This window comes from Carica papaya, chromosome 9 (genome assembly GCF_054855325.1).
Source record: "Carica papaya isolate Zhongbai chromosome 9, ASM5485532v1, whole genome shotgun sequence".
Taxonomy (NCBI): domain Eukaryota; kingdom Viridiplantae; phylum Streptophyta; class Magnoliopsida; order Brassicales; family Caricaceae; genus Carica; species Carica papaya.
The window spans coordinates 16698865-16801842 of record NC_142317.1 but is presented as its reverse complement, the minus strand read 5'-3'; the positions used below and the strand labels follow the sequence as shown (position 1 = coordinate 16801842).

At 33.8% G+C, this 102978-nt stretch overlaps 3 protein-coding genes and 1 pseudogene across 5 annotated transcripts; all 4 read left to right on the top strand.

Moving 5' to 3' along the window:
- Positions 1-11230: 11230 nt before the first annotated feature.
- LOC110812593 (putative inactive poly [ADP-ribose] polymerase SRO5) lies at positions 11231-14291 on the top strand. Its single transcript, XM_022039411.2, has 4 exons — positions 11231-12373; positions 12460-12838; positions 12938-13033; positions 13742-14291. The coding sequence occupies exons 1-4, from the start codon at positions 11820-11822 to the stop codon at positions 13745-13747; spliced, it is 1035 nt and encodes a 344-aa protein (XP_021895103.2). The 5' UTR covers positions 11231-11819; the 3' UTR covers positions 13748-14291.
- An 8997-nt stretch (positions 14292-23288) lies between these two features.
- Positions 23289-78700, top strand: LOC110812601 (uncharacterized). 3 transcript variants are annotated; one of them, XM_088211148.1, is made up of 21 exons: positions 23289-23644; positions 23752-23869; positions 24908-24972; positions 25060-25248; positions 25343-25462; positions 25560-25622; positions 25734-25868; positions 31597-31761; positions 32373-32450; positions 45747-45851; positions 46655-46747; positions 47325-47395; positions 55318-55446; positions 55523-55599; positions 56093-56133; positions 62308-62382; positions 69026-69183; positions 72358-72462; positions 72553-72628; positions 73538-73623; positions 73739-78700. In XM_088211148.1, exons 1-21 carry the CDS (start codon positions 23492-23494, stop codon positions 77835-77837), a joined length of 6201 nt encoding a protein of 2066 aa, XP_088067274.1. In that variant the 5' UTR covers positions 23289-23491; the 3' UTR covers positions 77838-78700. The 3 variants fall into 3 exon arrangements, with proteins under 3 accessions (XP_088067274.1, XP_088067275.1, XP_088067276.1); XM_088211149.1 differs by having other exon boundaries at positions 23290-23644; positions 23767-23869; XM_088211150.1 differs by lacking the exons at positions 23289-23644; positions 23752-23869; positions 24908-24972 and having other exon boundaries at positions 25111-25248; positions 25363-25462.
- Positions 52846-53132, top strand: LOC148240131 (signal recognition particle RNA; annotated as a pseudogene).
- A 15347-nt stretch (positions 78701-94047) lies between the features above and the next one.
- On the top strand, positions 94048-95242 carry LOC110812590 (membrane-associated kinase regulator, putative (DUF1645)). The gene has a single exon (XM_022039409.2). The coding sequence runs from the start codon at positions 94128-94130 to the stop codon at positions 95028-95030; it is 903 nt and encodes a 300-aa protein (XP_021895101.2). The 5' UTR covers positions 94048-94127; the 3' UTR covers positions 95031-95242.
- The last annotated feature ends 7736 nt before the right edge of the window (positions 95243-102978 follow it).

Below are 102978 nucleotides of genomic sequence, written 5' to 3'. Positions count from 1 at the left end.
TGGGGTATGGGACGGCCGGTTAGTTGACAATATTGAATAAAGGTTCACACATAGTGGGGATATTCCTATGGACCCCCGTGGATACCAGTAGGCGGATAAAAAAGAAAAGTTGTTGTTCTGGTTAATTGAATATAAGATTATGATATTGTTTATGTTATTGCCTCTATAGTTCAGTTTTGAAAATCTCGCTACGGTAAGTGTGTAACAAATGATTTTATTTATGATAAATGAATTTACTTAAATTAAGAGCTCCATTAGTTATTTTTATGAATTTCACCAACCTTTATTTCTATATCGGTGAGTAATTTGACATTCTTACTAGGTTAGTATAGCTCACTCTTTCATTAACCATTTCAGATCAAGAAGACCAAAACCCAGATCCCGATCCACAAGAGGGTTGCGAATAGGATGCTTAGTTATTTACTTTACATTTATTTTTTTGATTGTTTGTTTGTTCTTTTAGAATGGTCATTCTCGTATCTCTATTGGGTATTCTAAATAATTGTGTAAGGAATGTAAACTCTAACTTTATTATTTCACTTCTGCATTCAATTCATAATTTATTTTCTTTTAATTACCCGGGTCGTTACATTGATAATCCACAAAAGGAGAGCAAAATAGAAATTACCAAATTTTGTAGCCCTTTTTCTTTCCTTGCTCCCATACGTGAGAGAGAGGAGAAACTAAAACCAAAGCCCTCTGTTTTCTTTTGTTTTCTCGGTTTATATGAGAGCGTGAGAAGAAAAAACACTTAAGTGAAAAATGGTGCCTACTTTTTTCTTTCTATTTCGATTTTTGCATATATATATATATACATGGAGAGAGAAAATCATTCTCCCCAAATCTGGTAGCCTTTCCTTTTTTTCTTTTCTTTATTAATTTTCACGTGGGCTTGACAAAACCCAACAATGTGTTACGTTTTTTGTGCTACAGGTCCTTTTTTATCATTAAAAGGATTTTTTATCCGAAAGGTTTTTTTCTTTTTATTTTTTTGCTATAGGTCTTAAAATGAATGCATGATTTAAAGAGAAAATAAGAAAATATATGCGGTGTAAATTCCATTTAAAGAATTGGGTTCCCATGTGCACATAAACTAGAAGAGTTTAGCCTTAACTAATAGTAGACCTACTCTATCATGTGAGAATTTGATCCAATATATTTGTCTTGTTTTTCCTTTTTTTTTTTAGTTGAATAACTGGTAAGGTGGAGTGAGTTTGGGTTAATGGGTATTAGGAACCGAGTAAGGGAGGTCCGAGTTTGACTTATCAAAACCTGCCTATATCTAACCACATATATATATAATATAGTTGTAGTTATATTATAATATAATTGTTTGGTTGGATGCACGTTGAATAATCCACAAAATCGATATGGTTTGAGAATTAAAAAATTTATCAATCTGGCCTAGGTTTGGATCGAATTCAAGTTCATATTTTATAGGAAAATGATATTCAGTATGATAAAACTAGCCATAATTTTACTCCATTACCATACATAAGTAGACTTTGTCTCTACTTTGCTATAGGCTTCATGTTCTCTATAATCTTCGCCCTTTTATTTATTAGGTACGGTATATAAAAAGATAATATATAAAAGATTTTTTTAAGTTATTTCATTGTTATTCATTCTTTTTTAATGTAAATATAAATTTTCACCAAAGAAAAATGATCTTCATCCTTTTTACCTTGAGGGTAATTAACTATCATGTGACCCGATTTATTGTACCCATTGTAAATCATAGGATCTTTGTTACTTAATATCCTTTTGGTGGTGGCTTTTTTCCTTTAAATTTCTTTTTCTTCATAAAGCTTCTAAACTTTCTTATGTCGAGTGCAATTTCTCCATCATTCTCACTCTTTTTATCACTCTTTTTACATAAAGTCGAAGTTTTAATAGCAACGACCTCTTTTTTGTATTTTCATCATCTTATCTCTTTTTCATTGTAAGGTCTTAGGTAAGAATCGATCCTAAAAGTTCATTAAGGCTCAGCTTTTTGAGATAATTTACTTATTATATTGTCGTCACCTTGACATTCCCCATCACCTTGGAAAACACCTAAAAATTTTTCTAACCAACTCATTACTAGTGAAATTTTTTTTAAGAGATTTCAAAAATTAATGATGTAGGTGAATCTAGTAAGCATGTTTATGATGTATTCATTCTCAAAATGAAGTAACTTAACATTATGCGAAACATATCCGAAAAGCATAAAAATCATAACACAAACAAATTGACAAACAACTAGATTGATTTACAAGCACAAATTTTAAATGGCTACATAAACTAAATAATGTGGTCCAAACCACAAGAAGTTCAAAAATAAAATATTTCAAATTAAATTTGGTCAATGAGAAACAATTAAGGTTCATTATTACACCATAAAATTTATAGAGACCCTAACTAGATTCTAAGGGAGCACTTATATGCTCAAATTTTGGTTGATTGTCTTCACTTTTACAAGTAGATTATCATTCTATTTAACTATCCATTTAAGTAATGATTCCAACATTGAGGAGGGTGAAATTGGGGATTGTAGTGGTGTTTGAAGTGATTATGGAACTGAAGATAATGGCTTGATTTGTAATGACTCCGGAAATTCAAAAGGAAACACATATAATAATCTGAGTGCGGAAGCGAAATAAAATATTAAAGTTAACATCCCATATACAACAACTTAAAAGTACTAAACAATATCACGGAATAAGTTCTCTAAAAGAAATACGAGAAATAAGAAAAATAAAAGAAATTATAAAGCATTTAGCATCTACTCGCCGTCTTCTTGTGTAGGCTTGGGAACTAGGTCCTCCTGATCTGAAATAGTTAAATAAGGAATGAGCTACACTAGCCCAGCAAGGACATCACACTATATCATCGTAACAGAAGTAAAGGTTGGTAAAAAACCGAAAACAACTAATGGAGTACAAATTTTAAACCAATTCAATTATTTAAAATAAAACCACTTACCCTTTTTCTTACCCTTAGAGCACCTGTGAAAACAACCTATAAAGACAATAATATCATACAGATCACAATTTCATGCATAATCAGTAACATAAAACACATCATAAATCCGTATTCATTAACAATAACTGATTATCACCGTTTCTCGTTTTCACTAGCCTACTAGTATCCATGGGAATCCATAGGGGTCCCCGCTACACGTAAACCATTCCCCTTAACAATCTTAATTCCAAGGCCGTCCCCATACCCCATCTGATATGAGCGCCAAAATAATAAATCTCAATACCCTGTCCGGTATGAGGGTGAAGCGGGCCGTCCCCATACCCTGTCCGGTATGAGAGCTAAATGACCAAGTCTCCATACCCCGTCCGGTATGAGACAACGTTCACGGTAGGATTCCCTATGAACCCGGTCCGTCCACCATCTCCCAAGATATCTAGTGAGGCTGTCATCTTATCTGTTTTTTCTTAGTCTCCGTTACTAAGTTAAACATAATCACATAAACAATAAACATACACTCAGTAATACAATCATATCTTAAATTATAAAATCACACAATGGTCAAGTACGAAAGTAATACATGCATTTAAAATCATAAAATAGATAGATCAGATATCATAATGCATTTAAACTATAAAATAATTCAAACAGGAATCGACAGAGAATAATATCCGGTTCGGGCTCCATTAGCAACTTTAATTAATTATGCATATCTATTAATTTACACAAAATACAATATTACCATTTATTTGAACTTTAATTCCATGATAGTAAATAGGTTGAGGGGTCCTTACTTGATTCGATGCCGAAAACTAGATTGTTACTGTGCCTACGGGTGGTCCCTGGGTTCCCTGAATTTTTTCTTCTGGAACTGAAACGCACTTACGGTACCTACACATGTCTCAAATAACCCAAAAATCAGACCCATGGCCTACTTGGCCAATTTCAGAATTCTGACACGGCGGCTCCGCCATGTTCTGGAGACGGCGTCGCCGCTCGCGACGGCGATCCGCCTCGGATTGGCTGTTTTCAGCCGTTTTCAGCCGAATTCAGCCAAACTTACATCGGTTCCTGTGAGAAAACACACTTAGGGCCTTCGGTGGGCCGAAAAACTGAAACTCACCAGCGTTGGGGCTCTCCAGTGCGGCGGCTCCTCCGGCTCATGTTGCAGTTGGGTGTTTTGCTCCGGTCAACCTTGTTTAGCAACCGAAAATTGCTCCAGTACGGCGGCGAGTGGTGGCGGTCGGCTCCCCGGCGGCTGGGCTGTCTTCTCCGACGAGGGGCTCTGGCGGCTAGGGTTAGGGTTTGGGTGCGAATAGGGTTATTTATACCCATCCACTTTTGATCTGAGCCGTCCATCATTTTTAATCTGGATTGTCCGATCGCGATTAAATATGGAGTGAATCTGGATAGTTCATCGCAATTCAATCTGAGCCGTTCGTATGCAATTCAATCTGGGCCGTCTGTGCGCTATGCAATCTGGGTCGTCCGTGCGCATTTTTTATATGGGTCGTCCGTGCGCGCAGGAACGAATCTGAGTCGTTCGATCGCACGCACTCGGATCGCCTATGTGGCTCCCTCCCACGTGGCCTCCCGCGTCAGCGTCTCTGCCACCTGGCGCGTCCTGGTTGGCCAAGGCTACTGACCGGGTAGCTGACGTGACAGAAATTTTTTAAATTACATTTTAACTCCTGGTTTCTTATTTTTCTTTCAAAAATACCCTAGAACCCAAATTTTCACCCATTTTTTCCCAAAATTGTATTCAATTAAATCCCTAAACACTTTTTACCCTTTTATTATTATTATTATTATTATTTCTATTAAAATAAATTTAATTTAATTTAATTCAATTTAAAATTACATAAATAATAATAATATTCATACAATAATAATTAATAAAAAGAAAAAAAAAGGAAAGGTTGGGTGTTACATGATTTCCATTAAATAAAGATGAGGTACATATACACATATAAGACGAGAAATTAATTGTCAATTAAATATTCTAATTCTATCAATCACATAATTTGTAGACTAATTGTCAATCATTTAATTTATTATATTTATTATCAATCACCTTATTTATGGAATTTGCTGTCACTAACATAATTTATGATATTTGTTGTCAATCAAATTATTTGCAATAATTATGAAAATACATAATTAATTAATTCCTCTAATAGTGTTAAAGAAGGTGTTTACTGAGTAGTACTAACAACTTGAGTGCCTCCAGTTATAAACCGAAGTCTCTTACAGCTACTTATAGTTATTACTGGCTTCATGGTCTTGAGGGTAGAACGATCATAAACATAACTTATAGGAATTTTTAAAACTTTTTTCTTATCTAAGATGTCCAAATCTATTTGCAAGGTGGCTAAGAGAAATGAGGAACCTGTAGGGGAACAAAGATGGTTTATGTCTTAATATCATTCATCCTTACAATGATAATGTGGGACAAATTGATGGACTTTCCTTTCACCATGTGCCATGTTATCAAAGTCTTCATGATGGAAACCCGAGTAACAACACCAAAATAAAATAAAATATTGGTTCTAATAATATAATACAGATCCTAAAATCCTAAAGAAAGTCTTAAGCTATTGGCTTTTTGTTCTCAAGAAATTTAGGGCTAATGTTAAGGAGTTTGAAGACATTTAAGTACTTAAATTATGGGATCTTGGTTGATCATGCACAAATCTCATAACAAGTGATTTCCCTAAATAGAAGTAGCATCCATCGCACCAATTTCTTAATAGTAGCGTCTAGAGGAGTATTTCTTATTCCAGTAATAAAATCTCCAAAGGCGTCTACTTTTATGTTTACATAAAACAATTTAACGATTCTGTGACATATTATGTCATTTTTAGGGGTTTATGGTGAAGAGGCCAAGAATCCATTTTAATACCTTAGTGCAATATTAGAAGAATTGAATTATTTACTTTTAACTTTTTAGTGATTGGTCAAGAGACTCCATGTGTGTTCCCTTATCTAATGGGTTTGAGGGAGAGTCTTTGATGTTTATTAGATGATTGTTAAGATATTAACTCAAAGGACTTGAATCCAAAGGCAGTGTGTTTCGTAGATTGAAAAGGAGTCTTAGATGAGGAGGCCACTTGATTCTTTGGTTTATCGTAGGACCTATTTTAATTTTCGATTTGGCTAAATGGTAAATTATTTTTGGCAGTGGCAATAAAGGTTTAGGACTTGGGGTAAGCGATGACGAGCTAAATGAGGGAGGAGGTTCAAGAGTCATTTCTTTTCGGGACTTCTTTCTCTGTTTGTATGGTATCTCCATTCTTCGACCCATGGTGCTTCAGCGAGAGTTAAGAAAGCGGGAATTAAAGGATGAGACTTGAGTAAAAGGGTTAAGAAAGTTGGGTGAGTGGTTTTGTGAATGTATAAAAAAGAAAGAGTGAGGAGTTATGAAAGAGCTGAAGTGGTGGTTGAAGGAGATGGGAAATTAACGCATCATTTTGAGAATGAAGGGGTAAGAGGACACAAAGAAAAAAACGAGGAGTAAAAATAAAGTCCGGAACTATTGACATGCATGGAAGGAGAGGTTTTTGGATTTCGAATTTTAAGCTCTTAAAAAGTTCGAATTACATAATTGCCTCTCCACTTAGGAATAATTTTTGGCACAATAAATGTAACCTAAAAGTTCTAAGGCGCTTGTGTGATTCTATCAATCACTTATTTTAACATTTTGCTCGCTTGAACCAACAATCACCATATTGCTTTATGTGATTTAAGTGATGACACTTACGATCACATTGCAATTTTTAGTATAAATGTTAATGTGATTTGAACAATCACTTCTTTTAGCACACACATACACGAATAACACACATACAAGCATTCTTATAAATAATTTGATGTGATTGTAGAAATCATTCACATTAGAGCAAAACATATTTTATCTAAAATAAATCATAGTTTTAGGGCATTTTTTGGTTTTATTCTAGGTATCACTAAGTGTATTACATCGCTCATTTAGCTCAAATATACTTAGTTCTACTCTAATCATGAAAAATTTCTTCGCACTCAAGACTTCATGAATGTATCGATAAGTTGAAACTCCATAAGGATAAATTCAAGTTGTACATCTCTATTTTGAATATGATCTCTTATAAAATGATGTCTTATTTAAATGTATTTAGTTCTTGATTATTATATGGAGTTTTTGCTCAATTTAAAAGCAATAATACTAATTTTCTTTATACAAACACTTTCCACTTTAATTCCAAAATCAACAAATTGTTGTCTCATCCATAGGACTTGAGCACCACAATTCCTGGCAGCAATATATTCAACTTTCGTGATTGACAAGGCAACCAAATTTTATTTTTTGGAAAACAAAGAGACAAACATGTTACCAAGAATTAACATGTTCCATTAATACCTTTTCTATCAATTTTACAGCTCTAAAATCGGTATCTAAATAGCTATTCAACTCTAAATAACTTTGTGAATACTAAAGCCGAATGAATAGTGTGTCTTTTAAGTACTTGAATATCTTTCTGAAGGTATATAAGTATTACCTTTTTGGATTAACTTGGAAGTGATCGTATATGTACAAACTATATGTGATATCAGGTCTATTTGTCGTGAGGTAAAAGAGAGATCCTTCTACATCCCTGAAAGTTTGTGATCAATTGATTTCTCATTTTTATCTTTATAAAGTGTTGTGGATGTGCTCATGGGAGTTGAAATTTGTTTTATATTTTCCATGTCATACTTCTTTAAGAGATCTTTAATAACTTTGCTTTCATTTATGAAGATTCATTCTTTTGATTATTTAATTTGTAGACCTAAAAAATAATTTAATTCTCCCATCATGTTCATTTTAAATTCAACTTGCATGTTTTTTAATAAATTTCTGCACATGTTTTAATTAGTTGCACATAAGATTATGTCATCTACATAAATTTGAATAATAAAACATCTTTTCTTTTCATCTTTATGAATAAAGTGTTGCCATTTATTCCTCTTATGGACTATTTTCTATGAGGAATTTACTAAGGCATTCATACCAAGTTCTTATAACTTGTTTCATACTATACAAGGCCTTATTGAGTTTGTAGACATGAGTTGGAAAGTGTAGATCTATGAAACCATCTGGTTATTCTATAAATATCTCCTCTTCTATGAAAAACCATTTAGGAAATCACCATTTACATATATTGAAAAGAGGTTGAAACCTTTCAATGCATGCAAAAGGTAATACAATCCTAATAGCTTCTATTCTAGCTATAAAAGCAAAGGTCTCATCAAAATCAAGTTCTTCCTCTTGTTGTATCCTTTTGTCACTAGTCTAGCTTTATTTCTAGTTATTATCTCATTTTCGTCCATTTTATCCCTAAATACTCATTTAGTGTCAATAATGGTTCTATCATTCGATCGAGGCACTAAGTTTCACATCGTATTTCTTCTGACATGGCATTTATTTAATTTTCATCTTTCTTGACTTATTCAAAAATTTAGGCTTTATTTGGGATAAAAAGGTAATAAATTGACATATATTCTTTAGGACACCTTTTAGTGGTCACTCCATTTAATGTATCACCTATAATGAGTTCTTCAAGATCGACCTTTGCATATTGGGCGGCCGCTTATGTTTCTTATTCTTGGTTTAGGCTACGTAATACGTCATATGTTTCTTTCTCATTATTGTTTATATTATCAATAGGTGACTTATCAATGTTTAATATTTTATTGAGTTCATTATGCCTATCTTTTCATCTTCATCATTTTCCTTAATAAGATGAGGAATAGATTTATCAAGGATAGTATACATGGATTCTTCAAATCCTAGAGTTTTTTTGTTAAAGACTTTATAGGCTTAACTAGAATTTGAGTACCCTATAAAAATTCCTTATTTGGATTTAGCATTAAAATTTCTATTGTTGTCTTTGTTGTAATTTAATTTGTAAGTCTTGTACCAAAAAGTATAAAAATAACCAATATTTGATTTTTTCTTTTTCAGAGCTCATAGAATGTCTTGTTTAGCAATGGACAAATTAAAGCAACTAAAAAAGAGTCATGTGAAGAAGGCAAATCACATACACATTGTTATGCCTATGACCAACAAATTTAGTTAAATTGTCTTTAATATCAATGACAGAGCAATATTTAGATTCAAAAACAACTATATGACTCTTATCATAATATATTAATACATAGTAAACTATGTTTAAGACCTTCAACAAGCAACACATTTTCAAAGAAGGTATAATTGTTACCTATTTTGTTGATTCCAATAATTTTGCCTTTGTTGTTATCTCCATAAGTCACATGTCATTCTTTCTTCGATCTGAGCTCCTTGAATTTATTTAATATATATTTTATAGATAAAGTTCACTTGAATTTATTCTAAATAAAAAAAGAAAGCAATTGTTCTAATAGCATTAGCACATGAGTTAAATTTGCAAAATTGAAATAAAATAAAAATATATATGAATATCATTTGATCTTTTTACTTTTTTTCTTGGAAGAAGACTATTAGTATATAAATTGTACATAAGAATAATCTTATGAAGGAGAAGGGTCAAGAAATAAGAGTTTTATTAATATAGATAAAACGATTAGGAACATATGATAATCTTCATGGTTAAAGCATATGCAAACTAATCACAACATTTAGGAACTTAAGCAAAAGAAACTGAACATAAAAATTAAAAATTTGTTTAACGTCATTGATAATTAAAAATCTCTCTCCCTACCAAATAGAGTTGATAAAAGATAAGTTTGCATCCCTTTTAAAAGTAATATTGACCTAACCCAAAGATGATGCAATTTCTTACCTATAAAAAAGAGTGAGAGGCTTGCCATCTCCATTTACATTAATTTTTGGTGTTTTATGCATCTGGGAACAAAAGTAACTTGCCTTAAATAGTCTTTGACATATTATTCTAACTCGTATCAATCAAATCTTGATCTTATAAAAACTAAGATTGAGTCTTTATTGAACCTGATCAGTTTAAATGTTATGTATAGCTTCACTTCAGCCTTGATGTTGATTATAGAGGAGAAAGTCATTAGTTTTTATTTGTTTTTTAGATTCAAGATAAAAAATTGAGATTCCACTTGCGTGCTATGATAAATCTATTAGTTATGGACCCATTAAATCCCCTATTGTAACTCATTCTCGCCAAGCCTTATCTCCATTTTGAATTAGATTGTTCAACTAGTGGAGAAAACCTTTCTATCTTCTTTATAACTAACTCTAAATGGCTAATTACTAGTTTAGTGGATGCACAAGAAAATATAACATTTTTCTTTTTAAAATAAACTTGAGTAATTAGAATCACAAGACGTTAGTAGTTATAGTGTTAGTTTTTGAATATTAAAATTATTAAAAATATCTCTTAAAAAATTATTGGAGTACCATTAGTTTTTTTTTATATATAAAAATACTGATTAAATACGAGAACATCTAAATCCTAATGAGCCAAAAGAATAGGATTACCGTTAATATAAATAAAGTAATCATAAAAAAATCTTTTAAACTAAATTGTTTGCTATTTTATAATAAAAGTTAGAAATTTAAACCAAAAAAAAAAGTGTCCAACAAAAAAGAATATACCCAGTTAAAAAATAAGAAATTTAAATATATATAGGAAAAAATAATAAAATAACCACAGGTTTCTTAAAAATTAAATAAAAATCTATGGGCTATTTCTATTAGTAAAGCTAATAATTTTATTAAAATAAATTTAAAAAACCACACCAAGAGTCAATCTAATATTAATATGAATTGATTAATATAATATATACAAACTATTTTTTCATTAGATAATTAGTAAATTTATTATCTTTCCACAAAAAAAAAAATGTCAGCTCTCACATGATAATAAAATAATAATAATAATAATAATAAATACAATTTATTTAACCAATGTGGATTTGGTTAATTTCGCAGCACACCGTTCCATACTTGCAATACAAAAAGCTTGTATTTTTATAAATATACCAAACCACCGGCTTTGAAGTGAGAGAAACTCCACAACCCACGTTTTTCTCAAAAGGGTAAAATCCTAGTTTTATCGTATGCAAAAAGGTCGGACGGTTGTTTATTTTTCTTAAAGGTAAAACCGTAATTTCGAAAACGACGTCACATAACTGCTATAATAGTAATTTTACCATCTGCACAAGGGTAGGACAGTCGTTTAACTTTTCTCAAGGGTAAAAATTCCGCGAGCTCTGGTTCTTAACCGCTTTCCCGTTTGGGCTAAAACGACGTGCCCTAAAACTATTAGCGCCGCACCGCCACACGCTCGTAAAACACCCACACCCACACCCACATGCATTTAAATACCAAGTGTTCCTTCTCTTTCTTCTTCCTCTTCTCCAAGTAACCGTTTACTTTTTCAAATTTTGCACACCTTTGCTATATAAATCACAAAACTACATACACAAGTAAATCTTCTTTCCGACTCCTCGCTCTTTCATAATCTCCGCTTGTTTTTCCTTTCTGGGTTTTCTTTCTTCTTCCTTCTTGTTATTTCTCATCTCTGGTTTTCTCACTTTTTGTGGGTTTTCACTTTGATCGAATTTGTTTTTCTATCTACCTTCTTTTTCTGGAACTCTCTCGTGCTGCCTAGATGTTTATTTTGCTTTCATCTCAGGTTGCGTTTCTTGCAAATATATCTTAGTTTTCGGGCTCTTCCTTCTTAGCTCCTTGGTTTTTCCTTGTTGATTTTGGTAGTGATTCGAAATTTGCTCTTGGTTTCCTTCAGTTATTCCCCTCTCTGTCTATAATTAATCTTCATCTTTTGTTGAATCAAATTATTCAATTTAATCCCTCTTGAACTTTTGTAAACAATTCCTTCAAATTTTTTAGCAACTTTATAGATTTTTCCGTCATGGGGTGTCACGAACAGACTTTTCGTTTTATGGGAGGACTCGACGATACGAACAATTTCGCGAGACACGCATCAGATCAACAATCTGAGCAAACGGGTAGTTCTGATTCAATTTTGGACGCAGCCCGCGATCAAGAATCACTAGCTTCCGATTGTGAAAGTGGCGTTTCTGGTCCTAGTTGTGATGATTCCCCGACCCTTAGCAACGGGCTGATTAGATTGCTGGAAGGGGACAGGATTCATGATCTCATTAAGCGAAGATTTCTCTTGTGTCTGGGTTTGCTTGGCTCGCAAACCAAGGTCTTGTCAATCCATAGAAATGGATTCAGCACTTTAACGGGGAAAGCCAGGCTGCAGACATTTCAGATTTTCTCCATGGCAACGCAGAGAAAACATGGCGGCGATGCAAATGTCAAGTACGCCTGGTATGGTACTGATAGAGATGAGATTTGCAGCATCATAGAACACGGTTTTGGTCTCCCTGCACAGCTGAAGAACAATGGATTATATGGTCGTGGCATTTATTTCTCTCCAGATGACTCTCCTATGGACTGGTATTCATCTACTTTTAACATATATTTATATATGTATACTAATCTTTTTCATGGATGCGTAATTGTTATCGTGCTGCGTTTTGTAGTTTGAGGAACTCGATTGTTGATGAACATGGAGTACATCATTTGTTGCTTTGTCGTGTTGTATTGGGCAAACCAGAGGTGGTGCGTCCTGGCTCTGATCAGTCTCATCCAAGTTCTGAGGATTTCGATTCTGGGGTGGACACCTTTTCTTCGCCCAAAAAGTATATAATCTGGAGCACCCACATGAACACTCACATCTTGCCAGAGTTCATTATAAGCTTCAAAGCTCCTCCTCGCTTGACAGGTTTTATAAGGATTCCAGATTCCTCGAAGAAGCCCACTTCGCCATGGATGCCGTTTCCAGCTCTAATTTCTGCGCTGTCCAAGTACCTTCCTCAATCTTCAATGCGGTTGATCTCCAAGTACCATAGGGATCACCAGGTAAGTAATGCTTGAATTGTTTCGGATTTTAAGTTGTTCTGTTCATCTTCTTCCTCTGTGATTTAAGCTGATACAACATTCAATCTTTTTGTTGTCCAGGAAAAGAAAATATCACGGCAAGAGATGATACAACGAGTGAGAAAAATAGCAGGAGATAAGCTATTGATTGCTGTCATTAAATCTTTCAGGAATAAGGTGCTTACAGAATCTTATATTAGCCCCTTTTGTTTTTTGATTTGAAGCTTTTCGTTAATGAAATCTAGCATGTAATATATATGCTCCTAAAATTATTGAAGAGGAGAAGACACTTGAAAAAGTTCTATCACAAATGTCAAATTCTGGTATGGTAATTGAGCTGACTGCTTCATACATATTTCTGCCTAGTCCAGCTAAATTATATGACAAAAGATAAGAATTCGATCCGGGTCTGTTGCATGGTCTCTGGTCCGGTTGATGCTCTGTACTCTCTCTCTCTCTCTCTCTCTCTCTCTCTCTCTCTCTCTAGGCCATGATTTGTTCTTCTTGTCTCCTTTGAAGTCTCATTTTCACCCATTTATATGGAAATTGGTTTAGTATTGCTGTCATATTCTTTGCTTGATCATGAATTCTCCAGGTCAAAGTTGTTACCCTTGATATGAAATTGATTGATGAATATTATTATCGTAAAATCTCTCTGATCAATGGGAGTGATTAGGGTTTCTTGCCTTCATATTTTGTCTGTTTGCATAAATTTTCCTGGTCAAAGTTACCCTTTAGTGAAATTAAGTAATCAATATTATCATCATAAAATCTCTATGATCAATTGAGTCATTTGTGTTTCTTGTTTGATGGGTGTATGTTGATTTTGATTTTGATTTTGCTTGTCTTATAGAAGTGGGATTTCTTTCTTCTGTTGTTATGCAGGATTAACCCATCTAGCAACTCAGATCAAATGATGGCTGAAGATGGATCCAAGAACCGTTCTAACCAGAAAGCAGGCGGTGGAGATGATCTGGTGTGGTTGGATTGAATTAGTGTACAGTGGTAGATTGCAATCTGATTTTCATATGTTAGTATATCAAACAGGTCTATACGAAGATACAGGGATATAGATGAAATGGACGGTGAGGGATCATCCAGCAAATAATCCTCATCAAGAGGAATCAGTTTCTTAAACTTCCTCTTTAAGCATGTAGCCTAGTTAGGTTTGTCTTTGAATTCAACGTTTCCTTGTTCTCTCACACAGAAGATTGCTATACAAGAAACACTCTAGTTCTGGAATTAAAAGTTTGCTTGAGCAAAAAGTAGTTTTGGTTTTATTAGATATGATTAGGGTTTTTTTTGTTTGAGATGGATGCGGACTGTGGGGTTTAAAGTTGAACCACGTTGTGAAGGTCAAACGAACTCGTTAGGTCAAACCGACTGCCTCGGATGAGGCAATTATTTTTAATAATATATTAGAATTTTGGTTAAATTATCAAAACTTATTTTATTATTATTTACTCTCCAGATATGGAAAATCAAATAGTATTAAAACATGAAGAATTTGTATTATTTTTATGTTAAAAATTTCACAATGGAAATAAAATTAGGGTATATAATATGATAGTTGTATGTGTAAGTAATAAAATTATTTCAGTTTCTTTCTTCAACAACGAATTTTTTTGTTCATAATCTTCAATTTCTTGTCCATCGTTTTTTACTGTATTTGCAAATTGTTATCCAACTTGTTTAGCAATATGCATGGCGGATTAACTTCGTTGGCCTTGGCCTCGGCCTCGGCCTCAAAGTAGAAGTAGAAGCAGATGGAACTCGTTTAAGATTTATTTAAGATTAAAATAAAAAAAAAATAAAAAATGGGACAAAGTTCAAAGATTAAATTGAATTGATAGATAAAGTCATCTCCAGTCATCAAACTAATAGTATTAAGAAACTAAATATTATAATAATTTTGTTTCTGTAAAGTAAATTTTTAAAATATATTTATATTTTTATATAGTATCATAGAATTTCTGTCTTTTCTTTTTTTAAAAAAAAAAAATACATATATGATTTTCTAATATTTTATATATTTAAAAATATTTCGATAACTACGTAATTTTTTTCCCTGGAGATAGAAAATCTGATCACTGAGGTGGTCTTTTTTTTTTTTTGTTCAATTAGATTCTTTTATAAATTTTATATCAAATTAATTTTTATATTCTTAAAAAATATTTAAATTACTCTCGTTAATTCAATAATTATCACCAGTTTGAAAATATAGTATTATTTATCTCGTGTGATACAAAAATTAAATTTTAATTAATATTTAAAGTATTTTAAAATTAAAAAAAAAATTAAGATCATTTTCTTTTTTTCTCCCAACTTTTTCTCTTATTTCCCTTCTCCCAAAATGAAAAATATAGTAAAATAACTCCCAACATTTCATCCTCCCGATCATCTTCAGCAACCCACTTCATCTTTCTTTTTCCCCATGAAAACATGACTAATTTCAACTAGAATTTTCTTTTCTCTTTTTCTTATTTTTTTTTCTCTCTATCCAAACAAGTAATGCATGGGAAGGGGGAAGAGAGATAGAGTGTGTGTGTAAGCTCCTATCCTACTTAATCATCATCTTTTACACATTTAATCACCATGTGTGGCACTCCTCCCAAAGTCCAACTGCAACAACCATTTTCAATCAACGGCCGGCTCCTCTTCCCTTCCCACCAGCTCACGCGTCTGGCGGGCTGAGTTGATTATTTTTTTTATTTATTTACGTTTAATTATAATTAATTCTTTATAATCAAGATCATCATAATTAAGCTTTGGAAATTTGTGCACTAACTCAACATATGTACAGCTCAAAAGCAGCGAACACCCTGTAAAAGGTCAAAGATTAAGAATTTGATTATTTGAAATTCAAGTATGAGGCCCTATTAGGAACTCAAAACTGCCGCAACCACGAAGTCCTCCTCCTACTGTCTCCATCTGCAGTATCGATATAATTGCAGTGTTTCTCTCTTTCTCTCTCCCTCCCTCCCCTCCTATACATTACTTGTTTGAATGCAGAGAAAAAGATTGAGAAAAGGGAAAACAAAGTCTGGTTGAAGTTAATAATGTTTCATGGAAAAGAAGAAAGATGAAGCGGGTTGCTGCAGATGATCGTGAGGATAAAGTGTTAGGATTTACGAATTACAATAACTAATTTGTAAGTATACCCATGTTATAGAGCAGATGTGGTGGAATTTGAAACTTCTTATTCAAGTAACATTTAATTCAATTAAATGCTTGATCATATCAAACCTTTTCTTTTTCAATCCAATTAAAACCTAAGCATGCACGTAGAACCGCATGCATAGTAAGTGCCAAGTTAGTGGCCTGTGATCTATCCTCGTACGAATGCTATAAAACGTAGTTCCTCTATTGTTAGTAATTATGGAGGTGCAAAAAGAATGTGCACTTTAATGCCTATAAACGACTCAATTGAACTGGGATTCCTAATTACCCTGGAAGTTAAAACCCCAATCAATTGCATTAATTAATTCTTTTTATATATGCTCCTAAGTTTCGCTTATAATCCTTGATTAACATGAGATCAATAAACTCACATGTAATCAACCAAGCCCCATTTCACTTGACTAGTCATGGATTGGAGCTACAACCAAAAATGGCATTGATGAGTAATATTAGGACTCGTATACACAACCATAAAGAAGAAGTTAATTATGTTTCTAATTAAAAATTTTAAATGAATGAATTATTTAGACTCAAGAAGATGATCAATACCAGCAAAGTCTCCCTATATATGTTTCCACAAGACCTAAATACGTCCTTAGATTCTTAAAACTTCAAATGGAATGAATTATTAGTTACCCATATTTTAAATAATCTTAGTAGTCTCAGAACCATTGATTCAGGATTAGAATGATTAAGACATCATGTTTATGAGTTATAATCAATTCTTTAATTAGAATTATATCCCAATGATGATTCCCCTTGTTATCATTCCAATAGTCAGCTCATCCTTTTTCTTTTTACAAGTGCACTATTAACAAGGGCTTCTTTACTTTACCCTATACTCCATGTCCTCATGGGTTTCCTCTATAGCTATATATGTATTCTTTTTTTTATTACAAATATTTATGGCATCATACTTGTTAACCTCCTCTAAATGCTTGAATAGTATAAACTAGTTGGAAGATCTGATTGATGATTTTATTTTTTTATATTATAATTTTGATGAACGTTTACTAATTTATTTATGCTCAAGGAGTACTTAATATTACTTGATGAAGTGTAGTCTTTAAAAATATTGCATACTATAAGAAATATTTCCAAAACTTCAATATTTTTAGAATTAGTTAGTATTATCATTATTTTACGTTAAATAGAAATTAACCTAAAATTCTTAAAATATAACTCATATCATATAAATTTATACCTTTCTGATAAATGGACTTATGAATCTAATAAAGTACTAAAGTCATGTTTGATATCTGGTGGTGGATTGAGTAGGATAACATAGTTAGGTAAAGTAGAGTAAGTTTTATATAGGTAAGATTCTTAACATATATGTCTTGGATGATAGGCCAAAAAAATGAGTATGACATGAAACATATTTTTTCTTTTGCATAATTCATATTAATAATTGATGGTTGTGATTGTGACAATTGTTGTAGCAACAAAATAGAGTATTGGTGATGGCGACAATATTAAACATAATAGTAGTCACGTGACAATATTGATTACGACATTAGCGATAATGAGGGAAAGGCAATGGTAGTAATAGATAACAACAGTGGTAATGATGGTAACATTAATAGTGGAAGTACCGTTAGTGGTAATGGTAGCAAAAAAAAGTGTAAATGGTGATAGTGATGGTACTGACAATGACAATAATAGTAATAGTAATAATAGCAATAACAGTGTCAAAGTAGCAATAATAAAAATGGTGGTGCCAACAAAGAATGTAGTGTGAATGGTCATGGCAGCAATAACAGGATGGCGATAAGGGTGACAATTGTGGTACCTTTACCAATAAATATAAGCACAAATGCTCTTTTATGTTTTTTAAAATGACTTCGTTGATGGATAATATTTTTTTTCATCTCTTATGGGATGAACTACCCATCATAAAGTGAATGGTCTTCTATTTTTTACATAAACAAATTTTTTGACAAAAATTAGATAGGTAGAGAATCTTACCCACTACTTGTTCTACCATATAAAATATCAATAACTTATAAAAAACTAAGATACAATATACCTAGTTTATGAATATACAAATATGAATATAATATTTGAATATATAATTTGTTAATGCAAGGTAGAAATGGTGGTTCGCAACTTTGAAATGTCATAAAGCATAAAGCCAAACTAAGGAAAATAACTTGTACTTGTACTATATTTAATACCTATACTTCTCAATATTGAAAAGAAGTTACCTTTTTTTTAATGACTCAAACTATCGTTAATGTTCTATATACAACTCTATATATATACGCGCACATACTTTTTTTTTTCATTTAGGTCTATAATATATTGGTTTAGTTTATAGCTCATAATCCAACTTGTAACAATAAGGAGAATAAAATAAGATATCTCTAAAAATGCATAAATCTTTATGGAGGAGTTTGATGTTTTATATTTGGCCATGTTTGGTTGTTCTTTGTTCATTTTAGAAAACTCAGTGTCACCCTTTATGGTAGAGTTGATGCTTTATACGCAAAGTCTATGATTTCTCCTTTATTAGATTTAATATTGTCACATTTCTAGTACTATTAAGTATTGATTTATGATATATATGATCATTAAGTTTTTGTATAATTTTAGTATTTCTCTTTTATATGTTTCCAATTAGTTTTTTTTTATTCCAGACTGTAGTGTTTATTTTTTGTATTTCTCTACCTTTCTTTTTCACATTAACTCCTCTAATAATTTTAGAAGATAATGGCAAAAGAGTTGAATTAGGAGTAATTTGGTAAATTCTCACTATACAGAAAAAATATTTTATGTAACTGGTAGCTTTATATACGTAAAAGGTATTGAAGATGATGAAATATTTATTATTATATAAATAAAAAATTAACAAATAATCCTTATAAACTTATTATCTAAACATTGTATGGGACCTATAATCAAACTCTATTCAAAAAAGAGAAAAGAAAAATTGCAACCTCCCCTCTTAGTGATTCTTTTTAGCAAACTTCAAGAACTGATCAAAGGATTCTATTCTGCATACAAGAACTATAGGCCCATTAATCTTTGGCTCAACTTGATCATCATCTAAGAATCGCGTGATCAATTCTTGGAAAGCTGGGGTTGAGAGATATTTCACAGGTACCTCATATTTTTTACCTTCTTCACCAACGTAAATAGGCACAAAACCTTTTGATGCACAATTCTTTTTGTTGTTCTTGGTGGCCCTTAAACGCTTGTAGGGATTTTTGGAATGACGTAAACCTAAATGTCGAATGGTAGTTATAAAACTTTTGTGAATGAAGCCTGAGGAACCCATGATTTTAGAGGGCAAATTTTGAGTTTAGACGAGTTGATGAGACATTTTTCTTCTTTAAAGTAAAGACAAATTGAAGATGAATCTCAAAGATATTTGTTTCTTCTCAAAAGATATTTGAATCTGGTTTATGAAATATTATAGAATTGGTTTGTTGAAAAAAAAAAAAAACTTACATGAATGGTACACAACAAATACATATTGTAGATATATATAATATAGAATATTCCTCTTGCTAAGGAAAGTGAGGTCAAGATATTTCTGTACAGCAGATCAAACAGAATACACTCTGGTACAAGACAAACCTATGTTGTCTTTCCATATTAAACCAATAATTTATTTTTTCTTTGACTTAAGTTTTATTTTGTAACAATTTAAGTAAATAATTAGTTCAAGAATTATCTAATTAATAAAAGTCTAATTTATAATATAAAATATAATTTACTAAATATATAGTAAATTTATATAATATAAAAATAAAATTAATTATACTATAACAAATTGAAATTTGGTTAATAAATATTAGATATTCTATTATATTATAATCATTTGTTTAAAAGATTCAATCTCATTCTTTTCTTTTTCTAGTTTTTTAATTCATTATCTATGTTGGTTCCTCTTTAAATTAGTTAACTGCACTAAAGCTTTCAAAACCACTTTGCCTATAAATACCACAATTACCATGCAATACTAATTTTCATAATTTATATAATGTTCAAGTACTTGAAAATATTTATTTTTAATCAATTATAATTTTTAAAAAATAAAAATAGAATTTAAGTATCTTTTATTTTGGGATACAAGTAGGTAAAGGGAGACAAATCAACTCATCAGGTGGTTCTTAATCTACGCATAGGGATGAGACATAAGGACATAACCAACATCAATATTGTGGGCTTTAGACATTAAAGCATTAACATAATAATTATCTTCTCTATGAATATGAGATATATGAATCTCCAAGTTAAGATGGAGAAGGCTTTGAATCTCTTCCTCAATAGGATTATTAGGTTGAACCCACTAGTAAGGCTGACCAAGAGGTGGCAAGTGAGCAACAAATCAACCTCGATAATAACTCCAGTAAAAGTCTGAACAACAATAAATTAGAAGCCCTTTAGCACACTTAAAAGTTCAATTATTCTATTGACTACCACTAAAATTGGCCATAAACCCCAAAATCTAGTTATCCTGGTGATCGCAGACCAACCCATAACCAGTGGCTCTCTTTAGGGAGCTTATGTCACAACCATCAATTAAGCCTCACCCAGCCCTCATGAAGGGCTCTCCATCTAACCCAGGTGTATCTATTTGGATATCAAGGATGACCGAGGGGATCTGGGTATATATGGGCTTCTTGGAACTCTAGTCCAAAGTGAATGATATCACAGGTTGGCAAATCTATCATCACCGGTGTTCTCATGGTTGAGGTCATTCCTTCATCACCAAATCAGCCAAATCGTTGTAGGAAAGATGGATTTCTAACTAGTAATGCTATAAATGTTCACGTTGATTATAAGATGTTAGGTGAAATACTTGTAAAAAAAAAGAGAAAAAAACTTATTAGAAATTTATCATCAATCAAGAAAGAGAATACTTGTTCTGCAAATTAATAATCCCTTAAGACGTGAAGGGTAGTCTCATCCTTATTTTGGCAATAAATATAAAAAGGTCTCTTAGATGATGTGTCGTCTCCTTTATTCTATATTGGTCAAGAGCTTTCAGATGTCATTCCAAATTCAGTGTGGGTTGCTACTGTTATTATTAGATACCAAGAAATTTATTGCACTAATAGAGAGTTTTCTGTCGGGCGAGCATAGCCAAACAGGGGTATGAGTGGTCCTAAAAATATTAGCCATAACAATTTGAGAATTTTAAATACATAAAAAGGCTAAAATGGGGTATTGTAATTCGTGCCAATGCTTATACCCCTCAAGCGAGCCAAAGGAGAAAATAATCATTGTACGAGGGGGGTAGCTAGTGTGAAAAAAAAGAGGATGATTGCTTACTCAAATGTCCGCCCAAAAATGAATCCTACTTCAATCACCCACCTTTCAAGTGATTTCCTCCTTAAAGGTTTGGATGGCTCATATGAGATTTTTTTTTAAGTCTCAAAACTATTGGTTTGGAGTTGGGTAATCCTATAAATAATCTTATTAAGAAAGTTATTTGCTTTAAAATTTAAGCTTACAGTCTATTGGGTTCCTTAAACACTCTCCAACCAAGCTTCATAAGGAAAACTTTATTTTTATTTCTCATCTTCTGAATTCCCAGCCCACCTCTCTCTTTATACTAACGGACTCTATTCCACTTAACCAGATGAATTTTTGTTTCCCCACTCAAGAGTCCCAGATAAAGTCCTTAATAAACTTATCTAATTAATTAAAAGTCAAAGAGGGGAGTCAAGTTTTCTACATCATATATGATAGAATGATCGACATGATCAATCTGACAAGGTAATTCTCCTGGCCATAGGTAAATGGACTATTTGGCATTTGGCAAGCCTCTTTTAAACTTTGTTAATGATGGAACTATAGGTAGAAAACATGATTTAGGTACACAAGAATAGTGCCTCCAAGTAACAATCAAGGTCTTTAATGAGAGATATATTGCTAACTTCACTTAATTGTAAGAGGTTTCTATAAAGAGGTATAGATCATTGGAAAAAAAAACGAGATTTTAAGTCCACTTTAGCTCATCTGAAGAGGCTTGTAAGATTTACCATCAATTTCTTGATTGATAAGTTGTCAAGTCTTTAAACACAAAGATGTAAAGGGATAGGTGATCCCCTTAACAAATAGCCCTAAAGGGGATAATACGATTCATGACCTTACCATTGAACGAAAACTTGCATTGATATGAAGCAAATATAATACATAGTCGCATTAATCCATTTAAAGAGGAAGCTAACACTAGTGAGTGTATAAAGTCTCAATTCAGCCTATCATAAGTTTTCTCGATATGGATCTTAAGGGTCATATACCATTTTCACCCCTTTTTACTTTGCATAGAGAGTATAAATTTTTGTGCAATGGTATGTTATCCATAATTTGCCTTTTCAATACAAAGCTAGTTTGGTTAGGGTCGATCAAGTTGTTATACTTTAATCATAATTTTAAAGATACCGTTACAAAAACTAGTGGGATAAAAATCATTATAAGTTTCGGCATATACTTTTTGAATATGAGAGTAATAAGGGTGTCATTAACATGATTAATTCTACGTTTCTCAAAGATACCTCTAGTAAAATCTTTAATACTTTAGCTCACCACATTACCAATATCTTTGGTAGAAAGCACCATGAAGATACCCAACCCTAAAGCTTTGAGCAGCCCTGTAGAATTAATAACCATAGTGATCTCCTCATCTTTTATGGGTTTACCCAACTCGCTAAAGCCCTCCTCACTAATTCCCAGGTGGGGCTGAGTTACAATGCAAGGTAGGGTAGTCAATTAATATGAAATTAATTAAGAAATAAAAAATTAATCTCCATATTAGAGTAATTTGATTATTTTACTCAATTAAAATAAAAATAACTTTTATATATTTTCTAATAATTATATAATTAGTTAAATATTCCATAAAATTATAATGTATAACCACATTAAACATTTAAATTTTACTAATATATTTATATATATACTATAATTAGATCAGATTCTTAACCTGTTATAGTTATTTTAAATAAAAAAATTTAATTATAACATAATATTTTTTTAATTTAAAAATATATTAAATTTATTAAAATTTAATTTAAATTAATTAATTTAATTTTATTAATATATTAATAAATTAAATATTCGATTTAACAAAATCAAGGATGTATAGAATCATAAATGGTAAGTAATTTGCACTTTCATCATATTTTCCTGACTCCCTAATTTAAGAAACTTAAATTAAATCAATATATACAAATACAATCATAAATGATGAATAATTTTATTCTTTCATCATATTTTCCTGACTCTCCATACGTTTCATAGTCCTTAATTTAAGAAATTTAAATTAAACTAAAATAGAACAGTTATCGTGGGCGGCGCAACCCTTGCTTGCTAGAGTTACTTCATGTGCCGCAACGGTACTGCGTTAGGAGTCTGATCCAGCGGCCACCTCTTCTGCCAGACGTATAAAACCCTAGCTCTATTCTTGGCAAGGCTCAGTCCTTTTGAACCCTGTTTGTAATGGGAATTCCCGGTTTTTTTCGGTGGTTGAAGAAAAAATACCCGAACTGTGTCCAGAAAGTCGATGAAGATGACATTGAAGATGTTGTTTTTGACAATCTATACATCGATATGAATGGCATCATCCATCCTTGTTTCCACCCTGAAGGAATGGTATCTCGTCTTCTATTTCCATATTCATATTAGCATTTGTTCATTGATGTAATCATACACACACTTACATGCATTTACATACATAATCGAGTTGTGTGTTTCATTAGTTGAATTCCGTGCAGCGTGGTCCTAGGACGTATGATGAGGTTTTTCAGGCACTTTTTAAGTACCTTGATAGAATCTTTGCTGTTGTTAGACCACGGAAGCTTCTGTTCATGGCCGTCGGTGAGTGCTCTTGAAGAATATCTCTTACGTAGGATTTTAATTTTGAGGAGAATTACATAGTATACCTGTCACTGGTGCTAAATTTGTACCATGGATTTTTTTTTTGTTCTTTCCATATTTTTTCTTTGACTTCCTGGATAGAAGAAGTCTTTTTATGGTGAGGACCTCCTGAATCATTGAAGAAAGAACAATGTAATGTTAACATTAATAGTGAAAGGTCACAACATTTATATCCATCAGCGGAAGAAGTTCTGAAATCAGAAAGTTCCTGGATTTATTTCTCTTTCTCTCTCTCTCTCTCTCTCTCTCTCTCTTTCTATTCTCAACATTGACCTTGACAGTGAATATTTTTTTCTTTCCTGTTATTTGAATTTACAAATTTTCTAACCATTTATTAGTTTTCTTTTTTCAAGTAGTACCAATTATATTTTGCATAAAGATACAAGAAACTGTGTTGCATAAATTTGAAGGAAATAAATATTGATGAATCCGATAGTTTTAACATGTTGCTATACTGATAAGGGAACTATATTCTTTTACAACTTTGAATTCTGTTTCCAATAGATACAAAGATTATCTTCCAAACTTTTCCTAGATACTTTTGAATTATTGGTTATCATATAATGTTAATTTTGTTGCTATTCTCAAAAATCAAATTGTTAATTTTCTTGCATGGTCATATTTTTATTCTGCTATTTTCATGCTTTATGATGTTGAGGATTATAAGCTGTTAGCCCATATGGACCACTTTGCTACCCAGGCTAGAGACTACCAGACTTGTAAAATTGTATTTGTTATTTGGAAAAAGAGCAAGCTATGGTGTTGAGGATTATAAGCTGTTAACCCATATGGACCACTTTGCTACCCAGGCTAGAGACTATCAGACTTGTAAAATTGTATTTGTTATATTGGAAAAAGAGCTTGGAGCACCAGCTTGTTTGGGGAGCATGGTTGCTTAGAAATTGTGTCCCATGAACCTTGGATACTTAGCTGGAAAATTCTGCTTGATTTATATGCTTCCTTGTAATCTAAATGCAGATGGTGTAGCGCCACGAGCTAAGATGAATCATCAAAGGTCAAGGCGTTTCAGAGCTGCTAAAGAGGTAGCCTAGGAAGTTAGCCATATGGCTTCCATAAATCCTAAAGTAAAATGTGCTAATACTGTTTTGGGGGAAAATGATTATTCACAGGCATTAAAGACAAAAAGAATAACAGCGTTTAAGTCAAGAACAGGAAAATCACTATTGTTGGAGCAAAATGTGAAGATGGACTCAAATGTAATTACACCTGGAACTGAATTCATGGAATTGCTGTCTTCAGCTCTTCGCTATTACATACATTTGAGGATGAATGACGACTTGAGATGGCAAGGAATAAAGGTAAGTGCAAAAGTTCTGTGCATGCAGTTCAACTTTTCTTCTGTCTTGTTATCTCTCTTAACTAAACTTATGCCTGTGCATGAGGATTGTTTAGGTTGTTCTTTCTGATTCCAGTGTCCCTGGTGAAGGAGAGCATAAGATAATGTCTTATATTCGACTACAAAGGAATCTTCCTGGATTTGATCCAAACACACGCCATTGCCTGTATGGCTTGGTGAGGATATTTGCTTCTATACTTCTGTAGGTAAATTCCAGCGCAAGCAGACACAAAGCTTTTAATATTTGACTAATATTATTTTTGTGTTTTCTAGGATGCAGATCTGATCATGCTTTCATTGACAACTCATGAAATCCACTTCACAATTTTGAGAGAGGTTTGTGCATTCAGCAATCAGGAATATGAATCATATTTTTCTCTCGACAACCTTAATGCACTTATAATAGATAAATCCTCAAGTTTGTGCTATTTTTTATTTTGTGATTAGTGCGGGTGTGCTAAAAGTAAAGTCGGCAACAATTTAAATAAAAGCTTCAGAGGACAAAAACGAAAGCGGAATTCAAAGAAAAAGCAATTGGTCCAAAGGAATATGGGAGACTACTTTAAGAAACTGAGATTCCAGGTCACTGTTTCATCTGTGTCTTATAATTAAAAGTAGTTCTTCATTAAATTTGACTATTTGATTATTTTCTTTCCTTTGTTATATTCATGATTTTTCTTGTTATCTGGATCATTTGTACCTTAGGCCACATTATTGCACTGAAGTAGACATAAATAAATAGCTTATAAATTTAGAAAAATATATTTGAAACCAAATTCTTTCTTTTTCTAAGATTCAATTCTCCATTGCTTTTAATATTTTTTGTAGATGATGCTCTTCAAAAACTAAACGTGGATCAATATATGTTTCATTCTTAATGTTATTGGAAATTTTACTATTTTTTAATAAAAAAGGAACATATATTTAAATATTAATAGGAAGGAAAAGATACAAATATGAAAGAATAGACATCCTAGAAAAAAGCAAAGAAGGCGAGATTAGGTGATCACAAGAAAGGATAACTGGTTAACACTTGTTATTTTTGCAAGAGGGCAGAGGAGACTTGTAATCATCTTTTGCTTTTGTGTCCTGTGATTCACAAGTTATGGATTATGGTTTATGGAATGCTTAGGATCAGTTGGGTCATGGCAGTTTCAACGAGACCTTTGTTTAGATAATTATTTTGGGAGGAGCTGTCTTACTTGTCTGGTATCTAGAGGGGGATCTTAATGCCTCTAGATTCCCATATGAAGTATTTGGAAGAGATAGAACCACCACCACTTTGAGAGGCTTTATTTATTTTACACAGGAGTGTGAATTAAAGGATTTACCGCTTGCTAGTGCGCAGTGTATTTGGCCACTGGTTAGAAGGGGAATATGTTTATTGTGCATATATGAATTCCTGACTTCAAAACCACAATGCAAGAATGGTGATATAAAGGAGATTTGTTAGGATGGGGAGACAGATTTATGCATAGATTGAAAAACTTGAAGATAGGGTTAAAAGAATGGAACATGGAGGTGTTTGAGAATATTAGCTTAAGGAAAACAAAGATCATAGAGGAATTGTAAGAGTTGGACATTTTGATGTATGAAAAAAATTCTTTGACAGCCAAAAAACTCGTTTAACGGATTTGAAAAATGAGCTAGAGGAAGTGTTGTTGAAGGAGGAGAGGTGTTGAGGCAAAAGGGGAGAGTAAAATGAATGGGGAGTTTTTTTTGTTTGTTCTTTTCCTTCAGGGTAGAGTAAACATTAATTCAAACTTGTCTCTCTAGGATTCCTTTATGTTACATGTCTTTGTTTAATGTTCCAATGGGAGTGGTTTAGAGATTAGAGGGTGTGAGAGGGAATTTCTTCAGGCAGGAGCTAATGAGGAGTGGAGAGATTCTTCGGTGAGTAAGGAGGTGTGTTTCAAGTCTAGAACTTTTGGAGGCCTGGGAGTCGGGAACCTAAATTCCAGAAGTTTGTTAATACCAGCTAAGTAGTTGTGGCGCTTTTCGTTTGAACCTAACTCCTTGTGGCATTAAATGATCAAAAGAATCCATGGGACTCAATGTTATGGATGGAATGTAGTGCCCAGGAGATCCACCCAGCATAAAAGCCCTTGGAAGGCCATTTTCAGGTTGTTACATCTTTACACATCTCTTACTAGATACAGGATGGTTCCAAGGTTTTTTTCTTTGGGAGGACCAATAGTGATGTGATTGTTCCCTTAGTATACAATTTCCTCATATCTTTCAGGTTTCTTTATGCCATAGCCCCAATTGGCAACCTTTTCCATTGCCAGAAAGGTAATGTAAGTTTGAATTTTTCACTTCTTCAGTAACTTGAATCCCTACGAGCCAAGGCTTATGGATAATTTTATGATATTTCCCGCACTATCCTTCACATGAATTGGAAAACAATAATCATCTGATCACCCATATTTCCTATTTGCCCTAGGTGCTGTTTTTTTTTTGTTCATTGTTTCTTTAGGCTCTTGCTCGGTTGGATATCTTATCCATTGGTTTTGGATTGTTTGCTTCAATTTCTTAATAAAAAAGGGTGGAAGAGGGTAATGCAAACATGAGATTCTAGAATAGGTTGTCAATAGACGAGATTGGGACCATTCTCACAAGCATCTGTGAAATGCCATCTTCCAAACTCAATTGCTGTACTTTGACTTGTTTGAAAGTGCAAGATGACTCTGAAGTGTTGTTTTGGAAGACACATTGGTTGGGATCAATAATGGGCTAGCCAATTTCCATGAATTTATCATTTATCCTCTCACCATAATGCTCCTATTTCCCTTTGTGCAAGCCCTACTGATGGCATAGTAGCTTGGGATTTTCATTTTGTGCATAGCTTGGGATTTTCATTTTACTTAGAACCTTCTTGGTCGGGAGAGGTTTAACTTGTTGGAGCATCTTTGACTTAATTCCCAATCGGATACTAGAATATGGACCCTGGAAACCTTGGGAATATGCACTTGTAAATCCTTTTTTGACCTTATAACCCGAATCCTAAACAACTATTACCTTCTTTTTGCCAAGGTATTTTGAAAAACTCAAGGTCCATCTAAAGTAAAGGAGACATTGCAACTTTGTAGGTCCAATCGAGCTTTGTCATCCAATATCTGTGTTATGTATTGGAAAAGGAGAGACACACTCATATTGTTGCTATGTTGTGAGATGACCTGGAGATCGTGGACAAATTTGTTTGGGATGTTTGGATTGGATTGGGTTGTTCCCTCACAGTGGAGTGTTTAATAAGTTCTTGCATTAATGGGGATCGTATCCGTGGAGGCAAGCAATATTCGCAAGTCTATGGAGTCTCTGGCTTGAAAAAAATCATAGGATATTTGATGGTCGCTCTTTGTTAAGCCATGAGTTATGAGACATGATGGCATTTTTGGCTTCTTTATGGGCTAAAGCCCATGGGCAGTTTCCGAAGTTGCTCTTTTAGTGCTTCACATGAATTGGGAAGCAATAGTCTTATAAACTTTCAGAATGTCATTTTTGTCCTATGTTTTCTGCTTTGGCTATTAGAATCTTTCCATAGAAGATTGGAGGAGGATGTTTCTTTGTTGGGATAGGAAAATAATATTTGTTATGGGGTATGTGTGTTTCAGCAGTTATTTTAGTAGTATATATGATGATAAAATTAGGATAAAATTAGTAGTATTTGTGTTTACTAGGATAAAATTAGGGAGAGAAAGATGGGAGTTATGCTGTTGCTGGAAGTTGTATTTATGTGTTTAGTAGGAGAAAATCATGGAAAAACAAATGAGAGTAATGTTGATTATGGAAGCAACTTCCAGAACAACTTTTTCCTCATTCTTTGTTAAAAACTATGCTGTTTCTTTTTATAGTTTATGTATATAACTTTTTCTTGCTCAAGAGATTGTAGGGGTTCTATTTATTTATTTCAAAATAGGTAAACGTAGGAAAACTCAAGAACACTAAAAATTTCTGCAGATTTTCATGTTAATCGTCCCATAATAGTAGGGATTGTAATAGTATTACTAGAAAGAGAAAGTAATTTACATCGAAACTGAATAAGACATCGTCCTCAAATCATCTAATGTAAGATAAGATATATGACAAGAGAGCAACACATAAAGATCAAGGCAAAGGAACATGGGAACTCCTAAACCGAGATTACTGGACTATTGCCTTCCAACTCCTATGTACCCACGAGTCTTCACCCATAGTGTGGCCAAGAATGCCATTTGGTCCCAACATACCTCCTAAGTGGGCCTGGAGCAATCATTAAAGATCCATCTATGGTCCACAAAATAGCAAAAATTGTGCTTCCGACAAAATTGCACTTTTGAGAGGGGTTTGGCCTCATCGAGAATCTCTTTCCAGTGGGTCTATGAGCTCATAAAACACTCACTGTTTGCGAGAGTGAGTAACTCATGCAAAACCAAACAATCCAAACATTGTGCCCACAGTCTCCATTCAATGTCACAATGTAAGAACAAATAGAAGCAGGTCTTCCCCGCTCGACAACACATTACACAAATATCTGGGAGCAAAGCACGATTTTGCTTGCGGCCTTGCAACATCTCATTGATATTGAGCTTTCGAAGAATAATAGTCCATGGAAACACTTATACCTTTGAGAGGATTTGAGCTTTCTAAAAACGATAGAAGGGAACTGGTAAAAATAAGGGTTTTTAGGTGATATTGTCAAAGAAAGATTTACAAGTAAATTCCAAGGTCCAAACATGGTAAAAGGCTGAGGATGGAGTTGAATAGGTTCCAACAAATGTAATAGGTAAAAAGGTCTTAGATCTCCCATTAGGTAAGTGTTAGATCAAATGAAAGTCCGAAACTAAAAACATGTCTATAGAATTGGCAAAACAGGAAATATGGTCATCATGTCTCGAGGATAAGTTTTATCCAAGGAAACTTGCTAGCCAAGGAATGCTTACCAATATAAGTATCCTCCCACCACAACACTAGAGCCATCTCCCACTCTCAAATAGGTTAAATGTAGGTACAGTACTAGGAGATAGCTTTCCATGGAATTTTGTGAGAAATGGATAATTTTGTTGGAGACAACACTCGTAATCCACATCTTGGCACAAAAATTTGGACTCTGGAACCTGAAGGCCTATATACTTGTAAACCCTTGTTTGATCACCTTACTAGAGACCCCACATGCCTCCCGTTACCTATTACCAAGGAATTTTGGGAAGCCCCAGTTCCTTCGAAGGTAAAGGTTTTGGTTTCAATTGCCATTCACCAAAGGCTCAACACTAATAAAATTTTACAAATCCGTTGGCCTAATCAAGCACCATCTCTGACCATCTACGTTATGTGTTATACAGATGGCGAAACTCATTTTCATTTGTTCCTTCATTGTGAGATAGCATGGAATATATGGAATAAGGTGTTTGCAATGTTTGGTTTCTATTACGTTGTTCTTCCTATAGTGACGGGCTAATACTAACTAGCTTTCAGGAGGGAGTGCTGAAGAGGGCCAACTCATTTGGCAGGGGCTATTTTTGCAGGCCTATGGATTTTTGTCTTGAGTGCAATCGGAGGATTTTTCATAATCATTGCTCGTTATTTATAGAGATATGGGACAAATTGACTGTTCTGGTTACCTTTTGGGCCAAAGCTCATGGGAGTTCTTATGGGGCTATTTTTGTAGGCCTGTGGATTCTTTGGCTTGAGCACAGTTGGAGAATTTTTTATAATTGTTACTTGTTATTTCAAGAGATGTGGGACAAATTGGCTTTTTTGGCTACCTTTTGGGCCAAACTTCATGGCATTATTCCGGCCATTCTCTTGCTAAGGTCCATCGGAACTGGGAATCAATCATGCACCCTCCCACATGATATCCCTTTTCCTTAGTCTTTATTGTCTATTCTTGTGTTACTGTTTGGAGGAGGTTCTATTCTCCATGGTTGTGTTCTTTTTCTTTTTTTTAATAATACTTCTTTTTCCATTAAAAAAAAAGATGATGCTAAATCTGTTTGCTAAGCATAAAGCTCAAGATGAGAAGTGAACTTGACTGCCATTTGTTCCCCAATTGACATCTTTTGGTACTTCTGATGGTTTCAGCAGGCCTTTTCCTCGTCCTGCTCTTCCAGATGCTATGTTCCAAGTTATTTAGTTGAATACTTTTGTAGGAAACGAAAACAAAATTAGTGTTATTATATTGTGATAAAAAAGCATGAAAACATTATGGCTGGCAAGTTTAAACAAAGGATTGCAGTATTTGACCAAACTTCATTATTTTCCTGCTTCATGATATTGATAATGTAATACTATTTAATAATCAAATCTGAGATTCACTTGCCATTTCCTGATACAGTTTGTCAAGACATGGGTTCTTAGGGAGTATTTATCGATGGATATGATGATCTCAAACCCAGGAGTGAACACTGACATGGAGCGTTTGATCGATGATTTTGTTTTCATATGTTTATTTGTTGGAAATGACTTCTTACCGAACTTACCTACATTTGAAGTATCTAAGGTAAAGATTTTTTAGATGTGTTTTTATCATAATTGATCTTGTAAATGTTTTCTCTACTTGTTTTAATCCGCTGCTAATGCATAGCACTAACTCTACTTTGTTGGGATACGATATCTTTTTCCTTTTTTTTTATGTGGTAAGTAAGTATTTACCTCGTTCACAAGGTGGCTCTCTCTTTGACTTTGAATGGTGAATGCTTTGAGATTTAAGCTAACAACTTTCATGTTGAACCTTGTTGAAAATGAATTCACTTTGTACATGATCATCCAAATTTACTTTTATTATATATATACCTAACATGAAGGGATGTCAAATATGTATATAATGGAGTAAGCTCACAAAATAAACATGTTAGCCTTTCTCTTGTTTGATGTAGGGTTAATGTTATATTTGAAAGCTTGTCCTCTTGGGAGGACCAAAAGAAATTGTTCATATTTGCCTTTCATTTGTGTATCTTCTAAATCTTAACCTTGATGTGATCTACATAATTGGCCAGTTTTTCCATTCTATTGATCCATCGTCAATTCTTATGTCTACTCTTGTATTATATGATTCGTGCAGTCCTTAGATTGTTGGTAGTGATAGAATTCTCTTGTTGCTTATATTGATAGGGAGCCCTTAACTTGCTTTTGAAGATTTACAGAGATGAATTTGTTGAAAGGGGTGGTTACCTTACTGATTCTTTTGAGGTAAATGATTTTAAGGTTTTTATGCATATTCCTTTTTAATTGTTTATTTTTTGTTTAAACCTATCCCAAAGTTATATTTTTTTTGCACATCTTGAAGTTGCTTTACCAGTATATGCGGAAGCCCATTGGTCAATGGATTAATAGATTTCTCATTTCACATTCTACTTTAAAGTTTATGCAATTTGATTTTACTTGTTCAAAGCTGACATGATCTATTAATTTTTTCTTGTAAAAGAAGAAAGCTACTAGAGAGAGATAGAGCTCTTACAAACAAAAAAGAGAGTAAGCTTTCTCTTCAACCCAAAAACAAAACAAGATATATAAAGAAGTTTAAAGGTGTCAAGTCAAAATTGAGACCCAATCCCTCTGTAAAGGAGACAAAGACATCACTGAAAGGAATGGTAAGCTTTAGTTGATGGAGAAGTGAGGAAGAATGTCCTTTCCTAGACCATGTGTGAGGTGGTTGGAACCGTTGCTTAAAGTTCTTGCATTTTTTTTCAGCAAAAAGTCCTATAAATTGGCGAAGATACCCCATTTCTTCAGTGCTTTATGCTCCTATGATGCAGGACAAGTAGCGATTAAACAAAATTGTTCCATGAATAGTTAATAAACAGAAAACTTTAGGTGAGAAATAGAAGATAGAGATAGATCAGATGAAATTATAGACCAAGGTAAAGAAATATTGAGAGAAATTGACTGAATGAGTTAAATTACGCAAAATAATAGTAAGAAAGAATAAACACATAGAGTGATTAGAAATAAAACCTAGCAAAAGAACTTTGATGCATCATTGTCCTTATGTTTATTGAGAGCTGTTAACCTTTATATCACAATTAATAAGAAAAAAGCAAAATAATTAGAAGGGAAATATGTTACAATCCACAATATCTGTAAATTATTGTAAAGTAACCTTTTTTATTTTAGGCTAAATTATAGCAATTTGCTAGGTCAATGGCAGCTGTTGATAGAGCGCTTTCTTTGGTGTTAATACCAGGGATTTTTTTCCTTTTTTGCTGATCCTCAACTGTATAAATGGCAGCACTTGTAAACGTTTGATATAGAAAAAAATAATATTAAGAATCAGTAGCTTCTTCCTCTCAATTCTTTTATGGTATCAGAGCCATAAAACTCTGCAACCCTAATTCCTTGGTTCAATCTCTTCCATCAATTCTGTTTTTTTTTCTCTATCTTGTTGACTTCTTGAACCAACAATCATGAGTTCAGAGGAGGCAAAAACATCATCCTCAATATCATCAGCTGCCACCAATCCACCAGCCTTATATGTGATTGCTCAATCCTTTGCAGAGGGTTCTTCATTGCAGATCACTAGTCGCAAGTTGGATGGAAAAAATTTCCTCCAATGGTCGCAGTCCGTTCTGCTCGTGATTAGAGGAAGGGGGAAGCTCGGCTACATCAATGGCGAAATCAAACGTCCAAATGTCTCAGACATAACCTATGTTAATTGGGAACTCAACAACTCACTCGTCATGGCTTGGCTCATCAATTCAATGGAGCTGCACATCAGTCACACTCATTTATTTCTCCGAACTGCCAAAACTATTTGGGATGTAGTGAAGGAAAATTATTCTGATCTTGAAAATGCTTCACAAGTTTTGAGATAAAATATAAACTCAAGGCATTTCAACAAGGCAGAATGGATGTTACAGAGTACTGTAACTCTCTGCAAACTTTATGGCAAGAGTTGGATGTGTATTATGAAGCAGATTGGGGAGATCTTAAGGAGAACACAAGGTTTCAGAGGCACCTTGAGAAGGAGCGTTTATATGACTTTCTTGCAGGACTCAACAAGGACTTAGATGAAGTTCGTGGCAGAATTCTTGGTCGAAGGCTGCTGCCAACAATTAGAGAAGCCTTTACAGAAGTCTAGTGTGAAGCTAGCAGGTGAAGGGTTATGCTTGGAGAGAAGAAGGATCAACTAGTGGTATCCTTCAGTGATCGACCCACAGAAACGATTGCTTTTATTGCTCGGAACTTTGCCAATAAATTCATTGATCAAAAACCGAGTCAGAGACCTCACTGCTCGCACTATAACAAGCTTGGTCATACTCGAGAATGCTGGGATCTTCATGGTAAACCTGCAGATGCAAAACCTTGAAGATAGGGTCAAGGTAAAGCTCTTCAGGCCACTTCTGAGGACAAAAATGAAGGGACCAGTAGCACAGAATCAAGTGGTGTTTTTTCGAACAAAGACAACTTGAAAAGTTGTTAAATCTTCTCAATTAGCAATCTGTGACTATTCCTAACACTGTCCCTAGCAATTTTGCTCATCAAGGTACTATTTTCCATATACCAAGGCAAAATCCCTGGGTATTTAATTTTAGTGCATCTGATCACATGATAGGTAATTCGTTTGTATTTTACTCTTCTATGTCATGTCACGGAAATGCGATATTAAAAATAGTAGATGAAACTTTTACTTCAGTTATTAGAAAAAGTTCTATACGCTTGTCAGAAGATTTGGTTCTTCACTCTATACTATATGTTCCAAATCTAGCTTGTAACCTAGTGTCAATCAGTAAACTTACTTAGGACCTTAATTGTACTGCTAATTTCTCTAATACTACGTTTCAAATACAGGAACAAGGATTGGAGAAGATGATTGCATTGTAGAGAAGAAGGTGGACTTTAATACTTTGAGGATGACAAATACGTGAATAAACAGCCAACAATAGTAGGAATCAATCTATCGTCTGATAAAGATGTGATAATGTGGCACTATAGGTTAGGCCATCCCAATTTTTATTATCTCAAACGTTTGTTTCTTGATTTATCTGTATCTTAAAACTTTTCAATATGAAATCTGCCAACTAGCTAAACATACATGAACATCTTTCTCTGCTAAACCTTATAATGAGTTCAGTCCTTTTTCCTTAGTTCATAGTAGTGTTTGGGGACCATTTTGTATTCACAATGTCACTGGCACAAGATAGTTCATTACATTCATTGATGATCATACAAGAGTATGTTGGGTTTATCTTTTTAAAGAAAAATCTTAGGTTGCAAGGATTTTTCAAAACTTTCATGCCATGGTAGAGAACCAATTTTGAACCACAATCAAAGTTTTTAGAACTGATAAGGAGGTGAGTACTTCAAAACATGCTTAGGAGACTTTCTAACAACTAATGTATCATTCATCAAAGTTCCTATATTGATACTTCACTACTAAATAGAGTAGAAAAGAGGAAAAATCAATACTTACTTGAGGTTACTAGAGCTCTATGGTTCAATATGTCAATTTCTAAGTATCTTTGAAGAAAGCCATTCTTACTGCCTGCACCTTATACGTATGCCATTAAAGTTCTCAATTTCCAAACACTCTTGTATATTATCCTCCAAATCCATCCCTCATTTCGTTGTTCTTCATCTATTTCTTTAAAGACCTTTAGATGTACTAATTTTGTGCATGACCACCGGAAACATCAGTCAAAATTTGATCAAAAGTCAGTCAAGTGTGTTTTCATTGGTTATTCATCTATACAACGAGGTTATAAGTGTTATTCACACATTCTTCATCAAATGTTTGCCTCAATGGATGTCATATTTTTAAAAACCTATCATATTTTCCTACGTCCTCACTTCAGGGGGATATTTGAGATCAAACTGAGTCTTGGGAAATGTTTGAGCCTGAATTGTCTAATTCTGCATCATCCTTTTTATAACCACTTCTTGTTCCTACTGTATCTAAAATCTCGAATGTATTGAGTCGCAACATGTTAGAACAAGAGAAGGGTGATAGAAGAACATTATTTATTCGCGCAGGAGGCACTCTCGCAGTAGTGACAAACCTAATTCTCAGCAAGGTCAGGATTTTGAACCCATTTCTGCCCTCGCTCCAAGTCTTGAAATTACTAATGACATTGTGGATGAAGAGTTGAACCTACAAAGCTACAGTTCACTTAGCAAAGAAGATCTACATGTTTCTATTACAATTTGGAAGGGCATAAGGGCGTGTACTTAGCACCCGATTTCCAAATTTGTTTCGTATGAAAAATTGTCTCCTGATTTTTCTGCTTTCACCACTACTCTGATAGGTGTTGGGATATCATTGAAAAAGCTCTTATAGTTCCAAAATGGAAGAATGATGTCTAAAAAGAAATGGTAGCCTTAAAAAAATTCACACATGGGAGGTTGTGGAGCTACCAAGACGAAAAACCACAGTGGATGCAAGTGGGTTTTGACGATCAAGTTTAATGCAGATGATAGTATTAGCAGGTATAAAGTAGGACTGATCACTAAAGGTTTCACTCAAGTGTATGGGATAGACTGTAAGTAGACATTTGCACCAGCTGCCAAGCTAAACTCCATCAAAGTCTTTTTATCATTAGCAATAAATCTTGATTGGCATTTGCAACAGTTAGATGTAAAAGATACATTCCTAAATTGAGACCTGCATAAAGAAGTGTATTTGGATCCACCCCTACGGTTCAGATCGAAGGAAAACTTGGTTTGTAAGTTACAAAAATCTCTCTATGACTTAAAACAATCTCCAAGAGAGTGGTTTGAGTGTTTTACTCAAGCTGTCAAGAAACGGAGTTTCTTACAGGCACAATCAAATCACATTCTTTTCTAGAAGCATTCTAAAAGTGGAAAAATGGCCATCTTGATTATGTATGTAGTTGATATAATCATCAGAAGAGATGACCATGGTGAGCTGGAGCAATTAAAAAAATAGTTGGCAATAGAATTTGAATTAAATACTTCTTGGATATGGAAGTTACTAGAAGGAGGGCTGGCATAGGTGTTTCTTAGAGGAAGTATTTTTTGGATCTTCTCGAGAACACAAGTATGCAGGGGTGCAAGCCAGCTGAAACTCCTATGGAGCCCAACTTAAAACTCGGACTTGAAGGAGGCAAAGAGGCTAACAAAGAGCAATACCAGAGACTGGTAGGCAAAGTAATTTATGTGGCACACACTCATCCAAATATTACCTTCGTTGTAAGTGTAGTTAGTTAATTTGTGCACTCACCGAAGGAGAAACATCTAGAGACAGTCTACATAATATTAAGATATCTAAAAGGCATTCGTAGAAGAGGGTTATTTTCAAAAAGGGAGATAATAGGATGGTGGGAGTGTATAAAGATGCTGACTAGGCAGGTTCCTTTGTAGATAGATGGTCAACCTTCGGGTACTGTACGTATGTCTGGGGTAACTTAGTAATTTAGAGGAATAAAAAGCAACTAGTAGTAACAAGAAGTGCCGAGGCTGAGAGAGCGGTTTCCTCATATTTATGCAATTGTCTAGCAGAAAGACATCACGATCTATGACTCTTTAGTGGAGAACAACGGGGTTTGTAAATGAGTGGCAAGTGCTTGTGTCGATGATTCGTAACGATTGGGAGATTGTCAAGTATGAGGAACTTTTGAGTATGTTTTCTTACATATTTTTGGATGGAAGCATTGACATCCCATGATGGTATCTTACTCCTAATGAGTCTTTCACTATCAGATCCTTCTATAAAAAGTTATTTAAGTAAGATGATAACGACTTATGTTGCTTGTTAGGTAGTTGTGGAAGATTAGTGTCCCTCGTATTTCTTTCTTTGCTTGGGAGGTTAGTCGGGAATGTGCATTGACCATTGACAATCTGAGGGAGAGAGGAAAGATAGTGGTTAATGCTTGTTATCTTTGTAAGAGGGGTAAGGAGAATTGTAAGCATATTTTGCTGTGCTGTCCGAAGGTTTTACAAGCTAAGGACCTTGGTGTATGGATTGCTTGGTATATTATTTAGGTGATGGCGGGCTCGGTGAGAGAAGAAATTTGCGCGTGGAAGGGTGTTAGTGGAGGGGGGAAAAAAGTAGAAATTATTCCACTCTGTCTTGTGGGTGGTTTAGAAAGAGAGGAATAGAAGGGCTTTTTGATGAGGTTGAGGATGTAAATGACTTCGATATTCTTAAAAATAAAGGGTTTCCAAACCCTCTATTTTTTATTACAAGGTCATCCTCTTTGTTTTATGAAGGATCTTGCAGAACTTGTTGATACTTTAATAGATTTGTAAATTTTGTACATAGGTGATACTCCCTTGGTGTCTACATTAAATATTATTCATACTTTATGTTTCAAAAAAAAAAACTACAATAACGGTGAGCAAAATCCAAATGCGCTTATGAGCAGGTGAAATTTCGTGGCAAGGCTGGAATTTTGAAAGGACCAAATCCCCCACATTAAAAGTGACTTCATGATGATGAGAGACACAAGATTGTTTCCTATGTTGTTGAACTTGAAAGCGTTTAGTCCATAAGGTAGTTAAAACCTGATCACCAGTTCAAAGTCTGCAAATTCACAGCTTTGACTTTACGTAAATAGGAAAGGAGCTTTGGAATGGTTGACGATAGACAATCTCAAAGGGGGTATCCTTTAGAGGAGAGTGAAAAATAGCGTTTTAAGCATACTCAACTATGCAATCCACTTCATCATTTTGTGGGATAATCACCTGCAAAACAACATAGATTCATTTCCATATCATGTGCCATCAGTTGTTTCACCACTTCGGGCGGAGATAAAGTTTGAAGATGGTTTGGAGAGACGTTGTTGGACAGGAAGGGATGATATGTCAAGAAAAATTCAGAGGAAACCCTAAAAGACTGCGGTTTGTATTGTTTGCGAGACTTATTACAGTTGTCAAATCGTGTTGGTTTTGCAACTCAACCTCCACGATAATGTAGTCTTCCAGCTTGCTCAAAAATATCTTCACTTCTAAATTGAGGGATGCATGAGAAGATTTCTTTGTTTGGGAATGAGGGAGGAGAACATGGATCATCTAATAAGTTGGGTGTTGTGTTTTTTTTTTTTTCGAAATAAAAATTGTAAAAAGTGTATTAAGTAAACGACACCAAGAGTGTGCCACCCATATACAAAAGATTTGCATATCAATTAGAATATTTGCAATGACTCCAAAGTCCTCCATTTTATAATAGTTATGTCCCAAAATAATGGAATCAAAATAATGAAACCACCTATTTTTAATATTTACAAAAAGATCTTCCCTTCCCTCAAAAGTCCTGTTGTTCCTATCATTTCAAATAACCTAAAAAATATATAACAGAATAAGATAGGCAAACATGTTGTTCTTGCAAACATCCTCCCAAGCCAATAACTCTTTTTTCACTGAACCCGCCATTGCCCAATTGATACCCTTAAGACTGTAGGCCAAGTTCCAGATATTATAAAAGAGAGAGGGCACCAAAGCCGTAAATAGTTGCTGGACTCGGCAGTGCTCTTGTAAAGGAAACATCTATTCAGTATGTTTTTCCCTCTTTTCATCAAGTTATCAATAATTAGAATACGCTTTTTAGACGCTTCCCAAGCACAAAAAGAAATTCTTGGGGAGACATGCGCCTTCGAGATAATCTTATTTGGGAACATCACGCCCTTCACTTTCGCCGTAACTTTCCAAGTGCTTGTAAAAGGAATTGACAGAGAAGCTACTCTTTTCCTTCAGGTTCTAGATCAGCTTGTCACTCCTGTTGTTAAGGCGAACGGTGGCCATAAGCTGAAGTAAGTTCTCAGATTCAACCACTCTTGTTTGCCAAAGTGAAGCTGCCATCTGTGCCCCTTCCCACCCATTTGGCATCAATAATCTTCTTCCAAAGGCTGTTTTTCTCGTTCCAGTACCCCAAACCCATTTTCCATGAAGTGCTTTTGTTCAAAACAGTGAGTGATCTCAATCCCAGTCCACCCAACTTAACAGGATGCTTCACTTCCTCCCACTTCACTACATGATAGCTCCTTTTGCCTTTGGCATCTCTCTAAAGTTGGGAGTTGTGTTATTTACTAAGGGAACCAAATTCTTTGTGGTACAAGGTGATAAATAAGAGTTTAGGTGATTGGGGATTGAAAATCTTAGATGTAAATCATATTATTGTTGGCTCAATGGCTTTGGCACTTCCTAAGGGAACCAAATTCTTTGTGGTACAAGGTGATAAACAATATCCATAGGAGTGGAGGGGGAAATTGGGCTGTCAGAGTCGAAAGATATATTTATCACCATAATCCTTGGAAATCGATCTCCCAAATCTACCCCTTATTCCTTCCCCACACACTGATTCAAGTGGGAGATGGATCCAAATTGCTGTTTTAAAAAGATGTTTGGTTGGGGAACCAACCACTAGTTTTTCAATTCCTTTGATTATATAACCTATCTGCAGACACAATACTCACGAATCATCCTTTAGTCTCACAACCGAGGAAAGAATATCTTGGAACCTCCATTTTAACTGAAACATTTTTGATAGGGAGATTGTTGACATGTTAGCTGAATTGGAGCTGTTGAAATCCATTATTATTTCATCCCACCTAACGCAAGATGTTGGACCTTGGGCCCCTTAGACCTCTATACATGTAATTCGTCTCCGATTAGCTCACCAGAAACCCTATCATTAACAAATTTCACATTACTAAGGTACTTTGGAAGGCTATAGTTTCTTCAAAGGTAAGATATTTATTTGGACAACTATCAGTTGGAGGCTGAACACAAAGATATGCTCCAAGTCTGTCGCCCTTACCGGCTGTCAGGCCCCAACTAATAATTGTTAGAATTTGTTACAAATAATTAGTTAGGTTGTTTTAATTAGTTAGAGATTAGGTTCAATTAGTTTCTCTTGTGCTATTAAAGGTAATTTTGAATGAGTTTTTTATCAAGGAAAAGACATGAATGAATATTGAATTTCTTTCTCTACAGCAAAGTTTTGCTTTTTTGATTCTCTCTTCATTCTCCTTTTTCTTCCTTTTTTCTTCTAAAATCATGACAAGTTACTGAAAATTTGTATCAAAGTTGTTCATTCTACCGGCTCCTTCTTCAGCGTCTTCCATCTGTTTGCTCTTTTTCCTCCCAATTTTCTCCTCCCTATGTTTCTGTTAACTTCAAAAACACACAAAAAAAGATATATTATTATTAATGTAGAATCAAACTCACAAAATGATTGGTGCACAAAGTTTCGACTAGAGTGGGAAGAGAGCCAAAAACAGTGCGAGTACTTAATTGAGGAGTTGAAGAGTACGTTGCAAATGAGCTACAATTTTCTCCTCTGCCTGCATCAGCTTCGCCCTTTGCGAATTCCCGAAGCTAAATAGAGCTTCTATTGGAGCAAGAGCCTTCTCTAGAAAAGAGCGAACGCACGCTGGACGGCAAAGTTGAAGAGGTGACACGATATTGCAGTCGAATTGCCATATTTTCCTGCCATTTGCATTAATTTCGTCGACCGTGAGTTCCCCAACAACATGCTCCATAGTTAGTTCGTCTTCAACTTTGCTTATAAATGCTTCATCTGTAAAGAATTCTGCTATCCCTTCTTTTGAAGAGAATATGATGCAGAGCAACTGATTTCTTCTTTCCAAAGACAGAAACAAAATTGTCAACTGTTATTGCTTCATCGATTGTGAGTCCAGTGGCAGTATCCTCGACCTTTAGCTTTGCTTCATCCTCGCGAGGACAGCTTTCATTTACGGAGAGTTATGATATTTGTTCTTCTGGAGTACCGTCAAATTCAGCTTTATTAACATCCTTCAAAGAGTGAGAAACAGATGGAGTTCCTCCATGTCAGGGAATGAAAAGCGCAATGAGCAATTGATCTCTCTCTCTTTGGAATGAGTATACTTTCAGAAATTGAGAACCAAAAGCTATTATTGTCCACTTATGTTTTACCAAAATCTGGTCAAGCATCCCTTCAAGTTCCTTTTCTATCTTTGGTCAAATCAACTTAAATTTTTTCACCCAAGTTACATAGCAAAAATTATGGAGATGTGGGGGCCATGAAAAAATTCAGAAAAATTGGAGTAATGGAAAAGAAGTTACTTATTATTGTGGTAAAGTGGTGAACAACTAGAGATCTAAGGAGGAAAAAGAAGTGGTAGTGAACAACACACAAGCTGAGAGAGAAGGTCAGCTTGCTGAAATTCCACATAGTAAGATTACTGCATATAAGGTGTTTGTGGAAAGTTCACAAACAAAGAATTGGTCTAAAAATCAGGTTAAGGTGAAATTTTTTGTTCTGAAGGATGATTATTTTCTTTGGAATCCATTGCTTTACTTCTCCAAGAGTAATAGAACCTTCCAAAGTGATGTTTATATGTATGAAGTCCCACCAAATGCCCAAGTATTTCAATTGAAGGATTATTAAATAATGAAATTTCAACCAGAGAATGAGTTTTTCTATGTGATGATGAACATCCTTAGGACAAGGATGATTTCATGGGGAGGGTATTGTTAGGCCCCAATTAATAGTGGTTAGAAATTGTTATGAGTAATTAGTGTGGTTGTTTTAATTACTTTATTTAAAAAAGAAATAGCGGTTGTTTTAATTAGTTAGACATTAGTTTTAGTTAGTTACTTTTTTGCTATAAAAGTTGGTATTTGAATGGGTTTTGTAAAAAAGTAAAAACATGAATAAATATTGAATTTCTTTCTCCATAGCAAAGCTATGCTTCTTCAATTCTTTCTTCGATCTCCTTCTTCCTTTATTTCTCCCGAAATCAGGACAAGTTCCTGACAAAAGATTCAAATATCTTGTCATGTGTTTAAGAGGAGGAGAAACACATTCCCACTTGTTTTTGCATTGTGATATGGCTTGGAGGCTGTGGATAGAAGTTCTTAGAATGTTTGATCTTAACCGGGTGACCCCTCCAAATGTGGAGAGTTTTTTGAGCACTTATATCCTGGGGGATGGAGTAAGAGAATAAGCTAGACCGCTATGGCAAGGTGTTATCTTTGCTGGATTGTGGAGTATTTTGCTAGCATGCAACTCTCAAATCTTTAACAATTGGCATACTATTTTATGCCAGCTGCAGATTAAGGAAACTCTTTTGGCATCTTTATGGGTCAAAGCATGTGGCATTACCCCAACACAATAATCTTGGATTACATTGCAACTGAGACGCATTTATCTTCAAGCAATAGACTGTATCCACATTTTTTTTCCTCTTCCCATGAGAGGAGTGCTATATTTTCATTCCCATTGTTTTGTGTGATTTCTTGAGAAAATGACGTATTCTCTTTTATTGTATTTTTTTTCCTTTTTTTTGTTAAGAAAATTTATGCTTTTATGCAAAAAAGAAATCTCCAATTTTTGTTTCGATGCCAAGGCATTGCTTGGGTGGAAAAAGTTTAAATGGACGCTGTTAACTGGTCACAGCGCCATCCTGTTGCAATTTACTGAGTTCTCCCAACTTGTTGCTTATCAGCGTCCAAAACATAATTGGCAAAAGTATTTGAAAGTAACCCAAGTCGGCTCGACCTCTCAAGTTCTAACTTAAGAAATCACAATTGAGCTTCGCCTTCCGGATGTAAGCAAGCGAAGGAAATCTTTTCCTTCTCTTCTGGATAAGTTAGATAACTTCCATAATAACTACTCTCTTCTTTTGTAGTAAAATCCTACTGCTGTTCTTTGAACAAAATTATGAATGAAGAATTATTTCAAAATGCTGAGTACTTTATCACTCAAGAGATTGTTAGGCTCTCTCCTAACAAACACATAAATTAGGTGTCATCTTTCTGTTGGTATGCTCCTCAACAGAGTATGACAATGTAGTATGAGGGTTGGAAAATTTAGTATGAAAAACCATCAAGAAGGTTAATCATGGACATTAATATGTTGTTTCTCTGTCATTTGAGTCTAGAAAGAAAGAAATTCTAGGACACTTGGCCGTGAAGACAATTCATAAAAGAGGAGATAGGTGCAAACTGTCTAGATGTGAGAAGTTATACGTAAGGGAACTCTCTCTCCACTGATCCATCCAAAAGAGAAATTAAGAACCATTGCCAAACACTGCAACATTCTAATGGGTAAAATATTAAAAAAATATAGCTGAGAAATGAATTTCCAAAGATATGTTAGAGATGGCTTTAGTGTTTAGCTTTACCACCCATGTTATAGAGGAAAAGCTTCAAAGAAAAGTGCAATAAACATTTAGTCACAAAATAAAGGTTATGGGAGACAAGATTTTTTATGTTAGTTATTTACAACAGACTTTCCATTCAACCAGTGGTCTTCACCTTATACCACAGGGGAGATCCCGTATATTTTACTCAACACTTACAGCTATTAGTACTAACTTTGTTATATATATATTTTTTAATTTTTTTTCTTGACGAGGATGGAAGCTGTTTGAACCCAAGTACTCAATAAGGATATTGGGAAGCATGACCGGGCTACCATGCCTGGGTCCACTGAACTCTGGTTTGATAATTTAGGAGGAGATATCATCATATACCTTGCTTTTTATTTTTATTTTTAAGGTTTTCTCTCTTTAGGAACCACACAATGTAGAAGGCAATGTGTGAAAAGTAGATATAATTGTAGTAATTGATCTGTCCTAAAGATTTTCAAATTTTTAATTTGTGACTTATGTAAATAAAAGGTGATGAAAGTTGTCTATATCACATTGAATTACATCCGGAAGGCAAAGGAGAGTCCACTCTGTGTCAAGGTTGACTATAATCCTTCTATTAAAGAACAAACAGATGTTTTCAACTATAAATTTAAGTGAAAATTAGATAGTGCTTGTAATCATGCTATCTATATGGTGCATTCATCTTCACTAGAGGGTCTTTCTCATTCAGGTTTTTCTATAACTATTTGATAAAGAATGACACCATAGAATGACGCCATAGAGACCAGTTTTCCCTTTCAGCAAATCCGGAAGGTCAATGCTCTACCTAGAGTTGCTTTCTTTGCATGGGAAGTAGGTTGTAGGTGTATCATTACCATTGGTAAGCTGCTGAGGAGGGGAAGAATATTGGTGAATAAATGTTTTCTGTGCAAGAGGGAGGTGGAGTCTTGTAATCACATCCTTCTTTGGTGTCCGCTTGCATATAAGTTATGGACCATGGCTTTGGGGATCAATTGTGTGATGGTTGGCTCAGTGAAGGAAGAGATTTGGACCTGGAAAGTTATTAGTGGAGGGAAGAAACATGTGAGTTTCATTCCCATTGCTATTTTTTGGGTGGTATAGAAAGAGAACATGAGAGTTTTTGAGGGAATTGAAGATAACTTTGATAGGTTTCTAGATAAATGGTCCAACCCTGGTGTTTTTTATTACGGGCCATCTTATACAATGTAGGATTTTGGGGACCTTTTCAATATTTTGATTGACATGTAGATATTTTTTTTACATGGGTTGGCACCCTTTGGTGCTTGGAATTAATGAATCTTACCATATTTTTTTTATTTCTTTTTCAAGTATTCATCTTTTGAAGTGTTCGTTTTTCTGCATACGCACATTATCATGCATGTGCAATTGTTCTTTATCAATACATAGGCAATCCTCTCTCTTTGATATACAGGTGAATTTGAAATGCTTGGAGCATTTTCTGCAATCTGTAGGAACTCATGAACATAAAGTTTTTGATCAAAGGAAAGGGACTTCTGCCTCTAGAAAGCATAAAAGGGTAACTTGCCTACAATAAATGCTTTTTCTTTCCTTGGACCTATCTCTGTTTCTATTGTTGTAATCTTTAGTTTTTTATTTCTGTTGTTGAAAAGGTTATATTTGGCAACTTTGTTTTCCTTCTAATTGTACTTTGGATTTCATTTATCCATCTTGACTGCTTGTCTTAATTTCATTTGTCCAATCTTGATTGCTCGTCTTCTGTCGTGCACATGTCATGTCTGCAACACGTGCAAGCACACATTCTCAAACATATGTTCTGTGAGTGTCTGTTTTATATCTGCTTTGCAACAATTGCTTTATAGGAATGATCTATTGATTGTTTTTGCAAGAAGAATCTCTCTTGTGGTTGCATTGCAATTATATTAATGTGACAAGTCTATTTGTTTTCAAAGTTCTCTAAATAGATTTCAACATAAATAGTGGAAAAAAAAACAATTGGTTATCTCAGTCTTTCAAATAAGAAAAAATATATTCAAACCTTCCCTGCAACCATCCAAAGACAGAGTCCAAGGGCAGCAGAACTTACCACTAGCCTGCAGGGACATATTTCTGTCAAAAGCATAAATGTTCTTTATGTTTGACATCTCTTTGTGAGTTTTATTGAGGAAAAGAGATTCGGTTGTAAATTGGTGATGGAGTATCACCTTTTTTCTTTCATTTCAAAAGCCGCTTACTGATATGCAGATTCATGCTAGTTCAATCAACTTAGCATCTGATGGTACAAATATGGTAGCTCTCAAGATATACAATGTGAATTGTTGTTCATTTAGCTTTTTCATTTTGAAACCTTGTTATTTCTAGAATAAACCTGAACTGGGACGGAAGCAAGAATTTTATGCTAAACAGTTCAAGGCTGTTACTCAAGATGACTGTGAGAGAATTCAGAGACAATCGGTGAGTGTATATATGTGAATGATGTCTTCTACTGGCCGTGTTGCTTTATTACAATTATTCACTTATTCACTGTTGATGTATTTATTCATTCCCGTTCTCAATAAAGCTTCTTTTTCTATCAAAAAAGAAATATATTAAATTTGGTAGTTCATTTTGTTTATGAATCTAATTTGATGTGTTGAAGATGTAATATGGTTTTCTTTGTCATAGAAATGGTAGAGTAGGTTAAAAAATATAAGAGTAAGATATACCATATGTAATTAATTATAAATAATTGTCTAATTCCTTTTCTATTTTAGAAAACCTGTATATATAAAATTATGATGTTTAATAAAATATATATAAAAACCATTCTTAACAATCTTAAGTAATAAATGAACCTTTGGAATTGGTTTTTAGTTCTTTTTCTGCCTACATGAATTAATTTTACTTCCAATTCCCTGGTGTTTATTGTGTTTTTTTTCCTTTCTTCATTCTTTCTTGAGCTTAGTTAGCTTTCCTTATTTCCAGTAAATGTCATTTGATTTTAACAAGTATTCGAGTTTTTCATTTTTCTAATTCTTTGTAATTCATGTAGGTTTCCAAATATATAGAAGGAGTTTGTTGGGTCATGCATTATTACTATGAAGGAGTATGCTCTTGGCAGTGGTATGTGGTATAAATGTCATACCCTACGAAGTGTTGTAGGATCCACTGTTATCTATTTTTCACCGTTAGTAACTATAACGTTGAGTTTGCTTCAAATATCAATTCCACGAAATAAGACTGAGAATAGAATTGAAATATGATGGAACTTTAAATAAAAACTACAGTATAATTTTAAGACAAATTTGTCTCTGGTCCAAATTTAGTATTTTGGGATTCCTTTATTAACAAATGAAAATAGAAAATCTGTGGTTATAGAATTGAAGATAGAGGGAAGTTAATCATATATAATATGATTATGTTTTACATATCAAATGACTAAGATTTAGGAATTAAATAAGAGTGCAATTGGTTTGAACTAAACACACAGTGTAAATGAATTGGCAACAGGGCTGTCAACCAAAAGAGATTTAGAAAAACCAAGAGACTGTATAAGGCAGAGAGAGCTGTTACAGTTAGTGATGAGAGGACAAAGCATCCTCAAGCAAGGAAAAAACAAATTGAAAGACTTTGTATTCTTGTAAAGATTTAAGCTTTTTTTTTAAAGAAAAGTTGAAGTGACTGGTGTATAGTTATTGTTTATTTAGTCTTTATCGATGTTTATGTCTATTAGATCTTGTTTAGGTTTGAATTGGGTAATCTAGTCATTTTTAAGATATGGTTTGTCAAGATTTATAGTTTAGGTCCCTTGTAGACTAAGAGGATGCTAGAATCAGGGTTGAAAGAGGGACAAAAGATTCCAATAAAGGGATCAAGGCCCCCAAGTCAGATCTTTGCTGGTCATTTAGATTTAAAGAAAAGATAGAGGTCACAGGATATATGATTTGGGATTTATGCAAAAAATAGAGGTTATAGGATATATGATCATCATGAAGAAATAAAAAGGAAACACTTGAAGAATTATGTCTAGTCAGATAGCCTATAAAGGCGGGGAAAAAGAGATACGAGTGGTGTATCCCCCACCAAGGGGTCTTCTTCTCCCACTGTAGCCGACACAAGATGGAAAAATAAAACATATAACTAGGAATTGCTTTCCAAGAGCTTATGTGGGAAATGGAAGAGCTTAGTTGCTGCTTGTTAATAGTTTTAAGAACCATGTTTAATCCAACCTTTGGTAATATAAGAAACATGGTTTTTCTATTTGTCAATAAACAACTCTTTTAAGTAGAAAAAAGTAAGCATCCCTCTCCTAACGTTTTGCAAGTCATTTATAGAGAAAAAAAGGTATATACAAAGGCACAAAGAGGGGCACCCATGTACAAACGAGAACCAAAATTGGGCAAAGGAATCGCATAAAATTGAGCAAGGTATTCCTATATTTTTTTGTTCAATTATATGGTATCAGAGCCAGCTTAGAAAGAGAGATGTTGTCCCCGTTCAAATCTAAAGCGGCGGCGTCTAGATTGCGGTGGACTGTCCAAAGAAGAAGACTTGATTGGATCGTAACATTTGAAACTAAAAAGGTGAGGGAGAAAGCAAGGCAGCGGCAACCTAAAGAGACACCAGGAGAGAGGATGCGGCGGACTAGAAGCACGATCAGATCTGATCCAATAGGATCTGCGCGCCAGGAGCTAGATTGACCGGCAATGAGGAAGTGGAGTGCGAGTGGCTGCTCTGTTTTGAGGAGTCGAATGGTTTACGCGTTGCATTTTCTGGTGTAAAGACCGGCTTGCGCGCGGAAGAAGCTCCGCGGCTTTTTCGTAGTAGTTTCATGAGATTCATTTTGGATCTAAGTGTGGTGTTGTTCTGTGATAATTTCCAATCAAAACGCAGTGGTGTGTGGTAATTTTGGTGACGACGTGTGGTCTTCCGGATGTACGTGTGCAGTGGCGAGTGGTGGCACCTGGTTGCGCGTGTGGTGGTTCCAGTGGTTATGCACGATGGGTTTTTACGTGCGGTAGTTTCTTACTTTTGTACCTTCTCTGTTGCAGTTAAAATACAATTCAATGTTCCTGTGCATGTATTAAGAAGTAATAATGCTAAGAATACATCTTAGACTTGTTTTAGAACTATATGGCTCAATAAGAGATTCTTTACCAATTCTTTTGTGTTGATATACTCTTCCAAAATTGAGTTGATAAGAGAAAGAACAAACATTTATTTGAGATTGCTCGATGCCTTTTTTCAATGCCTTTTGGGCTGATACTGTTTTCACGATTTTTTTTAAGTGATCGTCTGCCATGTATAGTACTTGATTGAGATGTTCTTTATAAAGTTCTTTTTCCAAATAAGTCTTTATTTTTGGTGCAACTTAGAGTATTTGGTAACACCTGTTATGTTCGAGATGTGCGGTTTAATGTTATCAAATTGGACCCAAAGGCCTTAAAGTGTATTTTTTTAGGATACTCTTGCCTTCATAAAGGATATCGGCGATACTTTTCATATCTCAATAAATATTTGGCATCAACTGATATGGTCTTTTCAAAAAATGCACTGTTCTTCTTTTTACCGTCTAATTTTACAAATTGGAGAAAGGACGATGAGTTACTCATCGTAGGTTCACAGCAAGTGCTTCTACTGAGCAATCAGATAAATGAGGTTTTTCCTAATGATATGCCTTCAGCTATAGTTGAGCAAGTTGATGATGATATTGATGTGTCTTTGAGTTAAGTACAATTACCAATTGTTCGTGATTATTACTGAAGACAACAAATTATGATACATGTCGTGCACCAGCTTTTTCGTCATCCGATTCTTCTTTGCATGACCTTAATATTCCCATTTGTCTTTACAAAGGTACACATCAATGCATCCTTCTTAAATCTACTTATCCTATTGCTAATATTATTTTATATGATCACCAATCTCCTTTGTCTAGCTCTTAATTGCTTTTATATATTTAATTTTCGTACTTAAGATAGTTAAGGAGGTTTTGAATCACCCTGATTGATATAATCCTCTGATTGATATAATGCAATGCTTGAGAAGATGAATGTTCTTGATGAAAATTATACTTGAGATTTGGTGGATTTACCCAAAGATAAAAAAGTTGTGGGGTGTAAATGGGTAGTTTCAATTAAAGTGAATCCAAATGTCTTTATGACAAGACGTAAAGTTAGACTTGTAGCAAAATGTTATACTCAAACTTATGGGGTGAATTATTCTGATACTTTCTATCGGATGACCAAATTAACATCTTCATCTTTATTGCCGCATATCAAAACTGGCTCTTATACTAGTTTGATATCAATAATGCATTCCTTCATGGCAATCTCTTAGAAGAAGTTTATATGGATCAACCTCCTGCATTTGTTGGTTAAGGAGAGTACGAGAAAGTCTATCATTTGAGGAATTCTTTGCATGACTTGAAGCAGATTCTTCGTGCGTGGTTTGACAATTTAGTGAAGTACTTTTGAGGAATTCTCTATTTTTTATACACAATTAACAATTGTTATTGTACTTATTATTGTTTATGTTGATTATTTTGTCATTATAGGAGATAATTGTGCAGAAATATCTTCTATCAGTTCATTCTTGTATACCAAGTTTCACATGAAAGATTTGGATTAGTTAAAATAGTTTTTGAGAGAAGAAGTAAGAAGAAACAAAAAAGTGATTTTCTTATCTCAGAGAAAGTATGTGCTTAATCGACTTGCAGAAATCGAAAAGTTAGGAGATAAATCATACAACACACCAATGGTACCAAATGTACATTTTACTAAAGACGATGGTGACCCCTTTGGATTGAATATCTCTTAGACATTATTAATATCTATGCTTTGTATTCTTGTTTTGCATAATTGGCACCCAACTGATTAATATCAGTTGAATCCTCATCAATCTTTGTTCTTCAAGTGATTTCATAATGTATTATAGTAAAAAAAAAACAGCCTACTTTGCATCCACCATTTTATTAATACTCATGATACAACAGAAATAAAAAATATAAATATATATATATCATATTCATAGTGTCTTTCCTTGCACTTCAAGTTTCATTTGTTTATTGTAATTTTGTTCCATTGCATCACTATGTAGTTAATTGCATCCTAGTTACTTAGCATTATACATAAACACACACCAACTTCATCTGTGTGTTTACGCTTGTACTTTTAGAAGTTGTGTTGCAATTTTCTTTCCCTAATGTTTTTTGATGTGTCCTAAATAAGTTTTTATTATCTTGATTCAAAATAGTACAATTTTGGTATTCAACTTGAGGGAAGAAGATTTACAAAATGAGTGAAACACAAGATTAAAACACATGAGCAAGTGTTATTTTCTAACCATTCTTGCAGGTTTCTCATAATGTCTTTGCTTAGTGAACTAACCAATATAAAACTCTATATTGAAGAGTTCCAAAAAATGCTTAAAGAGTGTCATTGGACGGAAGTAAGGAAAAGATCTACTTCATAAAAAGCCAAAAACCAATTCTAGAAGGAGGATGCCCATTCATGTGATGACGTAGAGAAGGACGATCCAATCAACGGGAAAATAAAGTTGTGGAAGAAAGGAAAGATGACGCCATGCGAGAAGAAAACAATAATGTCGTGGGAGAAAAAGAACATGATGATCCCTTGGTAGAAGAAAGAAAAGAGAATCTATAATTACTCTAACCTTTCTTTGTTTAGTGGTGTTGTTTCTTTCTTGCAAGAGGAAGAGTTGGTTAAATCACCACACGAGATGGTCTCAATTCAAAGATGAACCATTTTGAAGGAGGTGATGATGCGAGGAAAGGCGGGACAACTCACACTAAGATCCCATGACAAAGATTATTACAAGCAAATGGCCAAAAAAGTCTTCCCAATCATGGAATATCGGGCATTTCACATGAGGAATTTGTCTATTCTTTTTGGAAGAGTCATAACTGAACACTCATCTCTTTTAGGATATATTAATCATGTGAGTAATAAGATTTCAAAAACTCTAGGATACTTGATTGTTCATTCTTCCACAATCTTAGCTGAACAAAACTTTCCTCTTAATGGTTTTCAACTTCAAGAAAATCTCATAAGGATTCAAGAATTCTTATACTACCAAGTAAAATCGAGTTTCAAGAGGTTTATATAATTGAAACCGAGAGTTTTCATCAATTTAGAATCCTTGTCAAGATAAGAAAAGAAGAATCCTATCATCACAAGTTTTGGCTGAGATTACACTCTTCTTCATTTCATCGTAGGGAATTCTAGATTTTCTCTTAGATTTTTTCTTGGAATTTTTTCCTAGATTTTTTCGTAAATTTTATCTTAGATTTTTTCCTAGATTTTTTTCTTGATTTTCTCATGGAGGAAAGTTTGTTTTTTACTTCAATTGGGAAGCCGTTTAAAGCAATTTCAACTCAACTTCTTCAACAACAGTTAATTAAATTTTGAAGTCCAAATCCAAGTACAATAAAGTATGGAGAAGTCGACTACAACATCAACACTTATCAAGAGAGAAGACTTTTATTTTTTTTATGTTATGCTTCTTTAAATTAATATTTTATTAGATTTATAGATAAGAATGTAATTAGAGTTGCCGAGCCTGGTAACGTTGGCTTGTTACCTAAGTGGGGGTATTAAGGTGGTTGGAAATTGGCACGGTCCATTAGGTTGGGCTTCAGAGTGTTAAATGCTGGCCCGCCGGTTCCAAAAGGGGAGTTGAGTTATGAGTGTTTAGCGTAAGCTTAGTGCTCTTTACTCTTAGAGTGGAGGAGACTGCAGGACGCTGGAAACAGAGCAACGAAAACCTCCCCCTCTCTTCAATGGTACTCTCCATGCCTAGCAACACCTGATGGGCTGTGCTCAATCTAACAACCATTTTTAAAATATTTAAATTATTTCAATAAAAAAAGAAAAAGAATGTAATTATAGTTTTTCTAGGATTTAATCATCGAATTCTAGTAGAATTAGTGAGCTTTATGCCTGTATAAAGGCCTTACTGCTTTGGTTGTTAAGACATCAAAGTTTATGATCAATAAATATAAACTTTTAGCTTTGGTTAGCTGTTGGCTAAATTGCTTTTTAGGGAGGTTTCTTTAATTTTTTTTTTCTAGTGGAAAATTGATGTTTACTTATTAAGATAACTTGTACCATTTTCATCAATCTTTTTTCTTGAATTAATTTTAACTTATCAAGTATTTTTTGTGATATTCTAATCAGTTCGTTTATTTTAGTTTTTTTAATTCTCAATCACAGGTTGATTGTGGATTCAGTAGGGAGGGGTTTATTTAGACATTTACGTTTGTGTATACTAGTGTTATATGTGAAATTTTGGATTGCATGTGTTGATCCAGGTTCTGCATCACCTTTCCTTCATGGAAATTAGATTGGTGAAGATAGAGTTCATGCTTATGCTGACCCTGTTATTCATATATAATTTCTCAAACATGTTTAACTTAGTACTATCTATTATTCTTTGCAAAGTGGTTATGGTGTTTTCCATTTAAACCTCTTTCTCGTGGCAAATGGTGATAAGGGCAACTAGGGGCTGCACAAGAAGGAGTCTGTAGAGATCCATCTTCCAACTCTATTTCTTTTCATTCCCTTACCTATGTGAGGGTTGGTGAATATTCCCTTCTTTGTCGATGACAGAAACTTGAATGGGCAATCTTTCTTTGCCCAACCTTTCCCCAAGCCTCTATTCATGATAGATACATGATCATTGAAGCTAGGGGCACTTTTCATGGAACAAAAAATTTACTCCATGATCATTGAAGCTACTCCATGATCTATTCATGGAGAATGCACTTTTCAAAAACCTCAATGATTAGGAATCTATTGATATGTTATCTTTGCTTAATGTGTTGGAGCCTTTGCACTTTTATTCTCAGGTTAAATAGCATAGTTTTGAAATTCGATTCTTCAGGTTAAATAGCATGAACAGGTTAAATCCTGTTTTAACCATATCTAATATGTTTTTCTTCTGTGCTTTTCTGAAGGTGAAAGTTCTGTCTAAATTAATGTTTTGCTTGGGTTGCTGTTTTCAACAGCTTATCACAAATAATTTGTTGCAAGTTCGGTGGTTAAGTCGTTCCCAACTATTTGTGTTATGTATTTCTGGAAGGAGGAATCTAACGGTCCCTTACTCCTTTGTGATGTGGATTGGTAAATTCGGACTACATATCTGATACTTCTGATTTGATGTGGGTTTCTGCACCTTCTTTGAAGTGTTTTCTGGTTCACCTCTTGAAAGGGAATGTGTGACTGAAGAAGCCAGGATCCTCTGGAAAGGAGCCTAGTTTGCAGTTGGTGGGATGGTGCATAGTCATAGAATGTTTGAGGAATGCCACGTCCCTCTTCAGTTTCTTTGGGACAAAATTACTTTTTTGGACTCTTTGTGGGCAAAAGAACATGTTTGTTTTGGAGATATATCTTTATTATAGTTCAACAAAATCAGGGAGCTACTTTGTGTTGATTTTTATTTACCATTTTTTATCTTTATCCTCTGTTGTTAGGAGGCTTTATGAGGATGTTTCATCCTTCTTCTTTTTGTAATTTTCAAGTTTTAACCGATAACATGGAATCAAGAAACACAATATATAAAGTAAAAAGCTTGAAGACAAAATAGAGATCCGATCCATATGCAAAATTTAAAATAATCATTAATCAGTGACTTGAATTTTGTCTCAGAAGAAGCAAATCCTGGTAAACATTGAATGTGAACCCTTGAGCAAATCGCTGTGCTAACCACTTAAATTTCCTTTAATGGTTCACTATTCACTTAAGTTTGAACTAACCATTGTGTGCTGCTATCGAAGTAGTGGACTAAAAATTAGGATGTCTTATCCTTGCTCTTTTGTAATTCTGCTGTCCTTCAGTAATATATTTCATTATTAAAGAGAAAGAAAATTGGAACAATTCCCTGGCACATTTGTACCTGAGAAGGACTTTTGGCCTTGGGGCAATGAGGATAATCTCACCTGTGATTATGTTACTCAACTTCTCCATTTTTTGTATGCAATATCTCCCTGAGTATACTTTCTCATCAATATGTTCTCAAATGTGCAGGTTTTACCCTTATCATTATGCGCCCTTTGCTTCGGATTTTTGTGGTATTGATCAATTAGAAGTTCAATTCACCCTTGGGAAGCCATTCAAGCCATTGGATCAACTGATGGCTGTGTTGCCTGCTGCAAGGTCTTGGATCTAACTTGTGTACTTTTTGCCTTTACGTTTAAATAATCAATGTCTGACCATAGGGTTGCACATGCAGTGCACACGCACTTCCTTTGTCTTACAGGGAGTTAATGACGAATGTGGCATCACCTATTTTGGACTTTTACCCTGATGGTAAGAATCACACTGATTTCTTGTTCTTTTAGATATACCCTCAATGTCTCCCTGATTGAAGAGCATGGCTGTTCTAGCATGGCCCTTTGAATATGGGCTTGGCATGGGGTATGTAAAAAGAGAGAATTTGTAAAGCTTATTCCATCGACCATTTTTTGAGATCCTTTGGAAGGAAAGAAATCTTAGAGTTTTTGAAGGTAAAGAGGTTGAGAACCATAGATTGAAAGATATATGGTTTCATTAGTTGGGTTCTATCTTGTTGGGCCATGACATTATTAGATATGAGGATTTTGGGAATGTTATTGACACTCTGACACAATTGTAAATTCTTTGTATACAGGTGGTGCTTCCTTGGTACTTTGTTAATAATACTTTTCACACTTTTTATTTAAAAAAAAATCATTATCACTTAAGAGGGAGTACTGCCATCAGAGTCAAAGTCTCGGGGCTTTTATTCTCCTTTTTTGGTTTGCTTATGAGATTTACTTGGCAGATTTCGAGGTCGATATGGAAGGAAAACTTTTTCCTTGGCAGGTATTTGTTAATTTTGAATTTTCATATGCATGTTTGTACCAATTTCATTAAATAATATCAGGTGTTTCTTCTGTCCAAAAAATATTTGTTCTCTCAAAATTTATCCGGTTCATAAACAGAATCAATATCATCAGTCAATTAGAAATGTGCTCCATTGGAGTTCTTTTTTAATAGAAAAAGAACATATTATTAAGTAGGAAAGAGAAAGAGATTATAAAGAGCAAGGATATGGTATTCTCTCAAAATAGGAGAGAATCGAGGAAGAAAACCTAGAAAGAAAAGATTGCTGATTTTAAAATTCGGCATCCTCACAATTTCTTTACAGAATAGATAAAGGCTTTCCCAAAAGAACCATGTTCCTTAGCTTATAAAGAAGCCGCACATAGGATCTATACCAAATGACATGAGTATGGCTAACATGAGATTTGAAGAGTGCTTTTATCAACAATACTTCTTGCTCCTTATTCTTGACAAAATCCCTCAGATAGATAGGAAAAAGAAACACCTCAATATTGCACGGGCAAACCCAATGCTAACAAAGAGGGCAAATAACCTGTTTCAAGGTATGACCTCAAAGTAGCGGGTTTGCGTTAACTGATTGAAAGATCTCGATTTGGGTAAAGTAGATTGAAACTGCCATTCCAATATTTAAAATTTTGAAAATATTGTCTTAGAGAGAGTCTTAGAGAGAGAAAGTCTTAGAGAGAGTTATCTGGTTTTTGCGTGGGTAATCTCGTGACAACGGACCACTCACATATAATGCCAGTGGGTCGGCGGAAATTTTTAGCGGTTGAGCAAAAAACTTTCAATGTGGTGGAGGAGGGGAATAGAGTTCGGATGTATGAGAATGGAAGGGGGTTCTGGAAGTCCATTTCTTTCAGAAAGGGGATGTGGATTGGCTTCTCCAGAGCTTTAAAAAATTTAGATAGGAGATGTTTGAAGGGGCGTGGAGTAGCTATTGTAGAAGTAGTTGGAGATCGTTGTGCAGTGCATGACCTTGGTTGGAAATAGGTGCGGTAATTTTCTAGTGTTCTTGGAGGTGAAAGAGGGTTCTAACAATAGAATGAATAGTGTTTTTGTATCGGAAGGAAACAAGGCGGAGGGGTGGTGGCGGTTTATAGAAGTTGTGCATGAGGTGGTTGGTATAAGGCTTTTCCCCCTTGAGTAGTTGATTGAAGAGTTTAAAGGGTTTGAGGTGAATGATCCGGCCGATGGTAATTTTGGGGTTGTGGTGACTGGGCAGGCGGCTGAGTTGTTCATATGCTTAGGTTGTAACTTGGAATTGGAGCTGAGAACTGGGAAGAAGTCGCCCACTTTCGCCGAGGTGCCTCGTTTGCCTATTGCAATGCCGAGTCGGGTAGGACAGGTTGCCTCCTTGAGTTGAATAGGTATGGGTCGGGCCAATTCAAATTTCAAATTGGGAGACGTGGGGTGTCACGTGGGAGTAAGTAAGCGGGAAGAAAGTTGAGAGAGAAAATTCTGTGAGTTATTGGTTAACTCAAGAGGCAAATATTCTTGAGCTGAAAAAAGAAAATGGGTTGATGTCCCAGAAACGAGCAAGCAAAGGGTCAGGAGGAAAATAAAGAAAATCTGATAGCCCAAAAAAAGTTTGTCCAACTCACTAACAACTAATAAAAGGGAGATTAAATGTGCTGAGGAGGGTATAAGTGAGATTGATTCTGAAAAACCTAATTGCTTCGAGGGGGAGTACGCTATTGAAGGAGCGGAGTCAGATGAAGACGAGAGGGAGGAGGATTTTTATATGGACAACTCTTTTTTGTCTGGTATTTCGATGGACACATCTCTATCTGCTGAAGGGGGAGGAGTCGTCGGGATGACTGAAGAAGACAGATTTGAGGTTAGAGCTAGCAGCGACAGCTCCGGAAATGATAGGGCTCTGATTGAATTCGAGATGATGAAGGATGATGAGAGAGGGGTTCTGGATGTGTAGCTTATTTAGACTTATCACCTTTCAAGGGAGATGTTGGTCTTGGCTGATGGTGACTTGGCAGAGCAATACTTGGCGTGGGTCGTGAGGAATTTAGTCAAGGTGAGTAAATTGTTTGGGATGTGTTTTGAAGGGATAGAATAGAGGGTGTTGAGTTTATTGATAGAACTTGAAATTAGACTCTTACTAGCAAAAGATGTGTGATTAAGGGCTGCAGGGATAGTGAGAGGTGTGTCTTCTCTGGTATCCATTATAGAGGGAATAATGAGGAGAGGGAGTGGCTCTGGGATGAGTTGGGGAGGGCTAAATGAAGTGGGGTGAGAGGTGGGTGGTGGGAGGAGATTTTACTATGGTTTTACTCATGAGGGAGAGGTTAGAGATGGGTACTAGAATGGGAGAGAATGAGAAGTTTAAGGAGATGATTGATATGCTGGAACTTGTGGATCACCCACTTGGGGGCGGGAGGTGGACCTGGTCGAGTGGCAGGGAGTGTTTGTCTTGGTCAAGGATTGACTAGTTCCTTATTTCTAATTGTTTGTTAATGCAGCTTGCAGGTTTAAGCCAAAAAGTCATTAGCCGACCTATATCTGATCATTTCCCAATATGCCTTGTCCTGGAAGGCATTATATGGGGTCCCACACCTTTTACATTGGACAACAAGTGGCTGTTCGTTGAGGGGTTCAGGGTATGGTGGTTAATTGTTGGCAGAATACGGTTGAGGGCACCAACAGTTTCATCTTTACTTCAAAGCTGAAATTCCTTAAAAATGAAATTAAGAGATGGTCAAAGGAGGAGGAGAGCAGATCAGAGAAGGCTTTAAATGAGAATCTTAAAGAACTAGGCTACCTTGACGGTAAAGAGATGGAGGGCAGTTTGGGTGAGCAGAGTAGGATAAGGAGGGAGGAAGTAAGAAAAGGGGTGGTTGCAGTGATGAATCTGGAGGTTGTGTCTTCGAGACAAAAAGCTAGGGAGAAATGGCTTAAGGAGGGGGATAGAAACACAAGATATTTTCACTATTTAGCTAATTTCCATAGGAAAAACAACTATGTGGAGAAACTTTGCTGTAATGGGGAACTTGTGAGAGGCAAGGAGAGTATGAGGAGGGGGGCCAAACAATTTTTCCAGCATCTCTACTCTGAAGATGAATTTAGAAGACCCAACCTTAATAATTTGTATTTTAGGAGACTAGGGGATGAGAGTAGAAATGGTTTGGAGGCTCCGTTCACGGAAGAGGAAATCAAGGGATGCCTTGATGAGTGCAATGGGGAGAAGGCACCGGGTCTGGATGGTTTCAATATGAAATTCTATCAAGTTTTTTTGGAACGTGATTAAGAAAGATGTGCTTGATGTTTTTAATGAGTTCCATAGAACGGGGTGTTTTGTCAAATCCATTAACTCGACTTTCTTGGTGCTTATCTCTAAGGTAACAGGTGCGAAAGATATAAAAGAGTTTAGACCGATTAGCTTGGTGGGGAGTTTGTACAAATTGATTTTTAGAGTGCTTGCAAAGAGACTTTCTAAGGTTTTGGGGGAGGTGATTGGTGAAAACCAGAATGCTTTTGGTGAGGGTAGCAAATTTTTGATGTTGTGATGATTGCCAATGAAGTTGTGGATGATTTGGTGGGGCTGGAAAAAAGAGGGCATATTGTGTAAAATCGATATGGAGAAGGCTTATGATCATATTTGCTGAAATTTTGTGGGCTACATGATGATGAGAATGGGATTTGGAGATAAATGGCGCGGTTGGATCATGAAATGCATATCTACCACCTCTTTCACGGTTATGGTGAATGGGGGTTCATCTTCTTTCTTTAATGCTTCTAGAGGTCTCCGCCAAGGGGATTCTTTGTCACCTTTACTTTTCCTTACCATGATGGTAATAGATTGATGGAGAGGGCAGGGGAGTTAGATTTATTGAAGGAGGTGGAGGTGGGGAGGGGGAAGGAGAGGATAAGAATTTCTCATCTTTTCTTTGCAGATGATGTTCTTATTTTTTGTGAACCTTCTATAAATGCTATGTTACATTTGATATGCATCCTCCTTTGCTTTCAAATGGTGTCCGGCCTTAAAATCAACATGAGAAAGATGGAGGTGGTTAGAATTGGTGATAGAATGGATGAGGAGAGGTCGGCTATAGTGCTTGGGTGTAAGACTACTACATTCCCAATCAAATACTTAGGCTTACCCTCTTAGGGCCAAATTCAAAAATACGAAAACTAGGGAGAAAACTTGGGAGTCTATTGTGGAGTTGTTTGAGAAAAGATTGGTGGGGTGGAAGAGAAATTTTCTTTCAAAAGGGGGTAGACTTACTTTGATAAAAAGCATGTTAGCAAACTTAACTATTTACTATCTCTCTATTTTAACCATCCCGGTCAGCATTGCTAATAAACTTGAAAGAATCCAATGTAGATTTCTTTGGGGTGATGATGAGGGGAATAGAAATAACCATTTAATTAGGTGGGAGGAGGTGAAGAAACCGGTATGTGACGGGCTGGGTTTGAGGTCTATTAGGGATTTAAACCGTGCCTTTCAAGGGAAATGGTTATGGAGATCGCTTGTTGAGGAGGGGCGGCTATGGAGGGAGGTGGTGAGAGCAAGGTGGGGAAATTGGGAGAAGGAGAGAGGTAGGAGGGGAAGATTCAAATCGCATGGTTTGAGCCTTTGGAAGAAAATTAATAATGACAGTTTATCCTTTATGGACCGTGTCAGGTGGCTATTGGGGAATGGGGTGGATATCAGTTTCTGGTATGATGAATGGGTGGGCAGATATAAGCTTAAAGATTGCTATCCTAGAATCTTTGAAATTGCTTGTGATAAAGAGGCTAAGGTGAGGGATATTTACGATAAGGTGGGGGAGGAGTGGATCTCGAATGTGAAACTGGTAAGAAATTTACAGGACTGGGAAGTTGATCAGTATTGCAATCTGCTATGGTGCCTTGGCAGTGAAAAACTGAATGATAACAGAGATAAGAGAGTGTGGAAACCAGATGAGAAGAAAGGTTTTTCTGTGATGTCTATGTACACAGTCCTGCGTAAGAGGGACAGCAGCAGTATCAACCAAGTTGCTCCCTTTAAACGGACTTGAAAAGCTGCAAAAGAATGCATTTTGACTATAGATATGCTTAAAATAAGAAGAATTACCATGGCTAACAGATGCTATTTGTGCAAATCTGATGAGGAAACTTGTAATCATTTACTGTTATGGTGCCCAAAGACTTATAGCTTATGGTGTTCTGTTTTAAGGGTTGCTGGGGCTGAATTGGGTTATGGCTGAAAACGTGAGCAATGAATTGTGGGCCTAGGCATGGTAAAAAGAAAAGACATTTATTTCTTATTCCACTAACCATTTTTTGGGTTGTGTGGAAAGAATGAATGCGAGAGCTTTTGAGGACAATGAGACTAATTTTACACATGTTAAAAATAGATGGATACACAATTTTGGTTCTATTTTATTAGGTCATGATATCAAAAATTGGGAGAATCTTGGGATTGTTATGAACCACTTGATTGATTTGTAACTAATTTTTGTACTTAGGTGATATCCCTTTGGTATCTATGTGAATAATATTATTTTTCTTTTCTTTTAAAAAAAAGTATAACCTCAGAGTTCAAATACAAATGACCCTAGCCTCTAATCTCCTATTATATATTAGATAAATATCTGCAAAGTGGCTCTATTTGGACATCACCTATGAGCACCTATTAATCATGTTAAGTACTGAGGTGAAGTACTGCAGTCCAAATAAGATCTTACCTTTGAGGGAGCTTGCATCTTCCAAAAAGAATTAGTACATGTTGGCAGTTATTTTCTGACAGCACAATGTGACTCCATTAAGAAAGATCTTTTCACTTCTAAAGGGGCAATAATTGAAAATAACAAAATGCTTCCACCTCATTTAGGGTCATCTTAGAAAACCTCAGCTATATCCTTGACCATGCAGACGGTCCAGACACCTGCATATGTAAATTTGTGCATTGTACTTGAGGTTTTAAGTAGATTTCTATATATTTTTGTTTTCCTGCATACATGTTAGCACCATTTGTAAATTTCAGGTTTCTAAGTTTCATGTTTTTGTGTTGTCGTTAACTTTGAAAATTTATGATCTTATTGTTGAACTCCAGCAGAAGTTATGTTTGAAATAGTTTGTTCTGTTTTGAAGTTTAGTTCAGGTTGAAATCCTGTTTGAATGACAGTTGTGCTTAGTTTTTTTACTCTGATTTTGCAGGCTACTTGTATATTACCATTTATCGAGGAGTCACGTCTTCTTGAAGAGATTGCAAAAGTGGAGCACAAATTGACGGTAATACTTGATATTAATGTTGATTCAAACTTTAATATGCATGTGCAAATTCCAAGTCTATAGTTGTTCCGCAAACACAGACACGTATATGCTCCTCTAGAAGACAATTGTGAAAAGGAAAGAAAGAGGAAGCAAGGGAAAAGGAAAATTAGCATGAAATGAAATCAGACATGCTCCTCTAGAAGACAATTGTGAAAAGGAAAGAAAGAGGAAGCAAGGGAAAAAGGAAAATTAGCATGAAATGAAATCAGACGAGATTTTCCTTTTCCCGAAGATCATTGGGTGAGGGAATCACCCTTCCTAACTTTGCCTCCGAACATACTCTACCCCAGATCCCAAGTGCTTTCTTTAAATCATTGTGGTGGTCATATATCCTGGAACCTCTTTCTTGCAAGAAGTTCTCAATAGAACTTTTTTTCTCACTTGAAAAAAAAAAAGAGAAGGATATAAAACAAGAACCAAGAAGCAGAAGTGAAAGGATCAATGGAAGTTCACATGTCCTCTCCATAAAGCATAGAGTGACATCTAAACAAATAACTTGAGGTCCAGAACTAATTTCTTTGATATCGACAAATTAAGAAACTTTGTCGCAAAAAATTCTATTTCTTTTGTTCCATGTAATCCACATAATGACCTACGATATAAGTGGAATGAGATTATTTCTATACTTGTTGGTTGAAATATCTTTCCAAGCCCATATTTCATCCACAACTGAGTCCTAATCACTGAAGATAGGTTGTGTAAAGAGATATTGGAGCCCCGTACACTTCTGATAGGAGATCCATTCTCCTGCAAGCAAAAGTGGACAACCATTAACAATGATGGTATCATCTCTACTCGTATCATCCAAAGCAAGAATTTTCCCATCGTGCCACTTTCAAGAAAAGAATGACATCTGAAGGGAAGCTTTCTTGTTCCCATCTGTTTCGGAGGAAATTCAAAGGCCATAGCAAATTGGGACACAAGATTGAGGTAGTAGGATTTCACCAAGAAGTCAGCATTTTTAGAAATTGCCCACATTTTTTGTCTAGGATCCCATAAGAGATGTGATTATATGTCGACTAGGCCAATAAAGTGATCAATATCCTAATAATTAAGGTTATGGAACAGTGCTAGGTTCCCAGAGGGAGCATAAGGGTAATCTCAATGTCGCGCAGTCACTTAATTGAGGCCTCAAAGAGTTCGAAAAACTTGTGAAACTAAGGTTTTTGGGTATCTTCCTGCATCAATAGTCACACTAAAAGCTAACTCCTTGACCGTCACCAACCTAGAACCACGCCAAATCCATAAACTTATTCCATATCATATTAATTTTCCAGAGATGTGTGTTGTGGGAATGTCTCAGTTTCTTTCCTTCTCCCCCCCACCCCATATTTAGCCACGAGATCTTCCTTCCTTGCATAAGCCCCTCTTTGACGATATGTATTTCCATAGCGACTTGGCCAAAAGAGATCTGTTCATTGGTTCAAAGATTTTATCCAAGCTCGCCTCTCCATGATGACCTGTTAACTGTATCCAAGCAATGAGGTTGTATTTCTTGTGATTCTCAATTTCATTCCAAAGAGACTCACACTAAATAGCTTCAAACCAGGTTTGGGTATTGGTAAAATCGGTTTAAAGGCTCCATGATCAAGATGAAATGGAACAAATAAAAAGGATCTCCTTGTGTCAGACCCTTATAAGCTAAAAAGAAGCAATGAATACCTCCTAATCCACTTGCACCGTCTTTCACTAAAACTCATCCAAGTAGAGCAAGAAGCACAAAAACATGATCATAAGCTTTTCCAATATCAACATTGCACAAGATACCTCCTATTCTAGACTTGAGGATCGAGTTGATAACTTCATTAACAATCAAGTCTGTGTCTATGATTTGTCACCCTTTTAAAACAGAATGTTAGTTCACTCCCACCACTTCACTGATTAATATGATTAAAAGCACCTTGGCGATGAACTTGTAAATATTGTCAACAAGACTAACAGATTGAAAATCGTTACATTCGTTGCAATTATGGTAATAAGGACCACAATGTTGAGTTTAGCAAAGCCGCTGTGGGACAAATTTTATGTCATAAGCATCCTTGATAATCTCCTTCTGTTGCAAGAAAAACCATTTAATCCAGGGGGTTTTTCAACATTGCAGCTCATAAGAGCTTCCTAAATCTCCTCAGGTGTCAAAGATCTCTGTAACCACAACAACTCTCTAAGTTCAAACCTATCGAATCCACGCCAGTAAGATTGGGTCTCCAATCCTCTGCTCATTTGAGTACAACTAATGATAATAATCCTTAAACCGCTTCCTTAAAACCATTGCCCACATCATGCTCCACTCCTCCATCCACCACCTTAGAGATAAAATTATTCTATGGTGGCTCCTGTCTATCTTATGAAAAATCTCATTTTTCCTATGTCTCTCTCGAAACAAGAGGATTCTAGATAGTTCTCTCTAGGCTGCCTCCTCCATAAGTTAGAAATTAGTTTTCTTCCCTTCTACCAGAATCATTTTTAGGATGTACTCCTGATCATGTATATTTTAAACTGATTTCGCTTGTTCCTTTGTTTTAATTCAAATAAATTGGAAAGGGTGGGGTTGACAACATTCACTATTGTTTGATTTGAATGTCAGGATTTATTAATAACTAGGAGTTCTGTTTTATATTCTACTGGAATTAAATTTGAGGAACTACTAAGCATAGGTCAATAAGCAGAGAATAAAAGGAAGGAGAAATGAGCTGAACAAATAATCATATGGAGTATTATTCGTCTTCTTAGTCTTCGACGCAAGAAAAGGAGTTTGCACATCCCATTCTTGTACTGTCTTGTGCGCAAATATTTCTTGGTTACATACGTGAACGATTTCTATTCTTAGTTCATATATATATATATATTCTTTTCAGGTTTATGAGAACTTTCTTCTAAATTTATGTGTAACAAAACAAAAGTTGTAGACAAGAAAAAAGGAGAGGGAAATTTTTCGAGAAAACTTGAACTTCAAAAAAAAATATAAAAAAATATAAATGAAGTTTTTTAAAAAAATATAACTTCTGCAGCTGAAAGCTTGACCCACAAATCTCTCTCCTGGTATCCACAAATCAAACTGCCCTGGAAACCCCTATAGCCGAAAGCTCAACCCACTAACCTATTGGTCGTACCACAGACTTCTGATGAAATCATCCTCCTAAGCTTTAATTTTCATTTCCTAGAGGGAAACAAGATTGACCTTCCATTCTTTTAGGTAGTTTCTGAGCTGGTCTACTGCTTCTGTTGTTAAGATCCCTCAAATTAAAATAGATAACTCTATTATCATTTATCATCACAAGAGAAAGTGCTTTTTCATCCTCCTTTCCTGCCAAAATTTCCCCTCTCCCTTTCCTATTATAATTAACCGAACATTCCAGCCTCTTCGGCTCCCTATCTTTACATTCGTTCCTTTACTTTTATGACTCCCTGTTAATCTCAAAGATTTCTCCATATATTTGCACTTAGTTTCTGTAGCCAAAGAAAAGATGTGGCTCGAGTCTCAAAACCATATGAACTTCCACAATATTGTTCTTGACCTAATTGGAGACATCGCTCCTACCTGATGTGAGAAGACTGATAAAGCATTGGCAGTCTCCTCTATCAACACTAAAGACTTGCATGAGAACAGGAGAACCTAAGAGGCTAGTAAAGGAAACAGACGGGTAGGCTGTGGAAAAGAAACCTTATATTAAGGGAGTGGGGAAGACGGAAACTCTTCCTTTTCCTTCCAGTTGTCGACCTCGTCTGCAGCACTGAGGCATATGACTCGCATGAACTCTGTGTTTCTCCGAGGAGCATTGAAGGAACATATCTTGAAGGCTAAAAATGTTGGTTGCACATAGAGCAATGAAACTTTGCCCTGTCAGTCTCCAAATTCTAGGCTTCCAAAGCTGGAGAAAGTTTTGTTGGTCATCTCTCCGCCTTTGGCTAGCGAGATTTTGCAAATGTTGCCCTTCTCCCTTCCCCCATACTCAAATTGCACGCCTTGCTAATGGCTAAAAAAACCCTCCACCAACCATTGACTACAATACTCTCAAGAATGAACATCCTTCTCATGATGTTGAGTCGTATGGTCATCTACTTTTGCACTGTGATATGGCTTGGAAATTATTCTTTGAAACCTTGAGCACCTAGTACCTGTTTCTTTGTGGATTTGGAAGGAAAAGGAGGATAGATTGTTGTGGAGGTGGTGTTGTTCTTGTTATGGACGCATTTGTAGGACATAAATATGGAAGATGCGACAAGAGGCAAGGCAACGGCTAATATGAGGTTGAATTTCAATTAAACAGAGAATTTTAATTAGTACTGGATTCCTAAATAATAAGATTGAAGTTCAATTAAATATAAAATGTTAATTAGTATTAAATTTCTAAGTAGTGTATGATTTCTCATTAGTATTGAATTCCTAATAATAACTATAGAATCATAATTAGTTTTACATTCCTAAATAATATATAATTTTTCGTTAGTATTGGATTTCTAAATACTATAAAATTTTTAAATTTTTGTAAAGTATTCCTAATCAGATTTACACTCCTAATTAAACTAAGATTTTTAAATAAGAATTATAATCTCTATTTAAATGGGTAAACTTGTTATTAATAAAAATAAGTCATAATTTATCTCAAACTACGAGATTGGAGCTTTCTCTAACGAGGTTCAAGGTAGTAACTTCTTTTAATGAGTTGTAATCTATTTTCATAATATAAATTGCTCTCGTAATAAGAATAAAAGTATTAACTCCTTGCTAAAAGGTCACTTTGTTGTTAATCGTCCGGTGACTCGATCATTAAACAGAGAACATAATAATTTGGTATCATAGACAGACAACATGGACGAGTAAGGATTGCACGAGGAACTGAGAAATTTGATAACTAAATTAAAGGCCCAGATGGATCGTAAGTTGTAACAATTGTCTCAGCAACTAAAGACTCTTTTTCAAATAGCAACCCAGTCACGCGGCTAGGATTTAGAGGATGGAATAGAAGGCGACAATAGCCCGACAGTCCCATTCGGTCACGTTGACAACTGGGTGGAATCGTGCACTATAAACAGAGCTATGAAACAAAGAAATTATTCCACACTACACCAAGTTGAACTTCCCCATCTACGATGGGACAAAAATCCTTTGATATGACGCCATCAATGCAAACAATTTTTTACTAATCAGTGGACCACTGGCTCCGACAAGGTTAGTCTAGTAGTTTTTTCACATGTTATGAGAAACTCAACTTTGGTACTTTAAGCTACAGCATGAAGAGTCAGACATAACATGGGAGACGTTTGTGGAGTATTGCACCCTACAATTTAGACCGTCCCTACAAAGCAACCCATTGAGTGAATTAGTCAATCTTAAGCAAATGGTCTTGTGATCAACAAGTTGATTTGTTCACAATAAGACTGATCAATTTTCTCTGTTTAGAAGTCAAGATGCAGTCACCTACCACTCTTGTGCACGCAATTAGTGTGGTTAGAGCTTTTAAAAGATAAGAGTAGTTGTGAGTTATGACCAAACATAATTATAGTAATCTTTCTCAATCTGTGACCAAATCCACAATTCAGTTCAGAAAAAACCGACTCCATAGAGTAACAATGTTACGACACAATTTGGTAACACTTCATTTCTATTTATAAAAAAACTAACAAAAATAGAGATAACAGAAATGAGACTGAAGAGGTTGTGTTATAATTGCGATGAGCCGTTTGTTCTGAGTCATTAATGTAAACGATTGTTTTGGCTCGAAATTATATTAAATGCTGGTTTTGAGCAACAAGAAAAGACCGACGAGTCTGTTATATCCACATTTTAATTAGTATTGTATTTATAATATATGATTTCCCATTAGTATTGGATTTCTAAATAGTAAAAAATTTCAATATTTTAATAAAATATTTCTAATTAAACTTAAACTTCTAATTAGATTAAGATTTATAAATAACAATTATAATCTTTATTTAAAGGGGTATGCTTATTATTAATAAAAATAAGTTAAAATTTATCTCAAATTATGAGATTGGAACTCTCTCGAATGAAAGCCCAAGGTTGCTGTTATCTTTGATGAGGTGTAATCTATTTCCACAAAATAAGTTACTCACGTTATAAGAATAAGGGTAGTGACCTCTTTCTGGAAGACAACTTTGTTGCTAATCGCCCAGTGACTCAATCCTTAAACAGGGAACATAACTATGCTGGATTGTTGGTGTTGTGGTTATATAGAATGCAAAAATTTTTAGGTACCATTTCCTCCTTGAATTTGCTTCTTTGGGAGAGTATGACCTATGACTCTTTTGGCTTATCTTTTACCCAAGGCACATGGACTATAAGAATATTTTTTTTGTCGATTTTATGTAGAGATTAGCTGGGTGTTGTTTATTGATTTTATTAGTTCTTATGGCTATTTTATTCTTTCTATTTCTATTTCTTTCTACTTTCTATTTTTCCTACCGCTTTTTAATAATATTTCTGTTTCCTTCTTTGTATGTGCACTCGGACATGGAACTTTCTTTATATGATGTTAAATTCCTGTATTAATGTCAGAAAAAATATTTAATTATCACTACTGCTATCTTACTCTCCTGATATATTTAACTGCTGACGAAAATGATGGTTTCTTGCTATTAGGATGGAGAGAGGCAGAGAAACACTTTTGGTATGGATATCCTATTTATCCATAGGTCACACCCATTAGCTGGAAAAATTAATTCAATATGCCAGCAGATAAGCAGTCAGCCTGAGTTGCAGAAGGGTGAAATCGAGCTGGAAATTGATCCAAAATTAAGGTGCGTGGTTATTCTCCAGTTATATACAAGCATTAGATCTGGGGCGTGCATGTGGGTCCTGCAGGCCTTAGTTCCTCTGGCAGTCCCAATCATATCCTGACTGTTTTAAACAAAAGCCAAAGAGTGCACAACTTGGCAACCATTGAAAGAACTGCAGTGAGTCAGTCACGTACCAGTTTGGTATAAAATAAGTTCTATTAGTATTAATTTTTTGACTATGCAACACCACTTATTACTATCAATCCTTTATTTGCCGGTACTTGGCATATTACTATCAATTCTTAATTTTTTGAGTATGCCATGAGTTAGTCCAACAATCCATGAAAAAACTCCTAACTTAGGGTGAGGTTTCACCTTCCTAAAATTGTAGAGAAACTCCAAAAAAAATTTATATGTGTAAACACCTGAGAACTCAAGGCGCAAAGTGCGAAAATTAGGAGTACGGGCAGGATAAAAGTTTTCAAGATCGATATTCAAAGACATCATATCTGTCATTTGCCTATCATTCTGAGAACCAAAGAAAAAATAAAAAATAAAAGAAAAATAAAATAAATTCATATATTATGTGGAGCTCTATTTTTTTAATATTATATAAAATAAATTAAATTTATTTTATTTTCATTTATTGTTATAATAGAACTAATTCTTGTATATAGTTTTTCGATAATTAAAAGGAAAAATTACAGTTTCATCCCCCATAAAACGTTTCAAGAATGTTATCCAAAAATATCATATCTACTGTTTTCCTACCATTCAAATAACCGAAGAAAAAATAAAATAGGGCTCTATTTTTAAATATATTATATATTATAAGTTAAATTTATTTTATTTTCATTTATTGTTATAATAGAAACTGATTGTCATCTATATAGACTTTCAATAATTAAAAGGAAAAATTACAGTTTCATCCCCAAAATTTGACTCTATTGCGAGCAAAAACCATGTGGTTTACTTTGTGACAATTCAAATCCCATATTCTGATCTTTTATCATTTTATATAAAATAGTTAGCTTTTTAGAGGATATCGATACGTCGCCAACCTTTTAAATAAAAACATGTGGAAGTTCAAGGCTAAACAAATCAGAATTAGATAAAAGATTGCAAAAATTATATGTTTAAGCTTCTAAATAAGAACATGTGGAAGTTGAAAGTTAAACAAATCAAAATTAGAGGGAAAAACCTTAGATCACTTATAAGATAGTAACTTAAAAACTAATGATTTTATCCAAAATGATCTCAAATAAAAACAAAACAAACCGCAATAGCTGAATTTTCACAAAATAAACTACAATGGTCTTGATTGCATCGAGGCCAAACTGCATGGTGATGAAACTGTACTGTCATAACTAATATGTCATAAGAATTTGATTTGCTTTTTACCTATTTACTATTTTTATTTAAATTTATACTGAAATAAGCATTCCCTTCTTCTGCAATTATTTAAAGTTAACGAGAACATATATATATATATTGATTGATGCACGCGCATAATTTCAATAAACAAATATGAATACAACAACTTAAATACAGGAAAACTAGAAACTGTGAAGGATATTTAACTTCAAAAAAAATGAAAAATTACAAAATCATGAAAGAATTCTCACTTTCTCATCTATCATAATCATATTTGTACTTAATAATTCTCTCTTTTTTATAATCATGCATAATGATCATATTCAAGATATATATGATACTTCGAAGATGATTAATTGATAATATATGTTATACATATCACATATTTAATTACACAAGGACAACAAATAAAGTTGGGGAGAAGTATACCGAAGAAATATGGATAGAGTATATAGTAACTCGCACAAGGAATGATGTTGATGAAATGATGTTGAGAGCATTGGTTCCATTTCTTTCTTTTATTCTTACAAAAATTTCTTAAGGTTGCAAAAAATCTTTAATTGTTTTTATTGAATTGAAGGTTTTCAAAATAACAATTACGTAGAGAATTAGAGACATTTCTGAAAATATGATGTTGATTGGTGAGGGAGACGACTTCTGTAACCATTTATGAGAAACTAATTCATACATTTATATTTTTTTTGTTATTCTAAAATGCCAGTTGCCTGCTTTTTTATAGGTATTCTTTTTCTTTATAGAGGTTCAAATTCTAGCCTATTGTTTCTTTTTCTTTTTTGTTAGGCCTTGTTTAGTTGTAGAAAATTGTTTGAGTTTTTGTTTTCTATCTTTATATATGTTTATACATAAGAATGTTTGTAGCGTTTGAAAATGAAAAGGATTTAGAAAATAATTGGAAAGATATTGTATGGATTTGAAAAGAACAAAAAAAAGTAGAAACTCATGTCGTTGTTTTCTCTCCATTTTCAAAACCTTGATTCATTTCCAAGAACTACTTATATTTTGTGTTTTGAAGACATGCATTTAGGAAGTGAAGATTCGAAACAGTTTTTTAGAACTATGTAACACTTTAATTTCTCATGTTCCAAAGAGTATTGGCATTTATTTTTTAGAACATTCCTTTTAATATGGATTACGCTAGAAGTTCTATACTTGGTACTATGTTGCCTCTCATCTAAAATGGATGGCCTTCTGATTGAATCTTGTGAGTTTGGCTATTTTACTGAGTTCTGTAAGATTTTAATCAAACATCCAACTGGTGAACATGAGGCTTAGGATGTAATATTTCTCAACTTTGCACTTTGTTATGCACTCTCATGCATCTAACAATATATTTGGAGGTTGAAGTTTCTCTGTATGGCTGTAATACAGTCTTTTGTTAGTAAACTGCATTCTCTTGGAAGCCAAAACTTTAATTTTACAATTTTTAGTTTAACAAAAATCATTGAATATGCATAAACTTCAAAATATTTTGTTATTACTCCTTTTCTCTGAGTGAAAGTGATAGCTTCCAAGTACGATAGTTTGAATCTAAATTGAGGATATTTAAGAGATTTTTCTTGGGAATTTCTCCGAGGACGGTTCTCAACCTTTCTCAACTCAAATGTTACCATGAGTTCATCTAGACAGAATATAGTTTCACTGACGGCACAAAATTTAGAGATCTAACATGCTTTTTATCAGTTAAAAATTTTCCATTTGGTTAGTTGGCACCTAATGAAAACCATCTATCGATCAAGTTGTCGTAATACCTTTTATGCAATGATCCTGCTTACTGTAAACATGTTTTTGTGAATTATGCAGTGATGGCATGAATGGGTCCGTCCGCATCTCTGATAAAATTTTATGGCCTGTGGAAATTATTTCACCAATCAAGAATATGAAGACAATTTCAAAAAATGAAGTGATGTAAGCTTCTTACATGGTGAATACTGCTTTCTTGAGGAGGTACCTTTCTATAATTTTGTGGGAGTCTTTTTGTGTATTTTTCAATTGCAGATCAGTTTGCTACAAATACCCTGTTTCTCATTCTCACATTCCAAGACCACCAGAAGGCGTAGTCGTCCCTGAGACGGTAAGCATTTGTTTGGTATGAAATTTGTTTTATTTGGTTTGATTTGAAGAATATTCAAACCAAACTGAAAATTTCAGTTTATAAGTTTTAGAAGCCAAACTGAATCTAAATAGTGTAAAACAAACCGAAACAAATTACTGTGATTTGGTTGGTTTGGTTCAGTTTGGGTTTGGCCCTTAATTTTCTTGAATTTCCTGAATATATTATAGGACCATTTACACCTCATTTGCTACACAATACTTTTTAATTTTCATTTTCTGAATTGATATATATTTATTCAATTCTTATTCATGAAAATATGTGGACAGTGTGTTTTTCGAGCTATTAAGTACCAAAAAAAACATTAAAGCATTTAGAATTTTGAAGTCAACCCTCATTTTCATTATCATTTTATTTCTTCCTTGATTACTACATGTTTTTATGTGCATTATATATGTAAGTTTTAAAAATAAAACTAAAAGATATTTTTGTATGTTATTTTTTCATTAAATAAATCAGTTTTATTAAATACAAAAAGATATTATAATTACTTATCAAATTTTACAGGTTTTCTTTTTTGTGTTAAAAAATGTTAGTTTGTACATAAGTTGTAACCAAACCAAAACCGAACTATTTTTCTATTCAACCAAACTCAACTGGACCAAATTAGGGGTTCTATTCTTCATTTATTTATTTTTGGTTTGGTTAGCCCCTATTTCCCTAAGCATTTGATATCTTGCTCCCAACTCACTGGAGAAAGCTACAAACTCTTTTTTCTTTATTGATTGCAATTGGTGATGGGTTTATGGGAATTGGATTAAATGGGGATGAGTTGAAGTTAAGAATTTACGGGAGCTTATCTGTCGTTATCGTTAAAAAGAGCAAAAACAATATATGTGCTTGCTTTGAGACAATGCTTTATTCTGTCAGTCTATCACAAAGGAGGACCATTCACATCTGAATGTCTTATACTCTGAAAAGAATCCTTGCATCTCTCAACTACCTCGACCTGATAGGTGAGAATTTTCATTTTTTATTTGAGATCTGAAGATCGTTTTCTGTTATTATTTTTAACTTTTCTACTCATTCTTCTTTGGGCTTGCTAACTTTGATTTGTCATCCTCCTTGTAGCGCACCTTTCCCCTCCCCATATCACATAGCAGAAGTGAATCAAAGTCAAGCTAATGGTAACCATTCAGCAGTAGTTGGATTGGGAGAAAGGAAAACAGAAAAAAAATCCAGGAAAAGGAAACGGCATCGTAGGATGGGGAAGAACCTCGGTTCTAACAGTGAACTGGATAACAATTTTGAAATGTTGAAGAGTTCTTTTCCTGGTGAACAGAATAATGGGAATGCATACAATGCAGATTTAGATGGATTGAAGGATGTGACAACTGAAGTGGTATTTGGGGAAAAGGACCTTCGCTCTGAGATCATGAAGTTGTGTGAAGGTAATAAAATCCAGAGTGTTAATGTTGAGACATCTGTAAACCCGAGTGAAAATGATGTAAAGCATCAGAATATCCTCATCATTAGTGAACAAAGTAAAGCTGATGATCTTTTTGGAGGTTCAAATGGAGCTTTGGAAGTAAAGACTGAAGTTAAATCCACAAGAAAGAGGAGATCTAAGAAAAGGAAATCTGGTGGAAGTGATGGGATTTCAAGTAGCAATATTGGAAAACTTGAGGGACTCAACAACAATGTTGAAAAGTTGGAGAGTTGTCTTTCTAGAGAAAGGAATGACAGAGCATGTTCTGATGGATTCCGGGACATAACGGCAGAAGTGTTATATGGGGAAAAGAACTATCAATCTAATATCGTGTCGGTGAATGAAAATAACAAAATCCAAGATACTGATGTTGAGAAATTGGTGAAACAGAATGGTGTAAAGCATCAGAGTGTCCTTGTTGTTGGCTATCAAAGTAAGGCTGATGGTTCCTTTGGAGGTTCAGATGGAACCGTGGAAATAAAGACCGAAGTTGAATCTGGAAAAAAGAAAAGGAGACCTAGGAAAAAGAAAACTAGGAAAGGTGATGCTGCTTCAAATAGTAGCATCGGGAGACTGGAAGACCATAATGAAAATTGTTTTAAGCATCCGAGTATCCCTGACATCAGTGTTACTGCTGATTTGTTTACCTGTATTGTAAGTGAAAAATATCAAGCTGATGGTTTTGCTGGAGGTTCTGATGGTGCTGTCGGAGTAACGACTGAAACTGAAACTGGAAAACAGAGTGAAAATGGTGTGAAGCAGGATGTAACCACAGGAGTGGTATCTTGGGAAGAGAACCTTCAACCTAAGGAGATAAAACTTAAGGAAGATAATGAAATCCAAGGCATAAGAGTTCAGAAATTGGTGAAACACACTGGAAATGGTCTAAAGTGTCAGAATGTCCTTGTCAGTGAACAAACCACAGCTAATGGTTTCTGTGGAAGATCAGATGGAGGTCTGGAAATAAAGAGCGAAGTTGAATCTGGAAAAGCAAGGAGATATATGGAAAAAAAATCTCGCGATATTGATGCTTTTTCAAATAGTAGCTCTGAAGCATTGGAGAAACAGAATAAAAATGAAGTAGAACAGCAGGGAGTTCCTGATAGATGTGCTAGTGTTGATGAGTTGATGACTTGTATTATCATCAGTGAACAAAGTAAAGTTGTTGATTCCTGTGGAGATGCTGATGGAGCTCTTGAAATAGAAAGAGATAGAAAGAGATCCAAGGAAGACAAATCAGTTGAAGGTGATGGTGATGGTATCTCAAATAGCAGCAATGGAAAATCAGAAGAACAAAGTGAAAGTATAAAGCATCAGAGTGCCCCGGGTGTCACTGTTGGTAAATTGATGACTTATGTTATCCATGAACGAAGTAAAGCTGATGTTATCTGTGTTGGTCCTGATGGAGCCATGGGAATGAAGACAGAAGTAAAATCAAGAAAAAAGAGAAGCAGATCTAAGAAAAAGAAATCTTGTGAGACAGAGGGTGATGGTATCTCAAATAGCAGCCTTGATAATTTGGTGAAACAAAATGAAATGGATGAGAAGTATCAGAGTGCTCCTAGTGTAAGTGTTGGTTTTGATAAATTGATGACTTCAGTTATCACTGAACTAGATAAAGCTGATGGTGTCCATGGTGCTTCAGTTGGAGTTGTAGAAATAAACACTGAAGTTGGATCTGGAACAACAAGGAGTTCCAAGAAAGAGAAATCAGATGAAGGTGATAGCATCTCAGATAGGAATGGTGGCAAAATGCAGGAACCGAGTGAAAATGGTTTAAGATATCAGAATGTCCTTGGTGTCAGTGATAGTGTTGATGAATCCATTGCGACTGTTATCAGTGAACAAAGTAAGGCTTATGCTTTCTGTGGAGGCCCTGACAAAGTTGAGGTATTAAAGACTGAAACAAAATCTGGAAAAAAGAGAGAGCGAAGGAAGAAAAAGAAATCTGATGAGGGTGGTGTTGCAAACAGCAGTGGTGCAGTGCATGAGAAGTATCAGAGTGCCCCTAGTATAAGTGTTAGTTTTGATAAATTGATGACTTCAGTTATCACTGAACAAGATAAAGCTGATGTTGTACGTGGTGCTTCAGTTGGAGTTGTGGAAATAAACACTGAAGTTGGATCTGGAACAATGAGGAGTTCCAAGAAAGAGAAATCAGATGAAGGTGATAGCGTCTCAGATAGGAATATTGGCAAAATGCAGGAACCGAGTGAAAATGGTTTAAGATATCAGAATGTCCTTGGGTTCAGCGATAGTGTTGATAAGTCCGTTGCTGCTGTTATCAATGAACAAAGTAAGGCTCATGCTTTCTGTGGAGGCCCTGACAAAGTTGAGGTGGTAAAGACTGAAACAAAATCTGGAAAAAAGAGAAAGCGAAGGAAGAAAAAGAAATCTGGTGAGGGTGGTGTTGCAAACAGCAGTGGTGCAGTGCATGAGAAGTATCAGAGTGCCCCTAGTATAGATGTTGGTTTTGATAAATTGATGACTTCAGTTATCACTGAACAAGATAAAGCTGATGTTGTACGTGGTGCTTCAGTTGGAGTTGTGGAAATAAACACTGAAGTTGGATCTGGAACAATGAGGAATTCCAAGAAAGAGAAATCAGATGAAGGTGATAGCGTCTCAGATAGGAATATTGGCAAAATGCAGGAACCGAGTGAAAATAGTTTAAGATATCAGAATGTCCTTGGGTTCAGCGATAGTGTTGATAAGTCCGTTGCTGCTGTTATCAATGAACAAAGTAAGGCTCATGCTTTCTGTGGAGGCCCTGACAAAGTTGAGGTGGTAAAGACTGAAACAAAATCTGGAAAAAAGAGAAAGCGAAGGAAGAAAAAGAAATCTGGTGAGGGTGGTGTTGCAAACAGCAGTGGTGCAGTGCATGAGAAGTATCAGAATGCCCCTAGTATAAGTGTTAGTTTTGATAAATTGATGACTTCAGTTATCACTGAACAAGATAAAGCTGATGTTGTACGTGGTGCTTCAGTTGGAGTTGTGGAAATAAACACTGAAGTTGGATCTGGAACAACGAGGAGTTCCAAGAAAGAGAAATCAGATGAAGGTGATAGCGTCTCAGATAGGAATATTGGCAAAATGCAGGAACCGAGTGAAAATGGTTTAAGATATCAGAATGTCCTTGGGTTCAGCGATAGTGTTGATAAGTCCGTTGCTGCTGTTATCAATGAACAAAGTAAAGCTCATGCTTTCTGTGGAGGCCCTGACAAAGTTGAGGTGGTAAAGTCTGAAACAAAATCTGGAAAAAAGAGAAAACGAACGAAGAAAAAGAAATCAGGTGAGGGTGGTGTTGCAAACAGCAGTGGTGCAATGGATGAGAAGTATCAGACTGCCCCTAGTATAGATTTTGGTTTTGATAAATTGATGACTTCAGTAACCACTGAACTAGATAAAGCTGATGGTGTACATGGTGCTTCGGTTGGAGTTGTGGAAATAAGCACTGAAGTTGGATCTGGAACAACGAGGAGTTCCAAGAAAGAGAAATCAGATGAAGGTGATAGCATCTCAGATAGGAATATTGGCAAAATGCAGGAACCAAGTGAAAATGGTTTAAGATATCAGAATGTCCTTGGCGTCAGCGATAGTGTTGATGAATCCACTGCTGCTGTTATCAGTGAACAAAGTAAAGCTTCTGCTTTCTGTGGAGGCCCTGACAAAGTTGAGGTGGTAAAGACTGAAACAAAATCTGGAAAAAAAGAGAAAGCGAACGAAGAAAAAGAAATCTGATGAGGTTGGTGTTGCAAACAACAGTGGTGCAAAACTGGAGGAACTGTGAAAATGTTGCGGAGCATCAGCATGGCCTTGGTTGATGACTTGTTTCATCAGTGAACGAAGTAAATGCGATGGTTATTGTGGAGGTTCAGATGAAGCTGTGAAATAAATGTGAAGTTCAATTCAGACGGGAAAGAGGAGAGTCAGAAAAAGAAATCTGGTGAATGCGATTGGTCTTTTAAATCAAAGGCTTAAAACTGGGAGAAGTGTGAAAATGGTGAAAAGCACAAGTGTCCCTTGGATCAGTGGTGATAAATTAATGACTTGTGTTATAAACAAACAGTAAAAATGTTGGTTTGAGTTAAGTTTGTGGTAATGAGTAAAGACAGAAGTGAAATCCGAAATAAAATAAAAGGGCGATCTAAAGAGCAAACGAGTCAGGCTGATGGTGTCCTAAAGATCAGTTTTGGAGATTTTAAAGATGATGAAGGACATAGTATAGAGTAACAGAATTCTGTAAATGGTTTCCGATGGACATTGGATAGGGAGAGAGTTGAATTGTCTCAATATAGAAAAGAAGAGAAACCAAGGCAATGTTCTAAACATTTTTTTATAGCAATTTTGTTTGTTCTTTGTATTTTCTCATCTCCTGTACTAGTTCATTCAGGTATGCCCGTTTAGGATAAACACTTCTTTTCACGGCTTTTCTTCATCTTAAGAGTTTGTGATCCGCTGTTTAATCCGTGATTAACAACTGTCTCCAAATACTAGAGGCAGAGGGTTTTCTTTCTTGAGTTGATATTTTATTTCAAAACTTGATGTCACTTTTGTTAGTTTTTTTTTATTTAAAAATAAAAAAAAAAAACTTATATTCTTCAGCTTGGCATGACTGGAATGTGTGTGTGTGTGTGTGTGTGTATTTAATTATTGGTGGCTTCTTATGAAATATCTTATCAACTAATTATTATTCATAATAAATAAACTTTGTGTATTTTTATGTGTATTATTAAAGCGTAAACCAAGGCATCTCTTTTTTTAATAGGTAATAAGTCATGGCATTCAGTATTAAATTGAATTATCTATTTTTAGAATATAATAATAGACAATTTATAAGTTAATCATATTAGTAATTATCTATTACCTATTTAAGGTATTTATATATATATTTTTTTTATCGAGAATATGATAATTTGATATTATAAAACCATGTTATTATATATATTAACTATATTAATTAAAATTTCTAATAGATTGTATTTTTAAACTGTCTTTATTATGTTTACAATGTATATTAGTTTTAAGTAAAATTGATTATTCATAAAACTAACATTATCACTATTTGAAATAAGACTTGTATTTGATTAGTAATAAAACATTTATAGTATCTTAATATTTTAATAACAATAAGATTTACAATAAAAATAAATTCCTTTCGTTTTAATTTTTTATATTAATAAATTCAATTCTTTAAATTGAAATCTAATCACATTAAATGAATGAAAAATCTAATCATTTAAACTCTGAAATTCTTCTTACTGACCTGAAGGTTTTATAATGCAATGTTTTCAAAAAAGAATGCAAGGAAAAAAAATGTGCACAACTTTTCCCATATGAAATTATTGCTATTTATATAGCTGATTTCTATTTTCCCATATGAAATTATTGCTATTTATATAGCTGATTTCTATTTTCCCACATGAAATTATTGCTATTTATATAGCTGATTTCTATTTTCTACGAATATCAATCATATGTAATGATGCAGATTATATATTGTACTTGACCTTATGTTTGGAAGAAAATAAATTATATGATTTACTTTTTAAATATATATTTAAATATGAGAAATTATTTTTAAAAAATAATGTTTAGTAGTAAGATGAACTTTATTATTATCTTCTATTTGGACTCGATCAATTTATTTTTGGATTTGTTCTCTCCATCTGCAAATAATTTAGCATCTCAATACTATATATTATAATATTCTTATAAATGTTTGCATTTGATTTTACACTTTACAAAAAGAAAATCAAAAGATGGAAGAACGTGACCTCTTATTATATAACCTCATAATATACAAAATTATATATATATATATATACACATATAATGTGTGTGGAAGAAATAAAAATTAGATGGGAATTTATCATATAACATGTTTGGAATTATGGAGTGGAGGAACACCCTTAATTATGTTGCATTGTGTTGCACTCAAGCTACTCACTTTATTTCATCTATTTTTTTTAAAAAAAAATAATTAATTAAAATTTAATATATAACTTATTGTCAGAGCTTATTTCATGTCTGTTAAGCGAAAACAAAGAAAGAACATGCTTAGCAAATAAACCAACCAGTAAAAAAAAAGCATTATAGATTATAATCATTATTATATTACTTAGTAATTGTATCTCTTATTCCCCAACGTGCATAAATTAAGTAGAATTACAGTGAGTAAGCTATTATTATATATACATATGTGTGTGTGTGTATATATATATATATATATACACACACTTTAAATTAGTTTAAAACTAAAAAATTAATAAAAATAAAAATAAAAACTTATTTCTATTGTAGTATATGATCCAATAACTATTAAATAATGAAGAGGATCACTTAGATTACAATTCAGCGGAGGCAGAGTGATTAAAACATTATAAGATACAAACACATGTAATTCGTTTTAAAAATAATCGAAACTCTCGCGTGCCTTCCAGCACACTTATTACCCAAAAATTATTGATTTTGACCATCATTTTCAATGATGAATATAATAAACATATATATATATATATATACACCAGAAATGTAATATATATATATAAATATAGATACATACACATACATCTCATGCAGATGTATGATTGATTGTAACATTTTTTGTTATAATTAAATAATGAAATTGGGGTCGACAAACACTAATAAAAACTTTTGAAGTTTATCTATTGACGAGCACACGAAAATCATCATCCAAAATGTTTAGACACTTGAATAAGAAAATCCTTTTATAATATAGCAATATATAATCTAAAATAATAAACAAGATTTTTTATGTATCCCTTAACCACTAAACGCGCCTTATGCTTATCTACTTCTCCATTTTCTTTAGTTTCTTATGAAAACCTAGTTTACATTACTGGTTTTGTGCTATTTTGGAATATCGATCTACTAACTCCCATATATCATTTCTTTCAATAACTTCAATTTTATCATTCCATCATCTTTTGTTATTTTCTATCTTTAACAACACTTTTAACAGTTTTCATATCACAATCTAAAAACAAAACAAAATGAATGAGAGGATCTTCAAATTGACCAATTTTTAGTTACCTCATAATCTGACATTCATGCTAGTCTTCTTCAAATATATTGAGAACGTAAATCATCTATTTTTCAATTTATTTGTTTATTGTTGGTGCAGTTTGAGAATTTAAAATGTTCTTATTTTGGGCACTTTTAGAGTTTACAACTATTAGAACATGCCGTTGTTGAGGCTAATTTGCTTCTTCACCATTCTCTCCCTCAAAACTTATTGGAATTTGTTCTTGAATGGTATTTTAGTTCCATGATCAAAATTGATTTTCATCAAAAACAATATCTTTGCTAATCTAGATTTTCTCAGTGTTAGGATTATAAGACTTATAAGCTTTTGATTGATCACTAAAACTAAGAAAAATACATTTTTTCCCTTGTCATTTGGCTTTTTCCTCTTTAGTTATGAGTATGAACATATGTTAGACACCCAAACCCTCTAAAATGATCTATAACTAGTCTTTATCCACTCCTTGCTTCCCTTAGAGTCATGTTTTGAACTACAAATATGGAACTTCTATTCATAATGTGAATATTTTAATCGACTATTACGCACTATATTTATAATAGTGTAATTTTTTCTCTTACAAACCCCATTTTATTAAGGCGAGGATATTGCTATAAGTTGTCTTTTTACTACATGAAGTTCACAAAAATATGCAAATTCTTGTTAGTTATATTTTCCCCCACAATCCGAGCGAGAGTTTTTATTGAATTATCAATCTCTTTTCAACACGTGCTTTAAAGCTCTTAAAAGCTTCAAGGGCTTCAAATTTCTCCTCCAAGAAATACACCCAGATTTTTTGAGTATAATCATCAATGAAGGTAACTATGTAGCTTTTACACTCCATTTGAAGATAGTGTTATGGGTCCCTAAATGTCAGAATGGATGAGTTCCAACATCTTCTTTACTCTCCATGATTTCTCTCGTAAAAATGAGTGATGATGTGTTTTGCTAACAATACACTCTTCACATATTTGCAAAGGATGTGAAATTTGAGAAATAGTCGTGTTACTATATTTTTTCATAGAGTCCTTAATCCTCCAAAATTAAGATGCTCGTAACGAAAATATCATATCTAAGCTTCACTTCCTTACTTTAGTGAGAAACATGATTATTATATATTATTGAAATAGAGATGGAATATTCTATTAGCAATCATTTTACATGGAGCAATTAAGCCCAAATTATCGTCTTGAATCTGACATACTCCATTCTCAATGAAAATCTCATACCCTTTCTCTTGTAATTGACCAAGACTTAGAAGATTGATCTTCGAGTCTAGAACATAAAAAACATTAGAAATTATTTGAACAATATCCTTTTTTTGTTTTAATGATCACCTATCCTTTTTCCATAATTGAGACTTTAGAATTGTCTCCACACTTTACTAAATCTCAATATGAATCATCTAGAATGGAGAAGGTTGACTTGTAGCCACATATGTGGTTGATGCATCCAATATCTAGGTACCATAAATTCTAATGAATTTCTTCATTTCCTTATTCTTTCACTTAGCTGACCAATAATAAAGAGTTTCTTCCTTTTTTTTTATAAAATTTGATCATCTTCCACCATCTTTATTTAGATTAGTTTGACATTCTAATTTATAATAATCATACTTATGACATTTGTAGTATCCAATTTTAGATTTGTCTACTGACTTCGGCTTTGAATGAGTTGAATGGTTGTTGTCATGATCTCTTCCTCTTCCTCGAGTATGAGAATATTGATAATCTTTAGATTTCTTATGCGAGTTTCTACCATTATTATTGATCGTGTCTCTTACTCTTCCTTGTCCATCTCTTTTTAATATCATAGACTGATTATCAAATGAAACTTGTAGAGTCTGCTCATCTTTGTCCTGTTGCTTTATTTTTTATTCATGAATTACTAAATAACTCTGTAATTCATCGATCGAAAGTTCACTAGTGTCTTTAAATTCTTTAATTGAACAGATAACATAATTGAATTTTGTTGTCATAAAACTAAGTATCCTTTCCATGATAGTAATATCTTCCAGTTATTGTCATGAATCAGTGTCTTATTTGTAATTATCATGACCCTTGAAAAATAATTTGAAATTAATTTTTCTATCTTCATATGTAAAGTCTCGAACTCAGCATGAAGAGCTTGGAGTTGTGCTCGTTTTGCTTTTCTTGTCCCCTAATACTTTCTTTTCATTGAGTCTTAAATTTGCTTTGAAATGTCTTTGCAAAGAATGGTTTCTAAAATTGAGCGATCAATAGCCTGTAAAAGATAAATGGAACGCCTTGAGATCTTTTAACTTCTATGCTTGAACTTTGTTTCATGGACATCTGTCAATGTAATACTTGATGGTGCTTCTATTCTAGAAACCATAATACAACTTTGGATCTTTGAAAGTCCAACATCATCATACTTCAATGGTCATAATGACCATCAAGACGTGAAATTGATAGTTGCACAAAGTTTTCACAAGCTTTCTATTGTTTGTAGTTTAGTTGTTTTTTTTTTTTTTTTACTCTTGAGAAGCTCGAATACCACTATTGAAACTAAATGAAAATAAAATAAAAATAAACTCAAATAATGAGACAAGAAAATTAAATATTGATCTAAATTTTCAGCTAGTAGAAGATAATTAATGTTGTTAATTGTCATGAAGTTTAATCAAATATTGACAGTAATTTTTTGTCTTATTTTAAGCCTGTACATTCGAAAAGGCTCAAATAGTAACTAAATGTAGTCTTTAATCTAATAGACCAAATGCTTTTTAAATATACTAAAATTATAGTATATATAATTAATGATCTAAGAGAAAAGTGTATTATAATATATAGTAACACTCAATACGGAAACAATATAAACTAATATAATGCTTAGCATACCACAATTAAGTTTGTAGTTTAACACATCAAGATATTCAATTATATGAACTTAAAGCAAATAACTAAATATAAGAAGAGTAAATCACAATTTGACTCGAAATTTTTTATACTATAGAAAATTATTCTATTTTTAACATTAAGTAAAAAAAAAAAATCTTATTGAAAATTATTGTACACTTTTGTCCTCATATTCATTTTGTTAAATGAAAATTGACATAAAAATGTACCTAACATGTAAGAATTATATGACCTATTACATAAGATAAAATAGAAGCTGATATAATTTGCAAAAAATAATTTATTTTTTATTAACAATCAATTATTTATTTTTAGGTGTTTTACTTAATATTAATATTATAAATGTAGAAACAAAGTAATGCAAACTGTATAGAAGAATTGATCTGAACTCAAGTTATTTTTACTATAAATTAATTAGTTTAAATAAGAAAAAAATAAACAAATGCTACAAAAAATAAATAACCACTAACTCACTAACTCATAATTGTTGAAATTAAGTCACTACTACTCTGTAATTAAGACATCACTACTTCATGATTAATTCACTACTACTCTATGAGTACTAAAATTAAACCACCACTAACACATGACTAACAACTCCTAAATTCATGTGTTCTCCTAAAGAATTAGTAAAACAAAACATAATAAAATCTCAATAGTTCTTCCCTTAAACTGAATGTTATACAATCAGTTTAAATTAGAAATTTAAAAAATACCAAGTAAAGCACACAACTTCACAAATGCAGCCAACTTGAGAGGCTTATTTAAAATATCTATAATCTAGTCTTCACTTTGACAATAAAACCAATTCAATGACTCAATCATTTGTGAGATCACTAAGGAAATGGTATTTCACATATATATATGTTTGCTTTTACCATGTAAAATTGGATTCTTGGATAGTTTATATAACGACCTACTTTTTCTGTTGAGAAATGAGTGCTATTTTGCACATATAATCTGATAAATTTACCCAACACTAAGCAAAAATTTAAGATTCAATCACCCCCTATACGGAATTATGAGTCATGAGACTTACAAAATTTTTTACATTACATCGTTATAATATAATTAAACTGACTTTATAAAATGAACTCTCACTGTCCCTAAAGGTTCTTCAAAGTCTTTCTTCGACCTTGAACTTGCTCTTAATTTGGATTAATTTGCATTGGGGGGAGATGTAAATTGAGGTGAGCTTCAGGAACTCAATAAGAAAAATGGGTAATGTCCACAACAAAGACATATACACACTCAATCACTAAATATTCTAAATCAGTTTATTCAATAAACATTTAGAATTTCTTATTTTAGTATTATAATTCAGGGCATAAACAATTCCATAAATAACATAATTCAGTATTTCAGTACCTAACTTTTACTCATGATTTTCTATTCATTTATATCAATTTATATCTTCTTAAAAAGAGTTTCATTACGCGATTTTGTTTCTACCAACATTAACGAGGGCAGTAAAGATCATCTCTACCACGTGAATACGTTACAATTCAGTTTACAGTTCACAGTTCATAGGTTATAGTACACAGTTCTTATCACTTTGCCATGTCTGGCTAAAGCCGTATCCACAGGTAGGGTTTACCACAGTCATACATCAAAAGGCTACACACACACATCCATCCTTCGGTGATATTAGTTAAACAAATTTTTTCGTCTTTTAAGGATTCTTATGTTATTCTTTTACTAATCAAGTTCATCACTAGATGGTATACTCAGGTATGTACCTACTTATATATTATATATGCTACGCATCAATATACCTACACAATAAGCACAATATATACACTTTATATGCACAGTTATCAACTCAAATAAATATATATGTACACGGAACACATACAGCATGAATATACTTATATATTTACATAAGGCATATGTATATTTTATACGCAGGCATATACAAGTTGTTCACTCATACGCACACACGTTACACAGCCTACAATTATACATATATATATATGCATCACACACCTACAACTCGATAACTAGCATGCATAAAATTTGCATATACATATAAGTAATGATATGAATACATAATTATACATCATACACAACATCATGTAAGTCTCCAATCATACGCAATTGCACACACGCACGTATGATGAGTTCGTAAAACTCGTAGTAGAAAACGTGAACAGTTTGTAAAGTCTATAAGTAAGTCGTTTCAACGAAAAACAAGGTTTCATAAAAATATGGGGACCTATGAATGAGACTAACTCAATCCCTTACCTACAATCAAATCAAAAGGTATCAGAATTTTTATTGGCTCGGATCTATTCTCTCCTCTAAATCTAGTATTATTTAGATAATTCTCTAGTTTATAAATAGAAAATATGTGGGTTAATGACGGACACTTATAGAAATAATTATAATATAAAAAGGGGATCGAGTTTTACTGTAGCATGATCCTGGTCACTAGAATCACCACACGCCACCATACGTGTGTCCTTGGTTCACCATGCGCTGTCCCTGGAGCATCACAGTCGCCATACGTGCCACTGTCAGAGCCAGCACGCACCACCAGAACCACCCACGTGCCGCATGCTTCGATCGGAACCCATCATAAAACGAGCCGCACACGCAGATCCTACCTGAATATGGTGGAATCAACCGCCAGAGAAGGGTGTGGATATATGGAACAATGTTTGGCCATCGTCGCAGTTCACCCTCTTCTCTGCACCCCGGCGCATGTTAACTCTCTTCAGCCTTCTGGTTATGGGTCTCCTGCTGTACCGCACGCCGCATACACCAAACCTACTTCGCTGTCAGTTTGATCTGTTACCTATCGCTCTCTCTCTCTCTCTACTTTCTCTCTCTTCACGACTCACTCTCTCTCTCTCTACTCGTTTGACTATGTTCCTCTCTCTTTTATGATTTCTTCCCTTTCTCCTTTAATAGGCGGGAGGACAGAGAGCCCTACACGCCTCTTCTTCCTTCTTCTTCAGTGTGCAGGTCCCAATTTTTTCATCGTCTTCTTTGGTGGCCAAAGGTATACACGCCTCTGATTGCCCTATTTTTTTTTTCTTTTTCTGTTACCAAAACGACACTGTTTTGATACGCTCAAAACGACATCGTTTTCACCTCCTTCTTTTTTTCCTTTCTTCATATCAAAACGGCGTCGTTTTTGGGATTTCCCAAAACGATATCTTTTCGGCTTTTTCTGCTTCTAAGAAGTAAATGTGTTGGATTTATTTTTCTCAGGCCGGGTTGTTACAGTTTAAAGGTTGAGTTATTATCACAATTAATTTGTATAGGCCTCTTGATGCGAAACCTAGGATCAACTAATAGAATCTAAAATCTCACATATAATAATGTGGAACTCGGGATCACCTAACATGATCAAAACTCCCACGTATACATCAGCAACAAGAAACTCAAAACTCTAAATAAACCTCCATACTTGACAAGCACTCAATAGGGAGTGAAAACTAAGATAATATGAATAAATGAATTGATTAGAACGTTATAAGAAGAATCTTGATAAGTTAAAATCATTTCAAAAAAAGAGAATGATGAAGATGCCACAAGTTAATTTGATAAGTATATATCAATTTTCTACTCAACAAGAAGGTTGAAAAAAATCTCACTAGTTGAAAACTAAAATTTTATAATTTTATTGATTGAAACTTGAATTATTGCAAATAAGAATCGATGACATATTTATAGGATAGGTCATGTGAATAATAAGGAAATTAATATCATAATTTAGTGGAAAAATTACATAAAAAATTAAATATAGAATAGAATATAAAAACTAGCAAAATTAAGAGAATTACAACTAAAATATGATAGATTTGATCTCCTTTTTTAAATATAAAAGATCTTAATTAATTATTAAAATTTAGGGAAAGAAATTTTGGTAAGATGTTTTTCTCTTTCTCAGGTGTTCTTCTTGTTTATAAGATTTGATATTTAAGAAGTTTTTCTATGTCTCAAGATATCTTGCGATTTAGGATGAATTTCCTTCCTTGGCCAATTCTCCCTCTTAAGAAGAAAGATTTCCCGTGAGATTAGAAAATAAAATCCCATATGGGTTTTCCCTTTCGTTACTCACATCACCTCTGCTTGAAATAATGAAATAATTCGAGTATTCTCTTCAACCAAATACCTTAACATGCACAAGAAACTACTCCTATAATCTTAACTTTAGTTATGGACGGAGAAATAACTTGTTACTTCTTTGATGCCCATGATATTGCCCCTAAAATCATCGTAAATATATGATAAGAAGTATTTCTTCTACTTTTTAAGTCTCATGCATAATCATTGCCACTAAAGCTAACAAGATTTAATATTTTTATTTTTGGATAAAGAATATCAAAATCAAGTGTACCTTTCACGTAGTACAAGATTCTCTTTGCCGCAAGAAGATAAAGATCATCTAGACATTCCATAAACTTGCTAATAAGACTTACAACAAACATAATATCAGGTCTTGTTGTTGTAAAATATATTAAGCTTCCAGTATACTATTAATTTTTGTTCTTTTAGAGTCCTTTATGAGCTTCAGACTTAGTTCAATTGGAGTTCCAACAGAGTTGCAATCCACAATTTGAAATATGTCCAAAATCTCTAAAGCGTACTTCCTTTATGTGATGAAAATACTAATTTTTTACTGCAATACTTTAATACCAATAAAATAATACATCATTCCTAAATCAGTCATATCAAATTCTACTGTCATTGGCCTGTTAAAATTTTCGAACAATGTTAGATCATTTCCTATGTAGATCAAGTAATCTACATATAAATAAACAATTAGAATTTTCTTTGCATTATCAAGTTTAATATAGAGAATGTGCTCATATGGGCATTTTTGAAATCTTACATTAGTAAAATAAAAATTTATACAATTATACCAAGCTTGAGATGTTTGTTTTAGCCCATATAAAGCTTTATTTAACCTGTACGCATTTTTTTCACTTCTTATTTCACATAACTAGGTGGTTGATCAAAAAATTTGTTCATTTAAATTTTCATATAGAAAGACTGATTTCATGTCCAATTGCCAATTAGATCAAGCATTTTGTGCTGATTTCATGTCCAATTGCCAATTAGATCAAGCATTTTGTGATGCTAAAGCCATCATTATTCAAATTATATCATGCCTAGCAACTGGGGTAAAAATTTCCTTGTAATCAATGTTATATTTCTGCTTGTATCCCTTTGCGACTAGCCGAACTTTATACTTGTCAACTTTGTCATTTTTGTTTAACTTAGTTTTGTAAACCCATTTTACACCAATACATTTTTTACTTTCAGAAGTTCTATCAGTTTTTATGTGTTGTTTTTCTTAATAGACCTTATCTCATCATCCATTACTTTTTACCATATTATATTTTTGACACCTTCTTAGAATATTGTTGGATCACAATTTGATAATAAAGCATAATGAATAAGAGTATCATTATATTGAACACTACTAACCTCATAATCATCCATCTATATTGGTCTCTTTCTGATTCGTTGAGATCGTGAGTTTTCACCTACTATATGGATCTCATTATCATTAAGTGGTTGTTGTTGTAGCCGATGAATGTCAAAGAAAGTTGTTTGCCCCTGTATTTCTACTTCTTTTTTTCTTCAAAATTCACAGATATTTGTTGCTAACCTGTATCTTTTCCAAACCAATTCCATGTATTTTCTTCATCATAAATAACATCTTGACTTATAATAATTTTACATGTGATAGGACTGAACAGTTTATAAACTTTTGACTATTCACTGATTCCAAGAAAAATTCATTTTTTGCCTTTGTCATCTAGCTTCTTTTTATTCTCATTTGGAATATGTGTATATACAATGCACCCAAAAATCTGAAAGTAATCAACGGTTGGTCTATGTTCGCTCCAAGCTTCTTTAAGTGTCATATTTTGAACAACAAGTGTGGGACTCTAATTCAAAATATGAATACTCTAATTTACCACTTCTGGCTAGAATTGCTTTGGAACTCTTTCATTTGTCACCATGCTTCTAACCATGTTTAGGATGGTTCGATTTTGTTTATCTATTACACTATTTTATTATGGTGTATAAGTTGTTGTCATTTATACCTCCGAATTTTCTACTTATTACAAAATTTTAAGAATTTGTAGGACATGTATTCACCAGTACGGTCAATGCGAAGTGTTTTAATACTTGTCCCTACTTCATTCTCCACTTGAGGTTTAAAATTCTTAAATGTCATCAAAGCTTCAGATTTTTTTTTGTAAAAGATAGACTCATGTCTTTTGACAATAATCATCAATAAAACAAAATAAAATATTTTTTTGTCATTTGATATAAGATTAATAGGACCACAAATGTCAAAGTGAATCAGCTTTAGTGATTTCTGAGCTCTTTATGTCTTTTCTTTTGAAAATTGTTCTCGAAGTTGCTTGCCAATAACACATTCTTCATATAGTTTAGAAGGGGGAACAATCTAAGGTAGGCCAATCACCATGTTCTTTTGAGAAAAAAGTCTTCAATCCATTGAAGTTTAGGTTGTCATAATGAAAATATCAAAGCCATGGTGGATCGTTCATCTTGGCCATAAAACAAGTATGGATGGTATAGATTCGCAACGGAAACAACATGTTTGGTGTCATCTCCCATGAGCAATTGACCCTTTTTAGGGTCGTAGACTTCACAAGCTCCTTCTTTGATTGGAACCTAATAACTTGTTTCTTGTAACTATCTTGCACTTAGCAAGTTACTTTTCAAGTCAAGAATATAAAAGGTATTTGATATAGTCTCAATATTGTTTTCTTTAGTCATGATTTAAACATCACTGTTTCTCCATAACACTAACTTTGAAATGATCACCAAAACTCACATTAGTATAAAATGTTCATTTAAACGAGAGAGAAATGACTTACTGCGGCATATATGATTATTGCATCTTGTGTCCAAGTACCAGATATCTTATTCATACTAGTCTTCTTTGATGTGAAAAAGCCATCAAAAGTGTTTCTTGTTCTTTTTTCTCTACAAAGTTATACTACTCTTTGTTAGAATGTAAGTTCGCAATGCATTCAGACTTGTAATAACCAAACTTGTGACAATGATAACACTTAATATTGGACTGGTTAAATTTTGCTTCATTGTGATGATCAGTTCATCTACCTCTCTCTTAAGATTCGATGTGTTAATACCTCTGCCTCTTCCTCGTCCACATCCACGGTCTCGACCACAGTCACTTGATCCTCTCCTTGTAGAAATTCCACTATGAGTTGAAGCCTTTAAGGCTTGCTCCTCGGTTGGAGCTATTGTCATTCTCTGCTCATGCAAAAGTAATAAACTTTACAATTCATCAATTGAAAGCTCATCAAAGTTTTTTGACTCCTCAATAGAACATACAACATAAGAGAATTTTGGAGCCATTGATATAAGAATCTTATCCACCACAACGAGACCTTCTATTTTTTCACCATGAATATGCATCTTGTTTACTATGCCCAGGATTCTTGAGAAATACTCATCAACAGACTCTCAGTATTTCATGTGAAAATTTTTCAAATTATTTGCGAATGGCTTGAAGCTGCTGTCGTTTTACCTTTATTATGCCTTGATATTTTTTCTTTATAAAATTCCAAATCTATTTGCAAGTATTTTTTTAGAGAATCATCTCTAAAATGACATTATCCATTACTTAAAATAGATAATTCTTTGTCTAGAGATCTTTTAGTTTTTGTTGTTCTAGTTTTTTATGTTGAGATTCTGTCAACATCACTTAATTCAGTTACTCCTGTTTCCACGACATTCCAGTATTTTTTTGGATCGGAGAAAATTCTCCATCAACATACTCCAATGATCATAATGATCATCAAAACGAATGATCGCATATTACACATAATTAGTCTCTGATGCTATTGCTACTTACTTTGTTGCATAATAAAAAAATTGCGTTTTTTTTTTCTTTTTTCGACTTTGATACTAGATGTAGAAATATAGTAATACAAACTGAATAGAAGAATTGATCTGAAACTTAAGTTATTTTTACTTATGAATTCAGTCAGTTTAAATAAAAAAAAAAATAGAATTTAGAAAAAATAAGTAACCACTAACCCACTAACTCATAATTATTAAAATTAAGTCACCACTACTTTATGATTAAAATATCACTAATTCATGACTAATAACTCTTAAATTCATGTGTTCTCCTAGAGAATTTGGTAAAACAAAATATAATAAAATTTTGACAATAAAAATATATGTTATAAAATGATAAAAAGTAAGTAGAATTGATACTGATGGGCAAAAGTAAATAATCGTTTGCCAATATGGGTTTTTTTATTTTTTATTTTTTTTAATTTTCAATCAGTATAATAATTTTGTATGATACATCAAAATCTTTATGGAAAGAATATAATTACATCAATTAAAATGCAGAAAGAAATACAAACTGAATTTATAAGGATTAACCCACCATTTAAAATATATACTTTTTTTACTCAAACAACTGGCTTGAAATTTTATCTACTAGTATTAAATAGTCTGTACTTAATATTTTACTGGGTCTTAATTCACTAATATAAGTAATTTTTTTTTTTAAAAAAAAAAACGGAAAAGTAAGAGAGCTTAAGACTTTACAATAATAATAATAATTATATTAAAACTCTCTTGAAGAATAGATACAAAAATAAGAAAAACAAAAGACTTCTTATAAAATAACTTAACAAGTGTTGTTTATAGATCTATGAGAAATATATATATATATATATATATTATGCTAGTAGATTTCTGGGTTGACTCATGTTTTAATTTTTCTATCTCTGCGCCTTCATGGGTTTTTTTCCATAAAATATCCCAATCTTGAGATACTTTTTGAGTTTTATTCCAACAGAGCTTAATTTTTTAATTAAAAAACAAAACCTTTTTAATTTTTAATTTCTAATTTCTTTTTTTGTGTGCATATTTTGTGGGTATAAATCAATTTATTTCGCGTAATAAATTAAACCTAACACAAATATATTAATTATCAAAACCAATTACTTGAGCTTAAAATTTGTCATCAGCTTACCATCTATATCACTACTACACATATAGTTAATTAGCTGCACAGCCTAATCACCATTCCGTATAATTTTTAATAAATTACTCTTTAATTTTTTAATTTTTTTATAAAAAAAAAAATAGCTACACAAATTTAGGAACTAATTGATGAGGTTAAATAGGTTAACTATAATTAAACTTATTAATCTCTTAATAAGTTTAATTAACAAATGGAAAGTTGAGCTCAATGAACAAAAACAGTTGTCATGGGCCAGCGCCGTTGTTTTCAGAGAGTTGCATGTCGGTTCCCCAAACAAACATGCCTTAATTTTTCTACAAAATTAAAAAAAATACACATAAATAATATCTGACACATGTTATTAATTTATTTAAAAAAATTAATCAAGAAAATAATATATGTTAAAATAGACGACGGTACGTATGTGCGTATTTTATAAATAAATGTATACAACGGCGGTGTACGTCTGTCCACATACAATTGCGTGGCACCAAATTCAAGTGCCCAAATCTCCGTGCATCTCTGTATCCGACACGTGTGAGGCGCACTCAGTGCTTGGGCTGTGACCGTTGCATTAAACAAATTATTAAAAAATTTGATTAAAAAGGATTTTTAAGAAATTCAATACGACAGCGTAGAGGGTAGAGCCAGCAAAGAAAAGCAAATGACGTTAAACAAAGGAGAATTGATTATTTCAACACGTGTGAATCCTGTTACTCCTCCACTTGTTATTATTCTTGTCAAATAAGCAAAACATTTAATTACACAAAATCGATTTATATGTATTCCATAACTGACATAAATATATTTTAATTATTTTGTTTAAGATTACAAACCATAATTAGCTCAATTGATTTTTTTTTAAATAATAATAATAATAATAATAATAATAATATCATAAATAAAATTTAAAGTTGTTCGAGTGTCTTCATTAGTTCAATTAAATTAATTTACTTTTAATTTCCATTTAGTTAGCCCCTCCCACCTATATATCACAAGCCTCACGCTCCCCCGCTTCTTTTCATTTTCATTTCAACCAACTCTTCTCTCCCAATTTCATTTATCCTAAACCTAAGTAATTTACAGACACCACATAGCTGATGATGCAGGCTCAGGCTCAGGCTCAGGCTCAGGCCAGTCCTTTACTCTCCCTCTCCCCTAGCTCTCCCAGCTTCAACACCTACTCTTCCGTCAATCTCGCTGAGATTGCAGCTCGAGTTGTTGAAGAATTCCGCTTACAAGACTCCGATTCTGAATTCGAAAGCTGGTCGCACCTCCAATCTGATCTTCTCCTTAATCACGACCTAAACGAGGATGTTCTTGATGAAGACGGTAACAATGAGGATGATGACTTTGAGTTCGCATTCGTCTGCAGGGAACCTGATTCTTCTCCTATATCCGCCGACGAGATCTTCTATAACGGTCAGATCAGGCCTATTTATCCTTATCCTTTGTTCACTTCTGATTTCGGCGGGAGCTCGGATTCTACTGCTATTACTGCAACGACGTCGTCCAAATCGCCTAAGTCCTCCTTCCGTTCGCCGTTGAGGAAGCTGCTGAGCGAGGACCGGGAGCCGTCGGCGTCATCGTGCTCGTCTTCGGAAGCAGATGAGCTGGACGGAGTGGCGCCGGAGAGCTATTGTGTCTGGACGCCGAAGCGGACGGAAGCTGACGATCAGGGGAGATGCAAGAAGAGCAACTCAACGGGATCGTCAAAGCGGTGGAAGCTTCGAGATCTTCTTCACAGGAGCAACAGCGACGGGAAGGAGACGTTCGTGTTTTTGACGCCGAGCAAAAAGAACGGCGCGGAAGAGGCCAAGGCTGCGGCAATTGCGTCGGAGAGAGTGAAGGTGAATGTGAAGGATCATCTGTATCACGTGAAGAGTAACTGCCGACGTCTGAACGAAGGTGATAAACGGCGGTCATTCTTGCCGTACAGGCAGGACTTAGTGGGGCTTTTCTCTAATGTCAATGGCCTTAGCAGAAATTTGCATCCATTTTGAGAAGATGAGCCTGTGGCTGTCAACTGAGACAAACAAAAATTAAAAAAATTAAAAAAAAAAAAAAGGTAAAGGTGAGATTTCTTTTTATTTTATTAATATTCCGGTTTTAGAATTGGTGATTTAGTGAGAGTAATTAGGATTATTTTTAGAAATTAGGTTAATTAAAAATGGATTTTGTTATTTTATATTAGAAAAAGAATCAAAGTTTTGTCTGCGATTCTTGTTACCTGAATGTTTGTGGGTAAGATATGTGTGTTTCACAGGTGTGTACATATGTATAAATGTGGAATACAATATATATATATATATATATATATTATATGTATATGTATATGTGTGTATGAATATGTAGTAGTTTTTGGTTTGTGAATGAAATTTAAAAAAGTTGTGGGCCTGACAGGGAAGAGGCGCCATATCTAGTAAACAAAATAGAAAGGGTTGATCTTTAATGTAATTTGCTTATATAATATATAAATTATAAATAAAGTAAAACCACCCTAGAGGATTAAGAAAAAGGAAAATAAAATTAGGCCAATGTCATTTCGCCACGGCTGAAAGGGCAGTCTGCGTGCTTTGCTTCTTTCCCAAGTGAGCTTTCCATTTAATTTTTTTTTAATAAGTTCTAGAAATTTCCGACATACCAAATCCTCATTAACGTAAAATAATTGCAAATGAGAGAGGGGTCGCAACCAATTATCTTTATTTCCTGTAGGAAATAATTTGACTTATTAATTATGAATTAAATTAATTAATCATTTTTTTATCAAGTTAAATTATTATTACTTTTACCCTTTTCTTTTATAGTATGAATGAATTGGAGTTATCATAAAATAACATACAAAAAATCTCTATCAATTATTGTAAATTGCAGATTTGGAGTTATATTCAATGTTAATTTTTATTTTCTTGTAATGATTCTGAAAGTGGAAAATGTGCTTAATTTATTCAATTTGGTGTTTTAACCAAATTAGAAAAGCTTATAGCTAGCAAAGGAATGAGAAAATCTGAGACGTCGGCTACCACTGCCAAAAGAATCATATTAAATATTTCACTTTAGTTTTAATGGGTTAATAAGTCAATGTCAACTTTTATAAAGGGGAAAATTAAAGAAAAATAAAACTGAAATTATTAAAAATACATAGTCCAGTTTATATACTTTGTAAACATGACATCATCTCATAAATTACGAGTTTGAAATTTTGTTTATATCGTATTACCTCTAGTCGGGTGATTACGGATTGTTATAAATGATATTAAAATCGTACATTTCAAATTATTTTCTGAATTATCATATAGTAGATCATCCATTAAGTATAAAATATTTAGATTATTCGTACAATTATATCAGATCATACAGTAAATACAGTGTATCGTATATTTGTATTAGATCATATAATAAGTTCGAATTGTTACACATTATTCATTATACATTCTACAAATATAATTAATAATAATTTTAGATTTATATTTTATATATAAATATTTCAAAAAATATTAAAAATTATAGAATAGAAAAATTTTTTAAAAAGGAAAAAAGAAAAACCAAGCAAAAGTAATTTAAAATTTAAAAAATACGTACATAATTTAATCCAAATACCTCATGGAGTTTATTAGTCATGGCATTCAAGTAAAAGATCAAGAGAGAGGGTAAACCATCACCATTATTTTAATTTGTCCAAAACTTTAATTCAAAAAAGACATGGAATCAATTTGATTAAAATTAGTGTTTTAACCTGTAAACTACTAATAAAATTAATAAATTAGTATTTTAATCAATCGATGGTCGTTCTAATTATATAATTATTTTAATCAGTAAGTTTCTTTGTTTTAGTTTTGTAATTTTTTTTATTCCTTTTCATAATTAGACTAAAAGGAAATAATACTTACTATTCAAACTTTGACAAAATTTTTATTCTATAAATTTCTTTAGAATTTGTTTAATTATTAATATAAACAAACATATATTTTAGTCCCAATAACTTTTTCAATAGTTAATTTTTCAATCTAGTTGGGACATGGGTTAAGGGATGGAAACTGTACAGCATTCATCTTTTGATATGATTCATTTTTCATTTAAATGATGTTGATTAAAATGGTTGCCATTTCAAGGACAATTGACCTAACTGGTTAATATATATATATATAGTTTTATATACTATATGTCAAATTGTGTTGTGTACTTGGTAACTGATAAAGATGAATATATCAACTTAGAACAGATCTACCAACATATATTAGACAACAATTTTAAATACTTGACTCAATTCAAGATAACCACGAATAGGATTTGGAATTGACCCCAATTAAATAGTTGAAAAGTTGGATTTTGTTTGGGGAAAAGAGAAAATAATTGAATAAATAACAAATAGAATTAATTAATTCATTCATTAATATTTTATTTCTATAACTATTTTTTTTTTTTATATTTTAGCGCAATAATTTCGAAGATCATCCCGTTGAAATTTTAATTTTGAATACGAGATTTTCAATCTAACCACTAACATACACTATTCACTATTCAAATAATCTTGTAACATTATGATTTTATAAATTAAAATTGATATAATAGGTTATGAATTTTATTTATTTTGGCATAACTAAGTTTTTGATTAAACCAAAATTCATAGATACGGTCAGGCAAGATCGAGTTTTTTTTTTTTTTTTTTTTTTTCTAACCCGAATACATTTTTAATTTAAACTAATTTTATTTTTTTTTTTTTTAAACTTTTTTTTTTTTTTTTGGTTTTTAAAGAAAAGAAAAGAAAAGAAAAGAGAAGAGAAGAAAAGAGGCATCCCATGGATTAAGTGTATGGGCTATGTACTTGATGTCTTGGACTAGAAATGGATGACTACGATATGCTTGCATGTGTCACATTCACTAAGGTTAGGGTCCCATATAAAGGGCACTCACCAACTTAGCCCGTTAGATATTGGGCATGACACAAATCATTTTTAGATTTCAACTTCCCAATTGAATGCCAAAATATATATATCTTCCTCAGCCGAGTCTTGAATCTTGATGGGTTCCAATAGGGTTTTTAGGATTTGGAATTATATTAATTATAATTCTGACTTCTTAACCATTCAAAATTTCTTCATAAAATTAATTTATTTTTGTATTATACCATCCTAAAATCTAAAAACAAATAAATTTTCCCAATGTTAATGATCATAATTCAAATCCCTTTGCAAAAGGGCAAAGTTTTACAGTCTGGTTTTGTCTTGGAAATTGAATAAAGTGAAAGGTCTCTTTCTCTTCTTTTTCCAGCTGCCCACCTTAAAATGCTCTACCATTCTTTTTAATAAATTTTGTAAGATAACAGTTCGGGTTTTGTAGGTTTTTTTCTTTTTACCAATTACTGTACAGTGGTGACAGAATGGATCCAACCCTAAACTTCACCTGCAAATCAACTCGTACAGTTAAAATTTCTTTAATGGCTTTATCTAATCATAAAGTAAGCAAACTATTGAAGACAGATTTGATTACAGCTTCACCTACAAATTTCCATAAAATTTAAAACGACACTCAATAATTGATAGCGTTGAGTTACCTGCTGCAACGAAAATCTGCTTGTTTTCATATCTTTTTCTTTTACTTCTTTTGGAGCCTGTGACCTTGGGTGTGTTGATACCCAAAAAGATTGCTTATAGAGTAGTCTCTATCACTCTCTCTCTCTCATCTATGCACTTCATCTTCTCTTTTGCACAACCTTTTTTTCCAATATATACGTATAGTATATGACTAAATACGCACACCCGGACAGGGGAAAATAATATACATTGAGCGAAACTGTATTAATAATCTAAATTTTATGCAACAACACAGCTTGTAAGTAACTTCATTGATTAAACTAGATTAACTGTTTGTTTATTATTATATACATATATTATTTCTTATTCTTGCCTTTCCTTCCTAACTTTCATTAATTTCTGATTTGAGAGGTAGGATTTGCTAGTGAACATATCACTAAAGTCTCGAATGCAATGATTCCATTGTAGAATAAAGAGCAAAGTTATTGCAAGTGAAGTTTCCATGTATATATGCATATATATATATATATATATGTGGGTGGGGGGGGGGGTGTGTGTGTGTGTGTTTTGTGATTGACAATAATGTAAACTAAGGGTAAAATGATATGAGAGCATCCGGGATTGATTGGATTTACATGGGTATAGAGTTGGTGGGAGATTCCTTAAAGAATATAGCTGTCCACGTTTGCAAGAACCCTAGCTAGCTACTTTTCTGCGTCTTCCTTAACAATAATAATGGCAGACCACTTATCTTCTACTTGTGTTCTTTCCATTAAAAATTCCACTCCCTAAGAAATAATGTAAACAAGAACAATAAGTCTTTTTCAAGTGAAAGTTCATAAAGGATAAATAATTTTGCAATAAATATGAAATCAAAAAAATGTATTTGTTAGGGGAATTAGATGCTTATCCCTTTAAAACATTAGAAATATGATGCATAAATTCCAATTCGGTTTAAGATTCAGGTAGATATTTGGTTGGTAAACAAATTGATACACTGTAATTCAAAATTTTTTTATGTTTGCATATTTATGCTCAAAGTTAAAAGTGCATGTAAATCTATTAAGCTGTTTATTTGATTTTACAGAGTATAAAAAATATATTATATATATGTAAGAGTAATAAAGTAAAATAACAATACAATCAGTTATAACAAAAATAACAGAATATTCTAATACTCTCCCTTAAGATAGAGAGTACATGTCAATGATACCCATTTTGCCCAATAAATTGTAGAATTACGGAAATTGCGGAAAAGAAAGTGCCTTGGTCATTGAATCTGCAATCTGATTTCGTGATGATACATGCATAGTTTTCAAAACCCCATCCTGAATTTTTTCTCTAACGAAGTGACAATCCAACTTAATGTGTTTCGTCCTCTCATGATATACTGAATTAGCCGCAATGTGCAAGGCGGCTTGATTGTCACAGTAAAGCAAAACTGGTCCTTGATGTTTCACTTGCAAGTCCCGCAATAAGTTCAGGATCCACACTATCTCACATGAGGTGTTGGGCATAGAACAATACTCTGCCTCTGCAGAGGATCTGGACACAACCTGCTGCTTCTTTGATTTCCATGAAACAAGAGAGGATCCAAGAAAGATATAGTACCTAATAAGAGATCTTCTGGTGTCAGGACAGATACCCCAGTCAGCATCTGAAAAAGCCTTGATATGAATAGAAGACGAAGCAGGAAAGTGAAAATCTTATCCCTGTGCCTTCTTAACATATTGTAATATCCGTAGAGCAGCTTGAAGATGACTATTCCGAGGAACAGCTAGAAACTGGTTCAATTTGGTCACTGAATAACATATATCTGAACAAGTACTTGTCAAGTACAACAACTTTCTAATTAATCATCGATAACCTATGACATCTTGAAGTGGTTACCCATCTTCTTTAGACATCTTCAAATTTGATTCCATGGGAATCGAGGAAGGTTTACAAGCTAAGTGCCCAGTCTCAATCAATAGATCCAAAGCATACTCCCTCTGACACAATGTGATTCCCTCATTATTCCTTGTAATTTCTAGACCAAAAAAGTATCTGAGGGGCCCGAGATCTTTTATTTTAAATTGTTGCCTCAAAGTAACTTTCAGATTATTAACAGCCTGATCATCATTACTATCAATGACAATATCATCAACATATATGAGAAGAGCTAGAAAAATACATCCCTTATTTTTTACAAATAAGGAGTGATCACACTGAGACTGAGTGAAGCCTTCTTAAAGTAGAGCCCGAGAGAACTTGTAAAACCATTGTCGTGAAGCTTGCTTCAACCCATAAATTGACTTGTGTAAACAACAAACTGCTCTCTATGGAAGAATCTCCCCATCTCGAGGAGAATATCCTCAAGGAATAGTCATGTAAACCTCTTCCGGAAGACCACCGTGAAGAAAAGCATTGGTCACATTTAATTGAGTAAGGGTCCAACCCAAGATTGCTGCAAGAGACAGTAAAACCTTAACAGTAACCAGTTTGGAAATCGGTGAGAATGTATCAATGAAGTCAACACCAAACTGTTGGGTAAAACCCTTGGCGACAAGGCGGGCCTTGTGCCGCTCAATAGTACCATCAGACTTATACTTAATCTTGTAGACCCACTTGCAATCAACTGGTTTCTTGCCTGGAGGGAGAGACATAACAGACTAGGTATCATTGCTCTCAAGAGCACGCAACTCAGTATGCATTTCATCCCTCTAAACTGTCAACCGGACTGCCTCAAAAAATGACTGGGGCTCAATGTGAGAAGAAAGTGCAAGTACAAAATGTGATAATGAGGTGTGAGTCTACGATAAGTGAGAAATGATAAAATAGGATATGTGACTGTGGGGGTATCGGTATGATAGCAGTGATAGTCAGCCAAGTAAGACGGAGGTCATGTGACACGCTGAGGACGAGTCAGAACACAAGGAAGAGATTGTGGAGTGAAAACATGAGAAGGAGGTGGTGTAGGAAGATCAAGAAAAACAGATGAAACACGATCTTGAAAAAACTCTAGATGAGGAATACTCAGAGATGGAGTAGAGAAAGGAAAAATAGTCTCATTGAAGGTAACATCACGAGAAATATGGATTTGGTTAGTTTCTAGGTCAAGGAGTTTGTAGCCTTTGAACCCAGAAGGATAACCGAGGAAGACACATGCACGAGAACGAGGAGAAAATTTATGACGCTGACTCATGAGGGTAGAACTGTAGCACAAACATTCAAAAGTAGATAAATGATCATAACATGGCTTTTTAGATGTCAGAAGCTCAAAAGGAGTCTTATGTGAGAGTAAAGGAGACGAAGTGCGGTTAATGATATAAACATCGATCAATATACAATCACCCTAATACACCAAGAGAACATGAGACTGGAAAAGTAAAGCCCGGGTGACATTTAAGATATGTTGATGTTTACGCTCGATAACAGAATTCTGTTGCGGAGTTTCAACACAAGAGTGATATGAAAGAATCCCTTTAGATTTAAAAAATGAATGAAAGCTTAACTCATGTGCATTGTCGGACCTCACAGACTTGATAGGAATCTTATATTGAGTGAGAATAAAAGTATAAAAGTCAGGAAAAATGATAAGGACAATAGATTTCTGGCGAAGCAGATAAACCTAAGTAGTACGAGTGCAATCATCAACAATAGTAAAAAAATAATGATACCCCTCAATGGTAGGAGTAGAAAACGATCCCCAAATATCAATGTGAATCAAATCAAAAGGATTATCTGCTAATTTATTATGATGACTAAAAGGCAAACGTCGTTGTTTTGCAAGATGATAGATTCTGTAATGTGGAATATCATAAATGTGTAGACTTTTATTAATATACTGAATTTTGATATAAGATGGATGACCCATTCTAAAGTGTCATAGGCTACTTTTAGAATTTACATGTGTGAAATTGACAGAATTACAACCAAAATTCCTAATAGTTAAGTAATAGAGATTGCTAATCCAACTACCCTTCCCAATCAACAAGTCCTGAGTGAGGTCTTGAATGACACAAGAATGAAGGGAAAAATTAACAACATAATTGTGAATGGTTGTTAATATACTAACACTAACAAGATTAAAAGTGAATTCAGGAACAAAGAGGATATCATGCAGTAGTAAGGAATCTGTCAAAGACACACTGCTAACTCGAGTAACTATCACAAAGCTACCATTAGGCAAATTTACGTGTATGGTTTCAACATGCTTTAAGGAGGTAAAATAAAACTGTGTACAACAAATATGGTGTGTAGCACCAATGTCCAATATCCAAAAATCAAATGTGTGAGTGGTTATAGAAATAGAAAGACAGAAAGGGAAAAGTATATTTGCATCGGCAGAAATAGAAGCATCAGTGGAGGCGTCGGGCATGGCAGGGGAGAAGGGGTTGTGGAGGCGTGCGCTCAGGTGAGCAATGATATCCTGAAT

Coding starts and splice junctions, on each gene's coding strand:
- LOC110812593 (XM_022039411.2), top strand. CDS start 11,820: ATGGGGTGTCACGAACAGACTTTTCGTTTTATGGGAGGACTCGACGAT. Junction 12,374..12,459: donor GATGACTCTCCTATGGACTG/GTATTCATCTAC, acceptor TGCGTTTTGTAG/TTTGAGGAACTCGATTGTTG. Junction 12,839..12,937: donor AGTACCATAGGGATCACCAG/GTAAGTAATGCT, acceptor TTTGTTGTCCAG/GAAAAGAAAATATCACGGCA.
- LOC110812590 (XM_022039409.2), top strand. CDS start 94,128: ATGATGCAGGCTCAGGCTCAGGCTCAGGCTCAGGCCAGTCCTTTACTC.
- LOC110812601 (XM_088211148.1), top strand. CDS start 23,492: ATGGGAATTCCCGGTTTTTTTCGGTGGTTGAAGAAAAAATACCCGAAC. Junction 25,463..25,559: donor GCCATTGCCTGTATGGCTTG/GTGAGGATATTT, acceptor TGTGTTTTCTAG/GATGCAGATCTGATCATGCT. Junction 55,447..55,522: donor GCTGTGTTGCCTGCTGCAAG/GTCTTGGATCTA, acceptor TTGCACATGCAG/TGCACACGCACTTCCTTTGT.